Source organism: Magallana gigas, chromosome 6 (assembly GCF_963853765.1).
Source record: "Magallana gigas chromosome 6, xbMagGiga1.1, whole genome shotgun sequence".
NCBI classification, from domain to species: Eukaryota; Metazoa; Mollusca; class Bivalvia; order Ostreida; family Ostreidae; genus Magallana; species Magallana gigas.
The window spans coordinates 24,326,154-24,455,097 of NC_088858.1; the positions used below are offsets into that span (position 1 = coordinate 24,326,154).

Here is a 128,944-nt window from a genome sequence, read left to right on the forward strand (position 1 = left end):
TAAAGAATAATGTAATTGTTGGTTATAAAATATATAAATGTTTATCAACAAGTAAGCAATCCCCTAGCCAAAGTTAATTTAAAGATTTTGTATCCAAATTCAATTTATTTTGACAGAAAACTCTTGGTTTCAAAGCTGCCCATCACTTTCGCGTCAGGAGGGTGCTGAGATTATCATGAGCGGATCAAGTTTAGATATGAGAACAAAGTTGAAACTGCTTCAATGAGCAACCAATATGTTGAAAAAAGAAAAGTCACCTGCTTTAGTGTAAAATAATTAAAAACTATGCGGGCTTTGATTATCAAACAGTGACTTGTCAATGTTATCTATACTCTGTCCCAAGATATCCTGGATTCACATTTGCCTTAATTGCTTGATATTTATAAATACCTCATGGTTCAAATGATGTTCATTCAAAAGTATGAAAAATTTCCAAGATTTCTCAGTCAAAACGCCCCTGTTAGCTTAACAGGTTTCAATACAATGCTAAAAAATGTGATGTCTACGGGGATTTTGTATTGCAGCAAGCCCGGATGATAACGTTGAAAAATTGTGTGATGTATTCCGAGTGTATTCCGAATGGAGAAAAGTGTAAACATTCCCCATTATAAATCTCCCTAAGGAATCCATTTTCGTTCCTGTGAATTTTTCCGAGTGAAAGATGATAATGTGTCAATGAAATTATCTTGGAAATAATCCCTTTCAACTATTTCAATTGCACTTCTTTCACAGGTATGTGAATTTTTATTATAAATCGTCCAAATGTGCTGCATAAATATCTTGGGAAAGACTTTAAGTGTATAGTACAATTCGGCCTATATGTCGATATATGCATCGCATCGACATATGCCCCGAAAATATGGTATGTGTTTGTTTGTAGGCTTGTAGGAGTTGATAATCTCTCTGCAGGAGAGGAGAGTGGGGGAATATATATAAGACAAATTTGTAATGAAATTCAGATGGCAGAACAAATAAATTATTAGTTTTATTTAAAAATTTAAAAAGCGAGTCCACCACTGACTCTTCAAAGTGAAGAGTCTATATAATTATATACATGTAGATTCAGCTTTTTTAATGTTCTATTTTATGGCTAGGCACATGGGACTCGTCACAATCTCTTTTTCTTCTTACTCTTTGATCAAGTATTTTGGAGTATTTCAGTGGTCGAAACCATAGGCACATGATTTTTTTTTACTATAATCAGTCGTTCAAGCAGAGACATAAACATGATAAATAACATTTATTTATGTCTCTGGTTCAAGCCAAAGATACAAAATTATACCATCCCTCTACACATCAATACACAATAAAAAATACCAATTAATACATGGTGGATTGATATCACCAAAATTACAACCTGGAACAATAAAAACACCATTAACTAGGCTATCTTTGAATAAGCAAATCAAATAAGAACTTGATGCTGAAAAAAATCTTAAATCACATGTTAGATATCTTTTACTTTTGGATTTCTTCATTTGATTGATGTGTAGGCCTAGCACTTGTTTCGTCCATTGCGGTCGACATTGCCGTTCAAAATTCCCGCTATAAAACTAATCGATAACCTAATAAACACTTTTGGTTTGATAAAAATGTACCCTGCATATTTTTAATGCAAAAATAGTTAAATAATATTATTGAAAATATATATTGAAAATTTCTTTAATGTTACGTTAGGCCTATTTTATCTTATCTTCAAACTTTGAATATTGAAAGTTTATAAGTTTATCGATTCTTTTGATTCGTTGGCTTTTACTTCCGGTGTAAACAAAGATGGAGTCGAATGTGAACATGGTGAATGAGAAACGACAGAAGCATAAGAAAAAACACAAGAAGCACAAACACAGAAGACACTCAGGTGGTGACAACTCAACAGAAGAAAGAGACAGTTATAAGAGAGACAGTAGACACAAAAAGGACACCTCAGGTTTTTTATTTATTAAAGAAACAATATGTTCCTAAGATATTGTTTTGTCATCTACTGATCTATACGATATAGTATTACTAGTAATTTGAAATTAATTGATAAATTCATGCAAATAATGTACAATATGCATATATCCCTGATGATACCGAGTTATTTCAAAGTATGAAACTCAAAATTTTTATTCTCTTTTTTCAATATTTTCTATTCATATTTCAAATTATTTAACAGATTATGAAAGGAAATATGAGGAAAATGCATCTTCATATCATGCCAGTAATTCCAGAGCTCAAGACTGCAAGGAAGACCTATACACAGACTCCAGGGACCACCCAGACTATGACTTTAATTTTCATGACTACAGATCTTCACTGAACAAGATATTTTTTAGAGAGGACACTTTCTTGAAGAGGTTAGTACAATGAATATTTCCAATTTGTTGTTATTTATGTCACATAAAGAGGAAAGTAATTTAATTAAAACTGTTAATAGTTGTTTTTAGAATTATAATAATATCCTAGCTTAGGATCAAGTATAATTCCTAATAATTTCCTTCTTGTTTGCAGAGGAACTAAAGATTATGATGATTTTTGGAACTTTTTAAAAAGATATCAAGATTTCCAGAGGAAGAAAATGGAAGCAGGAAAAGACGCCTGTAATATAAGAGAAGTTTTCTTTAATTGTTCTTATAAAAAACTTAAATAATTAATCGGACAGGAGCTATTGCTTAACAAGTTTACTATATGTTATGCATATGTAATGGGATGGGAGAAATAATGATAGATCAGACAAGGATTAGAACCAGATAACTCGGTAGAGCACTGGACTTGAGATTCATAAGACAGGGTTTGAATCCTGTTCTGGTCGATCATTATTTCTCTCATCCACTGGAACTGACAGGTTGACTCCTGCCATGTAACTACATACGGAATGTCTATCTTTGAGCGTAAAGATCATTTATGAGGGAGTAATATGATGGTCAGTCTGGTTTGATCGGTGCCAGATAGTTCAGTTGGTAGAGCACCCAACTAGAGATTCAGGGGGCTCAGGTTCAAATCCGGATCTGGCCCGTCACTATTTCTTCCATTCAGTTAGTTTCATATAATTTAAAAGCTTGAAAACATTTGAATGAAAATTACATTTGTTTGCATTTTAAGTGCCTTTTAAATGAATGTACTCCTATTGAGAATTATTGTTAACTTTAAGGAATGTGCTCTTATTGAAATTATTGTTTAAGAAAAAAACTAAAAAAAATCCTTGTACATGTATACATATGTTTTCATGAATATTGTTGACTTCCAGCAAAACATTTAGAGGAATACGATGAGGAGAAATTAGCGTTGCCATGTCACTATGACAAGCGGTACAGAGTGAATATTGGCATTGTGAGCAAAAATGTAGAAGAATTTCTGAGACGAGGGAAACTGCCAGGTAAAAATATCTAATAGAAATGCAAAGGAAATGAAATCAAAGAAAGGTGTAACTTGAGCAAGTATAAAATTCCAAAATCTTTAATTATATTTTTTTCTAGTTATCTATTTCTACCATAATCTTAAGAGAGGGGGATGTTTTGCAGTATCATACATGTATTTTTTATTTGACTGTCGATATAAAACTTAAGATCATTGTACTTCAAAGCAGTTTAACATACATGTATTGTATAAATACATTAATCTTCTAACATAGAAATTTGTCATGTAAAAGAATATATTACCATATATTTCCGCTAAATTTCTTATAGATAATAAGATAATTTAATATCTATGATGGGTTTCGTCAATATTATGGATCAAAAACGAGGAAAACATTAATATTAACTTTATTGTAGATTGTGAGGTTGAGAAAGAACTAACCATCGAGAAAGTGAGGCAGTTCAAACATATCTTGTTATACTATCTAGATTTTCTACAGAAGCAAAAGGTAACATCAGGGTACACACATTTGGGTATGTGCAAATGGAAGTACATGTATTGATGCAATATGTATCAGCTCTCTTTTTTTTTCAAGTAAAAGTTGAATGTTTGTTAATAGTTTTCAAGATAGAGATAAATTTCACATAGAGGAGATCTTCTAATATATACTTTGTAGTAGCCTAAATAAAGGCGTGGCTATACAGTCAACTAGTCTTTTTTGTCATCATGATAATTTAGCTGAAGCCATTTTACTGGTTACAGGTAGATGAATGCATCAGGATTGATAATGTTCCTCTTTTTCTTTAGTGCAAGCATTAGTGCCATATTTTTAGGGACTATAGGTCAATACAGTTTTCAGGGCGATGTAGACATTTTCTAGTTATTTATAATGCTGTACAAAAATATTTCTTTGAGCTAATGAGTCTCAGAACAATTTTATTCTAGGGTGTAAATTTTTGATAAAAAAATGCAGTCGTGATGACTACCCGTAATTTTTTTTTATGATTCAATGAAATGGTTTTTATTACAATATGTACTTACATACTTCACAATGTCATACAGTTATGGTTTGATAATTATTTTGACTCTGACAAATTTTGCAGTTTAATAAGCTAAAGAAGATCCGATCAGACCAGGAAAATCTGCCAATTTTTCAGTACAGGCAGATGATTCTGGACAAACTGGAACAAAATCAGATTGTGGTGGTAGCTGGAGACACTGGATGTGGAAAATCCACCCAGGTAGGTGGAAAAGAAGTGGTCAAGAAATTCAATACACTGTGTCAGGTCTTGTCCATTAATATAGCAGAATGTGGAAATATCCGCATAGAGTGGATGATGATGTGAAATATGTCATGTGGCATGTCAACTCCACTTAATTTAAAAGCAGATGGTGGACATATCTACAAATGTGATTTACAAGTAAAGTAATCAAGTAAATGATTACTACAATAACATATTTGTACTTGTTCCTGATTAAACGTGAGGAATAAGTATACAGCCATGTAAAATATGCGAGAAGTACGTCTAGCGGATTTTAAAATCTTGCTTTTATTTTTGGACAGATGTAAACTACTAAATGAAACTATGGTAAAAATTCAGAGTTGGCAATTTAATATTCTTGCGATTTGATGCAAAAATATTGAATCACGGAATTAAGTGCTCAATGCGTAAATTATTAAAGGAATCTACAGCAATCAAGTAAATGATTTTTTCCTTTCTTTCAGGTTCCTCAGTATTTATTAGCAGCTGGGTACACTGGGATAGCTTGCACTCAGCCTAGGCGTATTGCCTGTATCTCATTGTCCAAAAGAGTAGGATATGAGACACTGAACGAATATGGGTCGGAGGTTGCGTTCCAGGTGTGTGCATGTTAAAAAAAAAATTTGAGCTTCGAAATTCATTGTAGTTTACTGTTAACTCTGCAATTCAAAATTTTTTTTTTAACAATATATACATTTTAACTCTTGCTGTTTTATTTTTAATTCAGGTTAGGTTTGAAAAAACTAAAACTAGATTCACCAGGATACTGTTTTTAACAGAAGGTATGCTATAAATTACACTTTTAAACTCATATCTGTTCTCAACAACAGCACCTAGTTTGTATGAAATCTAAGTCTTTAAGACATTGTACAGTATGTCAGACTTAAGTACACTGCAAGACATTTCCCAAATATTTTGTTTTCAACAACAACACATACAAATGATATTCCAGTCATTTTATAAGATTGTACATGTATATCAGACTTAGGAGCAATGTATGTACCGGTATACCTGTATTACTGTATACAGGGTTATTTTCGCCCTGTGTTATTTTCGCCCTTCTTCACTTGCCAACGGTTTCGCCCAGTCTTGAATTCGCTCAGACATACATGTAGGTTTGTTTAAAGAGAGATAATTTTAGACCTTGGTATTCGCCCAGTTTTAGATTTGCCCGCTGACAACGAGGGCGAAAGGGGCGAAAATAAAACGGGGGGGGGGGATATTTCCCTTTATACAGTATTTGTTTCCAGGCCTGTTACTAAGACAGATGACCTCGGATGCTCTCTTAAGCCAGTACAATGTCATCGTCATTGACGAGGTCCATGAGCGGCACATCCACACAGACTTCCTCCTCGGTGTGATGAAATGTCTGCTGCAGCATCGGAAAGACCTGAAGCTGGTGTTAATGTCGGCCACTATTAATATCAATCTGTTCAGCAACTACTTTGATGGAGCCCCAGTCGTCAAGGTGAAATTGTTTAGTAATAAAGTACTAGGAAAAAATTGATTGAAAATTTTGTGTTTTGGGCATCAAAGCATTCAGTCACTTTATTGTGTTGAATTATGAAAAAGGGAAAAAACTCAGTTTTCTTATGAAAATGTTTTCATGAAAACTGAGCTATTCCCTTGTACAATACAAATAAAATAAAAACTTACATGGAGAATAAGAATTTAAGCAATGTTTAGAAAACATAGTACTGATTACAGGTATATTTTACTTAAAAAATGTAAAACACGATGAATTGCATTGTGGTTCTTTATTTGATAATTAAGCTGCATTTTATCTTTAAAATGTGTAAATCAAAGGAAAAGAGAGAACATTTTACTTAATCCCTTTTTGCAATTATTTGGCTCAGGAAATTAAACTCATTTTTGTTACCTAATTATTAAAAAAAATTGTAATAGGATTTTTATCCTGATTCTAAGGCAAATCTACCGGTACATGTATTTATATTGATGATGTACCTTTATGAAGTTTATTTTACACTATATCTTATTTACTTGAGTTATTTTCAATGATACCATACTAATACATGTATTTCATACAACTGGTTTAGATTTTACTCCCAATTTATTTTATACATTACATTTAGCATAAATGGACCATTTACACATATACAGATATACATGCACAATGTACTTGTTTATATTTGTAAAGGTCCCAGGAAGATTGTATCCGATCCAACTAGAATATGTTCCAAGCAGGAAAGATGAATTCCGGTCCAAAAATGACAGACTAGACCCATCTCCGTACCTTCGAATAATGCAAACTATAGATACAAAGGTATGATATATTCAAATCATTTACAGAATTTCCTCTCTTCACTAAATGTACTAAAATTACTTAACAATAAGCTTGACCATGTTTCAAAATCTAGGTGTCTACTTGAATAATGTAATGTACTGATTGAAACAGTTAGTGAAACTGTACTGAAAACTTTTTACCATGATGATACTCTAAGGATGACACCTTTTTCTTTTTAACACTTTAATAGTACCCACTCACAGAGAGGGGAGATCTTCTGATTTTCTTGAGTGGAATGTCAGAGATAATGGCGGTTGTAGAGGCAGCCAAAGCGTATGCCCAGCAAACCAAGAGGTGGATTGTACTTCCATTACATGGAACCCTCTCTGTGGATGAACAAGACAAGGTAAATTATAGGGGTGGATCATATTTCTCTTAATAAGACAAGGTTCTCTCTAGGTTTGGATCATAATGGCATTATATCATTTGCTATCTCTTCCTGTGGGTTGTAAAGTTTAATTTGATTTTCATTTAATAAATTGACAATAAGAAGATTTAAATGGTCATAAAGATATAAAGAAAAAAAAAAACCTTTTGCTTTTTTTTCAGTACCATATTTGTATGAATATATAATGTGTAAGAATTTGCCTTCAAGGTACAGTGATGATGACTAATAAAGGACTTTCTTTCAGGTGTAGCTATTTACTAGGTACACCAATGTACTCTTCTGACTGTATGGTGTTCTTACAGGTGTTTGATTTTCCACCAGAGGGAGTAAGGAAATGCATCGTGTCTACAAACATTGCAGAAACCTCTGTGACCATTGATGGCGTCCGCTTCATTATCGACTCAGGAAAGGTAGAATTTAAAAAATGATTATGTTATATATAAATCTATATACTTCTTAATTTGCAGTTAGTTTTACTTTTGCCTCAGTTATCCGATATGTTACAGTGGAGTGCAAATATTGAGACAGTTTTTTTTACTACAAATGAAAACATGGCTTTCAAAACTGTTAATGACATGGCCAACTTTGCATACCAGTGTTACCCTAGAAGGAGCCAGCCACAAGTTACTGATCAAATCAATCCCAATTAGCATAATTATGCTAATTTTATTCAAGTTTTTTGTCGTATATAGGTCAAGGAGATGACCTTTGACCCCAAGTATAAAATGCAGAGGCTTCAAGAGTTTTGGATCAGTCAGGCTAGTGCTGAACAGAGGAAAGGCAGGGCAGGTACGTGAAGTGAACATTTTTAAAAGCTCCAAGAACTGTTGAACCTGATAAAGTGGCCTGACTTTTTCATTTATATTGAATTTTGTGGTTGAAAAAAAAAATCACCATCTGCATTGTAAATTGAAACATGGTTCATAGTACCTGTGTATGTTTTAAAATGAATGTACATTTTGACTGTGTATATTTTATTATTGGAAACCCATCAGTTCTTCTTCTTGGCCCTCAAAGGAGGAAGAATTATACTTCTTCCTCCTTTGAGGGCCAAGAATAATGATTTTTCTGCAATATTTCAATTTTTTGTAAACATTAATTTGCAGTAAGCATGTTCTTTGCAGCCATGTTTTACTGTAATATATTTTTTTAAGATCATAGGAATAAAACCAACTTAACTATAAGTGTGAAATGGTTATAAACATGTTTATTGCAACCATGTTTTACTGTAATGTATTTATAAGATCAGGGGAATAAAACCAACATTACTGTAAGAGTGAATTGGTTACAAGAGTGTTTATTCCCTGTAAATTTTACAAGTCTTACTGTACATGGATTGGCTGTTGTAGGTAGAACAGGCCCCGGGGTGTGTTACAGGCTGTACGAGGAGTCAGATTTCCATTCCTTCCAAGAGTACGCCACCCCAGAGATCCAGAGGGTGTCACTCGACTCCCTCATCCTGCAAATGTTATCGATGGGGCTCCCTGACGTCCGCAAGTAGGGATCTGATTTGACATTTTTTTTTCTCTCTCTTTTATTAAAACAAAATTTTAGAGTACAAAAACACATTACTATACTGATTTGTAGATTTCCTTTTCTTGAGGAGCCTGAAATGAGCAGTATAGAAAATGCCTTATATTTCCTAAAAGAACAGGTAATATATTTATAGTAATGATTTACATGGAACTTTGAAACCGAGCTATCAATTAGTCCTAAATTCCAAACTTTGTGATTTTACAGAATGCAGTAACTGAAGATGAGAAGTTGACACCGATTGGTCAGATGCTGTCGCGCCTACCTGTTGAAGTCATCACCGGAAAGATGCTTATCATGGGCTCAATATTTCATGTATGAATTCTTAATTGGAGCATTCATTACTCTATTACATCACATTTTTAAAAAAAATTTAATTTCCATTATTTCCTTTTAAAAAAAAAAAAAAGGAGGAGGGCTTTTATATTCATTTATATGTTTTGATAGAAATGAAAGAACGAATTTCAAATATCCACATCATAATTTTTATCATGTGTTTGCAGAAACAAAAAGTGGATATCACCAATAATAAAAGAAAAATTAATATATATTTTTTTTTTTGCGTGTCACAAAATTTGCGAAAATGGGGGAAATCTGAAACATTTTTAATTTGCATCTGTCATTTTTTGTGATTTAAAAAGTTCCTTATAGAAAATGATACAAGATGTAATTTCTGTGTATTCAATCATTTGCAATCTAAAAGAGGTCGTGAAGAAAGCAAAAATTAGATCCCCGCAAAAATTACGGGATTAATGGTATAATATAAAAATATAAATGCATTTCTTTTGAAATGAGGTTAAAATCTTTTGAATCTTAAAGGTTATCTAATAAAAAAAGGGGGGGGGGGATCAATGAAAGAGGGTTTTTAAACATGTGATTAGGAAATCTCTCCAAAGTATGGGATAGAAAACTCACAATTCATCGTATAAAAAGCATATATTACCATCACTAATAAAAATGGATCTTTTAATACATGCAGATTTTACGTTTACTTTCAATAACTTTCCAAACATAATTGGTGAATACTTGTTTGCATGGAACATTGTCACTCTAAGGATTGAAAAACTTTATTGATAAGATTACCATATTTATTTGATAAAAACAAGAATTTTAAAATGCTTACGTTCACCCAGATGATAGACCCTGTGTTGTCTATAGCAGCTGCACTGAGTGTACAGTCTCCATTTACCAGCAAAGCTCATTCAAACTACGATGCAATGGTATGTGTTTTAAGAAAACCTTTTTCTGTAGAATATTTCATTTTGTAAAGAATGATTGTCATGTCATTACACAATAAAAATGATTTAATTCTATTCAAAGAAAATAAATTCACATTTTACATCGATCTACGGTACATTTCACAAGCATCATGTCAAATTTTTTATATTTGATTATGATAATGTTATGACACATGTTAGACATATGGTGAATTTGAAAATGATTTACCGGTACAAGAATGCTACTAGTATGTTATTATCGATAATATTATCTCCATTCATCATTTATGAGGTATGAATTATCTCCCTTTATTTATTTTAATTGATGTTTCTGAAACTGCTGACTGTAGAATGCTAGGAAACCTTTGGAATCGGACCATGGGGACCCATTTACATTGCTAAATGCCTTTGATGAATGGATACAGGTCAGTACACTCTCTCTCTCTCTCTCTCTCTCTCTCTCTCGCTTTCTCTCTCTCTCTCTCTCGCTCTCTCTCTCTCTCTCTCTCTCTCTCTCTCTCTCTCTCTCTCTCTCTCTCTCTCTCTCTCTCTCTCTCTCTCTCTCTCCTTTTAGGATTATACAGACTTTTATCTAACTAATTTCTTTGATTTTGTTGGCAGGTAAAAAGCAAAGGTCAGGACACAAAGAAATGGTGTAGAAGACGAGGTTTAGAGGAGCAGAGATTCTATGAAATGATTAAGTTAAAGGAACAGTTTAAGACCCTTTTGATGGTATTAAAACTATTAATAATATTTTTTTTTGGCATTCCAATTCATTATTATTTAGAATACCACTTTCCTTATTACTGCATTAAGTTAAGGTTTACAACCACACATGTTAACTAAGATTTTTATTGTGACGTAACACCAGCTATCCTTTATATCAGATATAATATAAAGATTTTAAATACATGTATAATGTAATAATTGACCTTGAGTTATTTTAAATTACACAGAGTTTTGTAGTTTTTCATGAAAGAGAAACAGGACACACACGTTTTTTTTCAATTTTTTACAAAAATGAAATCCTTAAGATTTCGCAGATACTAATGATAAGTTTTTCATGAAATCATTGGATTTGAATAGGTTTAACAAGAAAGACCTCAGTATAGGGTAGTGAACAAAATTATATGTCATGTTGGTGCAATTTTTAAAAATAATGCGAGCCGAAAACCTTGCTTAATTTACAATGTACCAAAATCATCTTTTGGAAGGTTGGTACAAACCTTACAGATAAATTTCTATACTGTAAATTCCTAATTAAACGCCAGGAATTAATATCCGCGTGAAATTGCGAGAAGCATCTTTTGCGGATTTTAAAATCTCGCCATTATTTTGAATTTTTAGATTTTGAAACTATAAGAAACAAGGAGAAAAGTTCAACATTTGTGATTTTATATTATTGCGATTTGATACAAACCAGCGGGATCGCGGAATTAAGTACTCCCGTAATATAAGGAATTTACAGTAGTAATGAAATCAATGATATACATGTATAATGTACCGGTACTGTTATTGCTTAATTAATTTTCTTAATTACTAAGGATCATAACTTGCTGCTAAAAGAGGATCCCAGAGAAAGTTTCACAACGAGTGACGAAAGACGACGTAAGCATGGTGATAGGAAACGACTCGGGGAACTGAAGAAAGAGAAAAACCGAGAATCCAAAAGAAGGAAGGTCTTAAAATTAGAAGATGATGTAAGTTTTATCAGAGTTTTCTAGAGCATTTGGCTTTCATTTCAGCCCAGACATTATTTATCATTGTTTAGGAACATGACATTGTTTATATCTTATAGAAAGTCAAAGTACTAATATTTGTATCAAGTTATAGCATGCTGTTCATTTATGGTAGGTTTTACAACATGCTCTTTGATTATGTACAAAAACTTTGTAGAGTGAACAAAGATTTTAGCACATTTTGTCATACAATTATCATGTGTAGCATTTTTATGACTCAAGAGTTTCTGAATGCAGAAATCATCAGGTAGAAAAAGGAATTTTATGTATTTTGTTAATTTCGTCCATGGAACTCTAGTTTTCCGCGTTTTATTTTCTATTTAAAGAAAAAGTAATTGAGGCTCACTTCTGTAGATTCATTATTTTACGCGAGTACTTAATTTCGCAATTCAACAGTGTTCCATCAAGCGTGAGAACATAAAATTGCAAATGCTGAAATTTTATCATATTTTCATGTGGTTTACATATGTCGGAAAATTAAAAGCGATGTTTTGAAATATGCTAGACAGGCCTGTCACGATTTTACGCGGATAATAATTCCTTGCATTTAATAAGGAATTTACAGTATTCTTAAATCTTTTGAATCATTTCCAGTTTCCCTTTTCATAGTATTATTGCTGTCATAAGTGATATTGTTAATCGTTTCAAATGCCTTTTATTCTAGGACTTTGTCATTAGTGATGATGAGAAGGAAGAAGATCAAGGGGACGATATCAAGGATCTGGAATTCCGCCTCTCTCATAATCTTTCAAAACTACAGGTTGATAAAAATTTCATCCCATCAACGAGTTTTGTCAGCATAATATAAAAATTCAGAAATCTTTCAAAACTACAGGTTGATAAAAATTTCATCCGATCAGCGTGTTTTGTCAGCATATTAATATAAAAATTCAGAAATCATCAATAGTCAATGTTAGGATGGTTCATTTTGGTGGCTATGGTTCATTCATATTTTGATAAGTAAAGGTGGTATGGGACACCTCCATGTTGTGAAGTACTATTTATCAAAAGAAACAATAAAATCAAGTGTATTTTCATAAGTGGTTTCTTTCCCGATGTTGTCACCTAACAGTGTAGCGCAGTGTTTTAGAGGTTTCTCAACGAGTCTGTAAGTCATGAGTTTGAATCCCGCTGGGGTTTTAAAATTTTTGCCTGTCCAAAAATGTGTTTAAAACATTTTTTTTTGGCTAAATATTGTGAAATTTGAAAATTCTAAACTGATGAAAGTGTTTTAAAATAAAATTTACTTTAATCCACATTAATCTCCACATTTGCCCCATACCACCTGATAATTTATGTAGTTAATTTCGATTTCTAACCATCAATGTTCTTTGCAATCAGTAGAAAAAAGTGTATTTTTTGTCCTTTCTTTCAGGAAAGTTCCATTAAGAACAGAAGTTTTACACTGGGAGAGATTAACTTGCTGAAAATTATTTTGTGTAGTGGACTGTATCCACAGGTGGCTCTGGCTGATGAGAATAACTCGGGCAGATCAGACGCGGAGCAGGCTTTCCACACAAAGGTCAGAGGCTGTGGAGGTCAAGGCCATATAATAAACCATACATACTGTACTAGCCAAACTTAAATTCATGATATACAGTCAAACTTCGTTATCACGAACTGGATTGGACTGTTTAAAAACTTTGAGATATCTGAGTATTAGAGATATTGAGGGAAAAGTACTTAATAAAATAAGTAGTTAGGACTTACAAATCACTTTGCCATATTCATTGTATTGGAGATATCAGTGTTTGAGTGAGATATCAAAGTTTTACTGTACTTGTACATACATGTACATCTCATTTTATATCCCTAAAAAGTTAACAGAATATGGAACTTCTTCCTTCTTTCTCTCACAATTATAATTATCAGCGATACAAATTCATTAGGAAATTTTTTTAGTAAAAGTTTAATGAGAATATAATGTTAACGTATATGTATAAATTTATGATCGATTTGATCACGTCTGATTGTATTTGATCACTTTATAATATCAAATAATGATTCTGTATTACTTATGTTTATACAATTTTCACCAATTGTTCAATTGAATATTAAACTACTGACATTTTCATATTATTTTCTTTACATATTGTATATTATGCAAAACCTGCTTTTGCCCCACAATACACCATTTTGCGTCAATATTGAAGGATATGTAACTTATATGTTACAAATTTGATTTGTAGTGTTATCACAGACAAATACATGTACACTGGAAAATGTAAATATATGTTATTTTCAGACAAAACCTTTCCTACTGCTTCACCCTACATGTGTGTTTGCCCTCCGCCCTGAACTGCTGAGGTCCACAGAAATGAAAGAGGACGAGACCTGTCCCTCCGACCTGCGTGGGAAACTCAGCAACAATCACCAGCTGTTGGCTTATGTGTAGGTGGTTACAGCAGTTATGTAATAATTGAATGTATATAATCATCAGATACAGTTTGATAAAAGTAAAAATTTAAAAATTTGGAATGAAGAAGTATCATGATACATGTAATATAGAGGTCATTTTTTCGTAATGTACTGGTATACAGTTATTGTTCAATCCAAAACATTAATGTCGAAGTGTGGAAATATATTTTTTTTTCCTTTGTAAAAGAAATACTGTAAATTCCTTATATTACGCAAGTACTTAATTCCGCGATCCCGCTGCTTTGTATCAAATCGCGAGAATATAAAATCGCGAACGCGGATCTTTTATCCTAATTTCTCATAGTTCTCAACTCTCAAAAAATGATGGCAAGATTTTAAAATTCGCGAAGGGTGCTCCTCGCAATTTTACGCGGATATTAATTCTTCGCGTTTAATTAGGAATCTACAGTACTTGGCAGGCATTGGTAGTTTAAGAAGTTGAGAAGTGATTGACACATTTGAACGTTAGTTAGTCAGTAGTCTTCTCAAACTTCCATAATGATTGCGTTTAGGGGGATAAACTTAACTGGAATATGAAGTTTGTTTGTAGTCCCTACAAGCTAAAGGACTAGTTCTCACTTGATTTAATCACAAACCATTCAACTCGATATTGATGATATGTTCAGTGTAGTCCAGTCAACAAACTCAAATATAACTTTATGGAATGTTGGATTGAAATTTGAATTAAATTATTCCCCTTTGTGACTCTTTCAAAAAATTTTTATTTAAAAACCAACCAAATGTACATGTACATGTAGCAACGTTTTAAAGACTGATGATAAGGTGTCTTGAATTATAAAATATTAAAAGTAGGGTGTTAAAAATTTTAGTGCCCCAATCTCCAGTACACAATTAAGCTAACCTCCACAGGTTTTGTTATAAAGACTTCAATATATTTCTTAAATCAGCTTCACGGTGCGTACAATTCACCCTCTTTTATTATTTTGCATTTAGGGTTTTTACAGAGCAAGCACAGACGAGTCAACTTTAAAAACAATTGATGTCAGAACAGTTGATAGAATACATGTAACATGTACATGTCTGTCACATTGTCATGGTTACTGTCCCAGAATTTTGAATTTTTTGGGCAATGAGTTTTAACAAAATTTTGCAAATATTTGAAAGAGAGAGAGTCAGAGAGAGAGAGAGAGAGAGAGAGAGAGAGAGAGAGAGAGAGAGAGAGAGAATATTGTTTGATAATCTACATTAGAATTATATGTTGTACATGTATTTGTCTTGAGACAGGTCTCTCCTGGAAACCAACAAGCCCTACCTCATCAACACAATGAGAGTTCCCGCTCTACAGACTGTCACTATGTTCTCCAACAGCATTGACACAGATGCCGCCTGCATGAGGTGAGTCAACGATTGGCAAAATTTTCTCAACTTATATGTCCTAATTCTTGTGTGAATCTAGAGAGGTACACCCATTGAAAAGTTTATATTTCTCGAATTTTCATTGTAAAATTACCAAAAGTATGCTATATGGACAAATGGAATGGAATATAATATACGTACATAGTAAATGGCTTTAATAATAATTTTGCTATTAACAATTACTGTGTATACATGTATAATGGATAAAGTTTATCCAACATAGTGATCTTTTACTATACAGACTTGTGTGTGATGGATGGCTGGAGATCCGATTCGTGGATGAGGAGACAGCATCCAACACTTTATCCAGTTTAATTCAGCTCAGGGCAACATGGCAGAACTTACTGAAACTGAGACTTAAAGGTACCACTTCAGAATCAGATTACCATATAAAGTTTTCAACTCGAAGACAATCATACAATGGAAACCTATTCATCATTAAATTTTCATATTACCTGGTATATTGAGATTATTACTTTAAAAGTACTCACATGGGTTATCTACTTAGAATGATGAGTTGTTTGTTAGAAATATTTCCGTCTTCGCTCATCATAAACTTAGGCTCTGTATTTCTTGAATTCATGTACTCATACATGTGCTTTGTGAAGCTGTTAGCTTCATTTTCTGGCATCCCACTCAGCACAATTTCATAACAACCGGTTTAACTATTCCGATTTAATATTATTAAATATTTTTGAAACATACCAGTAAATATTTTCAATGATGTACTGTAATTTTCTAAGGCTTCAAATTCATTTTATTATACATGTGCAAATTTTTAACATCTTTTCATGCAGACACTCTAAAGAGTCTGGACGAGGACAAAAGGGTCAATCCCAGAGCTCGGCAGCTGGAGAAAATTCTGGCTAAAAAGCTCTCTGAATACTTATCCTGTGAAGTTTGCTACGCAATACGTCGTGTAATGGCCGCTGAGCAGAATCGTCTCTATAGAGGACCAGACAGGGGTAAGTTATTATCATTGAATCATTCCAGGAAAGCTCCATGTATCATTTTTATTTTTCATGCCCTGTTGAATCTGGGCTCAGTAATTGATAAGGCAAACAAGTACATGTACCAGCTTGTACTCAAACAACTATAATCTACGAGATAGATATGCATCATCTCATATTACGGTATCATGTACTATATGCGTACCACTCTTATACTTTAGTTTTCAGTATTCCGTCTTAATCACTACAATTTATGATTCTGAAGTACACCTAAATTCTATCAGGATCTGTAAACATATTAATAATATAAGAAATAATTTTGTTTTCGGTACCAATGTTACAACTTGAATTGAACTTCATATCTATGATTATAACTTTCTGTAAATTAAATTCAAATTATTACTGTTTCTGTAACCGTAAGAAATTCTATGGAATGAAACGAAATATGAAGAAATATTTTTGATTTGTAGAAGCTGGAGGAAAGAATAAAATCCTGAATGATGTACTGAAGTCCGGCACCGAGGGAAAGGTTCACCCAGTGAAAGGCGGAATTCAGATTAACCACTATCTCACCTATAATTGGTACAGCATTCTGTATTTTATTTAAATTCACGGTCAATATTAACCATCCATTACTAGTATCAATAACAGTTAAACCACATGCTGTTAAAGTCGAATCTATACACTTTTCATAGGTTATAGCGCTTGGTCTCAATCTAAACCCCATGTTATTTATGCCCAATAATATTCGTAATAGAATATAGCAGATATTTACCTGGTACCGTAATTTAGTTTTGAATTTGACTTTAAACTTTTAAGTACATGCGTGAACTCTTTTTAAATGGAATGAGAATGATTATATGTCATGGTTCAATAAGATAATCTTTCCTTCTATTTAAAGAAGAACAAACTCGATTAATTTAATACCGGTACATTAAACTGTTGATTGCTAATGACAAACTGAATCACAGTGCAGTATCTGATAGGTTGAAATGGACCTGATAAATTGTATACATGTGGACCCATAAGGCTTGCAACACTTGTTATTATTTTGAAGTTTACTTTGCTTTTAAATTTATTTAGTACAAAGTTATTTACAATTATGTTTTTGTAAATACCCCCAAAAAAATGACCTGTGATTTTCTTTTTCCTTCTTCGGTTGTGTGCAGTTTACTTGACGAGTCTGAAGCCAGCATCTGGGGAGAGTACACTAGCAGCATGCAGAAACACTGGGTCTGTCCGCGGTGTGAGGCCAATCTCATCGTGTCCATCCAAGAGAGACTCGAGCACGAGAGCGAGTGTCAGAACAAAAATTTCGAGCCCACTCAGCAGGAGGAGGCTCAGGAGATGGAAGAGGTCAAACAGGCTCAGATGAACCCGCTCAGGAAACATTACTTTTGTGATAAGTGTGACCAAGGCTTCCGATTCACAACAACGGAAATATTAAAACACAAGAAATCTCATGTAACTTGACATGTTTAAATAAATATTTTTTTTTACGAACTTACTACTCAGGCTCTTTAATCAATATTATTAAGAAAAGAATTAATTTTAATAAATTTTAGATATGACATCAGGCAATTACAAAGTACATGTATATCAATTCAATGCACCTACCGTTACATGTACAGTATTTAAGAAAAAAAATTCAGATCACATACCTAATTCTGTTTTAAATTACCTGTTTGTACATGTACATTTAAATCATTTTAGAATACCATAATATTGCAGAAAAAGAAACAACTTTTAGGAGGAACTTTCTTGAAGACTTAAATCTTTCTTAAATGTTCCCAACTAAAGGTTTATCCTTTATAAAATCGATACATGTACTGGTATTAAAAGTATTAAAGAAGAGACAATATGTCTGGTAAGCTAAAGACTCGGAAAGTTCTGATTGCACATTTGTTGACATGGTTATAGTATAATTACACTTTGACAAGACAATGGCTTCTGAGATGATTAACACGAATGCAGGTTTTAAACACTGTGGCCTTGGTCTTTGATTGAGGGATTGCATTTCCTACGATTAAGTTTCCCATTTTGGCACTTTGAGTGGAAACTATGTATTTAATTAATTAATCAGAACACATAATCCAGCATTTTGAATGACTGTATAAAATTTATTGATATGAAAAAAATGTTTACAAAGTTTAATTTTGCTTCAGTTATTTCCACGGTCATATTTGCCCCTGTTTAAGTCTCTTTATTAGTGAAGGGAACTGATCTATATGAGTGTCCACACATTTACTGAGACAATTCTGCAGGCTTTGTGTATTGCTGTCTGCATTACTTAGGCTCTGCATAAGTTCTGTACAATCCCTCTCACAATGGTCTATGCTGCGCTGTTAAAAGAACATAAATTTATTATTGATGTACTCCAATACTGTAGACTAAAGCAAAAATTTTTATTTATTTTTTTTTGGGGGGGGGGGGTCAAAATTTTTTAAAGATCTCTTATAGAGAAGTTTAAAAAAAGCCATACTAAAGTCTTGTAATATTTTTTTTTTTGGGGGGGGGGGGGGAGGGGATTTGTTATGATATACAGTTTTTTTATTATCAAAGAAATAGTCTTAACAAAAAAACAATAGTTGAGGCTTTTATAGTATCAAAATTTTAATGATAAGATGGGCGATAAATCAAAGCAAGTAAGAAGACATGAAAAACAATTAATACTAATGGGTTCAAACTACTTCAGATCAGTATGTGTTCTTTCGGAAATAGAAAATAAACTTGTATTTTATAACAAATTTCTTTCTAATAATGGCACCCCTTGCTTTTATGTGTTCCTTACTTCGACACTATCCAGTTCCCTTTGAAAGAAGTCTTTGTTTTCCTCTAGCTTTATGTTGCACCTTTCAGTACAGCTGTGGAGATCTTCTATTGGACTAGTTCTGTCTTTGTAACAGTTAGCAGAACACAGAAACATGTCCTCCTGGAAAAATGGATAGCTGCATTTACAAAAAGGCAGAAAGCAGCATTTTAACTGCTGATCCAATAGAATATTGAAGAAAATTATTATTATTAACAATAGACCTCCATTAAAACCAAAAGCAACGCTCATTTCTTACGATCATCTATCGATTATCGTCATTTAAATCACTGAAATTATGGTTATAACTTTAACATCTTATAAATTTATTACTAGTATACAATATATATAATCATTAAAAAATAAAAGTGAAATTTATACAATGTAGTTTAAATGATAAAAAAAGCTAGTTTAATTGAATGCAAGTCAGATTTTCACTGGTTTACTACAATGCTGCAAAGGATTTGAAATATCTCATCTGTTAACTTACATAGTTTTGCCTGATAACGTCTTTGTCAATTTTGTCCATCATTTTGTTAAAAGCATTTTCCAATCGTGCATGGGCACCATCAACTTTCTGACTGTCGCAGTCACTGGGATCTAAGATAAGAAAATAAAATAAATTGGTGCTTCGTGTGTGTACTTGAGGGTGGTATGCATTGCAGAAAAATTACCTAAACCATGTAAGCGGGTTATATTTAATATTGTGCTCTTAATTCTGCAATATCTAAATTATTTCAGAGAAGATATTAAAGGAAACTTGAAATATATTATTTTCTGAAATATGAGTTTGTTAAATCTAACACTGTCACATCCATTGTTGATTATAATCTTTAATTTATTTAACTTCAAAACAAATTTTGGCTTCTTAAACCTCGATCAGCTGTTTATAATAAATTTTAGCTTTATTTTGTTATTGCGTATTTAATCAGATTAATGCAGACATAAAATGAAAATAGGAATGTGATCTGGAATTAAAATTTGTTAAAAAAAATTGTTGACATATTTTTCCCCTCAGAAATGAGACATGCAGGCACATGTGAACGTACACGTGCACATGGTCCAGACTTGTACGTAAACACAAGAAGCCGAAATGCTTTAGCGAGACCACATGCACAAATCAGTATATACTCCATAAATGAAGTGACTGTCTTTACATTGCCTGTTTGTTAAAATAAAGTTACCAGGTTTCTGCACATGCCTGTGTTGGGGTGCGACATTTACAGCAGAATATACAGTGCACTGTTCAGTTTGTTGTTGTTGGAGATACCGGGTAGACTTCGAGTCCGATGTAAATTCCAATGGCAACGCCCAATTCACCTTAATTCTTTTCTGTATATACTATAGGGATAATTTTTTAGGCAAATCCCAAGCCTCCACATTTTGGTTGAAAAAAAAACAATTTTGGAATCGTTTAATCAGAGACATAAATTTAAGTCTCTGGTTTAATCCATCGAAATATTGAAGAAAAAAGTTAACATGTTATGCGTCGCGTGTCCTCTCGGTTTATTGTTTTGGACTTTGCGTCGTAACCCTTCTGTTTGCAGGATTCGATTCTATAAATAATTCTTAGAAATACAGGTATATGGACTTTTTTTCAAATCAAGTTGTTTGAAATTACTGCTACATGTATATATCATGTCTACCTTTAGTAATAATGTTATAAGTAAAATAATTATGACAAAAGTCTTCGTATTATATTGACCCTCAGATGTTAATAAAAATACATTAACTTTGATAGTCATGTTCGTTTAAATATAAACAATTAAATGCTTCTAATGATTTATAGGACTATGAAGGTAGCGAACATTGCAGAAAAACACAGCGCGGCAGCTAGTGTGTTCATTTAAACAATAAAATGGTTTCTTTGATGATTCATTCGGGATATGAAGGTAACAACATTGCAGAAAAAATACAAAACCCGCGTTAGCGGGTTATGCAATATTTATATTTACATCTTTCTTTTAACAATCTAATATATTGATTGTAAAAAGTAAGTTAAATTTACTAAATTACTGTTAATGTACATCAGTACGTTAGCTATAAGAAACAACCAAATCATCTCCTATGGGAATTTGAGTCTGACACCATCATGATAATTTCGTGCAGTCCGTGATTTTTCCTAGGTCGCTGTAGGTTTCATCTAATCGATAAACAGGGCGTGTCGATTTCAGTCCTGTCAATTTGTAAATATTTAATTATAATTATCTTAAATAAATAAATAAATATTACAATACATAATTAATAATAAATAATGTTAATTTTAAAACTCGCAATAAAATGACGACGTCAACGTGAGACAACAAGTTATTCAAGGCAAGTTTGGTGTCGGCGGATCGTTTGTACTTGTAAAATATTTTAAAAAACAAAACTAGAAATGTATTAATGAAAATGAATATGCACTTAGGGTACATGTTTAAAGAAAGCACATTTTTATGCGAGACATTTTCGGAAATAAAACGTAAATGTTATCGCCAACGATGAGGTTACGCAACAAACCTAATGACTGGAAGTTTTAAACGTGCATACGTCGCACATGCATTGCACCGCCTGACAAAAATTGGTGTTACTAATTATTCATTTTCTCAAGGAATAAGCACAGTACAAATTTAATTTTTTTGTCCCCCGCCGCAACGCGGAGCGGGGACATAGAAATGCCGGGCGTCCGTCCGTGTTTCCGCCCGTCACACTTTTTTGGTAAGCGCTCTCATGCCTACAAATTTTGACGGATTTTCATTAAATTTATACCAAATGTTTATACCACTATCTACCTTGGTCAAGTTCGAAAATCAGCATTGGTCGATACTTTTTGTTCGAGTTATGGGACTTTGATCACAATAATGACTCCGTTGTATCCAAAAATTGACCTTGTAAGCCCTCTCATGCCTACAAAATTTGACGGATTTTCAATAAATTTATACCAAATGTTTATACCACTAATACCTTGGTCAAGTTCCTAAATCAGCCTTGGTCGATACTAGTATACTGCTTGACCGGCGGGGGGGCCAGTAATTCTATTCTTGTCAGTATTGTTTGCCAAAGGGTCATTAAATAAAACATAGAAGTCTAATTAAATTGCAGTGAACACGTTATAAGTTACCGGGATGTGTTTACGTCTATTGTCTACGCTGTTTTGGGACAGCCCTCGTAGATCGGTGGACTCTTACTCCAAGAATAGCTACGTGTACCAACCACCAGTGTGGATATAATCAAGACCACAGTCGCAATTAATTAATTATTCAAAGATGCAGAATTACCCCCACACGAAATAATTAATGCATTATAGATTAGAAAATTTTTTCGTCCGATTTCCTCACCATTCAAATGTTGTTTTTAGAATTCTAATTGAAAGTACGCGACTTTATCTAGTCAACAGAAAAGTCTTTAACTTAGCTACGAGAAGGAGTTAACATCTGCTTCTTCTTTTTAAGCAAACATCTTTGGGTTTATTCACCCACTATCAACGTTTTCAGCAACTTTACCTACCGAATTCACACTAACTTGCTCTATACTGTTATAACTCCCAGCATTTGCAAATGAAAAACGCTGTGTTTGACTAAATCATCAGATCAATGTTAGAGCAATGTTAGTCCTATCGAGAAGAAAGCAAAATTTACATTCAATGCACAGAAGATTTGAAAATAAATAGTTTAATAAATGTCCACCTATTACTCAGTTGAGCAGTTAAATTAGGAACAAATGCACATAAATTTCAAACACAAAGTTTGGACTGATGCATATACATGTATGTACATGTATGATCCAATTTAGCATCTCAAAGCCAATCCAGGCAATGGCTCAATAGACCAGTGCAATCTTTACTCAATGATCTATAGGACCTAGCCCTAGAATCAGAACTATTTCAGTTGAAACCCATTTGTTTATAAAAAAATTTTTTTATCAGATTATCTGTTAGTGGTCTGAAGGTTTGACAGGTATGCTCTATGTTAAATAGAGTTTAAATTTGAAAGGCTTCAAAATACATGATCCAAAGTCTTTTTTCACCATTTTCATAGATAATCCTTTTGCAGCTTTTCATAGCTATGGGTCCACTTTGTTTGAAAAGAATCTTTATCATTTGACTGTCAAATATTTACAACACACTAAAATGCCAGCAACAAATTAAAATGAAAGAAAAGAACTTACAAAATTCTTGTTTGAATATGATTGTAATAATAAACTCCATATATCTTGATTCTCTTCTACAAAATCATCACATAAAATTTAATAAACTGTTGAAATATAAGGGTTTTTTCATGTGTGACAAAATCATTGACATACATGAATACCCTTTTATTTAATTCCTGATTTCATGTACATCAACTACATTTACAATAGCACATGTACAATTATATTCTAACATAAAACTTCTACCATTATATACATTTTGTAATGCATACAACTTTAAGCTTTTGTTCATGAGTTGTAGTTTTTTGTACCATGTAAATAGGATTTAATGCTCTGCACTCACAAACAAACTTCGTTCCACATGGAACTAGATTACGTTAATAATACATTCTTATTAAATTCATACAACTTAAAGTCTCATTAATACATACACACCTTTTAACAAAAATGTCTTGAAAGTTAAAACTGATTTTTAAAAAAATTGAAAAAAAAAGAGAAAATGGTCTAATTTAAGATCCTAGTAAGAAGCAGCATTGATTCAGTCGTATTTCCCCTTCGTTAGTCCGAGCCGTAACCTCTTTTCTAGTGAGGGAAGCTGTGCTATATGAGTGTCCACACAATTGACTACGCATTTCTCCATGTCTTCTTTAAACCTTGCTATGTCGCTTTCCTTGGTGTTCTCGGTTATCTTGTCCCGCGCTGCATCCTGGCAGTCCATTGCACATCGGGAGATACGATTCTGAGAGAAGCAATAAGAAAACTTTAACATGGTGCCTTTATCTTAAGTAAAATCTAAAAGATTAACATCTATAGTTCTTCAAGATTGTATGGTAAGGAACTGTAACTCCCTGGTTGTCATCCAAATTTTTTCAGACCGGGTGCTACAGACCTGCTTCTAAATTTAACAGTGTAGTGATAGTACAGTTCTCAGAGTATTTACTATACCAATGAGACAATTACTATATTCTAATTCTACTATAACAGATTAAAACATTAAGAAATGTAAATAATTAGTTTTAAGGACGATTGGGGGGGGGGGGGGGGGGGTGTCTCAAGAAATTACCCATCAGATCTAAAACTTTTAAATTCAATATATTTTTGGTCATAACCTATTGTTGAAAAAAAAATCAAAATATTTTAGCTTTAAAAGTTTGAACATTTTCCTATATCTTTATACATAGCTCTTCATATAAAGGAGGTAAATATAGTCAAAAAGTGGCCACAACCATCCAGCCCTCTTAATGGGATCCTCATGCCATGCCTTACATGTATTTGTCATGAATTGATATACTCCATCTTCCAATGTCAGGGGTGTGCAATTACAAATTTTGGCTACTAGCCCAGGGGCTAGTGGGAGTAAAAAAGTTACTAGCTCAAGGTTCAAAGTTACTAGCCAGACTATTGTCGGGCCTGTCAACATCACATTTTATAAAAAACCTAAATATTATGTACATAATATTTTCCCACAAATGATACAAATAAAGTGTACCGGGGTATATAATTATTAATATACAAAGTATTTATTACTTTCATGTTTTCTGCAGTAGACTAGTTCAAAAATATTCAACTTCATTGCTCTTTTGATATGCTAAACATTTTAGTAACAAAACTGGTTTGGGTGTTTAGATAAGAAAACCCGAACATAACATTGTGAATTAATGTGAACAGACTCTATAAAATCACTGCATTTATCTATGTATGCATATATTCTATCCTGTTGAATATCATGTACAAAATACAACTATGCAATTTATTATGTAATGGTAAATTTAATTGAAATTAATAGAAAATGCACAAACAATAATATGCAAAATATGAATATTTTTTTTTCAATTTACTAAGCAGGTCACTTTAAAATGTGTCCATGAGAATACAATGTATAGTTACAGCAGAAATTTTATAATATCTCTCTCTCTCTCTCTCTCTCTCTCTGTAAAAGAAATTTAAAAAAAAAGCCAACAAAAACATAGGAAAGAAATACCAATTCAACACAGAAGGAAAAGGGAATCATTTTACAGTGTTCACTTGAAAACAGGGCTGCATTCCTGATCGTAGCTGCTACATAGTTGAACAATAAGCTAGCCTAGCCGCTACGTAGATATTCGTAGCCTAAATATTTTATGCTAAGCATCAAATTCAAGATGGCCGCCTTAGTTACCACTTTGTAACTAACATGAAATCTATTTATTTAGTGATATTTTGTTCATCTTTAACGTTTTCCTGAATTTAAACATGCATATTTCCGCTTGAAATTAACAAATTACGTCGATGTAATTAGTCTTTAGTTGAATATTTCAAACTTCAAATCTGAGACCTAGCGGCTAACCTAGCGGTCCATTCAATAGATCTAGATATCTACTACTTAGCGGCTAGGCTAGCTGCTACAATCTTGAACGCAGCTCAGTTGCACAGGTTACTATATCGATGCCATGTGCAGCGAGGCGCGACTATCTCATCTAGCCACTGGTCAACACTGTTGGTAAAACTTACAGCAGAGTGTTTGTAGAAGCTACTCAAAAGAATGTAGCACAAGAAAAAGATGTCTAAGAAATTTTTAGGCTATCATGGCACAAAAGGAGAAGCTTTTTTGCTTTTGTGATAACAATGACAATACACTTTTCCTACTAGGACATTGCATATTTTGCCAACTCTGGTTATGATTTACTAACCCGACAGGCTACGACAGTTAATATTTTTGCTAGCCCAACCTCTGAAATTGGTAGCCTGGGCGTCGGGCTATGGTAATTGCACTCCCCTGCATGTCAAGGGTTTCTAATCAAGCAAACTCCAAATAATTAACAAAAAATTATGTAAAATCTAAGCAGATCAGCAACTCTTGAGTCGAGAAGATGGTCACACTCACAAATATGGTATTTTATAACATGAATGGTGGCTTTGTTATGAAATGTCTCATGGTCATTTTTCTCTCACCATTTTAAAGGAATTTGATTTTCATGCAAGTGTTGTGAGATTAGCAAATTAAGATCAGTTACCTGGAAACCTTCAACTTCTCTCTGAACAAAAACTGATGCATCCTGTAGCTTTGCATTGCAGATATTTGCACATCTCTCTACACTTTCTATTGGACTTTTTCTGTCACTGTAACACTTGGCAGCACAAGTGTGCATATCTTCCTGAAATATTATATTACATTATCATAAACTGTGAATCCATATTTATTCTGTGTCTCTAATCAGCAAAAACAAATAGTTCAATTATAAATACTTGAATATACTATTTTCATATTTCAAAGGAGATATGAGCAAAATGTATTTTAATTAAGATTGTCTGTTCAATGATTATATAACTCCCAATGCATTGAATTAAGCAATTGCATATCTTCATAAATTCTTAAAAATTCAGGTGTCTGTGGCCTAACAAAAGTTGCATCAGTTCGTCTGCGTGATAGATATGTATTGCAACTTGTGTATAACATTTACTGACCATCCATTATCAGTGCAAAACAAAAACCTATTCACAGACGAAATGATGAATTGGAGAATAATAACATCAGATATAATGAGCTTTTACAAAAAAAAAATTATGAAACATATAGAGATAATTCGAACTTCCTTAAAGAAACTCTATTTATGGAAGAAACAATAATGAAAGTAATGCACACGCTACGGGAATATATTCAATACACTATATCACCTGTCTCTGGCGAATGATGTCTTTGTCTAACCCTTCCATCATCTTGTTAAAGGCATCTCGCACACGTGCTTGCGCGTCCTCAACGTTCTGCGCCATCTTTTTAGTTTATGGTTAAGATTAAATAGATTACGAACCCGATCAAAATTAAAACGTCGATGAAAAAAAAAATTATAAGGTAATTGCATTAAAAAAATTACAAGAATTTATGTTTTTCTGATAACTGTCTTATGAAGTCACGATGAATGTCGCTGCATTATTATTCATTGTGGTACATTATGGTTTATAGTACCATTTCATGTTTGATGTTTAGAATATTGGCGGGAAATTAAAATGGCTGCGAAGTTGAAGAGCCAGTTGACGTCGGCGTTTAAAATGCATGGATTCACACTACGGAGGTTAGTTGTGTATTTCTTTAAGACTCATTTGTTGAAAAGTCTTGAAAATTAAAGCTGTTAACCGTTTTGTAGTCAGAATCCTGCTGTAAGTTGGTCAGCTTTTTTTCTTATTGAAATGGAAAATATTTAGCCTAACGTTATACTTAAAGTCTACTGTTATAGCTCATACTCATAGTTTATTCCTTGCCATTATCTTAAGGGTCTGGTATAATCTTCATGACTTAAAATTCAGCAAAGAAAGATATACCTTTTGTCAGTTTTAACCCACTGTTTAATTAGTACACAAAGGGGTGGCTTGAAATGATATAGTGATTGGGCAGTGTTGCAAGTTGAGCATTAAAATGGTAGTTCTTGCCAGGCTGCAGTTGTTAGGTATAAATCCTGGCCTCAGGATCATAAAGCAATTTCAGACTTAAGTCAAATTTTCAATCAGTCATGAAATATCATAAAATGATGAGCATTTCAATTTTGTCAGTGTTTTCAATCAAGAGACATTAAGACAGTGAACAATTTTTGACTAATGTCAAAGTTTGCTTTATGATCCTGAGGCCTGGCCTTTTGTGTCATTTTTATTGAATTTTTGTTCTTTTGGATTTCTGATTTTATGCACTCTTTAATTAAACTGATATCAAGTTTTGGTTATAATATCTGACACTTTCAATATTTATACACCATGATAATGGTGATAAACATGACATGCAGATGCAGATCACTTAGTATTATACAGACTGTAAGTAATTTAAACAGCTTTGGAGACATTAATTTCACATATGGAAAATACTAATACAGTAATATATCCTAGCTATTCAGGACATGACATAACAGATTATACTGATAAGTTATTTTCAATCATGCTAAAGTTTTGTCCTACTTCCTACAATTCTGCTGAAGGTGCAATAAAAAAAACTGTTCATGAAGAGTTAATTTGCTTACAAGTGATTTTCATCTTGAAATACCCTCTATATCATATGCTTGAAAGGGAAATCTGAATAAAAAAAATTGGATGTAACATGTCTGTTATTTGATTATTATCTAATAGCAAACATGTTACATCCAATATGTCGCTCACTTAATGAATAAGCTGTATATTGATATGATATATTTCAGTGAAGCCAGTAAATACCTGATAGAAGTTTTCACCCATGTGGAAGAATCAGAAAGAGATGAGATTCTTGATAAAATGATTGAAATCATCCAGAAACAACCTCGTAAGTGTCAACTCAAAGACATATTCACAAGAACTTGTGACCTGACAATAGGAAATTTTGGATTAAAAGATAAAAATCATACTCATGGCACCTTAAATATTGCTATACATGTACATATGTACAAATTACTGTTATGACAAAGTAACAAATATACATGTATATTGATGAAATATTATTCATAATGAATATATATGACATAACTATTATTGTTAGAATTCTATGCCATTATTGTATAAACCTCTTACTGTGGTTTCATTAATATTTTTGGGTATCAATTTTCGTGTATTGAACAAAAATCAGTTTCAAGGATGCATAACTTCATTGTCAATGATCCTTTCAATACAGAATGTTAGTTGAAAATGCACTTCAGTGAACATTATATAAATAGTGCCTGTTTGGGAGGGTAACAGTTGAAATTGACACCCCGAGAAAACCATTGTCAACCAACGCGAAAAGGGGTGTCAATTTCAACTGTTATCCTCCCAAACAGGCACTATTTATTTTGTTATACTGAATGTCTTTATTAAAAATTTTAAGAAAATTTTACTGCTTTTATATAGGAATAACATGAATTCTACAGCGAACCGTACGCGCATAATTTTTTTAATGTTACCCGTTGCCAAGTGCGTTGCTAACGCTGAGGGTAATAGTAAATATTATTAACTGCGTCTTAACCAATCAGATTTCAGTATTTAACATGAAAGTATAACAATAGATTTTGTGGATCAACTTAACAACGAAAACCAAAAAATTGGTATTCAATGAATATTGATGAAACCACAGTATGTGTAACTTAGTCCATTATTTTGCATGGACGATGGTTACAAGTGATGTGATGAATTACTTTTTAGTGCAGTCTTCATTAATTGGGAAGGATGCTTGTGAGGCTGCTGTTCAAGAATGCAACGCTGAACAGGAAGAGGGGTAGGGGTCCTTCTAGCTGCAGGTCTGTAGCTCATGGTCTAAAAAAATTTTGGATGGACCTGAGAGCTATAGTGCTTTCCATAATAAAAAAATGCAATTAACGGCGCCCAAAAAATTGCGCTAGTTTTGGAATAGTTTTATGAATAATCTTATTTCTGAAAATTTGATTCCCCTAAAAATTCTCAGACATTTTACAATTGACAAATATTGTTACTTTACTTTACTTTCTTCTGATATTCTTTTAAACACACCAGCCCCTAAAAGTGAAGTGGTGCAGTCTGTTTACATGTAAAAAAGTGACGTGAATTAAACATGCTTCTTTTTCCAAGGTCGGTCAGTGTGTTTTAGAGAACGTCTGAGGCAAGTAAATAAAGTAACAATATCAGTAGTAAATTGGCTGAAGAATTTAATGGTACTATATATTTCCACAGATTTTGTGTGAAAAATCAGTCCAAAACTCATTTTTTGTGTTCCATAAATTGCAGTTTTCTTACTACAGGAGGCCGTGTAGCTCCTTAATCGTCCATCTGAATTTTATTAGACTGAGAGCTACAGACCTGCAGCTTCCTAATGACACATTGTTAATGATAATTTAACACAGTTGTTAACAGTTATTTTATAAGGATTAATATAGATATACTTGATTTTTCAATGTAAAGGTCAAATTTTAAAATCATTTAGAAAAGATAATTGTTTCTTATTTTTTTTGAGAAAATAAACATTTTCTATCATACAGAGATATAAATTAGGAAGTTGCTTGCTCTGTATAATTTTTTTTCTTTGTGATTCTTTATTGTACTGAAGTTTTCTAAGCAGGTAAACTTTCATATAAAATTGAAAAACTTACAGTCAAATAAAGATTTGGAAAAGATCTGAAGAATACATATTGTGATGTATATTCTCACATCTTGTCAATCAAATTCATAAACTATAATTTGGTTTGTCTTTTATTGGCTTTGAAATCGGCCAACAGGAGCATTTTTTTAATCTTGGTACATTAGATATCTGAATTTTATTTTAATTTTTTTTGCTTTACAGTGACAATGTATTTTGTGTTATTGACGCTTTCTCGGTGCCTAGATATACTTACAGTGCTGATCGCAAGAAATTTATTCAGTAAGTTGTTGTTCGTTCTGCTGAAAATATTTGAATTTTTTTTATAGAATATAATTATATAGTAAAATTTGTCAATTTAATTGAATGAATAAACAGTTTGTTTGAAGACAGGGTAAATTAGAAGCTTAATTATTGCCTTCACTCACTGGGCTTGATTATCGCCTTCACTCACTGGAGAGAGAAAAAGATAATTGTTGTTGCTACTGGAAATATCATATTACCTGTATTAATCTTATCTGTATTAAAATGGAAAATGCCAATATTATAAAAAACTAATGTTATGAAAAACAACTGAGGCGTGTTCAGCAGGTTGGTTGCTCAAAATTATCTATATACTGTATACAGAGTTATTTTCGTCCTTCTACACGTGCAAACAGTTTTGTCCCTTCTTGAATTTGCCCAGACAGAGTCATGTTTAAAGAGAGATAATATAAGATATTAGAATTTGCCCAGTCTTAAATTTGCCTGCTGACAATGAGGGCAAAAATGAATCGGGGACGAATATTTCCCTGTATACAGTATCTGCAACACAAATTTTGGCGAGCACTCGTCCTGCTGATCATGTCTCTGGTAATTTTGATTAAACTGAATCCTAAGGTTTTAAAGGATATAATATTATTAGGGTCAGACGATACGTTCCTCGAGAATCTTTTTGTATCTCCTCGTATTAATAAAGAGTTTCAATAAAAAATATTAATTTTATAAATACTTTAAAAATGATCAAAATTTACTAGTAATTGGTTATATGTCTAGATGGTCAAGTGGTTAGAACCGTGGCCGCTCACTGCCAGAAGCATATAGGTTCGAGAGGTCGTGAGTTCAAAAGCAGCCCCGGCGGAGATATTTTTCTGATAAAGTGAATTTCGCAGTGCTGTAGATGTATTTTTTTTATATCAGCAATTCAAGTGTATTTTCAAGAAGATTATATAGGATAATGCATACTCAAGTATTTTGCAGAAATGCCTGTTAAGGTACCCTGATGTTTTGCAAGAAAGCTTGTCAAAGTAGTAGTAAACCATTAACAAATTCCTGGAAAAAGTTATTTAAAATTGAGGAACATGTCGTCTGACCTTTAGAGATGATTTATTTTTGCATAGCAATTATACCTGTACTACTCTATATAATCTTGATAATGTTAACAACATATGTAATTAAAAAGAAAATACTTTTAACCAAGTTTTGTTTGGGATGACTCATACATGCCAACCTTCCCGATCTAGTTGGGATTTTCCCAATCGGGATTTGTAAATTGTACAGAAATCCCGATTTCGTAAATATTACGACAAGATACCCCGATTTCCGTCATGAATTTTATCGCGCGGCTTCTGTTTGGCCAGCCAATCAGAAATCGGGATTTAGGGTTGCCATTACTGTTTACCTGTGGCACATGTCGTGATTTGGGATGTGTGAACATGTGTTTGGAGGTTAATTGGAGTTAACTGAGAGCGTGTGTTGATAAAAATTAATTGGCATGTATTGTACACACAGAGAACGACCTAGGCGATCGAAGTTAATTGTTTTATAGATAAAGAACGAATGAAGCAACTGACCATGCTGACAGCACCGATCGCTTGTAAATCACTAAATGTTTCCGAGTGATGGTATGTAAAAACATTTTCACTTTAAAGTTAACTATGATTAAAAATTCCTGTAAAATTTGTTAGTCTTCAAACTGTTTAAAGAATTAAATTAAGCTCAGTGTAACTATTTTTCCAGCGTTAACCATGGTGGCTACAGCGAATGGCATACATGTAAGTGCATCCATGCTTCGGGTCAATCAGACGTCGGAATGCAAACGTTTTGCATTGGAAAAAATGTGGACCAAGATGAAGGTTAGTACAAAAATTGTTAAGTGTATTGTAGACCATTTGTATAATAACATTAACATTATGACAAACACTGCATTTAATAATATATATGTATCATATTTTTTGTAGGCCATTGTCTAGCTAAAGAAAGAGAGCATATGTTTCCTGGCTGCAGATTCTTTTACCATGGACCTGAATTTTAAGCACACTTGTTGAAAGTTTTACATTTGTTGTTAAAGAATAAACCTTTTTTTTTTTATTTGTTAGCTTGTTTGAATATATGGAATAAATTCTTAAAAACATACAAAAAAAGACAAATTATATTTTTACGACTAAATGTTGCAAATTTGTAGACATGAAAAATGTCGTTCGCGAAAAATCCCCCATGAAGATTTTCAAAAGTTGGCATGTATGATGACTTCACTTTTCTAATTTACAATTAATACCAGATCCAAAACCGTTCATGGGAATTATTTTCATGATCGAGCCTCTCATAAACTTCTCGAAAACAAATAAAAGTTGGTTTACATTAATTTGGAATGTATTTTCTTTTAACATATGATATAAATATACATGTTCTTAATACCATAGAATGGTGCAAAATGAAATTAGTTACTGTTGATATTGAACTACTTCATACATGTGATGAATAATCTGACATCTGCACTGGGTGTTTTCCTTCAGAAATTCTACTTTAGGGCTACCTCCCCCATGTCTACATGGAACTGCCCAAGACAAGGTGACCCTGTTCTTGGACAGATACACCATTCTTCAGCAGGTAATTTAAACATTGGTTGTATGGATCATAAATTAAACAGGCAGCGGTGATTTTTGGGGAAAGAAAAGAAGATACGGTATTCACATGTATTTTCTTTATCCCTAACTCTATGAGACATTTTTATCTCATACATGGAAATTGATAAAGTAACTAAATGTATGAAATTTTATACAAGTGTAAAAAAAAAAAAAAAAATGAAAAGAAAGGTATTTTACTAGATGTAATCCATCAGATTGACATTTTCCCTGCTTTTTTCAGAAAAATGAATTTTAACAACATTTTGCAGTTATTTTGAGTATACTCTGCTTTTTGATGAGTAATTGTTTCACATCTTTTGTTTTTATCAGAGAACCCAAAGACATGATTTATTTACTCCCCCTGTTATTGGTGCAGAGAAAGATGAAAGTGCTAAGAAATTCCAGGTAAAGATACATGTTGATGGGGATGGAAATGGGATGCTAAATCTCCTGTCCAGGTTTCGATAAATTTTTGTCCCCTTGCTATGGATATAATAAAATCATTTGTGTGGTATAGATTTCTGATTTGGTCCATCTTGCAGTCTAAAATATTGAGTTCTGTTGGTGTGAATTTGATATAAAATCCATCTGTATGATACCCCCACTCTGAAGGTGAGGGGGGTATACTGTTTTATCCTTGTGTGTTTGTCGATTACAAGTTTCTATTTCATTTTTCTCAGTAACAATTAGTTGCAGATGCTTTAAACTAATTTTGATACACTCTTTGTTTAGGAATGCAATGTAGTGGGATTCAATTTTGTACCAATCAGACTTCAATATCCTGTTAAACATTGACTGCTTCTTTTAAGCCAAAATTTTTAACAATTTTCATCAAAGATTTCTCAGCAACTATGCATCACAGATGGTTGAAATTTCAACACACTCTCTTTGTTTAGGGATGCCACGTGGTGGGATTCATTTTTGAACCAATTCAATGTCAACTTCCTGTTGAATACCAACTTTGCTTATTTTGTATATTCACATCAGAGCAAATGTATCACTAGTAAGCATTGGCTCACAGATATCTTGTTATGTTTTGCTTTAGCTGAAGCCAATTGAATATTTACTAGGAAGTACTGCCAGGTTGGGAGAAATTATTGTCCTTGGCATGTTGACGCAACTAAAAGAGGTAAAACCTAAGATATCTTGAATCAAGGCCACAGACATTGTTCTGCTTATTCACGTGTATTAATACAATATTTAATGGAAAATTCATAAGAACCCTTTGAAGGTAATGCTATGCTAATTCATGAGTCTTAACGCAAAATTTAATTGAAAGTTAATTTGATCCCTTAGAAGCATGCAGAATATTGCAGTTAAAAAAAAAATAAAAAAATATTCCGATATCTTCACTGAAATTTTGAATTTTTATGTGCACTGTAAATGCTTACACTTATACTATGTTTTGATGTTAAATTATGTGGATCCGTCTCTTGGTTTTCAGGGAAAGTGGTTTGTGGAGGATCCAACAGGAGCGGTACAGGTGGACCTCAGTGATGCTGTATCCTTCTTCTTACTTTTGATTAAATTTGGGCTCAGTGTTTTTAACATTCTCTACATCCCTAATTTTGGTTGGTTAAGATTGGCTGAGTTTAATAAAGTGTGTATTGTACAGGAACTGTAGACATTTGGGAATTTATAAAAATGACTGTTCCTTTTTTTCTCTGCCATAAAACATATTGAAGTGGTGTGAAGTACATATGTATTTCTAAATAAGTTATTTATAAGAGTTACAAATTTTTTACTTATTTGTTTTCAACGTGGTAATTTGTGGTGATTTAAAAAAAAACATAAGGAAAAAGAGGGAAATGTTTACCTTAATTCCATGTACCAGGTAAATTGATGCTTTGAATAAATTTTAAGAATATTTTAAATTTTCAATGAAAAAATCTTTAACATTGCGATAGAATTTCCATACGGGATTGTTTACAGAGAATTGCTTTGTGCTGGCGGAGGGCTGGTACGAAGATGAAGTCTTCCATGTCAATGCATTTGGATTCCCTCCCCCGGAACCAGCAAAAGTCACAAGGTTAATTCAGGGCTTGTTTTAAAAATATTGAGCAGAATTGAGGATCAAACTGTGTTCATTTTATGGAAATTGTGTATTTCAAACAAATTAAGGGCCTAAAGTGTCTTCATTTTCATTGAATGTGTGTGAAAATGTGTTATGTGTATTGGGAATGTTTGATTTGTTTTCATGTAAATATGATGATTGCAGGTATTTTGAAATAAGTGGGTATTATATTCTTAGATCTGCTCACAACAATTAACGTAACTATATTTTTTAGCAGCTAGTACTGGTTGTTGAAAAGCAGCCATATTTATATTTTTATCAAAAATAAACAAAATTCACATAAAAAGATTCATAAAAACTTTGATGAAGTACGGTGTATGTGATCTTTCCATTACAGGGCATATTTTGGAAACATTAATTTTTTCGGAGGATTGTCGAGCATCTGTGCCAAGGCTTCAGTCAAGTTAAAACAGGTGGAGCAAGAGAATAGAGACGCCATGTTTGTGTTCTTATCTGATGTCTGGCTGGACCAGGTCAAGGTCAGTTAAATTAGGTCAAGAAAACGTCTGAAAGAGTTGCACACGTAACAATGACATACTGTACATATACATGTATATTTTGGTCTATCCAAGGGTAGAACTTTATGCCCTCAGTGAGCTCTACAGGATAATACTGTAAACCAACTTTAATTCGCGTGCGAGAAATTTCTGCGAGGTTCGCGAGAGCATTGTCGTCGCGATTATTTCTCGCCGCGAACCAGTCTTTATCGTATGGCTGTTATAACAAAATACTGGTCTGGACAAGGCTTGGTCGCGAACATTAGTCGTCGCAAACCAGTTTATTGTAAGTAAAAAGCAACCAAAAAAAGTCGCCGCAAATGTTGGTTTACAGTATACATGTACATGTATTTACTTAAACCCCTTCACATCGGGTACATTTTACTCATTTTTAGTGTGAAAATGATATTTTGAAATGCATGAAACAAGTATTATATATATGTTTGTATAAATGTCAAGTCTCTGTTTATCATAATTATTTTAATCTTTTGTACATTGAACTTAAAATAAGTCAACTATGAACAATGCCATATTTAAGTGGAATAGCTTTCCGGTCAAATTTGACCAGAACTAACATGACGTGAAAGGGTTGATATAGAATGGTCAAAATTTAGTATGCTTGTTATCATGCCTTTTCATCTCTTATTTTTCTAAAATGCATGTTATCAGAGGCTTTAAAGTGAAAAGGAAAAGTATTTGAACGTTGACGTATTACTGTAAATTAAAGTGATGTATGCTGTAAATAAAATTGACGTATGTTTTTAGCAAATTGTTTTCAACAGTCCCCAGAAATTTGTTGTACAGTTTGATTTGAAATTCAATAAATAAGATTCGCAAATTGAGTTCATGCATCTTCGTTTTACCTCCTAAAAATATATATTTCAGGTGATAGAAAAATTACGGGTGCTGTTCACGGGATATTCTGACTTTCCACCTACGTGTTTTATTCTTTGTGGTAATTTTATATCTGCTCCGCAAGAAAGTCACAGAGCCAAAGTCCTCAGGGGTGAGTGTATTTCAGCAGACTAGTGTCCTGTTGTGTACTATAGCTGTGGAAGATTAGTGATAAAATGGATCACATGCTATAAAATTGATAGTATGGGGAAAGGAGAATTGATAGGTTTTGCAATAAAATAATATGACTTATTAAAATATGTCTTTTTGGAAAAATCAAATTCAAAATTCCATAACTCGCCCTTTAATTTTGGATCTGAGGATAGTTGAACCTCAAAAGAATAACAAATGCAATGGACCACTTAGAAGATAATGTACTGTGGATTCATCAATATTCATTGAATACCAATTTTTGTGGATTTCATTATTAAGTTGATCCACAAAATTAAGTGTTCATTGAAGTGCAATTTCCATTACCATTTTGTATTGATAGGGCCACGAATTTACGTACCCTTGAAACTGTAATTTTCACTTTATCCACGAAAATTGATACCCTTGAATATTAATAAAACCACAATATTACATGTACTAGCCTCTCTCTAATGCCAGAACCACCTAGCTAGTACAATAAATTCATGTTGTTGTACATACCTCCTGCAGCTGTTATTAACAGCAGTACATGTACATGGATTAATAATTTTATTTTATTTCAGAGAGCTTTCGCTCATTAATAGACCTGATTTTGGAGTTTCCCAACATAGCGGAGAACAGCAGATTTATATTTGTTCCTGGGTCACAGGACCCCGGTCCGTCAACCATTTTACCAAGGTACATGTATAATAAAAAAAAATCCCGCAGCTTGTATACATGTCATTTGAGCTTAAATTTGTTAGAGCCATGTTTTAAGTAACAGTGTTTTCCTGTTCTGCAGACCTCCCATACCAAACTCTATAACGGAGGAGGTCAGAAGAAAGCTGCCAAATTCGACCTTCACCTCGAACCCGTGTCGGATCCAGTACTGTACGCAGGAGATAGTGGTCTTCAGGGAAGACATTGTCACTAAGATGTGTCGAAACTGTGTGAAATTTCCGGCCGACAACGATGTCCCAACCCATGTAAGTTTCCTCACACAGCTAAGCAAACGCCAGGTTTTGGATTTTCCTATTATTGCCCATATTGGGTTCATTGGGTTGGCAGCTTGTATAAATTTGTGGGCAGCAAGTTTTAAAAAAAAGAAAAAAAGTTCACCTATCTTATATTCTAATTTATCTGATTTTTTTTGCAATTTTTAAACAATTTAATATTTTTAAGTATCGGCCAAAATCAAAACCTCAATTTTTTTTTAATGTGAGAAAAACACGAGTCAGAGACCTGAATTCATCCAGAGTTCTTACTAGTGATTTAAATGGCCCCCATCCCCCATTTGTATGCAGGTTTTATCATTGTTACACATCTGTCATTTGTAGAAAAGAACATTTGAAAAGCTTAAGTTTAAATGTTTCTTTTTCATGGAAATAATTTAAATTTCCCTGACACGTTAATGATGTACCATATAGGCTAGTTCATCCATATTCATACTGTGCATCATTGATTTCAACTTCAAATGAATATGAATTGTTGTTGCTGTTATTGTGTCAAGGTCTAGATAATTGACTATTTTTATAAAAATATCTATTTTTTATGAACCTCCTTTCTCTGGGGGCTTTTTAGGTAATTTAGTTAAAATTGATTAGATATTTCATTATTTTAGTTAGATTTAATTAATGATGTAGTTGTTGTTGGACATCAGTGGGTGTCATATTTTCTAACACATGCTCCCTGGCAACTCAGCCAGAACTGTGTTAATTACAGATTGCATCACATGTTTTTTTTTCTATCATGACATGCGCTATTTATTATTCACTTTTTGAATTTAAATTTTAAAAAAAATTTAGGAGGGAGAGTGGGGAATTTTTGTATTCTTTGGGTCAAATACTGGTGCTTATTCTATTAGGAAAAATAACACGGAACAAGATCTTTGTATCATATCAACAAATTAAATGATTGAATAATTCCTGCTCTCTACCAGTCTATGTTTTGGCATCGTTTAAAGGTTTTTAAAAAATCGCTTATTAATAAACAAAGAGAATTTAGCAAGTCTATTGACAATCATGAATCTTCAATCTTATATACAGGTTCCCCAGATAAGTTGATATAGCTGTGCCGGTATCATTCCTTTCGATTTTCAGGTCACTCAAAAAAGGGTCGGAAGTCTTTATGTTTACGTGAAGCAATTTTCAACGAATAGAAAGAGTAGGGGAGCTTTCTTTAAAAAACCAAAAATCACTTCCTTTAATGCTCTGTATGTTTAATATAGGGTGTTCATTCTTTGTACAGTTTGCCAAGACGCTGATCAGTCAGGGCCACCTATGCCCCCTGCCTCTACATGTGTGCCCAGTGTACTGGCCTTACGACAATGGGCTGCGACTCTACCCCCTCCCAGATCTCGTGGTGTGTGCCGACAAATTTGACCCCTTCCACACAACGGCTGCTGATTGTACAGTGATGAACCCAGTATGTACAGTAATCAGGGCTGCATTTTACAAAAGAACTTACGACTTGCGACCAAAGTAATGAATGTAAATAAATCACAAACTAAATCAATATTTTATTCTCATGTCTGTAAAATATAATTATGGACATCAGAATAGTTGTTTTAAATATGTTTTGTTTAAGTTTTGTTCATTAAATATCATTCCATTAGACTGAAAATATTTACGACTTTGTAGTAAGTTCTTTTGTAAAATGCAGTTCAGGTTTTTTGTTTGCATAAAGTTATACAATACTACCGTATATCCTGTAATTTTTGCAATGATCTAATGTTTGCTTTTTTCGCGACCTGTTTTAAATTGCAAATAAATGAATAAGCAGAAATTACATCCTGTATCATTTTTTATAAGAAACTTTTTGAATTGCACAAAATGACTGATGCAAATTAAAAAATAAAATGTTGCTGATTTCTCCCATTTTCGCAAATTTTGTGACACGGGAAAAAACCCGGATATACAGTATTTGTATTTACATGTTTTCTGCTGATGCTCAAAACACAAGATTTTAATGACTATAAAGTCAGTTGTTAATGGAATATTCATAGATATAAATAGGTAGTGAAGATAATTTATGCACAGGATCACGCACGTGACAAAGCGTCTTAACTTTTAAGAAATTTCTAAACTTGTCACAACCTCTGAGCATTATTTTAAATGAGGCACCTGACGAAGAAGGGAAATGGAAATGCTCGATGGATGTATATGTTAAAATATTCTTATAAAAAATGAAGTATTGATGACTGGGATATTTAGTATTTATTTTAGTTAACACTATATGTGTTTTGTAGCTAAATCTGTCGAAATTCGTGGTCTTTTCATCCTTTTGCTGAAATGGTTACAACCAATGCACATGCAGTGTTGAACAATAGGCTGGGGTAGCAATATTTATTGTATAGGCTGTCTAAAATTATTCGAGGCGAGCTCTGTCGGCGCCCTTTTGTGATCATTCTGTAGTCCATCCATCCTTCTCTCTCCGGTCGAGTTCTCTTGTCCAGACCATATCTTCTCTCACCTTGGCTCAATCTGGCCTATACGTTACCTACAGAGTGTCTATGGGTAAAGGGTGTGCAGTGACCTTGAACCATGATTTTAGGTCTAAGGTTAAGGTCATAGCAGAATTATACGAAAAATCCTTGTCTGAAGCATATCTTCTCTCTCCTTGGTCCAATCTGGCTCATACTTCACGCACAGAGTGCCTGTGGTGTAAGGGTGTGCAGTGACCTTGAATGAAGTTTGTAGGTCAAGGTCTTATCTGATGAAACAAAAATCCTTTTTTAAGAGCTTATTTACTATTTTGGCTTATTCCTCACATAAACCGAGCTTTTGGGTTAATGGTGTGCAGTGACTTTGAACCAAGTCAATGTGGTGGTCAAAGCAGATCTCTATATAATCAGTTTTAGACGTAGATTAATTCCTGTTTGCTTAATCATGCTCAGATGAAACAAAAATGTCTGTTTGTAAGGGATAATGAGATGAAAAAAGATCTATGCCAGCTGGCAAATATTTAGGATATAGGTCAAGGTCAAAGCAAAATTCTCTGAAATGCTTTTCATCATGTCATCTATTTATAAGCAGGCCCTTTGAGATGGTTACCATCTCATTAGGTCTATATTTGATTGTTGATTTTAGCAATAAATTGTCATTTCACGGTATTTGTGCAAAATGAGCTGTAGCGTCTCTATAAATATTAGGTAACTACAAACTGTGTCACTAATAATATTTCTCTATTTAGATCCCAATCATGAATAAATGTACCACTTTTTAAGATTTCCATTCCCATCCCTGAATTTGTAAGCTGACACTTGTTTTTATGTAATTGTTGTTCTTTACGCAAATGTATGTACTTTAAACTAGATTTAAAAAAAAAAACCTAGGTAATATAGATCTTAAACTTTGAATTCCCAGAACGGAAGCCTGAAAGATTGTACATGCTTGTAATGAATATTACTGAATATACTTTTAGTTTCTATATAAACTTGTTTTTTGCACAATTTTTATAAGTGAAAGAACAGGTTTTCTATTTGAAGACAGTGACCGTATTTATAACAAAGGAAATGAAGTGAAAAAAAAAATTATTCACCCATATTACCAATTACAGATTAATTTCAATTTTACTGACTTTTATATCGGAAATGAATACCAAAAGTATTCTATTAGCAGGAAGTTCAGCCAAAAAGTACTAGGTCATTTTCAATTTCAAAATCCAAATCAATGTCTCGTCTCGCATTGCAGAGGGAAATTGAATTGATTTGAACGTTTTTGTAAATTTTTGTTCGAGATTTTCTCAGAACAGTCAAAGGAAGTCATGTGCTGGGTGTGCTTCAGGCAAAAAAATAATTTTCTTCTATGATGGAGTTTGCAAAAAAAAAAAAAATGAAGAGATTTTTTGTTGTGCACTACAATGACCTAGTTAACTGACATTATCATTCTGTGCTCTTCATTCAGTAGGGGAAACGGGCCATATTTATATCATACATGATAATCATTTTATGATATCCATGAACGTTTTTATTTGATCATGTATAGAAAATCTTGAAGAAAATTACCTCATTTATGGCCTTTAAACGAGAAGAATGATTGAAATAAGATTCTGCTATTATAAACCCATTTCTTTTTTCAAAGCTCTTAATTAAGATACTAATACTTTGCAATTTACGGACAAGTGCATAAGTGCGGGATCATATACAAGTATTTTATGAAGGTACAATTATAGTTACGAACCCAACTATTCAAAAAAACTGCTGTCAGTGGATAAAAAAGAACATGCGTCTCTGCATGATGCCTTATTAGCTTGACAATGTGCGTATATCAAACGCGCAATTGGTCTTCACATACTCGGTCCATTCAATTTGATTTTTAACGCGTTAAGACATTTGTCGAGTTCGTTGTACTTTGGTTATTTTCCGTAATTTTGATTCCTACCAATGCCGTATTCCGCTAGATAATAATCACAAAGGCGAGTGAAGATGTAAAGGATAGAAAATACAAGTTGGGGACACGGGCCTACAAAGTACATCCTGTAATTAATATGAACGATAACGAAAAAAAAAAAGGATAATGATACATTTGGAATTTTCAAGACACAAACTTCCATTCGTTTGAAGTTCATTCAATAAAGTAAGAACACAAAATAATATCCACCGACCTTTTGATGAGGTTTTAAAAAAAAATGTTATTTATGGAATGTTCCCTAGCAATCATTACAAACTCCCGTCACGCTTGTTATTTTTAAATAGATCCTTTTATCAGATGGCATCGCGCGTTGTCAACCCTGACCCGGAAAAATACAGAGGCCCACGTGGGCTCCTTATTGATTTCGACACACTGTAAACATCCTTGACTGAATTCTATGAATTCTATAAAAGGTAGAAAGAGAGGGAAGGGAAGGAAACAGGTCTAAGACCACGGTGGGATTGCCCAAACCTTTTAAAAATGATATCATAACAGCTTTAAATCTTTCCATTAATCTTTTAAGTTGAATTTAAAGCGGTGCTGAGAAATGTGAAATTTGTTTTCTCTTTCGCATATATTCTTAGTGAAGACGGAATCTTTGTTGAAGTTATTTTTTTTTTTGGTACTATTTGTGATGGTGAATTGCTCTTGCCGGTGACACCATTCCTTCAGTTTGTTGAATTTTGAAAGACTTTCTTAAAATGTTGACATCTTCCGGAAATATGCAGCAACCTCCAAATTATTACTACGACCCTCGTCTGCTGAGTGACCCGAGACAGAATTTTCATCACGAAAACTATTATCGCTACCCCTCGGGATTTACCCACCACCCCGTCTTGCCCGATTATGTCAATCACAGTGTGTCGTCTGCGAGTTGCACGTGCAATCGACCGCCGGTTCAGGAGACATTCCTGCATCAGATTTTGATGGGGAAGGGGTACAAAAATGATTGTTTGTACGTGAACCGCCCAATGAAACCCGAGAGTTATCATGACTATACCTGTTGCTACTCACGGAATCCATATTATCCCCCATACTCTTATTCTAACCACTAGTTATATCAGGTAAGGTATTTTTTTCGAGGTGTGATGGGGGGGGGGGGTAGTTCTAACAGTTTTAGTACCGTTTACTTCAGCACCCAAAAGCCCCTCTTGGATTTTAATCTTTGTATTTATTTACTAGTAATTTCGGTCTGAGCTTACCATGTATACTGCAGTGCAGTACATGTAATTTTGTTCAAGTGTTACATTTGTAAGTGAAAGTTCCCCACAGCAAGCTTCATTGTAAGCTTTTGTGTCTGTTAATGGCTTCGATATTTGGTTGGAGACGTTTGATGCTTTTTTTCTAAAAAGGATTGATTAATTAAATGATTACAACATAGTTAACATCTCTTTCACCTTAGACTTCTTTTTTTTTGGGGGGGGGGGGGGGGGGGGGGGGGTTATACGACATACTATCCGCAGTATTATACAAATGCATGTAAATACTTTTTACATGTAGTATAAACTATATTATGGGATCAACGAATCGTTTTTGTTCACATTTTGTTTTCGTATATTTATACATTTTAACCCTGGATTCAAAATACTGTGGCTTTGTAAAGAGACGATGATAGCAAGGTTGCATTCCATTTTGTTTTCGTCTTGCAGTATGACAGTGGAAATTGTGCAAGATAAAAGTAAAATAATGAATTCAAATTTTTATTCACGTGTTACGCATGGTCTTAAAGAATCGCGAGGCAAAGGTCAAAGGTTGTATTTAAAAAAGGGTCAATAATAAAATATTATTCACATTACATAAAATTTCAAGACAAAAACCCTAATACTGGCATAGTGTTTTAAGTACAAGTTTGTTTATGATTGGTACTATCAACTATTGTCCTTGTCCTTTACAAAAAATTTAGATTTTTTAATTAACATTATACGTGTATGTACGTAACAGTTTCAAATTTTTAATATAAAGAAGCTAAATTTGTATATGATGCTGTCAAAATTCAGTTTTTAATTGCATGTTCATGTAAATTAACGGGATTTTAGGACTGCTTTAATTAAAAAATATGTTATTATTTTATCGTTTACAGGGCTCCTTTCCGAGGACAGACTTCAGTTTTAAGGTTTACTTCCCGGCGTCTCGGCAGATTGAGGACAGTAAAATCGGGGACTGAATCTTATACAACATTTATGTTTATTTATTATACAGAAAAAATGGTTTTATGTGTGTACATGTATGAGTAAAAATGTATTTTAAAAACTCCATAGTTTTGTTTTGGTGACTTTATCCAAGATAGACCTAAAAAGGAATATGAACCGGTTTTCCGTAATATCGGAACTTTTTGACAAAGATCTTTCAAAATCTACCTAAATTCACTCTATACTTACTTGAAGACTTATTAGAGGGATTTTTAAAGTAGAAGTATTCGATTTGGTTGCTGTGAAAAATAGAGATGGTTAATTAGTTAATGATCAACGTTTATCGTTATTTATTAAATCTTGAATAAGTATCTTTTACCGAATTCCTCTTTACAACAAGTGAAGTCAAGGGCATTCTTTACTCAACTAAACTTAACGCTAAGGAAGTTACTAGTAGTCTGAATAAAATAATATGCTAATTTAAAAAGACTGTTTTGACCTCTTTGTTATTCCTAAACGACACTTTGAAGGCTTTCCCATGCTTGATATACATTTTTGCGTCTTTTTGTATTTTTTTTTATATACTTTTAGTGCTACTGTCGTTTCTGATATATTTCATTTTATCAAATAAAATATACAACATTGTATATTTTATTTGATTAAAATGAAATATATCAGAAAGGACACTACGAGCACGTGAAAATCGCGATAAGATATGTTACACTGTTTAGTGAACGTATATCAAGAAGGGCGAAACTATAACATTCCTTTTAAATTAGTTAAGGTACAATGGACCACAGATTTAAACAGTTATCATTATTATTTTTTGTGTACTTCATTCATAATTTTTACATGCATAAAAGCAGCCCCCCCCCCCCCCCCCCCCCCCCCCGAAGAATTCTAAATTACGGATAACTGGGATTTTGTTTATTTAGAAATTATATATGGCTAGGGGAAAAATGTATTTACAACTTGCATAACTAAGTTATCATAATGGTTTCTGATCACCGAGCCTTCTTTATAGAAAAAAGAGAAGTTAATGATAAAAAAAAATTGAAAGGCGAAGATCTTTGAAACAATGATTGAGTTTTATACGGACTACCATGTTTTCCAAATATAGAAACCAACCTTTCTTTAAAAAAAAAAAAGAAAGACGAGATACAAGTGGGGTTAAGCACTAGAGATTTACTTTGATTTATTCTACCGAAAGAAGAAGTATAAACGTTATTAAATCCGATGATAGGAATTTCGATATGATGTATGTGAAGTTCCATATATTGTACTCTATATATTCATATTTGGAATAAATTCTGTTAGAACCCAAATCGCGCTACCACGTAATGTTTAAAAAATTTAAATTTCTTTGTATCGAGCAAGGACAGTGCGATATTTGATATTCTTTTGAAATCATTTTCAATTCTTGTCGAGGAGGAGAGCTTTAGATTTTTAAATCTCATTTAAAAGTTGATTTCTGGACAATGACTGATTAGAAAATTATGTTAAATAGAAGAAAGCTTTAATTTGCTTTATACCACGGGATTAAACCGTGAAACATTTGAAAAGGAACAAAAGGTATCAAGTACATCAGAGGAAGTTTGTCTTTTTTTTTCTCGGTTCTTTGCAACAAGCTATGATTTTCCCTGAGGAGTGCGAAGATGTATATTGAATTAGAAATCGCACTTTTCCCCGATTTTTTAAAGTACACATCATCTAATTGATTGATAAAAAAAAAGAAAAAAAAATCATTAGTACTGGAACCAAAGATAAAAAGACAATACCCGAAGCCATAACAGAGAATATTCTTTGATACGAAGTAAAAGTTATGTTAGAAAGCAAATATACTGATTTAAGTTTATGATTTGTCAACGAATGAAAAAAAAAATTACAAATTTTCTGTGTGTTTGTGGCGCGCTCTCAAGGTCGGTAAGTCTGCCAGTGTCGGTAATGTCTATTTCCATCTGAAAAACCGCCTCAAGGACATGTTTTAGGTGAATGAACAAACTTTAAAAAAAAAAACTTTAGAACGAATTATTGAACTGGAAAATCAGCGAATTTATACAATTTTTATATTGAAATAAAAATTTTTTTACTTAAGTTTTAAGAAAAATCGTTTAAAAAAAGGGGAAAAAAAACAACAAGAATTGTACAAAAGAAGATTTCCATTTTCTGGTCGAAAGATTTTTTTAATCACCTAAGTTTTTGACTCATAGTAATTCTTCGGTCTTTTAAAATAAGAGTTTGATCCCAAAATCTATGTAAGCGTCTGTATATAATTAGAGCTGGCAGGAACCAGGCCTTGCAGTAGTCACGATTGGCGGGCTTTGTGCAGATGTCACACGAGTTGGAAAGAGAAGGTCGCTGTGAAACCCGATCACCGAGACAGAAATGCGTCACCACGAAATCTAGGTCGAGGTTAGTGTGTTTATAGATCAATTTCTGAATGAAGAACGTCATATTATTTTAAATATTGTTTGCTGCATGGAGTACAACAGCTTGAATTGTATGTGGATGAATAAAATAAAAATCTAAAAAAGATGAATTTTAAATCAATCTTTCATCCAAGGTTTTGCTATATAGTAAATAGATTACAAAAATCACGCCTGGCTCTTCTGATCTGAAGGTTGAAAAAAATGTTTGCATGTTACCATAGTTCGTTTTTTCGTAACCAATTTTTGCGTAAATAACATCTCTGGGTCTGCAACCACTTCACCAAATTTAGTTATAATTGGCACTTAAAGAGATTAAAACAACTGGGAAAAGGTTCTTTGAGGTATCTTTTTTAGCTCACCTGAGCCAAAGGCTCAAGTGAGCTTTTCTGATCACAATTTGTCCGTTGTCTATCGTTGTCATCGTCGTTGTCGTCGTCGTTGTTGTAAAAATCTTCTTCCCAAAAACTATTCGGCCTGAAAAGCTTAAACTTGTGTGGAGACATCCTCAGGTAGTGTAGATTCAAGTTTGTTCAAATCATGGTCCCCGGGGGTAGGGAGGGGCCACAAGAGGGGGATCAAGTTTTACATAGGAATATATAGAGAAAATCTTTAAAAATCTTCATCTCAAAAACTATCAGGCCAGAAAAGCTCAAATTAGAATGGGAGCATCCTCAGATAGTGTAGATTCAAGTTTGTTTAAATTATGGTCCCCGGGGGTAGGGTGGGGCCACAATTGGGGGATCAAGTTTTACATAAGAATATATAGAGAAAATCTTTAAAAGTCTTCTTTTCGAAAACTATTCGGCCTGAAAAGCTCAAATTAAAGTGGAAGCATCCTCAGGTAGTGTAGATTCAAGTTTGTTCACATCATAGTCCGTGGTGGTATGGTGGGGCCACAATGGGGGAATGGATTTATACAGGAATATATAGAGAAAATCTTTGAAAATCTTCTTCTCAAACTTATTAGGCCAGGAAAGCTCAAATTAAAATGGAAGCATCCTCAGGTAATGTAGATTCAAGTTTGTTCAAATCATGGTCCCCGGGGGTAGGGTGGGGCCACAATTGGGGGAATGGATTTTTACATACATGTAGGAATATATAGAGAAAACCTTTTAACATCTTCTTCTCAAAAACTATTAGGCCAGGAATGCTCAAATTTGAGTGGAAGCATCCTCAGATAGTGTAGATTCAAGTTTGTTCAAATCATGGTCCCTGGGGGTAGGGCGGGGCCAAAATGGGGGATAAATTTTTATATATAGAGAAAATCTTTAAAAATCTTCTTCTCAAAACTGCGAAAGCACAGGTTATGCAGATTTATGTTTGATGAAACCATGATTCCCTAGAGAAAAGTGGGGCCACGAAATGGGGGGGGGGGATTTAGGAATAGAGAAAAATCTTCTTACAGGTACAACAACAAAAGGGGCCTGGTATTTACCCCAAAAAAGAGGTGGATAAAAATTGGCAGATTTTCTTTTTTTTTTAAGCAAGATCCACTGTACTTAGTTGTCAAGATATTTTGACACTGTAATGCTAATTTGATCAGAATTAAAGCAATTGTTGCTCAGGTGAGCGATGTGGCCCCTGGGCCTCTTGTTTTAGGTCGCAATGAAAAAATTCTTTCTTGTTCCACAGTATCATTTTTTTGTTCTTTGATTTTAAAATTACGTAAAAATAAAGAATTCTGATTTCTTTAATTCATTGATGCTACTATAGTATTTTTATTAATGTAAAAATCAAAGTTATCAAGACACCGTGCATACCATAGTTAGAGACTAAAGATGGAAAATGACAAATCCTTAGCATTATGGAGAGAAAGTATACGTAGGAACAAAAAAGTTATAAATATTTTGAAATTTAGGAGTAACATCGGTAAGCAAATCTAATAAAACTTTTTTTTCTTGATCTTGTTTATAAAAATGGGTTATCATTAAAAAAAATTACAAAACTAAATTACTTAATAATCTACAACTCGTATGTAAATCTGTAAATTTAATTTAACACAATAATGTAAAGACGTTAGCGCGGTATCATAATTTGTCTGCACCGCCTTGGTGTGTTATAGGACCGACGACATCCAAAAATAATCATTCAATGCATATATTTATATTCATATTGGTATTCAGTTGATTTGTATGAAGTATTTGTGTATCGTCGCTTTATAGCCTTTATATTCAAACAATAAAATGCTTTCTTTGGTGATTCATTCGGGATATAAAGGTAGCGACATTGCAGAAAAAATACATAGCCCGTTAACATCTGTCTTTTAGCTAATTGATAAATTGATTGTGAAAAGTAGGTAAAATTCACTAAATTACTGTCAATTTACGTAAGTATGTTAGCCAAATCGCCTCCTGTGAGACTTTGAGTCTGACATCGTCATGATTATTTCGTGCAGTCCGGAATTTTTTCTAGGTCGCTGTAGGTTTGGACCAATCGATAAACAGGGCGTGTCTGTATCTGTCCTGTCAGTTTCTTATCAGTTCCAGCAGCTGTAGATTTCGACCAATCGATAAACAGGGCGTGTAGATTTCAGTCTGGCTGTTTCTATAGAGCTATGAATTAACTATAATAGGTTTCCGTAAGAAATAGAGGGAATAATACTTTGTAGATGTAAATAAACGCTCTTATACTCTGTCCGTAGTTTTTGCTTCCACCACTTTTTGTTGATATTTCGATAATCATAAATACCTTTATTCTCAAACTACGTTCATCCACTAATATGAAAAATGTCCAGATTATCTGTTTTAAAACGCCCCCTCTACCGCTTCAGGTTTTAATACACATACCAAAATAGAAAGTCTACGGGGATTTTGCATAGCATCAGCTATTAATAAGCCCGGATCATAACGTTGAAAAATTGCGCGAGATACCCCGAGTACTTCCGAATGGAGAAAAGATGTAAACATTGATTTAAATCGCAAAAAAAAGTTAAGTTGTTGATTTGAACTGCATACGGCAGCGATTTACTTTAAGTCGTACATAAAACTACCGGAAATGTCTATTGTCAAGTCGTACATAAAATTCCTGGGTTTTTTAACATTCTTTTTTTACGATTATTTATAAAATATTGAATCAATTGAATTGGAAATCGATGGGGTTTGTCCTTTAACCATGCCAAAGCAGTGTACAAAAGTTGATAAATATTCATGCGAGGGTTTTCTTGGAATTTTGCTAAAGAGCTGACAATGGACACACACATACCCACATACATACGTACACACATACATACATACACACACAGGCACAGCATCGATGCTATATCCCCCTCGCGACAAGTTGTGCGAGGGGATAATTAAACTAAAGTGAATAAGCTGACATAACGTTGTTTTAAAAGAAGTTAATCGTTGATGGCTTGTTATCGACTGAAAAAAATGATTGACGTTTTGCACTGAGATTCCATTGTTTATAATTAAACGAATACCCTGTCTTTGATTTTCAAACGCTACCGCTAGCTGATCATGAGTTATGGCCAATGTTACTCAGGTGAGCTTTATGGCACCTGGACCTCTTGTTAATGGTGTTAAATAATATTAAAGCATGTTAAAAAGAAAGAAGAGATCAATTTAAATGCAATTTACAACTAGAAATTAGCGCAATATGTCGCAATAGGGGATTCCCGTAAAATGTATATGAATATTCTTAAAACAGTAAATTGAACCTTACCTGATTTATTTAACACGAATTTCTTATTTTTCTCGATGGTACTTTATACAGCTGAAATACAACTGCCGATATCGGGATAGAAAAACCAAAGGCAGGAATAAATAAAATGAAATGAGAAAAAAAGTAAATTTTATATGTCTTACAATTTTTTTTGTCAAATACCATTACTTAACAATTCAGTATTTTTAGCAATATTGAAATACCCATTGAAGATATACCGGGGTACTTACCTTGCATCATAAAAAGGAATGTAGTTTGAAGTTTCATTTAACATCCGTTACTTTAACTTTTCATTTGGTACCAATTTTTTTCAATTTTTTTTATAATACTGTACAAAATCCTTTCATAGATATTTCAGGCATACATAAATTCGCCTTTAATTAAGAGGCAAATATATGTATATATTTACATTTTCCAGTGTCTTTGCCTGTGATAACACTACGTATCGATTTTGTACTATAAAACCCATAATACAAATGACGCCAAATTGAGGCGCCAGCGGGGTTTGCTTATTTATATTTTTATATTTAATCGTACGATGGCTTAAATTATATAAATATAAGTAATAAGGAATCATTCTTTGAATATTATTCGGGCTTTATTGGATTGGACGCCCCGACCGAAATTTTCACCTCATAATACTCAAAGAATGATTCCTTAATTATTCCTTATATGTTTCTCACATTAAAATAACTATCACTAAAGAGGTTCGATCCTCTGTTTTTGGGCAGCCATTTTGGGTTTCCTCTATTCTGGAAATTATGCATCATATATTGATTCTACTCATAAATTCATATTTTATAATGCCAATTTAACTATTTTAAATAAAATACTAAAGGCAAAATTACATATTTACAGAGTTTAATATGCGATTATATTTTATTATAAACTGTTCTTTCTTTTAGAAATAAACTTCTTTATAATTCGAAATATATATAGAATTAGTGAATTTTTGGACTATTTACTTATTTATTGCTGGAATAAATGAATGCTTCGATAAGATCCGTTACTGTGATTTCACCCCCCCCCCCCTCCCCCCTCCTCCATGCAAAGAATCTGAGCTATATGTAGATTTGTAAATACATATATGTAGGAATAATTTTCCAGTGCAATGGAGTAGCAAATTCCAAGAATAAATGTTTTACGAACATAGGAATACATTATAATAATCATTTCTCACACAATTATCAACATCTATCATATGCAGTGGTCAGCTTGAAGCGAAAAGATGATCGAGTCCGCGTTCTCAAAACACGAGGAGGTTCCTGCTTTTGGCCGTGGTGGCGGCGATTGTTGGACTGGTCATTGGTCTGCTTATAGGGAGGTTTGGTATACGCTCGGACAACGACGATTATAGGATAACGGGAATATCCGAAACATTCGTGCAAGATGCAGACCCATATATATCTGCTGAGATCATGGACAATATCAACAGCGAAAACATCCGACAGTACCTCAGGTCAGTATTTGAAGCTTTAAATTATAGGAGTACGTTATAAGAAATACAATAAAAGAAAAAGTAAAAAGTGTACGCCGTTGAAAATTTATACACAGAATGCTGCTATCCTCGAGGACATTTTCCTTATTTTTTTAATGAATCCGTTTAATCAATCTTCATTCATATATAGCAAAATTTGGTGCATTTTAATATTTTGAGATGGCCCCCCCCCCCACTAAAAACCAGACGGTATAATTTAGTATTTTTTTTACATATAAGGTAGGAAATGATTTTACTAATCATATATAGTGGCAAATAGATTGACACTGTGCTCTAAGATTCAATAGTTTGTAATGGAATGAACACTCTGTCTTTGATTCCAACGCTACCGCTGACTAATGATGAGTTATGGCCAATGTTACTAAAGTAAGCGATATGGCCTCTGGGCCTCTTGTATAATGATGTTAATATTAGATATACTTGTTAAAAAGAATCAATAGCAATGTACAACAAGAAATTACCTCAATATATCGCAAAAGGGGATTCCCGAACAAAACTAGCTAAAAATAAAAAAAAAAATTGAATGGGTTACATATAGGAATTCAAAAGGGGAAAATAAAATCTAAAGTGATAGATTCAATTTGGAAAATAATAGGGAATTTGTCATAACGAATTGCACTCTGAAATCCGGGTCATATATCAGAAATATCGCCTCATATACGAACATACGAATATATTATAATCATTTCTCACACATTTATCAACATCTGTCATAAGCAGTAGTCAGCTTGAAGCGAAAAGATGAGTCCGCGTTCTCAAAACAGGAGAAAGTTTCTGCTGTTGGCCGTGGTGGCGGCGATTGTGGGACTGGTCATTGGTCTGCTTATAGGGAGGTTTGGTATACGCTCGGACAACGATGATTATAAGATCACGGGAATATCCGAAACATTCGTGCAAGATGCAGACCCATATATATCTGCCGAGATCATGGACAATATCAACAGCGAAAACATCCGACAGTACCTCAGGTCAGTGCTGAATGTTCAGTTATTTTACAGCAACTGTTACTGTTTGCGTGTTTTATTTTGCTCTGAGTTATTCACAAATTCTCTCATATAAGATTTATTCATGCATGTACAAAAAACCCTGCTAATTACGCTTTACACACAGTACGATCATGCATAATAAAGAGTCTTGTTTACCACCTATAACGTCGTATTTTTTAGGTCACACATTGTTTCTCACCGCTAGAAAATTGTATTGTTTTAGGATTGCTTGTACAGCGACCTTGAATTAATTAATATTGCGTCTGCGCTAAATAACAAGCATTCTCAGAATATTGCACAAGGATGTCCCCAACGGCACCCCTAGTTTAAAGGATGTTTTTTTCTGTTTGAGTTATATATTTTTTCTTTCTTCTTGTCATTTCGGTTTATTTATTCAGCGTAGCAACCCCCCCCCCCCCCGCTTTTTAAAAAAAATGGTTTGAGGTGTCACAGATTTCCACGCTGTGTTGGAAGGAAAGGTACATTTGTCCTGGCTTGACCCATGTCAACCTTGATGAAATTCAAAATATAAATTGATAATTTTCTCCCGATCATTTTTCCCCAATTTCTAAACAGGGAGTTGACCGAACACCCCCATCTTGCCGGGACAGATGCAGACTACAAACAAGCCAAAGATCTTCAGGAGTTCTGGAGATCGGTGGGTCTGGATGAAACCTTCATCACACCGTATGATGTACTGTTGTCTTACCCCGAAACCAAAGATGAAAGCAAGATGAATCGAATCTTTGTCTACGATTCTGCTGGCCAAGTGGTATGGAAGTCCGCGCTGTACGAACCGATCTTGGACCCCAGTGAGAACAAATCGAACGTGGTGCCGCCGTTCAATGCTTATTCTGCATCGGGGGATGTTAGCTCTGTAAGGATGTATACTATTTTGTTTATCCAATTATTATTTTTAAAACTTTTATTTTTCCTAATTCAATATGGCTTGAAGAAGGGAAAAATATTTATATGACCATATTGATAAAGTATTATTTATGTACCCCAAAAAACCCCATGGTCCCATAAGTTGAGCAAGTGTAAAAAAATCACATTCATCTTTATAATTATATCCAAGACTAACCCTTGTTGGAAAAATATTTTCCTTTTGCTAAATAGAACTAGCAAAGTTGGTCATTTTGATAACAAATGTATGGTGGCATAGATCTGCCACCACTTGTCAGATAATTATGTTGACTTGTCAGATCTTGATGTCGACTTGTCAGATAATTATGTGGACTTGTCAGTTCTTTAAGTCGACGTGTCACCTATCCACGTGTTTAAGAAATTAACACTACAATCTTTCACGCCCAATTTGTGCCATCAAGTTGAAATGATATTTTCTGATCTGGATCTGACAAGTCGACATAAGCATCTTTTAAGTCGACTTAATTATTTGACAATTCGACATAATAATCTGACAAGTCGACATAATTATTTGACAATACGACATAACATCTGACAAGTCAACATCAATATCTGACAAGTCGACTTATAATATGAATGATAATTTTCTTTAAACTAGTGGCCATAATATTTTTTCTGTCAGATAATTATGTTAACTTTTCAGATCTTTATGTCGACTTGTCAAATAATTATGTTAACTTGTCAGATCTTTATGTCGACCTGTCAGATATTATGATGCCAAGTAAATGGCAGTTATTGGCACTAACAAGCTTTAACATCAAAATATTGAGTTTCTAGTCAATATGGTTATTTTCTGACATGTCAACATAACGATCTGACAAGTTGACATAAATATCTGACAAGTCGACATAATCATCTGACAAGTCGACATAATCATCTGACAAGTCCACATAATTATCTGACAAGTGGTGGCAGATCTATGCCACCATACAAATGCTATAACACGAGTAAAGGATGTGTTATTGAATAATGAACGTGTAATTTGTGTTTCAAATATTAACACTCATGACTCGTTTCAATTATTAGGCTGGTGGCTTGGTCATGTAGCATGTAGGTTTTATGAACTCAACAACATCAATGCACATTTTATTATAATATCGTCAAATCGCCTCACAATAAAAGTTTTCTTTATTATTATTTTTTTATGAATTAACTCTACAGACAGACTTGGTGTATGTTAATTACGGACGTGTGGAAGACTTCAGATGGCTGGCTCAGAACACAGACATTAACATCACTGGCAAAATCGTTCTGGCTCGTTACGGCAAGAACTTTAGGGGCGACAAGGTGAGTGCTGGGGATAGTTGTACTTTATTAACAACAGAGATCGTACAAGCACATTGCAAGGGTAATTGGTAACGTGTGAGATTACCGCTGTTCCAGTTCTGCATTCGCAGTAAAGAATACTATAACAGTTTACCCACCACAGAATTTATAACTTGAGGTCATATTCTCTTTATTCTGTGTTCTTGACTCTAATTTCATAATCAAAGTACTGAAAGCCGGGCTCTTTTGGTGTGTCTTTATGCATATTGTGTTGTAAAGACTGAAAATCTCAATCTCTCTCTCTCTCTATCTCTCTCTCTCTCTCTCATGCTTTTAATGTCGGCAAAGCATCAGAGAGCGACCAAATTTTGTGAGCGGCTATAAACAAAAAACATGTCCGTCTAGTTGAAGTTAAACAGTTTAACAGTTGCTGCCTTGAATTTTGCAATAGGCATTATATATTCAATCCCCGTTTCTTCATCGTGCAGCAAAGTAGTTCATGGAAATTCATGCGCATTATATGTGTCCAAAATGCATAGTAATGTTTTTAAAACACGTTATTAATAAGAAAACTAAAAAAGAAAGACAATTAATTCGAAATTTAAAAAAAAGAAACAAAATGCCAACACTTTTGACAAAACGTGGCTCTTTGTGTAACTATTTGGTATAGCGGAAGCTTTACCTTGACGCTGTTTGGTTTTTTGTTTATTTGTGCTATTTACAGAAACATTGGCGATTTGCCTGCCTATAGCCAGGACTCTGCTTTCAGCAGAGCCCGGCTAAAAATGAGACTTGCAATGAAAATTTGAGTTTGAACATTCCATGAGATTTCAATGTCAAGTATAGTTAGGCAAAATGTTTCAAAAGGGAATGATAACAAATATGGTCAGTTTTTTTTTTAAATTTTATATCTTTACAATGATCTGAGCTTTGATTATATATCAAAGAATTGTGAGCATGTACTATATTATACCCCTGCTAATGTTAATGTTATTTAAATTAAGTTTCAGTTTCGCAGTAAAAATCGTGCCTCGTTTTCATAGACTATTTCTCAAAATCTAGGTACTTGTAGTCAAATAGAAAATCTAAACGTTTACCGATTTTAAACTTCATCTTCATTAATTGGTGGATAAAATGAGTTCTAGAAATAAATGTGTCAAAAGAAAATATAGTTTCTTTCTGCTTATGCAACAATTAACATGCTTAGTAGCGACCCCCAAAGGATTAATTTTCGATTCGCGTCTGACATAGTAAAAGCATCATTAGTGAAACAGACTATACTACTTTATGCAGAATATTCCTTGAAAATAAAATATACTAAGTTTAAATACAAAACAGACACCCATTTATTTTTAAAAAGCATGGTATTGCACACCAAAAGCATCAACCATGGTTATGATTTTATTAAGCAACCCAATGTTGATATTTTCAACGACGTGTAGAGTGATTGAACACGAACGATAACTTTGTTCTGAATACCATCGTTTTGTTTCAAAAACATTTATCTCAATAGATTTTCATGTTTAAACATAAATCAAAGTAGGATATGATTTTAAAAAGGTTCTAGAACGCAGATCACTTTTGAAATTTTCATTATATATTTATATTTATATTTTAACACCAAGTTCATATTTCACTTAGGAGATGCATTTTCTGACGTTTTTCCCTTCAAATTAACATTAATGAGCATTGTTCATAAAAATCACGAATAATGTATAATACTCAGCATCCAGAATTCTACAGACCTTCCACAATGTTAACTTAATAGCTAAATTGCAAAACCACTTGAACCAAATAGTTTTCATGCATACAATTGTAAATAAAAGGGCGCCAGCCTGTTTGATTGAATATTTAGAATAATTATTAGATAGAATATTGAACAATTTCTCTTCAGACCATATTGTTCAAAATGGTTATCTAATGAATTTCTAGCTGTTTATAGAAATTTTAATATAAGTACGATCGAGTCTTTACAATTAAAATTAAGGCAGAGAGTTCACAATTTATATACAAAAATTGATACAGACGTTACAAGATATATGTTTTATGTGACCCGATATTTGTTTTTCGAAAGCAAACATAAACTTGTGCTTGTGAGTCTGCATTTGATGATTTTGATTTAACTTTACAACAAGGCATACCAAGCAGAAATTCTTGGTGCAAAAGGAATTATTTTGTATTCCGATCCCGAGGATTATGCAAACAATGGCGAAGCGACGCAAGTTTACCCACATGGTTGGTTTCTTCCTGAGTCCGGAACGCAAAGAGGCACCATATTTCGTGGATATATAGGGGACCCCCTGACACCTGGCTACCCAGCTACAGGTTAAACATACATGTAGAAACATCAATGGATACCACAATATGAGTTCAATTTTTGGAATACTTTTTAGCTCACCTGAGCTGAAAGCTCGAGTGAGCTTTTCTGATCACATTTTGTCTGTCGTCTCTCTGTCCGTCCGTGAACTTTTACATTCTAAACCTCTTCTCTAATACCACCTGCCAATTTCAATCAAATTTGGCACAAATTATCCTTATGGTAAGGCAAATATAAGTTGCAGAAATGAAAGGCTGATCTTTATTCAAAGTGGTGAAAATCTTGAAACTGTAGAAAAGGGGGTGCATTAAAAAAAATCTTCTTCTCAAGAACTACTAAGACAAATTCAACGTAATTTAGTCTAAATTATCCTATTGAAAACGAAAATATAAATTGAAAAAATCATAGGCTAATTTTAAAATTTGTTTCAAGTTTGAGTAATTTACGACAAATGGAAAGAATGGGGGTCGATCAGTATATAACTTCGGGTTCGATATTTTGTATATCGAAAAACAGTTTTTTTTTGTTGGACGCATTGGATGCGTTGACATGTTCACTTGTGACGGTGGTTTTAGCTTGTTTTGATTTTAGTTTCATTTCCATTAATTATGCCTTTTAACTTGAGGGGAACTATCGCCTGTATTTTGTAATATTTACCTACCAATCGAAATAAACTTCGGTAAATCAGACAGCTAATTGTTTACCTGCGCTAAATGAGCAAAATCTGATGCACTAACAACAAATTATATATTACAATTCATTTGTACCATTCATTGTATTCGTAATTCGGTACGATCTCTACGTAATGGTAGAATAATGCAACGTGATTTGTTAAGATGCTCAGCATTTTCAGTCTAAACGGAGATCATTTTCGCTGCTAGAAATATATCGGTATATTTATGATGAAAAATAAATTGTGCTCTTTCTTTGCGTGAGTGCATTTTTCCTTGGTTTAATTGTATACAATTTTCTGACCTATCTAAGAGCAAGATTCAGAGCTTTGTGCACAATGCTATGTTCATACAAAAGGCTGAGGCCATGCTTTAATTTGTTTATATTTTAAATGCTTATTAGGAAATACCTAGTTTAAAAATCTTAAGTTGAATCATATAAATTCATGTAAACAAAAACAAGACTCAAAGCACGGTCTGTATCTTCTTTATAAGTCTACAATTAATCATGTCTTGCTAAAAGGATAATATGCAGTAACTGCTTTCTGGTGACCCTTCTTATACGATGAATTATATATATAAAGTCTGCACCAATTCTGATAGTTTTTTAAACACAAGTTAATAAAAACGAAGTCTTTTAAACAGTTGCCATAGCTCGGACACATTATTATTATTATGAAGATAAAAGCATTATCGTTGTTCTTAAAAAATTATTGCAGCGGAAAAGCATATTTATTTGTAGCCATTTGTTCTTTTTTAATAAATAAAAAAAATAATGGATGTGCCTATGTACTATAGAGCGATATGTCTGTGTATACATTGATTAGATTTACCATGAGGCAACACTATTCAGTTTTATAGTTTATTCATCAGTCAAGTGAGTAAGGTTATGAAACGCCATACGAAATGAATTCACGCCAGGTAAACGACAATTATTTATAATGGAGAAGACCAATTAAATTTTTGAATGTTTTTGAATTGAGAATTGAGCGCATTGAGGTACAATTTTCTTCTTTCACATATAGGAATTTTAAAAAAATATAATACAATAACTAGTAACTAACTGAGGGAGAAAATGTACCTATATGCTCTCATATATATTGATCGCTTTATAAAGTGGTTTGGGGGGACTTAAATAAAGGGAACTGGAGGTTAACCGGTAACGCCTACCAAAAAAGTTACATATCTTGCTATATCATAGAGATACCATGTCAAAGATTAAGAGTATGCAAAAAAAATTGTAAAGAACTATATATGATAAGAGTTAAATTTGGCCCCCATAATTCATAATTATTTTAAGTATTTCTAGTACAATAAAATGTTATGTTATATTTTAGATGAGTTGATGTAAAATATATTTTTCACCAATTTATTTGATTTATTTGCACTCACTGGCAGTATATGACGTCAGAAGTGACGCTATTTCTATCATTCAATCAAAATCAGTCAAAAATTGACATTTTTCTTACCTTTTTATGAATGGGAAATATAGAGCGCATTCTTGAACAAGGAAAAAATTTTTGTCACTTATCAGCCTTGGCTAGATACATCTCTGATTAAAATATTTTGTTTGTTTAAGTATGCGCTCTATGTTTCCAGAAAGAAAAACTGCTTGAAAACAAGCTGTTTTATGCTAAAAATGCAAAAATGGCGGGAAAAGGTTATCTTTACGATGTCATATTTCTAAATTGTGGGCAGTTGAATCAAAATGAACACTTTGTAAAAACCTCACATATATATCTGTATAAAGAAAACAAAGAATTACAGTAAAATGACAATGTTCATTTTAAGGGGCCATTTTAGGCCCATATCATATATAGTCCTTTTACTACGGTATTTCTTTTTGGTTATTCTATCGAGGGGTCATATGACAAAATGATTTTTGAATGCCCATAAAAAGCCATATGATTGTTGCTCAGGTGAGCGATGAGGCCCCATGGGCGTGTTGGTTTTTTTTTTAATCAAATGCAAATTTTCAAAACCTGCTGGGATTCAAAATATAAAAAATTTGATGCGTCGATCGATGAATTATGAAACTTTGCTATGACAGTTGTATTGTTACCCATTGATCATTCATACAGCTTTACAATTTGAGTTGAACATTTTGTAAAAAAAAATATATATATGAAAATTGCTTAGTTGAAATTCAATTGAACAATTACAATGTATAACAGAATGCGGTGAACTAATGACAAATAACTGTATTTGTTTTTAGAAACTGCATACAGACTGAAAGAAAATGGCACAAACTCTGTAGTGCTGCCGAAAATTCCATGCCATCCAATCGGATATGCAGCTGCTAAAATTCTGTTGAGGTAAGCAAGCAATGCACGTGCTATTGTCACAAATGTATTGCATTGGTTTAATGATCTTTTTCACTGGTAATGAACATATATCGACCAAGCAAATCCGATCAATGACATAATTTCATTATGAAAAAAAACCCCAATAATTCAAGTAATAGAAAATTCATCTATTTTAAATATTCAAGATTGATTTTCAAATTTTGGAATAAAATTATTCAAAACTTTCTTTATAATTGTTTTAATTATTTTACAGCTATATGAGTGGTGACCAAGTTCCGGCGAGTTGGAGAGGGGGACTGAATATAACGTACAGATTCGGGGGACCGCTGAAGCAGTCTGGATGGTAGCATGACATATTTATTCTAATTTGTTTACAACGGATATATCTTGAGGAACGTTGTACAAAATGAACTTTTAAAAGTATAATTAACAAATTTAAAAAATATCAATTTTGTAGTTAACAGTGCGGCATTTAAGTCTGCACACAAAAATGTCTGCACTTTCTCAGTTTCCCTTTCTGTAAGACTTGGGTTAGAATTATCCTGTAATTTTGACGGGACTTTCTGACTTTTTGCAACGCCATCACTATTTCACTACATCGAATTATGTCAATTTCAACATGCACACCAATTTTGTTTTCTTGCAACTAAGCTTTTAATAGGATTGCCGGATTTAATTTATTTAAAATTAGCTATTAAGCTCCGTCCAAGTATACTAGTAGATAATAAAACCAACCATCAATATCGTGTTCTTTACATAGTACATTCTTATGAGAAGATCGAGGAATACTGTTTCTAGTTTTTCGAATGGGAGGGGGGTAATAATGTATTCATTAATTTTTATACATGTACGAGTATTCTTAAAGGGGGTTTTTCCGGACTCCTTAATTAAATATCATTAAATAACCCCGTTAAATCAAATTCAGACTAACTTGCTGCAATTTAGATATTGATACAACTAGTATGGCGCCTTAAAAATATCAAAGAGATACTAGGATAAACAAATGGACATTTGCGCCGACTTATTCTCCTATCTTTTTTGGTCTTTAGCACAAACAATTTATACTTACAAATGGATATGGTTTCACTCCTTCTTTCGATAACCATTTTTCACCTGTCATTTTTTAGCTTCATGACTTACTGAGCTTAAAAGAAGAAGAAGATATAAAACAGGCATTATTTTATCGGTCAACTTCTCTAAATGTGTTTTAAGAATACTTTATCAATATTGCAACTGTTATGATGCTTATAAAACAAATCACATAAGGGGCGGAATGGTCAACAAAACTAACCATTAAATCTACCTTAAAATTTAAGATATGAATTGTTAAGCTATAAACTACAAAATGTATTATTTAACAAACATATATTTTATTTTTTAGATATTGGTATTTTTCTATATATAGCTTTCCTTCTAAAGGAAACCATTAAGTCTTCAAATGGCCATGACCATCGAACCCTTTTTAAATATATTATTTATGATTCAACCATTTATAATGATAATAAGTAAACGCGATTGAATAAAAAAGAAGACATTTTTAGTAACTTACAAATTGTAGAAAAGTATTTTAATTTATAGCTTGTTCGTATTGGTAATAAATTTCAGGAAAATAAGAATGAGAATCTCCACCAAAAATACCCGGAAGAAGATGCACAACGTGTTCGGAATAATCAGGGGCAGCATTGAGCCAGGTTTCCTTTTAGGGAGAGATTCTATTAAAATAATACGTCTAATTGGTTCAATAGTTAATTGGTTTCTTAATTGATATATATACTTTTCATTTTTTACTTATTTGTGAAGGTTGTCATTAGACAGGTATGTGTTGCTTGGAAACCATTTAGACGCCTGGGTGTTCGGCGCCATTGACCCGTCTAGTGGAACAGCCGTAATGAAAGAGGTGTCCCGAGTGATGGGGAATCTTGTTCAAAAAAGTAAAGGAAAATTCATTTTTATAATTATTCATATTTTTTTTTCCTGATATACCGTGTACAGTCATATTGATTAATATTTTTGTCCTGAAAATTAAGACAGAATTTGAATAATCTTTGCAGAGAAATGGCGTCCTCGAAGAACCATTATATTTTGTGGATGGGGTGCAGAAGAATTCAAACTCATAGGGTCTACAGAGTGGGTTGAGGTATTCTGCTCTCTCCATTATTTAATTCATGGAATTTTGTTAATTATGATACGAGATATTTGCAATGGGAATCAAATAACTGTCGAAGGTGTTCAACACTATCCATGATTGTATATTAGATACCCTTTCAGGGACTGTCAAGCAAAATTATTTTCAGGGATATATCTTAAATAATTTCAGAGTTATATCTTAAATGAATTTCAAAGTTTATGATGAGTATGAGCCATAATTTTTTTAACTCAGAAAAGCGCTCTTCTTATGCAAAATGGCGGGAAGATATAAATAGTTTTATTATAGCATTGAATCATGATTTTTTGAAGTATACACTCTCATAACTGCAGCGGTGTGTGCATACAAATTGAGTAACGCGCGTTAGCATATGACGTTGCATTTTACAGCGTTCACCGTTTATGACGTCATAACAAAACTCGTCAATTTGACCTTTGACTACTTGTTGCATTTAGAGGCATTTGAAGATCACAGAATTTAATGGAAAAATACAGTAGAATGTAAATATATTTATGTAAATCAAATTGAGATCATTTTTAGGAGTTGGCTTTAATCAGCTCTCCAATGCAGTTACTCTAGCAAGCCGGAAGTGAAACAGTTTTTGGAACAGTGTTTGGCCCAAATCACCGCTGACAAGATTCACTAGGCCTACTTGAAAATAATCGATAAATTCGATGTATTAAATTCAGAAGTATTGTTTTCGAGGAACCGATTTATAAATACCTTGAAAATAGTCAGATTTTAAATGGTATGAACAATTTTGATATATTTTGTAGTCGTGTGTATCCTTACGCCACAGAAATCAATATTGCGAGGATACAATTTTCCAGAAATATTTGGATTATTGATTATTGATGCATAAAGCATCGTAAAGTTTGATGGTGTCTTTTCTATCTTCAAATGTTACACAACATAATTCACATGGGGTTTTCCGTCTAAAGATTGGAATTATTGTCAGAAAAGCCCGATAAATAATATTTTTAAAAAAATGTGCGAAGAAATGCCGTAATTATTCAAATAGAGTAAAGAAACTACTTGCCATGCAAAATTACATATTATCGTTGAATATTAGATAATAATCAATAAAATCAACTACCGACAGTACTTCAGTACTTTGATTTAAAACTATTTTTAGAGGTTATATCATGAACGATTACGAAGATACTATTATCCTGACCTTTAAATTGTTTTCTAATAAATCGTAATATTCTGGGATGTGGTTAATTTTGTATTTTATTTTGAATAATAACATAAGACAAAATCTTTCATTACAGCAATACATTAAAAATCTTGGGAGTCGATCAGTAGCATACCTTAATTTGGATATCGCAAGTGAAGGTATGGTTTATCAAAATTTACTTTGTTTATTCCTGTAAGCATTTTAGTTAATAACAGTCTATGGATTATTATCCATTTATAACTGCATATGCAAGTTATAATGCATATATAACTTGCATATACTATACTGTGGAATAACACACACACACACACATATATATATATATATATATATATATATATATATATATATATATATATATATATATATATATATATATATATATATATATATATATATATATATATATATATATATACACACACACACACACTCACACACACACGATTTGAAAGTCTGTGCGCAAAAGTGACTGCCAATCTGATCAAAATCAGATCTTTGATCCGTTCCGACAAATTCGATGTCGCGCGGAAAAATCTGATTTTAATCAGACTGAAGTCACTGCTAGAAAGCTTTTAATATTTAAGATATTTTTTCTTTTAATTTATTATTTGCAGTTTATGGAAAGATTAAATTTCAATCATACAAACTATTAAATAAAAATGATAAGTATGCCTGTGTCTCAGGTTGAAAACATTTACGAATTGTACAACCAATTGGTTTAAAGGTGTGCAATCTTTCTTTTTTTTCAAACAGGAAACTATTCCATGCGCCTGAGGGCAACACCTTTAATGCGATCAGTTACATATGCTGCAGCAAAAAAGGTACCAAACCCCGAGGAGACCGATACAAGGTTTAAAACTGTTTATGACAAGTGGATGTACGCTTTTCCGAACGCTGATAAATCTCGACCAAGGTAGATTTTGTTTCAGATCATCTAAAATATATACCGTATATCCGGTAATTTTCGCGATGATAACATTTTCTGCATTTTTCCCGATCTCTTTAAATTCGCAAAATTTAATACGCAGAAATTATATCCTTTTATTATTTTCTATAAGACACTTTTTAAAATTGCGAAAAATGACTGACGCAAATTAAAAATCCTACATATTTTCCCCATTTTTTTGCAAATTTTTTGACACGCGAAAAAACCCGGATATACGGTATGCGAACATATATATCCTCCATTCTTAGGAAATTACCACAACAAAAGTATAAAAATAATTTGATTTTGACGCAGTTTTTAATAACTTAATTTGAAGTCAAACACATTTTTAGATATAGAAATGAATGTCAATGTTCAAGAATTATTGTTAAGTATTTTAAATTTTTGCTCCAAATCAAAATTTTGAGAAGTTGAATGTTGTTTTTGAGGGTGAACAGTTTTTATTTACAATAAATGTTTCAACGCGAAAGAATGCATTGTTAATAGGGAATGATTCTTTAATAATGTTTATAAACGTTTTTGTTGATAATTGATATAAAAAAAACCTATGGGATGAAAGATTTTGCAGTGAGAAATAAGTATTTACTAGAATACGGTAGAGTTTTTAGCTCACCTGAGCCAAAGACTCAAGTGAGCTTTTCTGATCACAATTTGTCCGTTGTCTGTCGTTGTCGTCGTCGTTGTCGTCGTCGTTGTAAACTTTTCACATTTTCATCTTCTTCTCAAGAACCACTGGGCAGATTTCAACCATATTTGGCACAAAGCACCACTAGGTGATGGGGATTCAAGTTTGTTCAAATTAAGGACAACGCCCTCTTTAAAGGGGAGATAATAGAGAATTATTGAAAATTTGTTGGTATTTTTCAAAAATCTTCTTCTCAAAAACTATTAGGCCTGAAAAGCTTAAACTTGTGTGGAGGCATCCTCAGGTAGTGTAGATTCAAGTTTGTTCAAATCATGGTCCCCGGGGGTAGGGAGGGGCCACAATTGGGGGATCAAGTTTTACATAGGAATATATAGAGAAAATCTTTAAAAACTATCAGGCCAGAAAAGCTTAAATCAAAATGGAAGCATCCTCAGGAAGTGTAGATTCAAGTTTGTTCAAATCATAGTCCCTGGGGGTAGGGTGGGGCCACAATTGGAAGATCAAGTTTTACATAGGAATATATAGAGAAAATCTTTTAAAATCTTCTTCTCAAAAACTATATATTAGGCCACAAAAGCTCAAATGGGGCGACAATTGGAAGATCAAGTTTTACTTAGGAATATATAGAGAAAATCTTCAAAAAACTATCAGGCCAGGAAAGCTCAAATTAAAATGGAAGCATCCTTAGGCAGTGTATATACAAGTTTGTTCAAATGATGGTCTTTGTGGGTAGGGTGGGGCCACAATAGGGGGATCAAGTTTTACATAGGAATATATAGAGAAAATCTTTTAAAATCTTCTTCTCAAAAACTATTAGGCCAGAAAAGCTCAAATTTGAGTGGAAGCATCCTCAGGTAGTGTAGATTCAAGTTTGTTCAAATCATGGTCCACGGGGGTAGGGTGGGGCCACAATAGGGGGATCATGTTTTACATAGGAATATATAGAGAAAATCTTTAAAAATCTTCTTCTCAAAAACTATTTAGCCAGAATAGCTCAAATTAAAATGGAAGCATCCTCAGGTAGTGTAGATTCAAGTTTGTTCAAATCATAGTCCCTGGGGGTAGGGTGGGGCCACAATTGGATGATCAAGTTTTACATAAGAATATATATAGAGAAAATCTTTAAAAATCTTCTTCTCAAAAACTATCAGGCCAGAAAAGCTCAAATTAAAATGGAAGCATCCTCTGGTAGTGTAGATTCAAGTTTGTTCAAATCATAGTCCCTGGGGGTAGGGTGGGGCCAGAATTGGAAGATCAAGTTTTATATAGGAATAAATAGAGAAAATCTTTTAAAATCTTCTTCTCATAAACTACCGGTATTAGGCAAGAAAAGCTTAAATTAAATATGGAAGCATCCTCAGGTAGTGTAGATTTAATTAGGGCCCCGCAAGGATTTGCGGGTGTCTTATAGTAATCACTCTGTCCGTCCGTCCTTCTGTCTGTCCGTCTGTCACTCTTCCGTCCACAAATTTTCTGTTTTTTTCTATTAACTGTTTTTTATTGTTGCCCAATCAAGTTCAAATTTGGTATGGTAGTTCAGTAGGCAGAAATATATATTTTGATGCTAAGTTTGGTTCTCTATGTCTTCTGGTTTGGAGCTGGGGTGGTGGGGTAGATTCCTTAACTATGCATAAGAATGAATGGGCAAAGAGAGATAACTTCTGAGAATGTTACCATCGTATACTTGGAAGGCTGTGCAATATTTGTCCTTTGAGATTAATTAACCTTCCACAGGAAGACAATCCTAAGCTTTATCCTTATCTGTCACATTGAGATTAATTACTGCACTGCCTGTGTCTGCAAATGAACTTTGTTTTGAAGTTAAGGTCAATTTTGAATGATGTGTAGTATTGTGTACATTCTTTGAAATGTGGATTTAAAATATAATATTCATACTTTATTTTGGTTAAAATATACCGTACTCAATGATTTATGATAATTTTATTGAATTCTAAAATCAAGATATATATTAAGATATCCTTTTCACTATTTTATTTTTAATTATTCATTTTATTTTTTTTCTGCCTTAATGCTGTTAATTTTAACAGGTGATCAAATAATAACCCTATTCTGTCATTTCTACATCAAAAAATCTTTTGTAAATTTAGAAGAGAAGGATGAGAGAGCAGAACAATTAAGGATTAATTTTCTTGCCTGCTGAAGAAAATTTAGAGGCTTATCTCTATCTGTCATATGAAGATTAATGAACACCTTTGTCTGCAACTGATGTTTGTTTTGAAGTTGAGGTCAACCCTGGGTGATACAATGTATTTGCATTCACTGAAGGCTTGCATTTTATAAAACTAACCTGTTTAAATCTTTCTTAAATACACATTTAATTTAGTTTTTTTTAAGACATGAGGTTATCCCTGTTTTATGCAGATACAAGGTTACTATTTAGAGTTTTTGGACATTCAGGAATTATCTTGAAATTTTAAAGAAGATTCAATGTTGATATAAAGAGGATGGAATTCAAAGTTTTTTTCACTTCTCTATATTAATTGTCATAGCGGGGCCCTTTCTGACTGGTCAGTTTTCTAGGTTTGTTAAAATCATGGTCCCCCGGGGTAGGGTGGGGCCACAGTATGGGGATCAAATTTTACATAGGAATATATAGAGAAAATCTTTTAAAATCTTCTTTTCATAAACTATTAGGCATGCAAGAAAAGCTCAAATTAAAATGGATGTATCCTCAGGTAGTGCAGATTCAAGTTTGTTCAAATCATGGTCCCCCGGGGTAGGGTGGGGCCACAATAGGGGGATCATGTTTTACATAGGAATAAATAGAGAAAATCTTTAAAAATCTTCTTCTCAAAAACCCTTAGGCCTGAAAAGCTAAAATTAAAATGGAAGTATCCTCAGGTAGTGTAGATTCAAGTTTGTTTAAATAATAGTCCCCGGGGGTAGGGGAGGGGCCACAATAGGGGGAGCAAGTTTTACATAGGAATATATAGAGAAAATCTTTAAAAATCTTATTCTCAAAAACTGGCCAGAAAAGGCCAGAAAAGCTTAAATTAAAATGGAAGCATCCTCAGGTAGTGTAGATTCAAGTTTGTTCAAATCATAGTCCCTGGGGGTAGGGTGGGGCCACAATTGGGGGATCATGTTTACATAGGAATATATAGAGAAAATTTTAAGAATCTTCTTCTCAAAAACTATTAGGCCAGGAAAGCCCAAATTTGAGTGGAAGCACCCCCAGATCGCATAGATTCAAGTTTGTTTAAATAATAGTCCAGGGGTAGGGTGAGGCAACTATTGGGGATGAATTTTTACATAGGAATATATAGAGAAAATCTTTAAAAATCTTCTTTTTAAAGACTATTTGGCCAGAAAAGCTTAAACTTGTGTAGAGGCAACCTTGAGTAGTGTAAATTCAAGTTTGCAAAATCACAGTCCCTAGTGGTAGGGCGGGGCCGTGATGGCATTTTGGATTTTTACAAAGGAATATATAGAGAAAATCTTTAAAAATATTCTGGGAAAGTTTTTGGTCCTAAACTCAGTACTTGTGTGAAAGCACAGGTTATGCTGATTTAAGTTTGATGAAACCATGATTCCATAGAGAAAAGTGGGGCCGCGAAATGGGGGGGGGGGGTATATAGGAATAGAGAAAAATCTTCTTACAGGTACAACAAAAAAGGGGGCTTGGTATTTACCAAAAAAAAAGAGGTGGATAAAAATTGGCAGATTTTCAATTTCTTTTTTAGCAAGATCTACTGTACTTAGTTGTCAAAATTACTTGATACTGTAATGCTAATTTGATCAGAATTAAGGCAATTGTTTCTCAGGTGAGCGATGTGGCCCCTGGGCCTCTTGTTAATAGCTTGCTAGATTCAGTAAAAATTAATTTAAGTTAGCATCTTTTGTTTCTTCAGAAATGTCTTTTGAATAACAGTTATGAAATATTTTTTTAAGTTAATCTGGGCAGAACTGATACTCTAGATTCCAGTGCTGGCCAGGTGATAATTCTTTTCAAAAGACTGTGAATGGATTAATAACAATAGGAGAGAGTGTTCTAGAGGCTTTCTTTCTGCAATATGAATGGGTTAAATGAAAAATAACAATATACAACTGAGTAACCATAAAACCTAGATTCAAACCTGATGTGATACCTTGCTGACCAAATATTGAATACCCTAATGAGCAATCTATCAAAATACTGAAAACTCTACCGGTATTCTGTAATTCGCTGTTATCTTCAAGAGCGATTATAATTATTTTGTCTAACGATGAAATATAGAAAACCGACTGTCATTAAGAGGGCTGAATGATTGTAGCCATTTAAGGGTATATGTACCTCCTTTAGACAGAGAGCTTTGCATAAAGCTATAAAATAATGTTCAAATTTGAAAGCTAAAATATTTTGATATTTCGTTTCGGAATAATACCTTGGGGCAGCACAAAAAGTCATATTTGAAGTTTAAGGTGTATCTGATGTTATATTTGTTGACCAGCCTCCTAAACCTTTCAATAGATATTGGTGTGTCTTGTGATTTAAGAAAAAAAATCAATTTTAAACCACGTGATACTAGTATGAAAGAATTTTTCTTATTTTTCAATGGCATTAGAGATTTCCGTTTGGGCCTTTTAAGTGACTATGCCTCCTTTATTCAGCGAGCAGGTATACCCGTTGCCGACTTCCGGTACACTTATAACAGGGTAAGATGATAAAAGTATATGTACATGTTATCTACCTAAAGTCTCATGACTGAACTTGATTGTGCTCATTTAAAATTTGATGCTATTAACATGTTTGAAAGTTTCAGAAAATGCACATTTCTTTTCAGAATGAATTAAAGCTACCATCTTACCCACTCTATCATTCCAAGTACGAAACTTTTAAAGCTGTGGACGAGTTCATGGACAGGGGATTCAAGGTGTCTTTATAGTTTATTTCTTTGAATACGTTGTAAAATGTCCCACTCACACTAACGTTATACCACTTACTCAACAATTGACTTCTTAGTAAATGTATATATATCAGATTGTATTGTTTGGTAAACTTTATAGTGTCATCGCGCATCGGGACAGGTTTGGGCGGAAGTGGCAAGAAACTTAGCAGACTCTCTGATAATTCCTTTCCAAGTCGAGGATTATGCCAAAACACTTAAAGATGGCGTGGATAACCTTGAAAACGATTTTGGAATATTGATGAAGAAAAATGGCATTGAATTGGGTAATTTCATAGTTTAAAAATCAAATTTGACTTAAAGTTTGTTCAGAATAAGGACGCCGTTGCTCTTTTGGATAATTACTCAAATGAGTCTTCTTGACTTAGCTATAGGTTAAGAAAATCTACTTTTTAAGTGAAAAATAAATATTTAAAAGTATTGATTTTCTTTTATGTGGATTCTAACAAATACCACGCAATATCAATGTTTTGACGAGGGTTAGCAAAAGCTTGCATGTATTTTGAATATCAATCATTCTGATTTGTCTGATATCGATAATATCCCGATCATTTTTTATTGTCCATATAAAAAGTGATTCTTTGAATTCATCACATGGATAGAATAACGGTTCTTTGCTCTACGTTATTGTAGAAATTAATGATTTTTATTTCAAAGGCCTAAATGTGACAAAATTGATTGCTCAAGTTTTGAATCAGACGTTAATAAACTTTAATTTGTTACTCCACAGAACTGCTGTATAAAGCCATAAGCGTCTTTGCCGCAGATGCTGCTGACTTTCAGGAAAGAGCAAAACACGTAGATAAAAAGAAGTATGGCAAATGCATTCATTAATTTTTCTTTTTTTGGTTATGAAAGATTAATAAGAATGAAAAAGAATAATCATTTATTTATTGCAATGAAAATAATCCTCATTAATCTTTATTAATTCTAGTCCATTCGCCATTAGAAGCCTTAATGACCAACTTACGTTAATGGAGCGGGCGTTCATTGATCCCGAAGGTCTACCGGGCCGACCTTTAGCTAGGTTTGCACTGTTTATAACCCGCTCAAGTCCCACCATGTTCCTAATAACTTTGTTATAAAGACATGCACATAGTCTTATTTATTAATTATTCATGGAAATTACACAGGACTGGATGACCATTTTTAGACGATTTCAATCTCCATGAGAAAAAGAACACCATATAAAGATACAGAAATATTTAAAATTTTAAATTAAGAATATTTTGAATTGTTCTTCACTAGATGATATTTATGGCTAAAGAAATCATTAACATATTAAGGTAGATACCGGTATGGTGGAGAATTTTTTGACAAACCCCCACCCATCCACCTGAAAAAGAGAGAATAAAGGCAACTAAACATGTACATGTAGGTGCCTTGATAATGATTTTAGTGTTTTCTTCCAGAAACATCGTATTCGCAGATAGCAGCACAAATGCATACGCCGATGCCATCTTCCCGGGTCTTATAGATGGAATGTTTGAAATCGAAGGGAGTGCGGATGAAGAGAGACGATGGGAGATTGTAAAGAAACATTTCAGTGTGGTTATACACACTATAGACTCTGCAGCCTCCACGCTGCGGGATGTATCAGCTTTTATGCCCTTGTGAAATATGAAAATAGCATGTATTTAATGAAATTTTAACGCTTATATATTTTCCTGCGATATATATTTTTGTGATTTCAATAAAATAAAACACACAGAAATTATGGGTTTTTTTCCTTTGTCATGTAGGTGTAATCAAAGAGAATTAACACAATTGCACGAACGTTAAAAAATTGCCCCCCAAAAAAGCTCCAACAAATTAGCAAAATTTGAAAAAAGCGTTGCACCAATATCTTACTTATACAAACAATGAATAAATCGATACAATATCAATGCGAGTATTGTTAAGCTTAAAGTGCAAACAAATCTTTATTAATAATAATTTTATACTTTAAAAGTAACAACATTTTGAAACTCGATCCCGATTGTGGATCAGGATTTGCCACAAAATGATTTATAAATGATAAATTCTGTTCTTATAGTCATGATAAGGGAAGAAAATTTCCTGTTAATAAATAATATACTATTAAATAAATTTCTCATTATGTAATAAAAACGACAACCCAAAAATCTATTCCATATCACTTGTCATAATATTCTATTTCATTGAATACGATTTTATATTTAAAAAAGATAGGTAAGCAATTAAACAAATTATATTTTCAAATTAGAGAAAGCTTGAATTGAAATGTAAAAGTTTTTAAGTGAATTGTCGTGTGTTATATGCACTAGTACTAGTGGGGTTTTTTTTTCACCCTTCTTGAACTCATTCTTTCTTTCTTTTTTTAATTATTCCCGTTTATATTATCAATAGCCTATTATAAATACTGCTTTGGAGATTACACAGTAGTTCATACAAAATCTTACCTTGATTAGAATAAAAATTCTGAAGAATTTCAAATATCCAAAACTGATTTTTTGGGGGGGGGGCAATCAATTGTCTTCTTCTGTTGTGTCTTTAAATCATTCAAATACTATTCAATGGGTCCTTAAATTTACAGGATTATATCATTAAACCCTTTTGTTATTTAGTGACAGGAGTTTATTAAAAGCTAATTAATAGCTATGTGAGACTGAATGAATTATGAACAGTATCAATAAGATCATGATATGACACTGGAGAGAATAAAAAAAAAGATAAGATGAATATCAGAAGATGACAAAAAATGTCTGATGCCACTCAACAAGTGGAAAGATCAGAAACTTATCAATTGGGTTAAGCAAACGTTCATTAAATGCATAGATAATATTAAGCAAACTATCTTGAAAACTATGCTTTTTATTATTTAACTTAATTTATATTTATGTTCGACTGTTACATATAAGAATTAAAAATTTATACAAGATAAGTTCACGTGGATACAAATGTTGACAAGAAATATGCGCGCGCAAGACACGTGACCAATGAGGAAATGTACTGTAAACGTATTATATTTGGCGTGTACGATATTTTGCGGAAATAAGTTTTTGAACAAGTTGGCGTAGATTTGAATTAGCGCATTCTTGAATGTGACTATTCTTATACATAGATGTATGGCAGTTAGCGATGTACTTGATTTAGCGGAAGTCGCATTCCGCCAATAGCGCTAAATAGAATACACAGCCAAATGTAGTACGTTTACAGTAAAACAGAAAGATGATAATATAGTACATGATTGTAATCTCCACGCAAATCCTGAACAGAGGCGCCACCGTCATGTACTCTTTTCTTTAAATCTAAAGAAAACATATCTAATGCTGTCCAATTTATTTTGTACGAGGTGAATTTGAAACTTGTGCAAAAGATGTTCATCTGATGTCGTTCAGTTCTCCGAGTTTATTATAAATTAATACTGAATGCATTAGTCATTCAATTACCTCATAGTGAACACTGATTTACTATTTAAATGTAACATTCTAGCTATCAGTATAAACGTATGGTGTTCCGATATGGCCACTTCGACCTTCGCACTTTCGCCTTTAGGTCGAGGTGCGAGAGTGCGAAGTTGCGACGGCGAAAGTGCGAAGGTGCGACGGCGAAGGAGCGAAAGTGCGAAGATGCGACGGCGAAGCGCGAAGATGCAAAGGCGAAAGTGCGAAGTTTCGAAGGCGAAGAAGCGATACTATTATCGCACTCTCGCCTTCGCATCTTCGCACTTTCGCCTTCGCCTTTTTATAATTGTGGAGCTCTCTGTCGTTTAAAGACAATTTTAGCTGTATAAAAGTACATCTGAGGCAGACGATGAACTTTTTAGAATTTATTTTCAACAGACTGCTCTAGATCCATACATCAGCAAGGAGTGTCGCATAATGAAATTAGAATGTTACTTTGTTTGATCTACGGTAAACAGACAGCTGGTAAGTGACAGGAGTGTGGAAGTGCATATGTATACATTATGGCGGACATTACATTTTATATGGAGTATATAATGATTAGGCATAGCCAGCACTGGTAAACATATATGTCACATATACACATAAAAATATTCATAAACATTCATAGTAAGCACAATGGCCTAGCGCATGCGTACCAATGATATTATGGATTAATCGGAAAAACTTGGCGAGTACGGTGCCTGCATCAAATTCTATGTAATCGACCGAGACTTTCTGAATGCTATCAAAAAAGGCGAAGGCGAAAGTGCGAAGGCGAGAGTGCGAAGTTGCGAAGGCGAGGGAGCGATAGTAGTATCGCTCCTTCGCCTTCGCACCTTCGCACCTTCGCCATCGCATCTTCACAACTTCGCTCTCGCATCTTCGACCTAAAGGCGAAAGTGCGAAGGTAGAAGTGGCCCCATCGGAACACCATATATACGGGAATAGTTCAGAACCTTGCTAAAATCCTGTTTATGCATTTTAATTAACATCATATGATATGCACGAAAACGTGTAACCTTACCACATCCGCGGAATTATTGTTTACACCGCAAATAACAGAAAGCTCGTATCAAAGTCATGTAATTTGAAGGGGAAAAATGGATACAATATAAATAAAACGAATAATTATAACGTTTTATAATTAACAATGCTCTTAAAAATGTTAGGAATAAGAGGCACATACATGTACGAATAAAAAGAATAAGGTCAAGGTTTAACTTGATGACTCTTCGGTGATTCTTACCATCATAAATCATCATCAGCAGAAGCTACCCCATGCAGTGAGAAGATGAGTCCGCGTGCTCAGAACACGAGGAGGTTCCTGCTTTTGGCCGTGGTGGCGGCGATTGTGGGACTGGTCATTGGTCTGCTTATAGGGAGGTTTGGTATACGCTCGGACAATGACGATTACAGGATAACGGGAATATCCGAAACATTCGTGCAAGATGCAGACCCCACGATTTCCGAAGAGATCATGGATAACATCAATAGCGATAATATTCGACAGTATCTTAGGTGAGTTTTATTTTGTATATATCATCAAAGTCAACAAATAATGATTTTTTAAAAAAATATATTTGTGGTTTTATGTATCTGTTTTTGTTCGGTTCGACCTTTGACTGGAAAAATATAGATTTTAACTTGGTAAGAAACATTTTTACGCTTTACTCGGCATGATTTACGTATAATTAGAAGCCTTGTTTACAACAAAAAACCCGTCATCTATAAGTAGCATGCACAGATAGAATAACTTTGTAAGAGGCTACATCTCATATTATATGATGTTTCTATTTGAATGCTATTTTATTTAGTTAAAGCCAGTGAAAAGTTAAAAAGGAAAAATATATTACTCTGCAAAGACATCATTATTAAAATGCAAAATCAGGAACATTGGAACTGAGTTAAAATTATGTATAGTGCAGTGCCAGCTACCTCACTGGCATACACCGCTAAAATCTCAACGTTATCTTATCAGATTCCAATCGCTAAATTGAAACCTCCGTTTCCAAGTTAAAGAGGTTGTTGTTTCTCAGCAAAAGCCATGCGGTATGAATGGCCCCGCGGTTATTAACACACATGATTGCTGCAGATATGAAACATATTACGGTCTGGTTGAAACACTTTTTGTTTCTGATACTAAAGATTAAACTGGCCAATACGACAAATTCATATTAAATTGGACAACACTAAAGCACAATGAATAAAAAAAAATACGTAAAAATTAATAATAGTACATGTACATGTAACAATAAATGTATTTTTTTTAAATAGTAACGTTACTTAATGTAGTACTGTAGCAGTAAATCAAATGAAGATTTTGACACACCAAATGTGTGCATAGTAAAAAATATATTGTGAATTACCAATATCAATTAATGATAAATTTTATACGACAGGGAGTTAACCGAATACCCCCATCTTGCCGGGACAGATGCAGACTACAAACAGGCCAAAGATCTTCAGGAGTTCTGGAGATCAGTGGGTCTGGATGAAACCTTCATCACACCGTATGATGTACTGTTGTCTTACCCCGAAACCAAAGATGAAAGCAAGATGAATCGAATCTTTGTCTACGATTCTGCTGGCCAAGTCCGCTGGAAGTCCGCGCTGTATGAACCGATCTTGGACCCCAGTGAGAACAAATCGAACGTGGTGCCGCCGTTCAATGCTTATTCTGCACCGGGGGATGTCAACTCTGTACGAATTAATGAGCATTGTGGTTTTACATTTTTTTTTACAATTAAAGTCGACTGTGCTACAAAGATAAATGAAAGATAAATGAAGAAATTTAACAACTCCAATATAGAAAAGAAATGATAACACGAATCCATTAGAATGAAAAAAAAAATTAGAAGTACATGTACATGTACATGAAAATGGGGAAAAAAACTTACGTAGGGACATTTCGATGTAAATAATATACATGTATTTCGAAATTTAAACACGTTTTTTCTTTATATGTCTGTTTCGTTAATTTTGGAAAGAAGTTAAATTTAATGGTATTGTCAATGTCTCAAAACTCTGAAGAAAAATGAAATACTATTGCAATGTGCGTAATTTAGAAAATTAGGACATACAAGTGCAATTTGCTTTTGTCATATGAAGTACATTTTGGCAAAATATAAAAAGATTAGGAAATTACTTTACAGACAGACTTGGTGTACGTTAATTACGGGCGTGTGGAAGACTACAGATGGCTGGCTCAGAACACAGACATTAACATCACTGGCAAAATCGTTCTGGCTCGTTACGGCAAGATCTTCAGAGGGGACAAGGTTAGTGCAAAGACAATTGTATTTGATAAACAAGAGGAAAAAACTCAACTTGCGAGCTGTATGCAACGTATGGAATCACTTATGATTTTCGGTAATGGTACTGATACATTTGCTGCATGGTGTAAAATAAACCTTTAGTTTTTCCAAGCCATCGTATATATATTGCCAAATGAATACTAGTAAAATATAAACCTTGTAAAACGTGTTCGGGATTTCTCCATGTTTATCTAGACACGGTTGTTTGATTCCCTTTTTATCAAATGTTTATTTAAAAAACAACAGTATTTGTATCACCTGAAAATTTGCATTTAAAGCCTTTGTTCTTGACCGTAGAGGAAAACTATAATTGATCACGTGTTTGCCGTATTATGGTTGCAGATTCAAGAGCACAAGATACTACAAACACAAACTCTATCTACAGTTAAAATATTGTTTATGATTTTTTATAATTATAATTCTGTCTTTAAAAAAAAAGGCCCGCCAAGCAGAAATTCGTGGTGCCAAAGGAATTATTTTGTATTCCGATCCCGAGGAGTATGCCGACGATAGCGAGAATACTGACGTTTACCCTCACGACTGGTTCCTCCCGGAATCTGGAACGCAAAGGGGCAGCATATATATAGGGATAGGGGACCCCCTCACACCTGGTTACCCAGCTACAGGTCAATTCACAAATATATAAAACTAATAACTCTAAAAGACAGTCGATTCCCCATTCCGGTATATTATTTTTTTCATGAGATTCGTATAATTTTATGTATTCTTATATGTGTTGGTCGGTTAGTTAAATCAATTATTAATGCGTTCAAATTTTTCTGAGATAGAAAAAATGGTTTTAAATTAACACTAGTCATGTGAGTATTCTATTTAAAAAATCACTGCATATGTTTGAATATTTTTGATATCTATAGAAACGGCATACAGACTAAATGAAAGTGACCCAAACACTATGCTTCCAAAGATCCCATGTCATCCCATCGGATATGGAGTTGCTAAAACTCTGATGAGGTATGGAGTTGATGTTTGTCACATGTACACATGATTTGATAAATGTTACATATAATTATATTGTTTATTTCTATGATTTACTGGTCCTATATTTGTATTTTTTCACATGGTATGATTTAATCACGCCCCGACCGAAATTATCACCTCATTATATTCAAAGAATGATTCCTTTTTACTTATATTTATATAATTTTCAGCCATTGTACGATTGAATACATGTTGTTTTTTTAATATAAAATAAGCACCCCCCCCCCCCCCCGGCGCCTCAATTATAATTCATTCGTAGTATCACAGGCAAAGATACTGAAAAATGTAAATATTGATCAATTTAGTCATTTATAGGGTTATAAATTACAGCTATATGAGTGGTGACCAAGTTCCGGCGAGTTGGAGAGGGGGATTGAATATAACGTACAGATTCGGGGGACCGCTAAAGCAGTCTGGATGGTAGTAAATGACATGATATACAATGTAACATGTACTTTGAAATGCTTTTCTTATTCAATAAAACAAAAATGTTGTAGGAAAAAACTCTTTTATAAAATTATTATTACAATGAATTTTTTAGTGCATAGAATAAGATAAAGAAATAGACGCCTTCGTCGTTCTTTTCACTTTTGCCACTCGAGAAAAAATGTTTTCATTCTTTTTTCTTACGAATTTCAGGAAAATAAGAATAAGGATCTCCACCGCAAATACCCGGAGGAAGACGTACAACGTGTTCGGGGTGATCAGGGGCAGCGTTGAGCCAGGTGTTTTCTTACAGATATTTTGTAGCTATTATCATGTTTATTAATTTATTTTGTTTTGTTTAACAACGCACCATTCTTTAGAAATCTGAACCAATCTTTAAGGAATCCGGTGAGACGGTTAACTCAAAACTATTTGTAAAAATCGGCCAAACCCATCCGCAATTGATATGAATTTTTTTTTATGAAAGTACGTTAAAGCAGGATGTAATATTCACCCCCTCCCCCCCAAAAAAAAAATCCCAGCATTACAGTGCAGAAAAAGTCATATCCGGATTGGATATGGAGTATGCCTGCACATGAACAAAATATAACTCTTTATTTTAAGCAATTGCACTACATTAAATGACCCTCTATTTGAGTCTAGGATATCTCCACTTTAAAATTATTAGGACTCATTCATTTATGTAATAATATCTTTTTATAAAAGTTAGCTGCATGGCTTTATTTTTTTTTTAACTTAATTGAAAACTTGTGTTTTGAAAGCAAAAATTGATATTCTTAAGGCAAGAACTTATACCATTTCTTCATGGATACAACTTTTAGTTAAAAAAGTCCCCCGTTTTGGTATTTTGATATTGTGTACAAAAATATTCAGTTTTGTCCTCTTCACTCTTCAATCTGATTAAAATAAGACCTTTGATCCGCTCCTACAAATTCGATGTCGCTACACACTTTGTCCAGCGAATTTGTCGGAGCGGATCAAAAATTTCATTTAAATCATATTGCATTGTTACCAATATTGTCAGATAACCGATTTTGATGCACGCTTTTGTTTGAAGTTTTAAGCACTTGTTAATTCACGAAACTTAATTTTTAAAAAATAAAAATTGTACTGGTTCATAAAACTACTTATGGAAATAGAATAACTTTTGAAATCTATGAAAAACCACGTATAAATGCATTTTTAAGGGAAAATCTGAAAAGATATGATTTACTTTAGAACTTATATTGAACTTTTGATTCTGTAATTAGATAGGTATGTGTTGCTTGGAAACCATTTAGACGCCTGGGTTTTCGGCGCCATTGACCCGTCTAGTGGAACAGCCGTAATGAAAGAGGTGTCCCGAGTGGTGGGGAATCTTGTTCGATCAAGCAAGTGAAAATATCATTCTGTTTGTAAATATATAAACCTCTCTCTAAAAATTTATTATTTTTTCCTTAAAAAATACTTACGCTTGTTCAAATCGATGTGATTTGCAGAGAAATGGCGTCCAAGAAGAACAATAATATTTTGTGGATGGGGTGCAGAAGAATACATGCTCATGGGATCTACAGAATGGGTTGAGGTGTGACAGCACTGTAATCTTAAACAATTTGAATCGGTTTTGTATGCAAAACGGTGTTTATTTGATAAATCAGCAACAGGCAAAATTCTGTATTCAGCTCAATTGGATACCATACATTTTTTAAAGATTTAGAATTAGTTTTATTTGCGTAAAAGAACTTGTTTCAAATTTTGTTAAAATTAAATTTAGATAACATAATTTTAATATTGCATAAATAATGTCTTTCATTTCTAATATTTATAGCAATAAGGTTTAAATAGGCCTTCTTTAAGGTCAAGATCTAGTAAATGATTCCAGAGTGTCATTTTGGTGCAAGGACCATTATGACTTCATAATTAATAATCCCGTATTTTACGGCTTTGAAGGAATTTTGTAGAAAATAAAACAATATTTTGACATTCTATATTTATCCACGGAAAAAGTAATCCCGGTACCTATATTCAATTCGACATCATTTTAAAGAAGAGGCCAAGAACTTGTTTAATGTCGGTTTTGGAGAGACTGTAGGCATTCTAGATATATTTCATTAGTAAAAAAAAATGGACATAACTCCGAGGTTTGTTACTTATATCTTTCTTGGTTGTTCAAAACATGATTTTTTTATTGTGTTTACCAAAACTTTAAGCCCCGGTACACCCTATGAAACAAAGATATTGTTATAAAGCATAATTAAAAGAATCTATATCTTGGATTTCATAAACCTGTAGGCACCTTTCATTTACTAGATCTTGACCATAAGAATTTAAATGTTAACATCTTTATTTTTAGCAATACGTCAAAAATCTTGGTAATCGAGCAGTGGCGTACCTTAATATGGATATGGCAATTGAAGGTTTGTTTATAGTTGTTTTCGGTAGTTTGTTAAATACTTTTTTTTAAAAAAGCAGCATTATTGAGAATAAGTAAAGTATTCGAACGAGAGGAACTATGAATAATTTTCATGTCAATGATGTATCTTCCCCTCCAAACAGGAAACTATACCTTGCGTATAAGGGCGACACCTATGATGCAATCGGTTGTATATGACGCCACCAAAAAGGTTCTAAACCCAGACAATACCGATACACAGTTTAAAACTGTTTATGACAAATGGTTGCACGCATTTCCGAACTCTGACAAAACACAGCCAAGGTATATTGTGTGTGTTTATTATTTATAACTAATATAAGATAATGTCAACTTTATTACATTAAAAATCTTAATTTTCATAAAACGTATACATGTAATTCCAGGAATATGAAAATCGATTAAAGATACGGATACTTCATTTTTATTAATGTTGATTTTGCTATCATTGCTATCTATACTGTGCTGTACAATATCTGTTTTCAGTCGTTAGTTTTCTGTCTCTAGAATTCTAGGTCTGGGAACTGGCAGTGATCATGCTGCTTTTATTCAACGTGCAGGTCTTCCTAGTATTGACTTCCTTTACACATATAACTGGGTGAGTGAAAAAAACAGTCTTCTAAAGAGACTACTATCCTGTGAAAATACAATGTACATTGGGGATTGTTGAATATTAATACCGAATACCAGCATCTGTTGCAATACAAAACGTACAAAATTGTAGATGGATTAAACATTTTTTTTCAGGATAAATACAGGATAGCATCATACCCACTCTATCATTCCAAGTATGAAACTTTTAAGGCTGTGGATGAGTTCATGGACCGAGGGTTCAAGGTTTCGAAAACATTAGTTTTTTTTTCTATTTTTGTGATGTACACGGCCATCTGTTAAATTAATGAATACTATATAAATAGTGCCTGTTTGGTAGGGTAAGAGTTGAAATTGACATCCCGAGAAAACCATTGTCAACCTCCGCTTCGCGTCGGTTGACAATGGTTTTCTCGGGGTGTTAATTTCAACTCTTACCCTCCCAACCAGGCACTATGTTTTTTTTATTATACTGAATGTCTTAAGTACAAAGAAAACTTTCTGTTTTTATATAGAAATGACGGGAATTTTATGGCGAGCCGTACGCACATAATTTACGCGCATGTAACAATTCGTTGTGTCACCCGTTGCCAAGGGCGTTGCTAACGCGGAGGTTAATAGAACGGATTATCAACTGCGTCTTAACCAATCAGATTTCAGTATTTAACATGAAAGTATAATAAAATGAATTGCGACATGAATTATGTCTGTTTTAGTGTCATCGCGCATCAGGACAAGTTTGGGCGGAAGTAGCTAGGAACTTGGCAGATTCTCTCGTAATCCCATTCAAGATCCAGGATTATGCAAACAAATTGAGAGATGGCGTTGAAGAACTTGATCGAAATTTAGGAAGTTTGATGAGAAGAAATAGCATTCAAACTGGTAACGAACACCATTTCGAAAAAAAAAAAAACATCTCACTCTGAAAGATGTATATTATACTGCTGTCATTATTCCACATATATCCGAAACCCTGAAATAACCTCGAGAAGTTCACTGGTGAAAAAGAAAAGTAATTGCTCTTGAAAATGTCGTGCGGATATCAAGCGGTTCACAACAGTTTTGTTTAATCCCACAGATTTGTTGTATGAAGCCACGGATCTCTTTGCAGCAGAAGTTGCCTCCTTTCAGAAAAGAGTTGATACTGTAGATAGAAAGAAGTAAGACCTAGATAATATACACAGTGGTTAAACAATTCTTAATTAAAGACGAGAACTCACTGAAGTATTGTTTTATTCATGAGCAAGCATTAAGTTATTGATTGATTTTTTTTTTATTTTATTTCAGTCCGTTCGCCATTCGGGGCATCAATGACCAAATTATGTTAATGGAGAGAGCGTTCGTTGATCCCGAGGGTCTACCGGGCCGACCATTGGCTAGGTATACATCAGAACCTTCACATTTTTTATGTACTGGTGAAAAGAGACTTTTCGTTGATTAATTGCCTAGATATTCAAGATATTTCTATTTGTTTTAAGAGATAAGGTAATAATCTTAGAATACAATGACATAATAAATGTTTAAAATGGCTTTCAATGCTCTCATCAAGTCATGTCCATTCATCTTGGCTGTTTTGTTTTTCATTTTTTTTTTATTTCAGACACATCGTTTTTGCTGAGAGTAGTACAGATTCATACAGCAGTGCCACCTTTCCTGGTCTCGTAGATGGAATGTTTGAAATTGAAGGGGACACGGATGAAGAGAGACGGTGGGAGATTGTAAAGAAACATTTCAGTGTGGTTCTTCACTCTATAGACTCCGCGATTTCCACGCTGCGGGATGTATCCTCATTTATGCCATTATCTGATGGACTTTGATGAAAGTATATTAGTTTTTTGCATAATTGTATCCTACATATATTTTTTAAGCAATATGAGCTGTATTTTTTAGAATTTTATTTTGCTGCTAAAACCTGCTAGTATGCTAGGTCTGCATATAACTTAAACTTTTATGATAAATAAGATTTGAAAACATCATTAATTTTTGTCGAGGAAATATTTCACCTCTAAGGAATATATAGCAATTAAATTTTTGTACAGGACGACAATAATTCAATTTTGCTCCAAATAGGGCTTCTAAACGGCCTTTTCCACAAAAATATGGCTACTAGAAATTTAAAAACCATGATATTTTTGTCATTTTAATTGAAAAGAACATTTTAGTAAAATAAAATCAACATGAAAATGAAGGTCATATTGCTTTAATTATTAATCTAGTTTGTGCATGTATAAATGAGTTGCATAGAATTAAACTTTTTTATTATATCTACAATTTATTGCGTCATCTCTAGAGATATAATTTTGTTTAGCTTTTTAAATTTATATTTATATTCCATGATAATATAAGTATGTTTGCATTTTAATTTTGTTTCACAACCCTCACTTTTGATTGATTAAGAATTAAACAGTCAACAGTCGGGTACATTTCTTGTTTGTCTTTGCGATTTACAATGCATTATCAAGAAAATAATAACTGCTGTAAAAGCAATAAAAGGCACGAAAGACAGAACATGTGTAATAGTAGCAAGGAAATTTGCAATACTGTAGCAAGGAAAAATAAAAGTCATGGCATTTCCAACAAACATTACCTGCTGACGAAGTGTTTTCTTTGTATAAAGATAAGTTGTAGAAATGTGCAGGAAAAGATATGATTGCAGGTAAGCGTATACCACAGCATTTGATACAGTTCTAAATGGTTTTTCAAGAACAGAGCTCGAGAAAACACGAGCTTTGCCGGAAAGGTCCGAGAAGTTGCGATTGTTTTAATTGAAGTGGTTGTCAAATTGGGCGTTGAAGGACCGATCGGAAGGCGTGAATGATCGCAAAAAAACTGATGATTTTCGAGCAAGAGTTGCAGCTGATGTGATAGTTTTGAATAATCCCAAGCTGACGGGAATGCGTGCCTTGTATTTTATTACATTGTAGGTAGGGGGTATATACAGCATATCCGTTAATTTTCGGGATGATCTAATTTTCGGGGTTTTTTTTCGCGATCTCTTAAATCGCAAAAATTTGCGTACGCAAATATTTTATCCTGTATTCATTTTCTATAGGAAACTTTTTAAATCGCAAAAAAAAAAAAAAATGACTGACGCAAACATAAAAGTTAATGATTTCCCCTATTTTCGCAATTTTTGTGACTGGCGAAAAAAAAACCCCGGATAATACGGTATTTTTATAAAGAGAAAAATATATAATGTTAGGTGCCTGTGATCAAAACATAGGGCATCAACCTTCAAATTCATTTAAAAAGATCGAAACATTAAATGGAATAACACAAATGGACCTAGCTGTACCAAAAATGGAACTACAGATTTTATATTTTGAAAGAGCTGATTAATTATTGATATTTCACTATATGAATAGTAACTTTATTATTATTCATTTATAGTTCTTGCCCGAACAGAGTGTTTTTTCAATGAGCAGGGAGATGGCTTTTAGCTATAGATCGCTATATGTTTCATTAATTTATTAAGCATAAAAAATATTTCAAAATTTGCGTGTACTGATTTCAATTTAAACTTTAACTTAAGGTGCCTCACTACACCTGGAAATAGTTTCTCAAATCAGCAGAAAATTACTTGATTATGATAGAAAGCATGATGGATAAGAAGTATATATATCAAATAGGCGAAAAAATGTGCAATTTTAGATAAAAAATGGTATTTTCAAAAATTTCATTCAGTAAACATAAACAAAAGCCCCAGGTGGATTCGAACTCATGACCTGCGGTTCACAAGCCTGATACATTAACCATTGAGCTATGACGATATAGATATAAACAGTTTAACAAAACATTTAAATCGCCATCTTGTGACGTAGTGTCTTAAAAAGTATAAGTCTCGGTGTAGTGATGTACCTTAAGTAATTGAATCATTCAATTGTTAAAAAGGAAGTGGAGAATCCGGGTATCGATCCCGGTACCTCTCACATGCGAAGCGAGCGCTCTACCACTTGAGCTAATTCCCCCGATTACACTTTATTTTTTTACACTTTCAATTAACGTAAACATATTATGAAATTTATCTTGATCGTGTACTTTTTTGCTCCTAACAAGTTTTCAGCGACAGACAGATTTTTAAGCACTGATTAGAATTTCATTTCTTCAAATATCTTCATTCGCATCACTCATCTCGTATCAGTTTGGAAATACTTCAGGTGGTCAAGGAAAACGACATCGTTATTCTCTGCATGTCTAACCACACTCTCAATGAACCCTAGTCTCTTAATAAATGCGTATTAAAACCACTATTTAATATGTTGACTATTTTCTAAACTTCAATTTCAATTGGTGACAAAAGCATTAAATCGGTCACCAGTCTTAAAGGGGCATTGTCATGATTTTGGTCAAAAACTATTTTTCTGATTTTAATATTTACAATGCTTCAGTAAGGTATTTTAAATGGGCAGCTACAATTTGAATGTCATTCGTTGAGTTATTAGAGAGTTACAGAGCAAGCGCGAGAAATTATACATGTACAACGCACATTGATTAGCTTTGAATTTTAAGTCGGATTTTTTTTTGGTAAATACTCTGTCCGATCCCCCCCCCCCCCCCCCATTTTTTTCCTAAGCTTATAAAAACTGAAATAAAATATCAATTGACTGGATATTTATAGGTGAAAACATGGATGAAAATCTAAACCGAAATTGAAAGTATGTTTATATGCATGGCCACAATTCTTTTGTTGCAGGTGACTGAAAATTAACAACATTTTTTTGGCTTTTGATTGTTTGTTCCGTATGCAGTTTATTGTAGCAGTTAGCTGGAAATATTTCCAATTTTTTGCATTATATATCGTATTAATTATCAACCCTCAATCAACCCTCAATCGCACAAATGCATGAATCATTTCAAAACGGGGTGGGGAATAGTGTGTCGTATTTCTTATCTAAAGTTTGTTTTTTTTTATGTTAAAAATTTTCACTATAATTTTTAACACTGTTCCAAATAAGTTTTAGACTTGTAAGTTTAAAAAAAACCTTATTTTGAAAATAAGAAGGGGGTCAAACCTCCCCCTTCTAATACAACCTCCCCATTTATTGTTCACCAATTCATTTGTTTTTTAGAGGTGTCAATGGTTAAAAAACATGTAATTGAAAATATATAAGCGAGGTTAAACCGGATGCTATGGGGAAAATTCAGTCTGCGCATGAGCTAGCCTGGTTCCTGTGCTTAATGGGTAGCTCAGGGAACCAGGCTAGCACAGGTTTATTTAAATCGGGATCGGGATTCCATGCCATATGCACATGTAAGTTTAAAGGCGCTGTAATTGTAAAGTTGTCGGTAAACATTACTGAAACAAAGTATTCCTTTTAAAGGAATGATCGGCATGTGATATACACTGTCAGTATTATGAAATAAGGTAATATCATGCCGAAACTACAACATGCATCAAATAGCTTTAATTTGCAATGTTTTGTTGTTTTCCGAGTACACATGTAGCTGAACTTTACTTTTATAGATGGCGAGGCTAGAGTACTTCCCGATTAAAATTATTTAAGCATTTAAGTATGATTGAATAATTATGTGACTGTATATAATACATGATTGAATAATTATGTCACTGTATAAAAGTTTAAATCTCAAGAAAAATGCATCAAAATATGAAAAAGATTTACACAAAGCTGTCACTGCATAGTTAACAAAGTAGTGCAAAGCGTAATGTGTGCGCAAATAGTAGAATTCGCCGAATGCCTGATAATATACATGCAATCTTCATTAATATAGATCAAAATTATTTTAGAAGTATGAACCCTTTAAATTCTGAGATTAAAATTTAACTATTGAATTTTAAGGCTTTCACGTTTTCGATGGAAACACATGCAAATGGTCCACGTATTGCAGTCCTTTTTTAAAGGACAGCAACTTGTCTAAACACAGTGCATGCATATTCATTTGTATAGTTGTCCGATCCAAGGTATCTGCCCGCATGGTGAACTCGTCCCGATGTTTATTAGTCCGCGTTCTTAAAGTGACCTTGTTTCTGAGCATCATCTAGAGAGCTCTTTATATAAAAACTAAGCTCGGCTTAGCTCGCCCGTTCAAGAAACAAATAGGCACATTTTATTTAATATATTCAAAGACTCCTGTACACCCATGTTTTTCTGCGATCGGTACATGTGTGTTCATGATGAGCAGTTCAAATTGTCAGATACGCATTACACACCAGTACGTAAGTGCGTACTAAATTCGACAAAATACTTTAATTCTTTTCCTCGTAGCGTTTAACGGGTTTAAGAGAGTAACTTAACGTGACTGCATGCAAAGAAAAATTATGTAAATGCATGTTTGCATGTTCATTACTCATCAGATGTTTTGGGTTAAATCACGATTAATCATTCTATAAGAAATCGATTGTCTGTGAAATTAAAGGAGTCGTAAACAGCACTAACACAGAAAATCGTGAAATTTTAAACACGTGGATTAATGACGTTTACATTGTTCAACAGTACATCATTGAAAGTATATATTTTGTTACAACCTCTATATATACATGTACAACTGACTTTGATTCACCAAAGCGTGTCCACCACCTTGATCTCATTTTTGTTATTCATGGGTAGTTTATCGAAAATAAAAGTAAGTTTTTAATAAATTCCAGATTAATAATTATTACTTATCAGTTAAAATGCAGTAATAGTTAACAGACTTCATCCCACACCTGTTGAAAATACCAAAGGCGTTAAGAGTAACTCTAGTGCAGGCATTTCGTAGTTTAGTTGCAAAATGTCTTCACTTTAAGTATAAATAGTTGTTGTATCATTTCTTCGTTTTGAATATAATTGCAGTTCTACACACGTTTCATTAAATGCAGCAGTCTGTACTACTGAACCTTTCACTGAAGAAATTTGTACACTACAACGGTGTTGTCTTGACACAAATGGAGCTTGCTCTCATCAACCACGCACACACAGAAAGGATGGCATACCCCTTGTTGTTCTGTGAGAATCAGAGACAGAAAATGACCGTCCTGATCCAGCAGATGAACTGTTTTGCTGTAACCATCACATACCAGGATGTTACCAAGAGTATCTGTACAGAGTCCATATGGAATGAATCTTAACTTCTGGCCTGTGTAGGAAAATCTGTATTGTCCCGCGTTAGTCACCACCACTACTGCACGCCTGTTAATATCAGATGTACAGACGTCACCAGTGATGTTTTCTGTGATGTAGTATGGGAAATCGTACAGTTCCTGTCCTTCCTCGCTTCTCTCTATAGCTATGATCTTTATTTCTTCTCCTGTCTTGTTATACCTGGCGACTTTTGCATTTCCGTCCTTTCTCAGCCCCACCAGTATGTCCCCGTTGATGTTGGAAGAGTGTATGCTGAGTGGCGTCCATTTTCCTGTATTGATGAACTCGACGATTTCAAAAGCTAGCGTTACTGTATTAATGACTTGGTTGTATCTGTCTGCATAAATCAGATTCCCTTCCTGTGTAACTGAATGATAGCCAAATCCGCCACTGGTTTGAATCTTCTGTATCTGATTCCCCATTGCATCGGTTTGAACAAGATTTTCACTCAAGTCACTGACCCAGAGTCTGCCCGATTTATCCGGTGATACGTGAAATGCTACTCGAACACCGGGTATAATGAATTCCCCGACCTTTTTGACAGAAGACAGCGGTGTTTGTTTTACTTCAGATGTCTTTCTGTCCTGTCTCTCTGTAGGCTTCGACTGTCTGCCGAGAGTTTCAATGGTGTGTATTTTTCTATTCTCCGGTTCAATGTTTGGGACATCTATTCTTCCAAGTAGTTTGACAATGTCATCCTTGGTGTATTGACCAGCAGTAAACTTGGGCACGACTGGTTTTGATGTATCTGGAATGGGTTTGATTTTTAGCGCTTCCGAAATGGAGAAAATCAGCGGGTTGTTTTTATATTCAGACAATGACAAGAAGCATCGAAACTCTTTGATAAGTTTGTTCAGATATGAAATGTAATCAGAATATATCCCGTCTTGGCTTTTCAAAAATTCTGTTAAAGACTCTTCTATTTCATTCACATGATCAATTTTTTCTGATGTTACTTCGTCTACCATATCTTTTAGGGCTGTAGCTTCTACCCTCATTAACGATCTTATCCCATCCAAAACTGACTTTACCTCTGGCACGTCATCGTTTGTTTTCTTTTGTAAATTTTGTGATTCTGGAATGAAGTATTGACAAATTTTAAGGATTGTTTCTTGACATGTATGACAATTTTCAGCATACTTTTCCTCCAGATCAACAAATGTATGTCCGCGATGACTTGGCATAGTGGAACATTTGGAACATAACGGGACATTGAATTCCTCACACAGGATACCCAAATCCTTGGATGGGTGGATCTTGCATTTTTCTACAGGAAGCTGTTGTCTTTTGCGATGTTTGTGACACACGACATCGTGGTAATCTGTTTTAGAACTCTTCAGATGTTCGTCTCTGCACAGACTGCACATTGGACGTTCACAGGAATTGCAGTAGAACAGGTAGTTCCCCTCACATTCTTCAGTGCCGCACTCCACAAAGTGCTGGGCCGTGAAAGACACTACTGGCGTGGACAACGCCATCTAAATTTTTGAAACTACTTATTTTTTTTCCGCATTCTTTAGATATTTTTAATATGAGTTCCGTTTTATTAAAATTAATTAAGCAAATATGATACTTACAGAGTTTCTGTATATATATATATATATATATATATATATATATATATATATATATATATATATATATATATATATATATATATGCAGGCGATCATCCTATGACATCGATGGTGATGTATATTAAGTTTTTCCTGCATGAGGACAAAATAAGCGAGCAGTCAGACAATCGTGATTTAAGTGCCGACCCAGTTATATGTATTTTTGTTGTTGTACATAAACAAACTTAAACCAGAAATATAAAAAAAGAATTAGATATTAAGTAGGTCGAAGCCCGAATTCCTCCTTTTGAACACTTAGATTTTTGTGAATTGTGAATGTGTCTTGCTATATTATTGCATGCTTCTACGTAAGAAAAAATCCATGTTAATTAAAGTATAAACTAACTAGATACCTGTTAGTGCCCAATGACTTTGAAAAAGCTGTCTTTAATAACGTTACCGATAACGGACAATGTAAGCTGCACCTTGTTAGGTGTAATGGGTAGTATTTTTTTTCTCACTGAATGGACATTGCGACTTACTGGATTGCTAAGAATAAGTTAAAAACATTGAGTGATGTTATCTCAACTACGTTATTCTTTCACCGACACCAGTCAATTCGCACTCACTTTTTATATTGTAAACTCGATACTGCATTTCAATGAAATCGTTATATACAGTTTGTGATTTGTTTGTATTAGCTTTGTATCCATCCGACAGGAATACAGAACACTTGTAAAATTTCGTAGAAGTTAAAAAAAAATATAGCTTTTGTTAATATGCTTTTCTAAAAAAATTTCTAACCTATCAGGTAATAGTTGATTCAGCATCCATGTCAAGCTTTTTTACACACCAAGCTTTGATGCTTGTGAAATATACATGTACTGCACTGCCTCTGTATGTTTTATTGCCCCCATTTGAATTACTTTGAAATTCACGTTGAAGAACAGATATATTTTTGTACGGTTGGGTTCAAGACAAACGTCTCATACAACATGGTTAAAAATGAATAATGTTTCTCATGAAATTTTTAGCATCTTATGAAAATGAGAAATTGAATCATATTATAAAATTTTAGGTCTTCTTATATAGTGAATTAAGTTGTTTTTTTTTTATTTGATTCTGTATTCAATTTGACAAATTCATTTCTTTTGCAAAAGTTAATGAACACAATACGATCGAGTTCAAATGATGTACGTTGAATTAATAAGTTAAATGTATGTAAAACAAGCCAGAACACCAACACATTTTTTATTTAACACCAGAATCATTCCATACTGAGCATAGTTTTCCTTATTATGAATCCCTTGTTAAATGATTATGATAATTTAAAAAAAAAATATTACAAAATTATACATCACAATTGCATACCTTTTTTCGAGTATTCCAAAGTTTAATTGTTGTGGTCGTACAATATAGAATTACATTCGTAGTTAGTTTATTTCAAACAGAAAGAATATTTCTATATGAATATGACTCCTTAAGGTTGAATAACACATAATCACAAAATGGCTGACCGCTGATAGAAACGACATATTGTTTTATTAAAAAGATTTTATCGACTGCAACATGTAACTTACACCATAGCCGAGTGAATTAAGTGTTGGACTTGTGAACTGTAAATCCCGAGTTCGAATCCCGCAAGGGCTTTTGTTGTTACTTACTGAAATAATTATTCATTTTTTATCCCCAAACTGAAATTTTTTCGCTTATTTGATGTATGTCCATTTATATATCATTTTATCTTTTATTATCAAATAATGTTCTGTTAATATGAGTGACTTTTTCCAGGTGTGTTATTCCACCTTAATTTGAACCCATGGTTTACGAATATACTTACACATGGGACAAATTACACTTCTTCATAAACCGCTTTGCGGTTCTTAGTAAAATTCGGGAAGGATAAATAAAAGAAATTATAAAAATTTGGAGAATCCGGGTATCGATCCCGGTACCTCTCACATGCTAAGCGAGCGCTCTACCACTTGAGCTAATTCCCCTTCGTTCTATATATTTAGAGTTATTTCTGACTAAACAAGTTGTTTGACTATGAGATGAGTAATTATCTTGGTTTTAAAGAGGAAACGAACTTTGTTGTCACCTGAGGGACACCTGCCTTCTTCCTTGAGTTTTTTTTACTTTGATTGACACAAGCTTGCACTTTTCGTGCTGACGCTTAAAAGTAGAATTTCATTCATAAATTTTAATTTGAAATTTTGAATGGCAAAAAAAAAAAAACAACAACAAAAACCTCAAACAAATATATTCTTGGGTTTTATATCGAATACATATTATTCATAATTTTTTTATTTACGATGTGGAATCATATTATAACATACATGTACAATGAAAGGTAAAATTAGCTTCGAATTAGTTTCTAGTTTTTGTCACACGCTACTTGTTTTGAATTTCTTGTTGAATGGTAATTTTTTTTCATTAGTTTTCAACATTTTATTATAATGAGAAATTGAAACATTTGATTAAATTACAGGTTTTTTTTTTTTACAGTACATGGAGTAGTTTTTGGATTCTGTTTTAAATTTGACAAAATTAATGCATTTCTTTTGAAAAATTAAAAATTTACGAACACCGTACGATCGAGTTCAATTTGAATTGATAGCTGTATCAATTTATGTATACATAGCAAGCCAGAACGTCAACATATTTTTAATAACCTAAGAATCGTTACATATTAAGCACAGTTTTTTTATGAAACCCTTGTTGATCATGAATGGTAATGATAATTTAAAATTAAAAAAAAAATATATATATATATATATATATATATATATATATATATATATATATATATATATATATATATATATATATATATATATAAATATATATATATATATATATATATATATATATATATATATATATATATATATATATATATATATATATATATATATATATATATTATCTCACATCGCATTTGCTTACATTTTTTAAGTATTTCCAAGTTCAAATGTTGTTGTAGAAAAATATAGAATTATAGTTAATTTATAAATTATTTCTAAAAAAAATTTTTTTTATGAATATGACTCCTTGATTTGAATCCATGGTTTACGAATATACCAACAAATAGGACAGATGACTTTTTTTTATAAACCGCTTCGTGGTTCTGAGCAAAACTCGGGTAGAATGAATCTAATAAATTATTTTAAAAATTTGGAGAATCCGGGTATCGATCCCGGTACCTCTCACATGCTAAGCGAGCGCTCTACCACTTGAGCTAATTCCCCTTCTTTCTATATATTTAGAGTTATTTCTGATTAAACAAGTTGTTTGACTATCAGGTGAGTAATTATCTTGGTTTTATAGAGGAAACGAATTTTGTTGACACCTGAGGGACACCTGCCTTCTTCCTTGAGTTTTCAACTTTGATTGACACAAGCTTATATTTATCGTGCGGATGTTTAAAAGTAGAATGTCATTCATGAATTTCAGTTTGAAATTTTGAATGGCAAATAAACAAATATGTTTTTGAGTTCTATTTCGAATACTTTATTTTTTTTGATTTATTTATGATGTTGAATAATATTATAACAAAAAACATGCATTTACATGTATAAGCAAAATTGGTTTTAACTTAGTTTCTAGTTTATGTCTCATGCTACTTGTTTTGAATTTCTGGTTGGATGGTAAATTTTAAGAAAAAAATAAATAAAACAGCACACCTAGGCTTTAATGCATCGAGCATTCTGCAAAATGTTATCAATTATAATATTTTAAAGATTCGCGTTAGATATAAAGTGCTGTTTACGAGTCTATGTTATGATTGGAGCTTTACACGCTATAATATGACTGTGTCAATTTTGAATGACGGGAAAAAGCATATTTTTATGAATTTATAAAAGTACATTTATGCTGTAATTTACAATGCTAAATTCGATCACTTAACTAACATAAGATATCAAATTTTAAATAATACAAAATATTGATTTTCCTGCCAGGTAAGTAATGCTTCTTTTTTAATTTCAATCAATCAAGTAATATACATGTAAAAAGCGAATTGTAAACTATTATACTAAATGGGTGGATGTTCAACAGTTTGATATTCTTGCTTATTCCGAATCGTTTAGAAATCGCCATTTTTGATTGTATAGAGAACGTGAACTAAAAGCATCTTTGCTGATTGTACAAGTTCTTTCTGAGCAACCAATCAAAAATTAGTTTATCAGGTATCATTTATTCAAAAGAACGAGGGACTTGGAATGAAGTGACTCACTAATGATAAAGAGGGGAACAACGGGGAATCAACCAAGGTTTCCGACGATGATTGACATTTTGAAATGCAGTTTAATTCTAGCTATTCTCACATAACAAAACTTTGATATTACAGGTATAATTATCAACGGCAATGAACTTAAGATTTCTCAGTATGCAGATGATACTTCACTCAGATGGTTCACCAAAATCACTAATTACGGCTCTTTTAAAATACTTTAATCTTTTTTCACGTCTTTCAGGTTTGAAGGTAAACAGCTTAAAAATAAAAATTGTATGGATTGGTTCCCCCCCAAACAATTCTAATGAAATATTTCATCATTCACGTTGGAAACCTGATTAGGGCTCAACTTCTTTTGATTTACTTGGAGTAGAATACGTTTTAATACCCTCACCCCCAAAAAAATTCTTTAACATTTATGTTGAAGGACAAAACATTTTTGTACAGTTGAATTCAGGATTCCATATCCAACAACAGTATGGTACAACATGGTTAAAAATAAAAAGGCCTAATGTTTTTCATTAAGTTTTCAGCATTTTATTAAAATGAGAAATTGAAACATTTGATATAATTAAAAGTCTTTTTTTTTTTACAGTGCATTAAGTAGTTTTGGGATTGCTTATCAAATTTAACAAATACATTTCTTTTTAAAAAGTTTACGAACACCATTCGATCGAGTTCAAATGATAGTTGAATTGATAGTTAAAAGTATAACAAGCCAGAACATCAACATATTATTAATCTAGGAAAGAATCATTACATATTAAACATATTTTTCCCTATGAAACCCTTGTTGAATGGTAATGATAATTTAAAAAAATATATAAACTAACACACATCGTATTTGCTTAAATTTTTCGAGTATTCCAAAGTTTAATTGTTGTTGTAGAAAATTATAGAACTACAGTAAAGTTATAAAGTATTTCTAAAGAAATAATATCTCTATATCAATACTATTCCTTAATTTGAACCCATGTTTTACGAATATACCAACATGTGGGATAGGTGATTTTTTTAACCGCTTCGTGGTTCTAAGCAATATTCAGGTAGGATGAATCTAGGAAATTATCAAAAATTGGAGAATCCGGGTATCGATCCCGGTACCTCTCACATGCTAAGCGAGCGCTCTACCACTTGAGCTAATTCCCCTTCATACTAGTTAAGTAAGGTTATTTGTGATTAAACAAGTTGTTTGACTATGAGATGATTAATTATTTTGGTTTTATAGAGGAAACGAACTTTGTTGACACCTGAGGGACACATGTCTTCTTCCTTGATTTTTTCTTTTTAAACTTTGATTGACACAAGCGTGAATTTATCGGGCTGATGTTTAAAAGCAGAATGTCATTCATAAATTTCAGTTTGAAATTTTAATTGGCAAATAACTAATATGTTTTTGAGTTCTATATCGACTACTGTATTTTTTTTTAGCATTTTGAAATATTTTATTATTTTATGATTTATTTTAAAGATTCGCGTTAGTTTTAAAGTTTGTGTTTTTAGTACAAGAATTATCTGCTGTTTACGAGTCTATGTTATCTTTAAAGCTATACACGCTATAATTTCATCAATTTTGAATGATGGGAAAAGAGCATATTTTTGTTTAACATAAAAGTACTTTTATATTGTAAATTACAATGCTGAATTCGATCCCGTAACAAAGATATCAAATTTTAAATAATACAAAATATTTATTTTCCTGCCAGGAAAGTAATGCTTCTTTTTTTAATATCAATCAATCACGTAATATAAACAGAAATCAAATATAACAACATTCAAAATGGAAATCATATAGTAGGTATTTGTTATATTTGTATTTTTGTTACAAAATGAAGAAAATACTTCAAAATATATAACAAATTTTATTTTGTTGAAGTTGTGGGTTTTTTCTTAGGTTTGTGTTTTTTTCCTGATAGAAAGATAGGTTTTTGAGTTTTGAGTGGACGCTAAACAAAGAAAAAACTTGAAATGGCCTTATTTATTTGGAAATCAAAGTGTGACAAAGTTAAAAGAGAAGTTTCGACTTTCGACTTTTCGACTTTTTAAAAGGTGGTTTAAAGATGGTTAACATTACTAATACTTTAGGTCATCTCTTAAATGTTCATGGATTCAGAAATTAACTCAAGGTTACAAACCATGGATGGACTTCTTTTTTAGCAATTAATGGTAATGACTTTGCAAAAAAAACTTTTTGTGATTTTAGTGATGATTTTCTATTTGGTATGGCTGTTTAAAGAAATAATATTTTTGGCAGATTGTTTTTAATTCTTGGCTTTGCTTTACTAAGAAAATAGACCAATCCACACTTCACCAAAGTAATGTCCCTTTGCCGCCATCTTTGGAGAAAAACCCATATATATATCTCACAGTAGCCTTTGTAGTTTAGAGGGCTGTAACTTCGTCATTTGACATTAGAAATCCGTTTCCGCTGTGAATTTTGATTGCCCCAAGTTGGGAAAACCCACACATCGAAGGAATAAATTAAATTCCAAGAGATTTCTTTACCGGACGCCCAAATATTTGGTTGCATAAAGAAGGGAAAAGTTGTTTTTCCCTTATGACCTTTGGGTTGACCCCGCAAAGGGGAACAACTTTTGCAAAGTGTGGATTGGACTATGATCAATGGCTTATTCAGTACCAAAGATATTTTAAATATTCCTTTGTGGTACAATTCAAACAGAAAAATTGCATGTAAATATGTACTTATCAAAGATTGGTATATGAAAGAGGTTTGAACTATTGAAGATTTTTTTTAATGAAAATTGAAACATATTACCAAGAATATATTAACTGATAAAAGTATAATAAGAAAAGTGAAAAAGATAGAATAATAGTAGAGTTTTTCGCTAAGGACGAAAGACCATAAGAATGCAGTTTAAGCGCTACCTCAATAAAAAATAATTTATCTAATCACTGCATTGAGTATCTGTTTTCTTTCAATAAAAATCACTGGAGAATCCGGGTATCGATCCCGGTACCTCTCACATGCTAAGCGAGCGCTCTACCACTTGAGCTAATTCCCCTTAGGTAAAAATTCAGAACGAAGGCATTAATAATAGAAGAAAGTGTCTGACCATGAGATAAGTAATTACTACCTGGGAATCATTTTATCTATCTGTAATATCTGTATGCTTCCTTGTTCATATACACTTCGATTTACATAAACTTTATTTTGTCGTTATGTTTTGTGTTAAATTGTTATGTCGGTTTAAAAATCATTTGATGAATTTCAATTTAAACTTTGTGTTATTTGTAAAGAAATATGTTATCGAGTTTTTTTTTATTTCAACAGTGTTAAATATTTGTAAAAGCAATAGTAGCTTTAACGACGTCTCAAATTTTTATCCCATGTGTTTTTATTTCAATTTCTTGTTGAGTGGTTTATTTGAAAAATTAATCAAAATACAAATCCTATTTGTAGACTGTATCGATCGGTAAGTTAATCATAAATATAAACTTTAATTGCTAACCTTACGAGAACTGTCCACGAAGCATTACCGCGCTAGTTTTTTTTTTTTTTTTTCTTCAGAATGAAATCATTCTTTTCATGCGCGGATCCAGAATTTTTTTCCAGGAGGGAGTGGGGTGTCAAAGGAATATCTATGATTGTGAGAAGGCATATTTTCGGAAATATTAGTATGTACACTTTAAAAAATTGAATTTTTAAAGGGGGAGAGGGGTCTGATCCCCCATCGATCCCCTCCCCCACTCTAGATCTGCGCATGCTATTTCAAAGAAAATTTATCTGAAATGATACAAAATAAATTTTAAAAAATACAAAAGAATTGCATGATGACAATCCAAGCTGTATGTTTCAATCTGAAACGTGAGATAATTAAATGGATAATAGCATGTAATTTTAAATAAGTTTGACACCTGAACAACACCTGCAGCGCACAGCTGTAGGCCCATTGACGTCACGATGATTGACAAGCTACAACAGCGTTAAGTAACAGAAATAATCATGTAGGGAAAAATTCAATGTACAGTACATATCATAATTTTTAATTAATTTTTTTTTTATCTTAACTGAACTTGAAAGTTCAGACTAATCTAAAGTATTTGAAATATTGTAAAATGTTTGCTTAGGGTTTTCCCATTTGAAAAAGTTAACTAAAGACGATTGCTAATTTTTGGAATTTTTTTTTTTATGGTGTTTCCTGTTTTAAAAAATGGTACTTAATACCGATGTAAAAATTGAAATAAATTACATGAAAACGCATATCTTTATGCCATAAAATATTCTCAAAGTTCGAAAAAAACCCATTAATCTAAGAGGGTCCTTTACTAAAGCCAAAAGTGTAATCAGTTGACGGAGGGAAAAAAAGTGATTGGAGAATCCGGGTATCGATCCCGGTACCTCTCACATGCTAAGCGAGCGCTCTACCACTTGAGCTAATTCCCCTTCTATTAAATTTTAATGAAGGAATACTTTTCTGTTGATACTAATTTGAAGGCGGAAACAAATTAATTGAAATGAAATGATTAAAAATAAATTTGACAACTTAATATTTGTACACCTGCGGCGGATGACTAACTCTGAAAACCAAATCAACACTGGAGTATAATTTTTTTTTATTTCTCGTTTTAATTAATTAGCTTAATAAAGATTTTGTGGTGCGACATTTCGGGATCTTTATACTGTATTCTTTTAGAGGATAAATACACCCAAGAAATCGTTTGAATTCTAATTAAAAACATTGTATAGACAATCGGTACAATCACCTTAGTTGCACAATATATATTTGATTAAATTATCTTTCGTATACCACTGATCACTTTTATAGATTATTCTTACTGTATACTGTATTCTTTTAGAGGATAAATACACCCAAGAAATCGTTTGAATTCTAATTAAAAACATTGTATAGACAATCGGTACAATCACCTTAGTTGCACAATATATATTTGATTAAATTATCTTTCGTATACCACTGATCACTTTTATAGATTATTCTTACTGTATACTGTATTCTTTTAGAGGATAAATACACCCAAGAAATCGTTTGAATTCTAATTAAAAACATTGTATAGACAATCGGTACAATCACCTTAGTTGCACAATATATATTTGATTAAATTATCTTTCGTATACCACTGATCACTTTTATAGATTATTCTTACTCCATACTTGTGTTGCCACGGGCAAAAACGTTATTTTCCACTAATTTATGTACATCAGTTTCTGTATTTCCAGTACAGTACATGATCGACATCGTTTTGTTGCAGATTCTATGTATAAAGTACGTATACATAGTTGTAATATTATTAAAAAATCGTAAAAATCGACGGGACGAGATTTACTATTTAAGCAGCACATACGAATCCTATATAAAAAATACATTTTTTTAAAAAGCATTATACACCTTCGTTTGGAACTAGAACAATTCTCAAATGGCAAAAATAACCCTGAAATTGACACGCCCTGTTTATCGATTAGTCGTAACCTACAGCGACCTAAGAAAAATTACGGACTGCACGAAATAATCAAGATGATGTTATAGAAGCAAAGATTTGACTTTTTCTTTTAGCTAAACTACTTATGTACATGTAGTTTAACAGTAATTTAGTGAATTTAAATTACTTTTCATAATCAATTCATTAATTAGTTAAAAGAAAGATGTTGATATAAACAATAATAAAAATGCTTTCTTTGATGATTCATGCGGATTATGATGAAGGTAGCGGTCATTGTATTTTTTCTGCAATGTCGCTACCTTCATATCCCAAATGAATCGTCAAAGAAAGCATTTTATTGTTTATATGGAATCATACCTCTTGTGTACTCTAAGTTAATATTTTTATACAGAAAATTTAAGAATATGAAATTCTCGCATATTACAAGGCCCTTTTAGCTTGTGTATATAATACTTCATGTATGTATACATTTATTTGTCTGGAACGAAATAAAATGTCTATATACATAATCTTCATTTAAATGTCGGTTAACAAATATTTCTTTACCTCCTCCGTTACCACACAACGATAACACTTCCAGACATAGTAATGTACTAATTTCTGCTGCAGTTACAAAATGTTGGATGAAATTAAATCAAATTTTGATTACATGTACCGAACTGAGAGTGAATCTACTGTACGATTGATATTGCATTAAAAAAATCATTTTGCATTAATATAAAAATTCTGAAATCAAGTAATATTATTCAATTGTTTTATTTTGTGTAATCTTAATATTTTGTACATCGCAACATCTAATGATGCATAAATTTTATCATTAATTATGCGGCTTTGTGCCATTAGGTTGTTTTTTTTTGGTTGGTTGGTTTTCGCTTTACAATCTAAATATAGGATGAGTTTAGTCTTATACTCCATTGTATATGGATACTAGACCTATGCAGTATAGTTGTACAAACAGTCAAGGTCAAAGTCATAAATGTCAAATACTCATTACTGTTATTGTAACAGAGTGAGAAATAACACAGACGTGTCCTCATTCTTTTAAGTATTTGATTCTTTTGGCGATTCCCGTCTTAGTCTCTCCCACCATCATCTCACCGTCACCAAGGATACACACGCCGCGTGGTACATTTATTCCTCCTTCAGGAATGATGTACCTCAGGAACCTCCCGTCTCTGTCCAGCATGTGAATCTTGTCACCGTGATAATCTGTAACAATGACGTGACCGATAGAATCAGTGGTTACCGTAGAAAATGTAACACCCGAGTACGAGTACCGGAATATGCCCAGTCTATCGACAACAATGACTGCTTTTTTCTCCCTGTCGGTTACAATGATGTCCCCGTTGACATTCTCAGTAATGTAAATCGCGTTTTTGTACAGAGGTTGACACTGCGAGTCGTACTGGATTTCCTGGAGCACGGTACCGGTACTGCTGTATCGGACGACTTTGGACTGATCGTCTTTACGGAGACAGACCAGTAGATCACCGGACGCGGCGCTTGTGACGCCGTATGGCGTCCAGTCCCCGGTAGTGAACATCGTCACCACATTGTCGGTGTCGGATATCATTTTCACGTCTTTAGTTCCACTGTACACTACTTGTTTGTTGTACATACATAAGTGAATGCCCCTGGTAGTAATGCTGACGGTGTGTTGAAGGTGTCCCTGGAGATCAAACAACTTCAGTTCTCTGCTCTGTCCTCCCATCCACACTTTGTTATCGTCGGTAACGGCCATGTCATACAGACGATTATTCGTTTCACTAGCAGGGAACCCAGTGTCTATAACAGAAGTGACTGTTGGTACCTCTAATATTGTTCTACCAGGTAACTCCCTTTCTTTGAATTCATTTTCCAAAAGCGAAGTTTTTTTTACCTGCATTTTTTCAACGTATCCGAAATAAGTTTGTAAATAATTTGGATCTATTTTGCATTCATAAAATGTCGGAAACGAATACTGAGAGACCTTATTTAAATTCTTCCGATTCTGAATCACTGGTACAAAAGTCTGCATTTCTTTTACGTTTTTTGATTTCTGTAATTTTACTGTTTTCCCGTTCATATCATCCACTCTTCTAATCATTTCTTCAAACTCTTTCTTTTGTTTCTGTAGTACAGCCTCGTGTTCCTTTTGCATGTCATCCAGTTCCTGGTGAAGTATCTTCACGGTCTCCTCGATCAGTTTGTGCCACTTTTCTCCATGTGCTGTAACTTCATCTTTCCGCTGTTTGTAAAACGATGATATTGAGGACAACATATTCGTCGTGTGTTCAAGATTTTTTTCTAATTCATTTTTGGATGACTGAAGTCGATCATTTTCTTTTGCGATAACTTTTAAAAGTTCTTCAATTTTATCGGACAACTCGGACATCTCGTGCGATTTGTGTTTGATTGATACACAGAGGATGCATATCGGAGCATCACAAGTTTTGCAGTACGCGGAACAATCGTTTTGGGGATGGGAATCACAGTGGCATGTGTCGTCATCATCCTTGCTGGTGTAATCTACAATGTCATGGCCGTTCTTAGATTTCACGCGTAGATGTATGGTGACACAGGGGTCACAGAGATTGACCCCGCACCGTCTGCAGAAAAACGAGACTGGTTGCTGACACAGGTCACATTCCACCGAATGCTGGGCTTCATTTTTTGATTCCATCATCTGCTCACTCTGTGAAAATAGTAATCAGAAATATTTAATTAAATATCCGATACATTGTTTTAGTTCATAATTTATTTTCTGAAATGTTTATTAAATACATGCCGGTAAAGATTTTATACAAAGCACTTTTAAAACCTATCCATTAGAATTCTAAAAACTGTTATATTCAGTTTGAACAAATTTTACTCGTTAGTTTCCACTTTTCTATCACGCCGGTTATAGCCTATTAACAATGTAGAACCAAAATATTATGAGAAAAAAAAAACTTTATAAGAGAAAACCTATAGCATAAATGTTTCTTCCCATTGTTTTTTTTTTCAATATACTTATCGCAAAAATGATTAGCACCGCCTTGCCTACATCGTAGGATCCCTGACCATGAGTAGGGTATTGACCCCCTTGATGTATGTGTCAGATATTGACTGACGATCATTAACATGTCAAGTTACCATTTATACTTTCCCTATTCTAAAATTTACCCGCTGTCCAATAATGTGATTTTAAAGTCGCTAATCTACATTAGATGAAAAAGGTATGCTTTACATTTACGGGGGGAGGGCGCAGACTCATTCGATTAATCTTAACAAGCTTAACTAATTCCCAAATCTTCAAATTCATAATCGGAGGGGGGGGGGGGTACCTCAATCTTCAAGTTTAATGTTAATTGCGTTTATTTCACTTCAATTACATGTATATTATTATCCCACCGATAATGCTTATTATGCTTCCTAAAAAAAGGGGTGTGTGACTCCTACATAATTCATTTTAATAGAATTGTTTGCTGGTAGAAAAAGTGGGAGTAGACCCCCCCCCCCCCCCCCCTACACACACACACACGGATTAAATTTAAACATTTTTTATTGTGCATCACATAAACGGATTGGGTAACAGGCATTGCCTATTATCATGTACAAAATTTAGATTACTGAGAATCAAAATTTGTACATGACAGCTAGTTGTCATGTACACAAATTTTTTTATTTTCAAGAATCTAAATTTTGTAAAGGACACTATATAAATCCTTTCTGACATACAATATATATATATATAAGTTTTTGTGTTGTACAATACTGACAGTAATATTATAATATACATCATAATGATAATTATATGGATATAAAATTATGTATATTTGTAATATACGACACCCCCCCCTTCCATCGATCCTACGTGCAGGGGCCTCTACAGAACAGTCCCTTGACATTTTTTTAAAGATCGACTCGATGCCAATAATAGGTGTAAATGTGGCCCAACTCATCAATATTTAACTGATCAATAAAAAATCTTTAAAAAAAAAATAAATTCCCAAATAAGATACCGATTAAAGCTTATTATTTATTTACAATATGTCATATTATATGACATGGTTGATGCTGACCATGTTTTAAAAATGTTTTTCTGCAAACAAGATATTTTAGAGCTAAAAAATTGGTCCCGATTTTTTCTATTTTATAATGAATGTCAGTAAGCTTAGGTGTCAGGTTAAAATATTTTTAAAAAAGAATTATTTCAATCACACATGTTACAGGTGTAAGGGAGATAAATCCAATTCAATGCCTTCACCGATTTCTTCACGACACCGTTTACCAATTATGTTTTTAAAACTAATGATATGTCCTCCATGGGTCCATGATTCACAAATAAACTTTATTCTATTGACAGGATCAGCTCTAAGAGGTAAATACACAGAATTTAAAGCCAATTATACCATATATATCTTTAACAATATAGCTCGGTGTCAGTGGGACAAAGGTTACAACTTATACAAGCGCAATCGGAACGTGAGGTGCATACACGTCATGTCATGTTGCAAAATGAAACTAAAAAAAGCTGCTTATTTTTTAAAGCGCTTTATCAACATTTTACAATTGTAAAAAAGAAAAAAAAAGATTCGTGTATGTATAAACATTTTTTGAATTTAACATAAGATGTTCCAATCTTGGCATAATGCCTGCGTAACGTTTCAGATTTTCATATAATTTTCTCTTATCAAAACTATAAGTTTGAATATAAACATGTACACTAATGACAGTCTAGACAAAAAAATATTTACCTCACACAATGCAGATCACTCGCATTATGAAAGAAAAAACCCTCTCGAAGAAAATATGACCGCAAACAAAATCAACTTTCGTTTTTGTCTGGTCCGTGACCGGCTGACGCACCACCCAGGTCTTGTTACAATCGCAACTTCTCGGGCCTTTCCGGCAGGCACGTGTTTTTCCGAGCCTGCAGAAAAAGCCCGAGAAGTTGCGATTGGATTTGTCTTGTTAGGCGATCGACAATCCTCGGCGAACTTCGCTACGCTCAATACAAAACATCGACAATTCTCGGCTGATTCCGCTATGTTCTACATATAGTCGAGTGCGCGATCCCAGTGAATGGGGGGGGGGGGGGGTTATCTTACCCATAATCTTATGATAACAGAGAAAGTTAAAAATCTAACGAAATTGCGCCTCCGTTAATTGGAACAGTGAAAAAATCACATTCAAAGTTGATATACAGATCTAATTCGACCATTAACTATTCTACCAATTTTACATGTCGTAATATGTTGTTTTATTAGGTAGGAAACGATTAGCATTTATTTACTAGTAAGCGGTAATATCATTGTGAATATCACTAGTTTCGCTATACATGTAATTAATTTATATAATAACGCTTTGTACATGCCCACCCTCAGAATGATTTGAACTACATTGTCCCATTTGCTGATTTGAATTTATTTTTACATGTATCAATATTCATATAATACATGTATATATGTGTTATTTCTGTGTGTATTTTTCAGTAACCTGTATGTCATTCTCCAAATACAAATTATTCTGTAAACATATGAGTTTGTATGCAAGAGACAAGATTTGTAAGGACTGACCGTCAATTTATGCCTATATTTTTGCATTGTTCACCATTATAAGTGCTATAAGACGTATGTCTTTTGCAAAAGAAATTGAATGTCCCCTCAAATGTCGCTCCGGAGTCCCAACCCCCAAATGTGGGGTTGTATACGTGCGTTGGTACATGTAGATAAAACAAGACACATGACAAATCACAATTTTTTAAAGTTCAAGCAATATGCATATTTTATTTAAATCACAAATTACATACATGAACGCACAAGATGCATGTTGGGTCATTTATGATATTTTCTATTTTATTCAATACAATTAATATTAACTGATCTTGCTAATATTTACAGTCAATACCTTTTTTGAAAACTTCCGAAAACTGTATTCATTCTATATGCATTTTAATTTTTCAGATTTTTATATTGATGATCACGAGAGAGAGAGAGAGAGAGAGAGAGAGAGAGAGAGAGAGGAGAGAGAGAGAGAGAGAGAGAGAGAGAGAGAGAGAGAGAGAGAGAGAGAGAGAGAGAGAGAGAGTAAAGGGCAATTTTAATTCATTATCGTTCAACTTGGATAATAGGTTTTAATTTAATATATTTACATTCATTGAGTATTTTCTTCTTTATGTATCAAGCAAACCTTTTATTAATCACAGCTTTATAGTAACCGACTGGGCTGAAATCAACACGATCCGTTTCTAACTGAACTATACTCTGTCCCAAGATATCCTCGATTCACATTTTGCTTACTTGCTTGATATTATATAAATAGTGCCTGTTTGGGAGGGTAACAGTTGAAATTGACACCCCGAGGAAACCATTGTCAACCGACGCGAAGCGGAGGTTAACAATGGTTTTTGTACCGGACTTGTATTATTTTTTCAAAACGTTCAATTTTTGGGATACAAAATGATATTTTTAAGTATAGTGGGTCATCTCTCCACGTTTTTGTCGATTGAAATCGGTTTGTTTTCCAATAGACCTTAATTAGACTATGAGAAAAATATGGAGCACAGACCCACTCTATAAAAGAAAATGCCTTGAAGTTCTAAAAAATGACAGTATTTACAGGTTTTGATACGTATACACCTGTTTGAGTTAACCTATTTCAAGTATTGAACATACCTTTAGGTTAAATATCAATGATTCGTTAAATATATATTGTTTTAAATGATTTAAAAAAAAAACCATCAGACTTAATGATACTTTAATTTTTCAGTAGCCTGTCAGACCCCGTATGGGCATTTTACACGCCTTATCCACCCATCTTCTTTCCAAGATTTCTCAGTGGAAACGCCTCTGTTAGCTTATCAGATTTCAATACAATGCTAAAAATGTTATTTCTACGGGGATTTTGTATTGCAGCAAGCCCGGATGATAACGTTGAAAATTGCGCGATGTATTCCGAGTGTATTCCGAGTGGAGATAAGATGTAAATATTTCCCATTACATGGTATAAATTTCCACAAGCAATCTGTTTTCGTTCCTGTGAATTTTCCGTGTGAAAGATGATAATGTGTCAATGAAATTATCTTGGAAATTATCCCTTTCAATTATTTCAATTGCACTTCTTTCACAGGTATGTGTACTTTTATTAAAAATCCTTCAAATGTGCTTCATAATTATCCTGGGACGTCTATAGTGTATCAATCGGTCGAAACCTTAAATCACGAACTGCATGAAATAATCAAGATGACCTTAGATTTAAATTCCCATATATGAACAAGACTTGGCTGTTTCTTTTATCAAACTTACTGATGAACATTAAGAATAATTTATTTACTTTAATACGTGCTCTTTATGATTAATTCAACAACTTAATAGGTTACAAGAAAGTTGTATATATAAACAATAGAACGCTATCTTTGACGATTCATGCGGCTATGAAGTTGGCGACCTTTGCAGAAATATATATATATATATATATATATATATATATATATATATGTCCTGCATGGATCACCAGGTATAAAAATTGGATATGTAAATATTGGAATTTCATTGTCAAGTTTTCATTCGTTGATTTATACATGTCTGTTTCTTAGTTTATTTAAGTTTGATTTTTATTATGTTAAAAGATATAGTGGAGAATCCGGGTATCGATCCCGGTACCTCTCACATGCTAAGCGAGCGCTCTACCACTTGAGCTAATTCCCCATGTGTCCATGTATGGAGGGTAATCGTGTTCAAAAATCCAGACATGTAAACTTGTAAATCCGAATATGCAATCGTGTTGATGTGTGAGCCTGAGCATGAATATGTGTAATTCTGATCGTGTAACCTATAAAACTCGGGCATAAACACGTGTAAGATTTGACTCAGTTCCTTCGCATGATGCACATTTTGCAACTTTATTGTTTACATTAGTTAATTAAACCTTCAACTTTGCACACTTTCAATCCGTAGTTTCTGCGTTTGTAACTTCAGGCTCGGCAATAGCACATCTGACATGATACAAATTGACAAATGTAAAGTCTACAAGTTTGTCGAATTTTGACATGACCTTATATGGAAACAGTGATGTCACTGATAGAAAAAGGCTAGCTGCAGGTAAAGGCATGCCGTAATCGCCGGAATAGGGACGGAATAAATAAAAAAAAAATTAGGTAAGCCTATAATCATATTATCTCTGGATAACAACATTTCATGGAGTATTATTTTTCGGAAAATTAAATTATAAGATTGGTGTACATTTTATCAAGAGAATGTATAAAAGATGCGAGTAAAGAATTCGATCGGCTTCAGATATCCTCTTAGAACTGAAAAAAATTACATTTAATGACTTTGTTTGAATACACGTGAATAAAGATATATACGCATTTTTATCCATAGGCGTCTGAACCGGGAGGGTCGGGGGGGGGGGGGGGGGGGGGGGGGCTAGGGGGAGGACTTAGCCCCCCCCCCACCCACTTTTTTGCCAAGTTAGACCTAACCATTAGGAACATAGCAACAGGGAGGATTCAACCCAACCCCCCCCCCCACTTTTTCCTCGCAACAAACAAAATTGTTCCTTAAAAGACCTTAAAGAGAATGAAATATTAATAGTGATGTTGAAAATTAGAGTCATAGTAGGTATACTAGCACCCCCCCCCCCCACCACCACCACCACCACCACCACGGATTAGGAATTTCATGATTGGGGGGGGGGGGGAATTGGGCAGGTAAGATTGGAGTTATTGGTATACCCTCCCCCACGGATTAGAATTTTCATGATTATGGGAATTCTTGTCAATATTTTTCATGATTAGTTTAGCCCCCCCCCCCCCTTTCAATTTGCTTCCGAAGCCACTGTTATTGGAGTACATGCAACAAATTGTTAAAGTATAGGCCTCGGCTGAATTAAGAAAATATCTCCAAATGCATCCTTATTGCTACCACAAAGTTGTGACAAGACCCCCCCTCCCCACGCGAAAAATTACACGGGGTCCGTCAGCTGAGTTGCAAAGTTATCGATAAGAAAAACAAGCTATTTATAAAGACATTGGTTTTGAGATTGTGATTACCCAGTAATATGAGACATAAGAAGCGACGCCCTCTTTAAAAAAAAAATGAATAAAAATTCCAAAGATAAGGTTAACTATCGTGAAATTAAAATGTGTATAAATTATTTTAAGAAATGTTTCTTTGCATTGCGGCAATATATAGGAAAAAAAGCCTATCATGTAGGTAAAAATTGACATTTTTTAAAAATTATTTTAAGCAATTATTACGGGATTGAGTATGACGTCCTGAATGTCGGTTCAATACAGACTCACTTTGTGAAGTTGGCTGATAAAATATTTCTGGAGAGCTAGTATAATACAGCTTTACAGCCACTTGTGAACTAGCTGCAGGTCTGTAGCTCCCTGTCTAAAAATACAGATGGACGATATTTGAGCTACAGTGCCTCCCATAGTAAAACTTCAATTTACGGCGCACAAAAAATATGCGCGTTTTTTTTTTATTATTATTGAAGATTGTGTTATTATTTATCTTTCACTTACACAACAACAAAAAGTATAAACATAAATTTTTCCGCGAAAAATTACCAAATCCTTGCAGGTCGTTTATTCTAACTAATTCAGAAAAATAACAAGAGTAAAAATGGGGTACTCTATATGCAATGTTTTTGCCCAAAAATGACTAAGTTCATCGGCTGATATTTTTATAAATTATCAGAAATCAAAATCCTAGCAATTTGCATACTTCTGATATATATGTTTAAATGATCTGCAAAAGAAGAACTTCCTACCTTGAAAACTGTTCGAGGAGTTATCGGTACAATAAGGGTACCTTTTTGACAGCCACTCGCCCGTCTGCATTTTTTTACTATTTCAATAATCGGAAACCCGGTTAAAAATTCACTCTCAAAATTCTTAGAATTCAGAACCAATGGAGTTACATGGGACCTCACGGCGGTCTTCGAACCCCATGTCGGTCAAAATATATTTACCCCCTTAGGAAATTTCTTGATCCGTCTCATTTCTAGAAAAAAGTACGCATTTACTTATATTCCAGTTTAAATTACATGTCAATTTTTTTTTGAGATATAAGATATTAGGCATTTCCTTTTATAATACCATGAGAATTATATTACGGAAATTAGCGCATTCGTCACATCGGCAACGATTTTTTTTTCTACATGAACCTCTTCCTGTTTGGTCCAGTTTCAATCATACCTTCAATTTTTTTTCTTTTCTAACAATAATACCCGTGTTTTCGATTGAAAAGGTGTAGTTCATTAAAAGCTTATTACAACAGTTTAGCTGAATATTATGTTTAATTATTTTTCTTCATTCCGGTCCGGCGGTTACGGCATGCATTTTCCCGCAGCAATGCAGTTGCCATATAAGGTCATGTCAAAATTCGACAAACTTGTAGACTTTACATTTGTCAATTTGTATCATGTCAGATGTGTTATTGCCGAGCCTGAAGTTACAAACGCAGAAACTACGGATTGAAAGTGTGCAAAGTTGAAGGTTTAATTAACTAATGTAAACAATAAAGTTGCAAAATGTGCATCATGCGAAGGAACTGAGTCAAATCTTACACGTGTTTATACCCGAGTTTTATAGGTTACACGATCAGAATTACACATATTCATGCTCAGGCTCACACATCAACACGATTGCATATTCGGATTTACAAGTTAACATGTCTGGATTTTTGAACACGATTACCCTCCATATCCATGTCAGTGAAGAGTTCTCTACCAATATTTAGACAGAAACTAAAAAATTAAGATGAATGCTTGAAAAATATTTTGACACCGGGGCCATAAGACGGAAATTAGCAACCACATAAGAAATGCAGTAAACTATCTTTATTCTGTGTTTTATCAATTAATTACCTTTGTTTAAAACTGGAGGCGCAACATGCATGATCTCTATTGACTTTTTGACACGACACTTTATCTACACCTGCGGCGGGCTCTTTATTTTCCTTATTTATGGCAAAGGACTTAAAACTGGCAACCATATATAATTAGTGAAGTATTTTTAATTAATTAACTGGATTTAGATTTTTGAGATAGGTGCAACATCTCATGATCATACTTTTTTCCCCTGTTAATAACTACATAAGAGGGACTGAGGTATTCCTAAAATCAGGGAGCTTTTTTTTTTTAATCAAAAATAGCACATATTACGAAATAATCAATTTAAACAATAAAATAACAATTAAATAACTACAATATAAGTTTGACAATGAATTCTTCTCCAAAAGGCAAAAAGTTATTCTGTGGTATGAAATTTAATTTGCCAATTAAAAGTACAGGTATTTTATTACCAAGTGTTTAATCGCTGATTAATGTGTATAAATGTAAAATTTTCGATCAAGTGTAAAATATGAGGGAACCAAATTCATTTATTAATGTAAACCATATTCCCCCCCCCCCCCCCCTAAAGTAAAAATTTGGAGAATCCGGGTATCGATCCCGGTACCTCTCACATGCTAAGCGAGCGCTCTACCACTTGAGCTAATTCCCCTGCTATTTATCAGGAATATTTGATTAAACCAGCGAATACCTTTGTTCATTCGGCATTTTGGTTCGTCTTATCGCGTTCTATCGAGTTCTAGTTTTGACATAATTCTATATCAATTGTATTAATTTTACCAGCTTTTTAAATTACTTTTTTTTTCAAATACTTTAAACATCATTTTTAAAATTAAAATTTTATCTAAATTCTGATTAAATGGTAAAATGTGTAATCTAAAATGTGTTATCCATGCAGTAAAAGGTTATTTTTTCTGGCTGTTACATGTATAATATATATCTACAGACACTTACATTTTTCATACTTTCGTATAATTTTCATAATATACATTTAATAAGAAAAATATATAACATCTCTTTTAGCTGTTGAAAGATTTCAAAACGTTGGTGAGAGAGTTATTGGAGGTTAACCCCCCCCCCCCTAAAAAAAATAAATAAAAATAAAATCCAATTTCATTTCCTTACTGGGGTTATAATTTTTTCTCTCGAAAATTTATGAAATTAACTGTTACTAACGACATTTGATCTTACAGATTATACTAGGTAAATTATTTGTCTAAATCTAATGAATTATTTAAACAATAATTTTTTCTTGTTTGGTGATTCATTCGGGATATGAAGGTAGCGACATTGCAGAAAAAATACATAATCCGCGTTAGCGGGTTATGTAAAAAATTTTCTGCAATGATAGCTACCTTCATAACCCGCATGAATCATCAAAGAAAGCATTTTATTGTTTATATAAACATCTTTCTCTTAACTTATTAATAAATTGATTATGGAAAGTAATTCAAATTCACCAAATTACTGTTAATGTACATATAAGTACGTTAGCTAAAAGAAACAGCCAAATCGTCTCCTGTGAGACTTTGAGGCTAACATCATCATGATTATTTCGTGCAGTCCGTGATATTCCGTAGGTCGCTGAAGGTCTAGACCAATCGACAAACAGGGCGTGTCAATTTCAGACCTGTCAATTTCTTCTCAGTTTCAGCTGCTGTAGATTTCGACCAATCGATAAACTGGGCGTGTAGATTTCAGTCTGGCTGTTTCTATAAACTGTTATAGTTTAAATTGACAAATTTTAAACTTTTAATGTAACAGATTAACTACTACTATAAGTTTCCGTAAGATATAGAGGGAATAATGCTTGATAGATGTAAATATAGTATAATAAATGCCGTGTCAATCGAAATTTTACAATTTAGGAAAATATGCATCGCAGGTTAGTGTATGTGTCATAATTAAAATTAGTTAAATGAGGTTTTTTTTTATTCACGGATATGATATTTATCTTCAGTGACTACATTGTAGCTTAAAAATGCCACGGGGAATTAGCTCAAGTGGTAGAGCGCTCGCTTAGCATGTGAGAGGTACCGGGATCGATACCCGGATTCTCCAAATCCTTTTACTACTTATGTCTTGCAATTTTATAATAACAATTTAATAAATAAAAAAATTGATCATTTGCTTTTATCTAAAAGAAAACCTAGCAACAACAAAATTAGACATAGTATCATATTTTCAACATTTTTTCAGTTCAATTCAGTTTATTGACATCACCATATGCATGTTGACATACAGTCAAAATGAAATCAAATGACAGACAAATGAATATTAATTTAATAATTATAACATAAAGGCTATATAGCCTGCAAGGCATTTTTTTTTTTTTTTTACGATTTTTTATAGTCCCTGGAATTGTTTTCTTTGGAAAAGCATTTATCTAAGTAGACACATAGACGTTTTGTAGTTTTATAATCACCTGGATTAACAATTTCTGTATGATATCACTACCACAGTATAATTTATCATTAAAAATATCACAATACTGAAATCGAAGATTGTCATACACAGGGCAGTTTTTCATTTTCGACTAATAATTTACAAGCATTCATAGCATAAACGTTTTCCCTTAGGGATAATTGGTTTACAATATCTAACATTCAATCAAAATTTGATGAATTGATGAGTTGATGGGGTGCAGTTTTCTGGACAAAATATATTTCTCACTATGAGACTTAGAATCCCTTTTTACCCAGAAGATTTTTTTTTTGGGGGGGGGGGGGTTCACACTAATGAATGGATTATGAGAATTATTGGCTGCAGCTTTAAGATAAAATTTATGTCGACAATTCATGGAAATTCAGTTCCAGAATTTGTGATATAAGAATATTTCTCCAAAGTGCGTTAAGAGTGTCGATACTAAAAAATGTTGATGTACCTTCATAACACACTTTGAAAATTTTTTTCAAAATGGGTTAACTTGGTCCAAAATCTAACGCACTATGAAAAAAATTTCAAAGTGCGTAATTTTTTCAAAGTGCGTTGCCACAATGCATGAAAAAAAAAAAGCTTGGTCTCAGATATTTACTCATAACAGAAGCAATTCCAAAATCAGCGCACATTTTATTCAGAACTATTAAATATAATTGTAATCAGTTTATTAGTTTAGAAAAATAGATCAAGACAATTGATAGTTCTAAAGGGGCTGGGTGATCAACAAATTACTATCCTTAAACTTTATCGTATGATATTTTTTGGCATAAAACTTAATCAAGAAAATTTTCAAGTGTTTTTTTTTAAAGCTTTAAAAGTTAAAAAAAAAATCCTATATCTGAAAACGGTGGTCTTCGTCTAAAGAATGTAAATGTTATTATATCCTTAAGGTACATGTACATGTAGAATAACACACCTGGAAAAAAGTCACTCAAGTTAACAGTAAATTATTTGATTATGAAAGATATAATGGTAATTAAACTGTACATACATGTCCATTAAGCGAAAATTTGCAGTTTGGCGATAAAAAAAAATATGAATATTTACAATGTTCAATTCAGTTTGTAACTTCGATAAAATCCTTTTAATAAAACGAAATGTCGTTTCCACCATTTTGTGATGATGTGTTATTCCACGACCACCCATCCCTCTTAAGTTCTTTAACAGGATGTGTTGCATCCAGGATGTAAACTTACAAATAACTTCCGGGTTTTTTTTACCGTGACATTGCATTCATGATTTTTGAAGATGCGTTTTTTCTTGTATGGGATAATTCTTTAGCAAGATAATCTCACATGCGTAATATTTATCTGAGTATATATGTATAAATCAAATAAATTAAAGCAATTCAAACTTTTATAAGTGTAGAATATTTTTAGACCAATATACTGTCTCTTTTTATTAATAAAGTTTTTATTGATTAACTGCAGTGACAACAACAAAAACAACAACACATTGAGGACTCTTTTGAAGACAGAATTAAACTTTTATATATAAAATGTGAATTATTGATCATAAATAACTACATAGCAGTATTCTTTGCTAAATAATGTATGCATCACTGAAAAGGGATTGTCAAAGTTTTAACAGAGCTTGAAAAAAGTAAATTTTTATTAGGTATTCGTGTTACATATGGTATTTGAGTAATCCCCCTTTGTACATACATGTACCTGCTCTGAGTTTGTCGCGTTAAAAAATATTCCCTTTCAACCGACCGAAAATGAATCTAGAAAAAAAAACTGCCTGCAAAATAGCATTATCACAGCATTACGCAATATGAAAAATGTTTACTGCAAAATTATAATTTTTTTCTTTTACATTTTTACATTACATACATTTACATGTATTATTAATAGTGTATATTCCCTATAATTTAATTATAATATTGGCTACGACAGATATAATACCGGTCTGTGACATAATTAATATTAAATCTGGCCTAATGTATAGAAAAATAGATCGTAAACAAACGACGACTTATTCAAAAGGACTTGTGAACATATTGTAAAAAAAAAAATTAAAAAATATTAGCACTTTTAAATACTAATTGTATTACTCAACAGCCCGCGTAGCTCAGTCGGTAGAGCATCAGACTTTTAATCTGAGGGTCTTGGGTTCGAGTCCCAACGTGGGCGAATATTTTTCATTTTCTTTGATTTTGTGCTTCAATTCTTCTTCATTTGTATATTGTCCAAAATACCAGACCCTAAGACTATTTTAATTCAAGTTATATTCGATTATATAAAGTCATGAAGACGTCCAAATATTGAGCAAAAATTTCATTTATCTTAACATTTAAATTGAAGTCAATGCTTTTATTTGAAGTTCTATATCCCCAAATGCATTTTTGAACGTATTATAAAATTAAAGAAATAATTGAATGTTTACCGTCTCATCAAAAATATACACTGAAAAATTAAATTTTCTCGTTCTTTATAATATCTTTATTGTTGGGTTTTGTACTGAGAGAGAAAGAATTCTCCTTAGTCATTCCTTGCAATGTTCACTAATTTACAAATGTGTCCACTGTCAAGTTTATGATCAGTTTGCTATTTGCTGAAAATGAGCTTTTCCGGAAGAAAACTGTATATCGTTTCACTCTTTATTCATGTCGAAATACAAGTAGTTGGTTGACTTTCTTGTCTCTTAATTTCTTAATCATATCGTTAGTTAGAATGTTATTGTGTTAAAAGCAAAAATTGTGTTTAGCTCTTTCCTTTTCGATGCATTTGCATGAAAAGAGTATCGGAAAATCGAGTTTTCCCCAATGATTCAGCACTGTTGTCCAAAAAAAAAAAGCATTTTGATATCCCTAGTCATTGTTTTCGATATAAATGTATTAACGACCAATTTTCTTCACATACAGCTCGCTTCAGAATCGTCAGAATATGGGGTGGTTTCTTTTTGTATATTCAAACAAACAACAAAATCAGCTAGCAAAATGAACGTTTTCCTTCTTAGAACGGACTACCGATAAACATTAATACAAAAAACCAATTAAAGCAAAGGAACGTGAACAAATTGATGGCTGTTTTTTATTGATTAAATCAATAAAGTTATGATTCATGCTGACAAAAACTTGCATAGAATTAATCGCCAATTCGATCGCCTGATTTTTTGCCTTTTGACGGTTTTTTTTTTTACATCAATTAGCATCAAATGAAATGATAACGAGAGAGAGAGAGAGAGAGAGAGAGAGAGAGAGAGAGAGAGAGAGAGAGAGAGAGAGAGAGAGAGAGAGAGAGAGAGAGAGAGAGAGAGAGAGAGAGAGAGAGAGAGAGAGAGCATACACTGGATTCCTCAAAATAAGAATAATTTACATTGCATGATATAAAAATAAAACTCAGGCTTTTTCTGAATTTGTCGAATTGATTCAAACTGAGAAGAAGAAAAAAGAGCTAGGGGAGGGGGCGACATAATTTATGCATTCAAATGTTTCAGTTCTGTTTCATCGTGATTGGTTCTCTGATGTTAGAAAACTGTGACTCAGACTATAGGAATTAGTCACATTTGATCTGAATCTGAAGCACTGACAATGACCAGCAAAAAAAGTAGTTCTATTAATTGCTGCATAAATAATTAAAAATTAGCTCTTATAAAAATGCAAATGAGTCCCTCGGCCCTTGTGCTGAAAATTGAAACCATTCTCAACGGGTTGCAGAAAAGTGTACTTTAAAACAATATTTTCGGAATATTGGTAAATTGAGGTTTGTTTTTTTTTAAATTGTAAAAATCGGGCTCCCACAAAGTAACTGATCGTATGAGGGGGTGTTATCCAGAATTTTTTTTTTTATTTTTGGCGTGTATTATCGTGAAATAATATACTCTGTCTATACAGTTCACAATATATAGAGGGACTTAATTATTTAAGGCATATCATCTGTATGTGAAAGCTAATCGATCAATTAATTAAAAATTCAACAAATAAACATGCGAAAAAGCCAATCTAGGCATTTTCCTGGGAAAATTTTTTAAATAAAATTTGTCAACCGTGGCATTTTTTGAAAGTTCCCCTTTTTAGGACAATATTTTGTTAAATTTTTGTTTTTACATTTTAGAGAGGTATATAACACACACGTTTTGTTATAGATGAAGATATTCAAAATCTCAAAAAAGAATATCTATCCAATGTGTTACATGTATTGCAATTCATTAATTGAACTTGTCACTGCAATAAGAAATTCTTTAGAAATGAGAGATGGAATAACTGTCTTTTAGCACGTGCACCTTTCTGTGATCAAAGGTGGGATAACATTTGAGTCATGTAATGATGTTTGTTTCAACATGAGTTTTATAGACAATTTACACACGAGTATTTCAAAAATAAAATCAATATTTGTGTAAAAACGGTCTCTCCTGGATCACATTTCTGTTAATGACATTGAAAAATGATTTTCTTGAAAAAATTTCGTCGACACAACAAAGTTGTCTCTAATCCATCAAATGAAACAATTAAGAAATTAAGGTCGCAGCCATTTTTAAGAGTATTTTAATCTCTTTAAATCGAAGTGCTCTGTATAAAATTAAAAAATAGGAAAATTCCCAAATTTAAGATATTTGAATTTTTCCTTTACTATATGGTAGTTTGTGGCCAAAATTATCATACGTCAAATTTTAAGACAAATTTAAATCTGATGTTAAATTTAGTGACCACCCGGCCTCCTTAAGAATTATTTTATACATATGAAACATAAATATGTAATATACATTGAAAAAAAAAACACTCACCAATATGAAAAAAAATCCAAACTTTCTTTACAGTATAAAGCTAGGAATTTGTGTATACTGTAAAATAGAAACTCATCTTATTCATTCATATGATGACTAATTTGTGTGTGTGCGATTATTTGGGATTAAATTGTAAAAAAAAAAATACCAGTGTCACATTGTAAAATTTGAATTTACCGGAAGGGTGTTCATACAAAATTTACAACATGTCACAAGCAACCTTAGACCTGAATGTGTAGAATTTAAGAAAAGAATGGCCTACTAGTTTTAATGTGCGCATTACACATTCATCAAGACCGATAAAACAGGCAAAAGACATTACATAATTATCTTATAGCTACATACACATGTACATGAATATCTAAGGATTAAAAACATTTGATGCAATAAATATCGAAACCTAAAGGGAGTAATTGGTACGAACATCGAATGCTATAACGTCCAGATTGCAAAATTATAAAGTTCAACAATTTATATTCTTTTAAAAAACTAAATTTAGCACTAGTGGAGCAGACTTTTGGAATTTAGACTTTAATTTCGTCCTGATCTTTAGTACATACTTGTTTTAATAGCTATATCATACGTGACTAAAAACCATGCTTTTATATTTGTAAAGTAAATCTTTAATATTTTGATATAAGGACATACTTACTATTATATAATTGATTATACATGTGATGAACAAAATTCAGTAAACGTAAATTATTATCAAATTTAGTAACATAAAATATGCTTCAAATCAGTAAATCTAGAATAAAGAATGTTAACCCATAGCTGTAAGTGAATTAATTTGGTCAATTAAAGTACTAACGATTCACACGACATTAACACGCACAAAGTCTACCATGAAATATGGTACAGCAATCTCTCTCTCTCTCTCTCTCTCTCTCTCTCTCTCTCTCACACACACACACACACACACACACACACACACACACACACAATGGCTATCATTTCATTTGAGTTTCTAGTACTAAGCTAGGGAAAATAAAAACTTGGTATCGTTAAGTGGGTGTCGTTTCAAACTAACTAATTCAACTCCATTATTTATTATGTAAGGTTGATTTTTCGGATGAACTTTACTTAAAAGGAGAATTAATTTTTTTTTGTCTTTAAGTTGTACATACGTTCAGCTAAGTATGTGTGAAAATGTTTAAATCGCCCATGAATTTGAATTTAAACGCATACTTATATACATGTACATGTAATGTAGTGCCATTTGCGAATTTCAAAGGGGGAACAGAGGGGCAAAGTAATGTTGGATGTACATGTATCTATTACTAAAATCTATAACTATTGGAAAGAAGAGGGAAAAAAATAAATTGATGAAGTCAGTAGTTTTGATATGTTTGGAAATCAGCATGGTTTGCCCTTAAAAAAAAGCAAAACGATGTTCCTGGAAAAGTGATAGTTTTAAGGTAGTTTTTGACATTTTGCGATTTCAATGTAACCGAGAGAACATCATGTAATAACAGTTTTATATTCTGGCTAGGTAAACTCTTTATTTACATACATCTTTTCAAAGTTCGCGCTCTATCAAATTTCATTCGAGATGTTTATTAAAGCTTGCTTCGTTAAAGAGAGAGAGAGAGAGAGAGAGAGAGAGAGAGAGAGAGAGAGAGAGAGAGAGAGAGAGAGAGAGAGCGCCGGGGGGGGGGGGGGGCTCAGACGTGTTCTTTAAATCCTAGACCTTATAAAAAGACCATTTTAAGGTTGGAAAACCAACCCCTCCCGAAAAATTACTTGGGCCCAGACTAACGGCTGTACAGATGAATTCTGACTTTTACATACATGTACATGGATACCAATAATATTCGACACAATAAAAATACTTGATACCTTAATGTAGACATACAAGTAACCCTCTGAACTTAATCACTAGATACTGTATTTAGAAACTCGATTGATCGATTGGTCTTTGATGATGATGATGATGGTGGTGGTGGTGGTGGCGGTAATGGTGATGGCAATGGCGATGATCTATTTATTTTTATACTTATCTATCAGTTAATTCATTTTCTATGGATTTTCGATAAGTTTTGTCTGGTCTTTTTTTCAAGCCAAAGGTGTTTCCAGGTGCAATGGCATTAAATGGGAAGAACACATCCACGCTCCCGATCTGCATAAATGGGTGATGATGATGATGATGATGACGGCAAACTGTAAATAACTAACAAGCTCAATCCTGTTAATGAAGGCCCAAATCAGGTTATTTATTGTCATCTGCCCACCATTTTGAACTAGGTAACTTTTTCATCATTATACACTCCATACTTACCATTACATAGATCTATGTCAGCGTTGAAATAGAAAAAAAAAATAAAACAAACAAAAAAATAAATAAATGATGGTAGTTACGTAAGGTGAAAATGATGTTGGAACGAGATCAAGCCTCCGCGCGCACAATGCACGAGTAGAAGATGTTTGTACGGGGTTTGTGATTGAAATAGAACGAGCCCTTTCTTTATGGTTCAGGTGTATAATATGTGCCTTGACGTCATGCCTCCCCCGCCAGTTCACGTCTAGACTAATTAGCGGAAAAGACACCCCAAAAACTACCTGTGCGTGTGGCTGCGTCACAAAATGAGATGAATATAGCGATATCTAATTCCAGGAGACTGGAAAGAAAATCCCTTCTATGGTTTGTCTTGCAAGTTGGCAAAGGCAATTGTTTTTTATTCAAACTTTATGAATTCAATATTATGTACGCCCGATTAATTTTTATTCTATGCACGAAGGAGTATTGATTACATTCGAAATCTTTCAAAAATTAAATTGCTATCTTTATTACATATTTTTTTCTTTCGATTTTTTTTTTTATCTTCCCAGATCGCTCAGAATGCCTGGTTCTGATCATCATGACGTCATTACTTAGAAATCCCATTGATTTAGTAGGATTTCATATAAGAACTTCTTTTTTTCCAATCCTATTGATTTATATAGTCAATATAACATGTTCAAACTAGACTTTATCATTACAATATAAGACCTGCTTAAGTACATGTACCACCTAAGTATGTCTTAAGAGGTAACATACACTAAGCAAGTTTGAAGCTTAGTCAAGCATATGTTTTAGATAATTTCTTGCTACTTGTATCTTCTTTGTGTTTTTGTAATTTATTTAAAAATTAAAATTCTTTAAAAAAAATTTTTATAGTTTGTAAAATTAAATTTCTTACTTAGAATATGATCATGATGAAGACACAGACATGTCTTGAGTTCAACGTTAGGTGTATGACCTAAAAGTTAAATCTGTCGATGAGTGATCCGCGGTGATATTGTTTAGTAGGCTTTTTGTTGTTGTATATATATTCACTCACTGTCTCGTCACTGCACAAACAAGGAACAAGCAGACAACGAACGTCTCGCAATTTGGCATCGCTGCTAGCACACCTTTTTGTTACGAGAAGCAGACATTTTATATAGAAGTAACTACATGTATGTGTAAATTATTGTCTGTCCCAAGATACTTTTTCTGTCACATTTGGACGATTTTATTAATACAAATACACATATCTATGAAAGAAGTACAATTGAAATCAATGAAAGGGAAAATATCCAAGAAATCTCCTTTGGTACATTATCATTTTTCATTCGAAAAATCACAAGAACGAAAACAGATTTCTTACGGAGATTTATAATTGGAAATGTTGACATCTTTTCTCCGTTCGGAAGTCACTCGGCATTCCTCGCACAGTTGTTCAACGTTATATCATCCGGGTATATTGCAATGTAAAAAGCCCGTAGACTCTTTTACTTTGAGCCGAATATTCAAAAAAAGAAATTTTTGAAATTTTACATACGTTTAAATGAACATTGTTTGAACCTTGATGTATTTATATATCGAGTAATCAAGCAAAAAATGAAACAAGGGTATCTTGGGACAGAGTATATATAGTACTTATGGATTTTAGTTCAAAGATCGCTTGGATGTCATTGTCGGAAACATGCAGTCAGTTTCGCATTTACCATATTATTCAAATCTCGGTCACAAATCTCGGTGCAATCTCCGCTGTCTTCCCGTCACATGGGTGACTGATGATACATTTATCGTCTGTAGCTTGCAAGTATATAATTATATATATTAAGGTGTTATAAACTTTTTTGCAAATATAATTTTTGTTGGAACCTTCAGTCACGTCTCGCGTTTACCATGATCAAATCTCTGAGAAGTCTCGGTGCAATCTCCGCTCAGTCTTTAGGTCACGTGGGTGACTAATGTCTGTAGCTAGTAAAGAATTCTATGAGCAGAGAGTAAGTAATTATGTGCCTTAATTCAATAGAAAAAAAGTGTTTGCAGTAACCAGAACTGAAATTAAACAAAAAACCCGACTTGATACAATTAAAAAAATCAGCAAAAAAAAAAAAAAAAACATCCAATAACTCTCAAGTTCCTATAAAAACAACAACCGCACGTGCTTTCAGTTTTCACAGCGGCGTGAAATTTGACAACGATTGCAATCTTGTTTACAAACAGTCTTCCCTGTCGGGTCTTTTTTATTCTACTTCTTTTTCTCTCTCCTCACATTCAGAATTCATTTTGCATCGTAAACTTTTATCTATCTGGTCATGATCACCAGCTTCGACCGATGGGTGAATGGTATTCTCATTCATTCATAGCATAGCTTTGGCCAAAGTCAACTGAACCATCGGAAATTTACATGTGTACATACGAATGATATATCATATATATTTCTGTTCTAGATCTTCTGCTGTTGGTAAAGCTTTGCATCATGAATCAATCAAAGGATCTGTAAATCTTGTCCTTGAACTCTTTGAAGAAAATCAGCCAATACGACCTCAAATAGTGTGCCAACATTGACAAGTTGATTTTTTTCAACTGAATTCTATTAAGAGAAGTTATAATTCCGATAGACTATTACTATGAATTCAGAAAGTTCCTTTTCCTAATTTCGGGGCTTTATTTAGTTAATGTTTATACTGTCAAGTTTTGCTATATGAAAATATAATGTACATGTACGCTTTAAACTTTTATCAATGAAAATTCACTTTATGTCATTGCAAGCTGAACATTGTCAATAAGTTTTCATAAAGTTTCGCAAAATTTATTGGTGTTCATCTACTTTTTGTAAAAAAAAAATTATAAATTATTTGCAGACCTCGTCATGCACTTATTCCTACAGTGACCATATTGCACCATTTGTTTCCTAATTCTAGCTAAAATATGAATTCCTTTACTCATTATTCAAACCCTTTACCCCCGAATTCCGAATTTCGATTATGATTTATCAGAACTGAAAAACGTTTCATTAAACACGCGCTTAAAAGAATTTTTTGTTTGAATATTATGTGCTGGCAAATGTCGCATGCGATCTCATAGGTGAAGAATGTGACCCCAATTTTATTTTCTGAGTCACACCAAAATGTGTATTGAATTTAACAACAAATAACAGAGATAAAGAGAGAGAGGGTTAGACAAACAAAATCTCCATGGCCGAATTCTCAGGGCAAACAAACGACTCTCTCTCTCTTCTAAGTTCTTACTCAGAGCGTTCAACGTGTTCAAAGCAGCCAAAAATAGAGCCTGCAACACAAAATACGGCTCGCTTCCCGGGGTCGATCTATTTTGGGACCTATATTTTGTATACATGTATGCGTACATCTATTGCCCACATGTTGTGATGAGTCTTAATGGACGTCTGCTGCACTTCGCGGATGAGTGCATGATGGAGGAATGCATTGTGATCGCTCGGTGTTTGTTCCAGAGCTGGCTTCCGCGTCTTGTGGCTGCGGCGGCTGCTTGACGTCATTAACGCTCAACATCAACAATCCAAGAATCAGGAATGTCCAGTTTTGGTCAAGACAGACAATCATGCATGCACGCCCGAAATGTATGCCCCTGTTTTTGTTGTTGTCCTAGTTCAAAAAATGTTGTTTTGCAGCCATTCCGATCTTACTAATGTAGATTGCACGTGTCGAAGATTTGGGGGGGGGGGGGGGGCTGCTTCTGGTAAATGGTAAACGTTTTGTTTTTCGCCTATTTTTTCCATCGAAGTCATTAAATTTTTCTCTTCACGCTTTTTTTTTCCATATCCGAACTTATAACCTTTTAACCCTGCAAGATATTAAAAAGAAATTTTGTGTAATTACTCACACAAAATAAATTCCATTATTAGTCATGGCGTGTTAATAATTAATTAATTTATGTTTTTTAGTGTGGTAAAAGCCTTACGTGACCGTGATGGCGATACAAACCTGATAAGAGAGTGTGTAAATTATGAATGAGAACAAAGAATAATGACTTTCTTCACACAGTTTGCGTGATTTTTCACCCTTGGCATCCTCCAGCCTTACTCTGTGGGGAGCATTAAAAATACAAGCCAGCGTTAACTGGAAACCAGCTTTGTTTTCATCCGGTTTTTCTAGTTTTTCAACTTCGAAAATTTCGTGCGGCAATGCGTGCTTGTTCTCTCGAAAGACAAAGGTTTACTAAATGGATAAGGATTTTGAAATATTATTTAGATAACCAATGAATATGAATATATGAAGTTGATCTCTAATAAACTTGTTATTATTTTTTTTAAAAATGCATTTTTATTCATTTCGTTATAGGGGTTGATAATATGATAATATGGTTTTTTTTGTGTTTTTTTTTTTTTGGGGGGGGGTGGGGGGGGGGGGGGGAGAGGGGGTGTTGGTTGTCCAATACCAATTACATGTATTACCAAAATATTTGAATGCTTGATTCAATAATTATTGTTTGGTAACCTATTTTCTCCTGATGCATGACTTAATTAAGAAAAAACAACAATCACCTCAAATAGCCATTGACATTTTGAACTTTTGACAACCATTTTCTGCTTTCCCATTTCTTGTGCTAATAACCTTACATTCACATTAATATCATAAAATATCACATTAGAGAACGCATTTATGTGTCCGTCGTTTTCATCGTTTGATGTGCGATTAAACAAAACAATATCAAGGGTAAACACAGAGCTTTATTAAGATACTGGGAGAGAGAAACTTCATTATTAATCTTGTAACCCGAAGCGCCTAATTTCCCAGGGTCAATGTTCGACAGAGAACGTTAAAAACAACTAGCTTTTTTTGCCATTGTCTATAGCACCAACCTCTTCAACCCACTCCAACCCCCGACCCCTTTTTGCATTATTATACTCTTCTCGAATATCATAAAAAAAATTGCATAACTTTTTTTTCAACACTAAAATACAAATGTACAAAACTGTCAACCTATTCTTTATTCATATCGATCATTATATGGTGAATAATAAAACGTCTTTGATATCAAATTGGTCATAAACCTTTCTGAACAAATATTTGAGGGTAAGCGTAGGGTGAAATTGGGTTGACACGGCGTTGTGTAAATTGACCTTTGAGAATATTTGGACAATTAATGAGAAAGCTCACGACAAGAAACGTAGAACTTGTGTGCAGAAAGACAATTCAAATGCTTAATATTTCACTATGCCTTTGGTTATAGTAAATAATGCGGAGGATTTTTATTTTATGATAAAGTACATGTACATTTCCAATTTGTACATTATTTTCTTGATATAACTTTGTGTTTTTTTTTATTTCAAAGTCATTTGAAAAAAAAAAACATTTTGTCAAAGAAACTTATAACCATGATTTCGGGAGAGAATAAAAATTACTCTTTGTGTACGTACACATGTACCTATTCACAAACTTCAGAAATTTTCACCACTTTTACACATACATGTACATGTACACTGATGTGGAACCCAGCAACAAGTAGTTTCATTGCCAGAAATAAATAAAGACATCTCATGGTCGGACGTAAATAAAGACATTTCTCGCATATATCCAATGACAGTTATCGTTAAGTTTCTATATACATGTATATGTATATAAATGGCATCAAGTGTATGCCGTTAACCCTACTGTCAGAACCTGTGTTTTCAGTCTCTTCGGGAACTCTTGAAAATCAAAGCTAGGAAACCATTTTTGAGGTACATGTAGTTCATCGTCAGTAACCCACGACCAGTCTTGCATATATGCATACGACACACTAACTGAATGTACATGTTTATGCAAGACGGTCCAATCGTAACTACTCGGCCATATCCGCGCTCGCGAAAAATAACTTTTCGCGAGCGGAAATGGCCGAGAAGTTACGATTATATTGGAGACGGTCTGTAAGTTTTCGACAATAGAGGAAGCTGTATATTAGCTGTAGGAACCTGACTTCCGAAATCTCAGTCAACTGTTGTTTCTGCAACTTAAATTAGTCAGTGTGTCCATGACAATTCGGACTGTTTACTTTTATTTTTTTTAAAGTTTTTTTGGGGGGTGGGGGGTGTTTGCGCGAGCTCTTCCAATTTTCAACTTATTTCTGTAGAAGATATGAAGAATTTCAAAAGTTGCTAATGATGATAATCATCTTAGTATACACAATTTGAATTTGATGTAAAATTTTAAATCTCTATGAAGGTTAAGACAACCATTTGACTAAATAAGGTTTTGTTTATGTGACTTCTTGATCTGTTGATAATACCCGCAAAATCAGCGAACTTATCGCTATATAATTACATATGCGTGATTCATTGATATACACGTATTAAAATGCATATTATTAATTGTTTTTCACGGTATAATATTTATATTCCACATATCATATTTTTTTCTTGTAAATTATGTTGAAAGCTACGGCAGTTATAACACTGTAATGCACACAGGGTACTCAAAGGTTGAAATGGCGAGTTTTATTATCACGTCACAAACGTTGAACGCTGTAAACTGCAATGTCACAATCGAAAATCAATGCTCACGCTTGTGGCTGTTACTGTGGCTCTTCCATTAATATGAACTTACCCTTAGGATACTAGGAAGATAGGAATTTTAAGGTATAAATCACGTTTGCAGACAATGCATGAAGTTAAAAAATGTAAATATAATTTTCATAACGCGCTAATGCGCGTTTATCAATTTGTATGCACACACCGCTGCAGTTATGAGACTGTATACTTCAAAAAATCATGATTCAATGCTATAATATTGGGTATACCTATAATCCTCAAAAAATATATTTTTCTTTATTTCTCTTAATTAAAATTTGGAATTTTACATTTAAAGAACCTTTTGATATTGAATTAAGGCGTGTATACGAGCAGCATATTAATATATTCACACGTATAACTTTATAGTTTTATATAAATATCATGACAAATTCTATCATAATTCTTTTATTACATTACAAAACTTAATTGTGAAAAACAATAAAGAATACACATACATTTTGGGCCAAGAATCTTGGGATTTATATCTTTCAGATACGTATGTATAGGTTTTACAAGTACGGGCCGGTTTTGAGACAAAGGCCAAGACTCCACATTCCGCTATGCTGTGTTTGAACTCGGGGCTAGTATTTATTTATTTCACACCTTACCCTGTGGTGCACTGTTGAAACAATGCTCTTTCTTTAACCTTTAGTTACTGAATTACATAATATTTGTAACGTATAAAGAAAGACCATACATCAACTTTATACCTATGTGTGCGTTGTTTCCGCGTGTGACGCAATCTATTGACTTTTCTGATTTAAGAAAATTAATTTTTAATGTTGTTTGTGCGTACTTTTTCCAAAAAAAAATTCAAATGACACTTCATCAGTTTTTTTTTACCTTACGTGAATTAATCATGACCATCTCAGATTGGTGAACTCTTTCGCATTAATATTAATGTGTTTTGTTGCTTTTAGAATTCAAGGTGATAGGTCGAAAATACACTCCTTTGTTTTTTTTAAAGTAAACAGGACGGTTAAATCAATTGTATTTTTTAATTTTTAATGACTTCAATGGTCGATCCCGTGCTATTTTTATGTAGTTAGGACCGAGAATTCTTCTTTTTAAATCTGTAGAACAATTTCATATATTTTTTTTTATTTATAAACCTAAAAATGAAGCAAATCTAACTCTCCTTTGGATGAAGATTTGATAATGCTGAATCGGAGCGACACAATTTTTAAAAAGCCGACTATAATTTTTAAAAGAAAAATACGTACATTTTGAACAAAAAGCTCAAAAGGATGATGAACAGACACATATTATTCTGGTTCAACAAAGTGAAACCAGTTAACTCTTATTCACTTATGAGACGTATGAACACAGAAATTGAGTCTGATGGCAAGCGACATGGTTGCACTGTTTAATGAGAACTAATGTTACAATCTTTCACGAACACTTCGCAAGTGCCGATTGACGACACGGTGTCTGTGGGGGAAAGAGCCTGGAAACGATGACTAAGACGATCTCTCTCTCTCTCTCTCTCTCTCTCTCTCTCTCTCTCTCGTATTCTCTATATGCGCTCTTTCTCTTTTTCTCTCTCTCACGCATATATTCTCTATATGCTCTCTCTCTCTCTTTTTCTCTCTTCTCTCTCTCTCTCTCTCTCTCTCTCTCTCTCTCTCTCTCTCTCTCTCTCTCTCTCTCTCTCTCTCTCTCTCTCTCTCTCTCTCTCTCTCTCTCTGAGACAGAGAGCATCGACCTGAATTCTTCCATGAATAGAAGAAACATAAGCTAGATTTATAAACAAGACAGATTCTCAAGTATGACTAAACGTCTTCAATGAAAAACGGTTCGCCCCGTTGAACGTACTCAAGGAAAGAGTTTGCTTCCACAAACAGATGTGCTCGAATTTATGTGTAATGTAAATTAATTGAAACCATTATTTCATCTTTTGAAGACAAAGAAGTTAGTTATGACAGCTTTATTTGATTTTTGGAGGGACAAAGGAGGGGGTTGGGGCCTGAAAAGGAATTCACACGTTTTTAACCTAAAAAATTAGTTTATTAAATCAAAAGCAACCAAGAAGTGTTACTATCAAAATATCTTGTTAATATAATTATTTATGTGTGCATTTCTGTAGAATCAAAACAAAAATTGTATGCTAGTCTAAATATCTCTATAAAGAATATATCAGTAAAAGACAAGTTTAATGTTTCTACTTTTGAGAATTCATAATGCTGTGTTTGGAATCGTTAACACAATGATTACTGTTAATTTAATTTCTTCATATATTTTTCACGTTTTATACTTTTGATTAGTTACACTTTGCATCATACGTTTTGCCGTTACAATACTTCAATAACTGTAGAAATCATGA

The 128,944-nt window shown here is 33.2% G+C and overlaps 9 protein-coding genes and 10 non-coding genes across 22 annotated transcripts in view; 6 read left to right on the forward strand and 13 right to left on the reverse strand.

Annotated features, from left to right (window-relative positions):
- Nucleotides 1-1,601, reverse strand: part of LOC105320607 (uncharacterized protein PF3D7_1120000) — a 12,409-nt gene extending 10,808 nt beyond the window's left edge. For both annotated transcript variants that reach the window (XM_034470389.2, XM_034470388.2), the window contains exon 1: nucleotides 1,463-1,601. In XM_034470389.2, the coding sequence (XP_034326280.2) occupies nucleotides 1,463-1,527 (65 nt within the window). In that variant the 5' untranslated portion in view covers nucleotides 1,528-1,601. The remainder of the gene's footprint in view (nucleotides 1-1,462) is intronic.
- A 139-nt stretch (nucleotides 1,602-1,740) lies between these two features.
- LOC105344130 (probable ATP-dependent RNA helicase DHX34) lies at nucleotides 1,741-18,024 on the forward strand. The gene is made up of 28 exons (XM_034470360.2): nucleotides 1,741-1,927; nucleotides 2,156-2,336; nucleotides 2,491-2,579; nucleotides 3,227-3,355; nucleotides 3,753-3,844; nucleotides 4,440-4,577; nucleotides 5,063-5,197; nucleotides 5,326-5,380; nucleotides 5,849-6,066; nucleotides 6,757-6,882; nucleotides 7,094-7,249; nucleotides 7,594-7,701; nucleotides 7,984-8,080; nucleotides 8,641-8,788; nucleotides 8,879-8,945; nucleotides 9,032-9,139; nucleotides 9,958-10,044; nucleotides 10,392-10,466; nucleotides 10,663-10,773; nucleotides 11,586-11,741; nucleotides 12,445-12,540; nucleotides 13,156-13,302; nucleotides 14,026-14,171; nucleotides 15,444-15,554; nucleotides 15,817-15,938; nucleotides 16,373-16,540; nucleotides 16,996-17,107; nucleotides 17,695-18,024. The coding sequence occupies exons 1-28, from the start codon at nucleotides 1,774-1,776 to the stop codon at nucleotides 17,996-17,998; spliced, it is 3,636 nt and encodes a 1,211-aa protein (XP_034326251.2). The 5' UTR covers nucleotides 1,741-1,773; the 3' UTR covers nucleotides 17,999-18,024.
- Nucleotides 18,025-18,288: 264 nt separating this feature from the next.
- Nucleotides 18,289-22,145, reverse strand: LOC117680659 (protein FAM136A-like). 3 transcript variants are annotated; one of them, XM_066087384.1, is made up of 4 exons: nucleotides 22,106-22,145; nucleotides 19,825-19,934; nucleotides 19,317-19,457; nucleotides 18,289-18,867 (listed from the first exon to the last, which is right to left on the reverse strand). In XM_066087384.1, the coding sequence occupies exons 1-4, from the start codon at nucleotides 22,128-22,130 to the stop codon at nucleotides 18,703-18,705; spliced, it is 441 nt and encodes a 146-aa protein (XP_065943456.1). In that variant the 5' UTR covers nucleotides 22,131-22,145; the 3' UTR covers nucleotides 18,289-18,702. The 3 variants fall into 3 exon arrangements, with proteins under 3 accessions (XP_065943456.1, XP_065943457.1, XP_034326285.2); XM_066087385.1 differs by lacking the exon at nucleotides 22,106-22,145 and adding an exon at nucleotides 20,384-20,408 and having other exon boundaries at nucleotides 18,291-18,867; XM_034470394.2 differs by lacking the exon at nucleotides 22,106-22,145 and adding an exon at nucleotides 20,536-20,651 and having other exon boundaries at nucleotides 18,297-18,867.
- A 1,803-nt stretch (nucleotides 22,146-23,948) lies between these two features.
- On the reverse strand, nucleotides 23,949-27,258 carry LOC117680521 (protein FAM136A). Its single transcript, XM_034470393.2, has 3 exons — nucleotides 27,117-27,258; nucleotides 26,456-26,596; nucleotides 23,949-24,201 (listed from the first exon to the last, which is right to left on the reverse strand). Exons 1-3 carry the CDS (start codon nucleotides 27,210-27,212, stop codon nucleotides 24,001-24,003), a joined length of 438 nt encoding a protein of 145 aa, XP_034326284.1. The 5' UTR covers nucleotides 27,213-27,258; the 3' UTR covers nucleotides 23,949-24,000.
- Nucleotides 27,259-27,358: 100 nt separating this feature from the next.
- On the forward strand, nucleotides 27,359-44,620 carry LOC105344133 (DNA polymerase epsilon subunit 2). Its single transcript, XM_034470375.2, has 15 exons — nucleotides 27,359-27,511; nucleotides 28,619-28,719; nucleotides 29,571-29,643; nucleotides 30,682-30,759; nucleotides 33,252-33,345; nucleotides 33,693-33,767; nucleotides 34,408-34,491; nucleotides 34,807-34,863; nucleotides 35,270-35,391; nucleotides 35,774-35,915; nucleotides 36,819-36,939; nucleotides 37,541-37,655; nucleotides 37,759-37,942; nucleotides 39,204-39,380; nucleotides 44,448-44,620. The coding sequence occupies exons 1-15, from the start codon at nucleotides 27,447-27,449 to the stop codon at nucleotides 44,529-44,531; spliced, it is 1,572 nt and encodes a 523-aa protein (XP_034326266.2). The 5' UTR covers nucleotides 27,359-27,446; the 3' UTR covers nucleotides 44,532-44,620.
- Nucleotides 44,621-51,842: 7,222 nt separating this feature from the next.
- On the forward strand, nucleotides 51,843-72,101 carry LOC105344132 (N-acetylated-alpha-linked acidic dipeptidase 2). Its single transcript, XM_066087802.1, has 18 exons — nucleotides 51,843-52,047; nucleotides 52,807-53,054; nucleotides 53,649-53,949; nucleotides 55,161-55,286; nucleotides 57,401-57,590; nucleotides 60,469-60,568; nucleotides 60,813-60,902; nucleotides 62,165-62,250; nucleotides 62,371-62,490; nucleotides 62,611-62,696; nucleotides 63,980-64,043; nucleotides 64,642-64,801; nucleotides 70,046-70,136; nucleotides 70,265-70,354; nucleotides 70,488-70,653; nucleotides 71,118-71,199; nucleotides 71,322-71,414; nucleotides 71,800-72,101. The coding sequence occupies exons 2-18, from the start codon at nucleotides 52,828-52,830 to the stop codon at nucleotides 72,002-72,004; spliced, it is 2,277 nt and encodes a 758-aa protein (XP_065943874.1). The 5' UTR covers nucleotides 51,843-52,047; nucleotides 52,807-52,827; the 3' UTR covers nucleotides 72,005-72,101.
- A 2,885-nt stretch (nucleotides 72,102-74,986) lies between these two features.
- LOC105344131 (N-acetylated-alpha-linked acidic dipeptidase 2) lies at nucleotides 74,987-83,949 on the forward strand. The gene is made up of 17 exons (XM_066087801.1): nucleotides 74,987-75,312; nucleotides 76,194-76,494; nucleotides 76,947-77,072; nucleotides 77,548-77,734; nucleotides 77,984-78,080; nucleotides 78,438-78,527; nucleotides 78,747-78,832; nucleotides 79,805-79,924; nucleotides 80,033-80,118; nucleotides 80,887-80,950; nucleotides 81,090-81,249; nucleotides 81,472-81,562; nucleotides 81,712-81,801; nucleotides 82,272-82,437; nucleotides 82,634-82,715; nucleotides 82,843-82,935; nucleotides 83,156-83,949. The coding sequence occupies exons 1-17, from the start codon at nucleotides 75,086-75,088 to the stop codon at nucleotides 83,370-83,372; spliced, it is 2,283 nt and encodes a 760-aa protein (XP_065943873.1). The 5' UTR covers nucleotides 74,987-75,085; the 3' UTR covers nucleotides 83,373-83,949.
- A 1,501-nt stretch (nucleotides 83,950-85,450) lies between these two features.
- On the reverse strand, nucleotides 85,451-85,523 carry Trnaa-cgc (transfer RNA alanine (anticodon CGC)). The gene has a single exon. It is a non-coding gene; the product is annotated as a tRNA-Ala (tRNA).
- A 2,870-nt stretch (nucleotides 85,524-88,393) lies between these two features.
- Nucleotides 88,394-90,112, reverse strand: LOC136276352 (uncharacterized). The gene has a single exon (XM_066088225.1). It carries the CDS (start codon nucleotides 90,110-90,112, stop codon nucleotides 88,394-88,396), a length of 1,719 nt encoding a protein of 572 aa, XP_065944297.1.
- Nucleotides 90,113-92,116: 2,004 nt separating this feature from the next.
- Trnaa-agc (transfer RNA alanine (anticodon AGC)) lies at nucleotides 92,117-92,189 on the reverse strand. The gene has a single exon. It is a non-coding gene; the product is annotated as a tRNA-Ala (tRNA).
- Nucleotides 92,190-93,367: 1,178 nt separating this feature from the next.
- Trnaa-agc (transfer RNA alanine (anticodon AGC)) lies at nucleotides 93,368-93,440 on the reverse strand. Its single transcript has one exon. It is a non-coding gene; the product is annotated as a tRNA-Ala (tRNA).
- A 2,062-nt stretch (nucleotides 93,441-95,502) lies between these two features.
- Trnaa-agc (transfer RNA alanine (anticodon AGC)) lies at nucleotides 95,503-95,575 on the reverse strand. The gene has a single exon. It is a non-coding gene; the product is annotated as a tRNA-Ala (tRNA).
- A 1,801-nt stretch (nucleotides 95,576-97,376) lies between these two features.
- On the reverse strand, nucleotides 97,377-97,449 carry Trnaa-agc (transfer RNA alanine (anticodon AGC)). The gene has a single exon. It is a non-coding gene; the product is annotated as a tRNA-Ala (tRNA).
- Nucleotides 97,450-98,758: 1,309 nt separating this feature from the next.
- Trnaa-agc (transfer RNA alanine (anticodon AGC)) lies at nucleotides 98,759-98,831 on the reverse strand. The gene has a single exon. It is a non-coding gene; the product is annotated as a tRNA-Ala (tRNA).
- A 1,894-nt stretch (nucleotides 98,832-100,725) lies between these two features.
- On the reverse strand, nucleotides 100,726-104,701 carry LOC117689526 (E3 ubiquitin-protein ligase TRIM71-like). Its single transcript, XM_066088121.1, has 2 exons — nucleotides 104,563-104,701; nucleotides 100,726-102,518 (listed from the first exon to the last, which is right to left on the reverse strand). The coding sequence occupies exon 2, from the start codon at nucleotides 102,507-102,509 to the stop codon at nucleotides 100,878-100,880; it is 1,632 nt and encodes a 543-aa protein (XP_065944193.1). The 5' UTR covers nucleotides 102,510-102,518; nucleotides 104,563-104,701; the 3' UTR covers nucleotides 100,726-100,877.
- A 2,740-nt stretch (nucleotides 104,702-107,441) lies between these two features.
- On the reverse strand, nucleotides 107,442-107,514 carry Trnaa-agc (transfer RNA alanine (anticodon AGC)). Its single transcript has one exon. It is a non-coding gene; the product is annotated as a tRNA-Ala (tRNA).
- Nucleotides 107,515-111,250: 3,736 nt separating this feature from the next.
- Trnaa-agc (transfer RNA alanine (anticodon AGC)) lies at nucleotides 111,251-111,323 on the reverse strand. Its single transcript has one exon. It is a non-coding gene; the product is annotated as a tRNA-Ala (tRNA).
- A 1,336-nt stretch (nucleotides 111,324-112,659) lies between these two features.
- On the forward strand, nucleotides 112,660-112,732 carry Trnaa-agc (transfer RNA alanine (anticodon AGC)). Its single transcript has one exon. It is a non-coding gene; the product is annotated as a tRNA-Ala (tRNA).
- Nucleotides 112,733-115,172: 2,440 nt separating this feature from the next.
- Trnak-uuu (transfer RNA lysine (anticodon UUU)) lies at nucleotides 115,173-115,245 on the forward strand. The gene has a single exon. It is a non-coding gene; the product is annotated as a tRNA-Lys (tRNA).
- Nucleotides 115,246-128,944: the final 13,699 nt, after the last annotated feature.

Excerpts from the sequence above, each read along its gene's own strand:
- LOC105344130 (XM_034470360.2), top strand. The coding sequence starts at position 1,774 with ATGGAGTCGAATGTGAACATGGTGAATGAGAAACGACAGAAGCATAAG. Across the intron at positions 5,198-5,325 it reads GGTCGGAGGTTGCGTTCCAG|GTTAGGTTTGAAAAAACTAA; the intron begins GTGTGTGCATGT and ends TTTTTAATTCAG. Across the intron at positions 7,702-7,983 it reads TCATTATCGACTCAGGAAAG|GTCAAGGAGATGACCTTTGA; the intron begins GTAGAATTTAAA and ends TGTCGTATATAG.
- LOC117680659 (XM_066087384.1), bottom strand. The coding sequence starts at position 22,130 with ATGCTGATTTTCGAACTTGACCAAG. Across the intron at positions 19,935-22,105 it reads GATTTTCGAACTTGACCAAG|ATCCCAGTGACTGCGACAGT; the intron begins GTAGATAGTGGT and ends TTCTTATCTTAG. Across the intron at positions 18,868-19,316 it reads GGGAACTGGATAGTGTCGAA|CGCAGCATAGACCATTGTGA; the intron begins GTAAGGAACACA and ends TTCTTTTAACAG.
- LOC117680521 (XM_034470393.2), bottom strand. The coding sequence starts at position 27,212 with ATGGCGCAGAACGTTGAGGACGCGCAAGCACGTGTGCGAGATGCCTTT. Across the intron at positions 26,597-27,116 it reads ACATCATTCGCCAGAGACAG|GAAGATATGCACACTTGTGC; the intron begins GTGATATAGTGT and ends ATAATATTTCAG. Across the intron at positions 24,202-26,455 it reads GAGAAGTTGAAGGTTTCCAG|AATCGTATCTCCCGATGTGC; the intron begins GTAACTGATCTT and ends TGCTTCTCTCAG.
- LOC105344133 (XM_034470375.2), top strand. The coding sequence starts at position 27,447 with ATGGCTGCGAAGTTGAAGAGCCAGTTGACGTCGGCGTTTAAAATGCAT. Across the intron at positions 34,492-34,806 it reads TGTTGACGCAACTAAAAGAG|GGAAAGTGGTTTGTGGAGGA; the intron begins GTAAAACCTAAG and ends CTTGGTTTTCAG. Across the intron at positions 37,943-39,203 it reads ACAACGATGTCCCAACCCAT|TTTGCCAAGACGCTGATCAG; the intron begins GTAAGTTTCCTC and ends TTCTTTGTACAG.
- LOC105344132 (XM_066087802.1), top strand. The coding sequence starts at position 52,828 with ATGAGTCCGCGTTCTCAAAACAGGAGAAAGTTTCTGCTGTTGGCCGTG. Across the intron at positions 62,251-62,370 it reads CAGGGGCAGCATTGAGCCAG|ACAGGTATGTGTTGCTTGGA; the intron begins GTTTCCTTTTAG and ends GGTTGTCATTAG. Across the intron at positions 62,697-63,979 it reads GGTCTACAGAGTGGGTTGAG|CAATACATTAAAAATCTTGG; the intron begins GTATTCTGCTCT and ends CTTTCATTACAG.
- LOC105344131 (XM_066087801.1), top strand. The coding sequence starts at position 75,086 with ATGAGTCCGCGTGCTCAGAACACGAGGAGGTTCCTGCTTTTGGCCGTG. Across the intron at positions 78,528-78,746 it reads CCGCTAAAGCAGTCTGGATG|GAAAATAAGAATAAGGATCT; the intron begins GTAGTAAATGAC and ends TACGAATTTCAG. Across the intron at positions 79,925-80,032 it reads GGGGAATCTTGTTCGATCAA|AGAAATGGCGTCCAAGAAGA; the intron begins GCAAGTGAAAAT and ends TGTGATTTGCAG.
- LOC136276352 (XM_066088225.1), bottom strand. The coding sequence starts at position 90,112 with ATGGCGTTGTCCACGCCAGTAGTGTCTTTCACGGCCCAGCACTTTGTG.
- LOC117689526 (XM_066088121.1), bottom strand. The coding sequence starts at position 102,509 with ATGATGGAATCAAAAAATGAAGCCCAGCATTCGGTGGAATGTGACCTG.